Here is a 142,176-nt window from a genome sequence, read left to right as displayed (position 1 = left end):
TCAGCCTTAAAGTATCCTGTGTTCAGGTTTGGTTCAGTAAAGGTGAACTCTGTATTTGTAGCTCTGTCATTGTGTTATTTTTCTGGATCATCACTTAACCAAACATGTTCAAGTAAACGGAAAAATCCAGATACATTGGTCATATTGGTTTTTCGGGTGAAATTTCAGACTCAGCGTGAATTGTGCGCTCATTTTTACAGGTGAATGTAATTTGACCTTCTCTCAAAACTTTGAATGCGCGTGTCCATTAGTACAACAACTTGGTGGTCTTTAACAAGGCGCTGAATGGGAAAATATGCATGTTTTTAACAGTTGGTCTGTGCTTTCAAATGTCTTGCAAAGTTTGCCTGGAAAGGTTCATGATCCTGAAACTTCACCGCAAAATCAAATACCTAACTTTTTGTGATAGTGTATAAAGCATCATCTCTGTGGCTTGTCAACGTCTGCATATGCGTTGTGTGCTTTTTTAAAAAAAATTACAAGCTTTTTGTGGCAGCTCTGTCATATAGAAACAGGTCTAATTCAGTCGATATGGAGTATTTTAGTTCTGTCACGGCCCGGTAGTCAAGTGGTTAGCACGTCGACTTCACAGTGCAGAGGTACCGGGTTCAATTCCAGCTCCGGCCTCCCTGTGTGGAGTTTGCATGTTCTCCCCGGGCCTGCGTGGGTTTTCTCCGGGTACTCCGGTTTCCTCCCACATTCCGAAAACATGCATGGCAGGCTGATTGAACGCTCTAAATTGTCCCTAGGTGTGAATGTGAGCGTGGATGGTTGTTTGTCTCTGTGTGCCCTGCGATTGGCTGGCAACCGATTCAGGGTGTCCCCCGCCTACTGCCCGAAGACAGCTGGGATAGGCTCCAGCACCCCCCGCGACCCTAGTGAGGATCAAGCGGTTCGGAAAATGGATGGATGGATAGTTCTGTCACAGTTGACTCAAGTTGTACCCATGTGTTTTTTGACTGGGCATACCAGGCCAACTCAGGCCATACGTCTGTATAGCCTTTGTCAAAACTCTCCAAACAAATGGAAATTTGAATAACGAGGAGTGAATAACTCATAGTAATTGAAGACTCATCCAATAAAACGACCCTGACTACCAGAAAAACTTTGAATAAGAAGTTCAAGAGAATTCACAAATGCCATATTGCATGCATGGTAAATTTTTGAGCGCACAAATATCAGTCTCTAGAGTGCGCAGTGGTGCACAGAGCAGCAGAAACATTATTAGAACAGTTTAAATGTACACTGTACATATCTTACAGTGAAACTGTATTTCTTTTTGTTGACCTGTAATTTTGTCAATTCATTTGTGTCTTTCGATTTAGAGAAAAGAACAGACAGCAATGGACGAGTGTATTTTGTGCACCATTCTACGCGGTCAACGCAGTGGGAAGATCCACGGTCACAAGGGTATGTGTATATATATATTTCAGTGCGAACATTTTTGCTGCTATTCTGAATAATGTACCGTATTTTCCGCACTATACAGCGAACCTAAAAGCATTCCATTTTCTCATAAGGCAACAGTTCGCCTTATAATCTCTTGCCAACAGTGCGCTTTATAATTTCTAGCGCTTTATATATGGACCAATATTCTGATTTCTGGGGCATAGAATTTTTAATGTTCTGTAAAGAGCTTTGTTATAGCTGCAGCGGTTGCAAAAGCTCTGAATAAATAAAGCTGTATTGTTTTGTTGTGTATCCCTTTAGTGTAGCTCCATCTAGTGGATGCATAACCGCAGCCACTATTGTAGCTTCTGATCTATGCGCCTTATAATGGGGTGTGCCCTGTATATGAAAACACAGTTAAAAAATAGGCCATTCATTGAAAGCGCGCCTTATACTCCAAAGCACCGTATAGTGCGGAAATTATGTTCTTTTGTTGTTGTTGTTGTTTTTTTAATTGCAACATTGTCTGTGTGACACCAGTGGAAATACTCACTGGCTTTACTTTATCTTATTATTTTTAGGTTGTTGAATGAGAAGCCACTTCCCGAAGGATGGGAGATGAGATTTACTGTTGATGGTACTCCCTACTTTGTAGACCACAACAGGAGAACGACCACCTACATTGACCCTCGCACTGGAAAATCCTCACTGTACGTCCTCTGGCACATACAAAACTCAAATACAATGCCTGTTATTGTGAGTTAATTCGCACCCTGGAAGGGAACAATTTCCCTCGAGTGTATTTACTTCGAGCATTTTTCTTGTAGTGCAAGTCACTGTCCTTCTATCTTTACAGAGCTCTTTATCGTATTATAAGTAAAAGAAACTGTTTTTTTGTTATTCTTGACATTCACTCAGAGGAAACTCCTCAGATGACTCATGGTCATAACTGCAGGACTGTGTACACTGTCACCAGTCACCGACAGTCTTCTAGCGCCAGTTGAAAAACAGGATTTGTGAACTGGCATGTGGATGTGACAATGTAATCGGTGTGATGTATAGAGAAGCATAAACGACACCTATTTACATCCCTTGCACATATATTACATTGTACTTATCTTGCTTTCAGTGAAAATGGACCTCAGATCACCTACGTCAGAGACTTCAAAGCCAAAGTACAATATTTCAGATTTTGGTGCCAGGTAAGTATCAGAACAGCACGAACATTATTAGATTACCTGTTGAATCTTTTGTACAGATTGTGTTTCACACTTCATCCAAAGATTTGAGCCATTCTTGTGCCCAAAATGGCAGAGAAGCTTTTATGTTGTCAAAGGGATTCCTGTTTGACAGAAGCTTGAAATAAAAAGTAGAATAACACTCAATAAATAGCTGTATGTAAAAATAAATGTTATTCCACCGACAATTTCTTAACATTTAACGCCGGCACAAAAAACTGGAGGCCCACCAAAATGGTCCTTGGTCCAAGCATCACACCCAAAGGTTGCATTAAATTATGGTGACTTTTCGGCTTGTCGCATCAGGTGTCACCACATTGAGTAATTTGCATGATTTGAAACAGTTTTTAAAGATTACTCTAAGATAATTCCATACAACCGTTCTTGGCTAGGCAATGGGTGGCAACATTACATTTTTAGTTTCATTTCCTCATCCTCAATGTAGTTTATAATTAATGAAAGAAAAAAACAGGAGAAATGGTCCAATCAAAATCTAATCACCATGTTTTGATACATCTCCCTTCCTGTTTAGCAATTGGCAATGCCTCAACACATCAAGATTAATGTGTCACGGAAAACTCTGTTTGAGGACTCCTTCCAGCAGGTAAGCAGACCTGCAGCCATTTAATGGCCAAGAAGCTGCTTGGTTCTGTTGTTTGTTGTAAAACGTAACAGTAATGTAAATATACGATAATTGTACGTTTGTAAGTGTAATTCTTTGCCCATGTATGGTATATGTACTGTATGAAATTGGGGTCATAAGAGCTGTGCAAGTCTGTCGCGGTTCCAGTGTTGCAGCTGTGGCTGCTGGGAGCCTACTCGGGTAAATGTAGCCCAAGCCTTGGTAGAACCAGGAAGCAGCAGCCCCCTCCCAGCCCTGCCTCTACGGAGGGAATTCATGAATGAAATCTTTGTTTATCTGACCCTGTTTTGTCATGACATGAACATTCATCATGTCTAAATCAAGTACAAGCAGAACAGATCAATGCTGTTGTTGTGACTCCAGCAATTGCACTTACCAATGCATGAATTGAACGTTTTAGATCATGAGCTTCAACGCTCAGGATTTGCGAAGAAGGCTGTGGATTATCTTCCCTGGAGAAGAAGGTCTCGACTACGGAGGTGTTGCCAGGCAAGTACAAAACGGAAATGAGTGGCCACGCTTGTTTTCACTGTATTCAAACACTGTGAGTAAATTGGGACATATTCAGAAAAGGTACGCAGCTGCTTTTGCTGTCTCTCAAATTCAGTCCAAACAAACAAATTTTAACTCTGCGTCTAGTATTATTGTAGCCAAATGTAAATGAGCGCATGTGTTTGATGTTGTCAACACAGTGGAAGTTGCCAGCATTTTTGGTTCTTTAAATGTATTTTGATGTCATCTTTTTTCGTTTGCCCCCCCTCCCCTCCTCTCTCTTCCAGGGAATGGTTCTTCCTCTTGTCCCATGAAGTGTTAAACCCCATGTACTGTCTTTTTGAATATGCTGGAAAAGAAAACTACTGTCTTCAGATCAACCCCGCCTCCTACATAAATCCCGACCACCTTAAGTATTTCAAGTTCATCGGCCGCTTCATTGCCATGGTTAGTCATTGTCTCGCATCAGCCAGTAGGCCCAGTAAAGACGACAGAGAAATTCCAATCGAACTCCACTTCTATCATTTTTAGGCGCTTTTCCACAGCAAGTTCATAGACACGGGTTTCTCACTGCCATTTTACAAGCGCATCTTGAACAAGCCTTTGGCCCTCAAAGACCTCGAGTCAGTCGACCCAGAGTTCTACAACTCCCTTATTTGGATCAAGTAAGTTCTGAGCACTCATTGTTTCATGTTTTCTGAATATATATGTGTACAGTAGTCTGCTAGAGGTGGTCCAGTGGTGAGCACGTTGACCTCACGGTGCAGAGTTCAATTCCAGTGTGGAGTTTGCATGTTCTGCCTGGGTCTGCTCTAAATTGTCTCTAGGTGTGAGTGTGAGCGTGGATGGTTGTTCGTCTCTGTGTGCCCTGCGATAGGCTGGCAACCGGTTCAGGGTGTCCCCCGCCTACTGCCCGAAGATGGCTGGGATAGGCTCCAGCACCCCCCGCGACCCTAGTGAGGATAAAGCGGTTCAGAAAATGGATGGATGGATAGTCTGCTAGATATATATCGATATATTTTGTTCCACTATACTGTACCTATTTACTCTCATGTAGAGATGAATCGACAACTCGAGCATCAAATTAATCGGTAATCATTTTTGATAATGGATTCGTTGTTTTGGGACTTATTTCAATTTAAATTTGTCCAATTAAAATAATTGGTAGTTGCGCACCCAACGTAATGCTCTTGCATGTGGGAAAGGAGAGCCACAGTCTTTGAGTATGAAGAACAGTGATACACAATGAGCACACTCGCGCCGGGGTTGCTGTTGGTGACAACTGACACCCAGACGCTCACAGACTCGCTGACTTCACACACCACCCTATCAAGCCCCGCTTCTGAAAATACATTTCTTGCAGGAGTTTTGGCCTGCCTTGAACTTTTTGACTTGTTTTGCCACATTTCAGATTTCATATATCATAATATAAAATTCGATTTAAAATTTTGTATTTTTATGTATTTATTTATTTCTTTTGGGGGGAGTAGTAGGGGATGAAGAATCCACACCAAGTGGGACACAATCATAAGGTGGAACGAAATGTTATCAAGTACTACAAATTGCTCTGTCATGATTGTCCTTTCTGCCCCATAGGGACAACAACATCGAAGAGTGTGGCCTGGAAATGTTCTTTTGTGTTGACAAGGAGATCTTAGGTGAAATTACCACGCACGACCTGAAACCTGGCGGAGGAGAGATCCAAGTTACGGAGGAGAACAAGGAGGAGTACATCAGGTGGGCGCTGATGGATTGTGATTCTGAAGTCTGCCTTCTGATGTCGAACCGGAGCTATAACAGAGGCCGGGACGGTGCTTGTTTAAAAGGGAATTCGAGACATGGGTGTTCAGTTTCAACTTTCAAACTGTTGTTTCTGTCTGGATGAGATATATCATGCATTGGAGGATGAGATATATCATCCATCCATCCATCCATCCATTTTCCGAACCGCTTGATCCTCACTAGGGTCGCGGGGGGTGCTGGAGTCTATCCCAGCCGTCTTCGGGCAGTAGGCGGGGGACACCCTGAATCAGTTGCCAGCCAATCGCAGGGCACACAGAGACGAACAACCATCCACGCTCACACTCACATCTAGGGACAATTTAGAGTGCTCAATCAGCCTGCCATGCATGTTTTTGGAATGTGGGAGGAAACCGGAGCACCCGGAGAAAACCCACGCAGGCCCGGGGAGAACATGCAAACTCCACACAGGGAGGCCGGAGCTGGAATCGAACCCGGTACCCCCGCACTGTGAAGCCGACGTGCTAACCACTGGACTACCGGGCCGCCCTATGAGATATATCATGCATTGGAAACAGTTCCTAGGTGTTCTAAAAGGTCCATGACATTGTTCATTCAAAATGAATCGGGATCCACCAGAATAGGAAATGAAACAGAAACATTGGTAACACCCTGATTCAAATCCCTCTTTTTTTTTTTTTTTTTGTGGTGTGCAGGTTGGTAGCAGAGTGGAGGCTGTCGAGAGGAGTGGAAGAGCAGACCCAGGCATTTTTTGAAGGCTTCAATGAGGTCCTCCCGCAGCAATACCTGCAGTATTTTGATGCCAAAGAGCTGGAAGTATGCATACAGAAACTGCACTGTTTACAGAATACAATGCCATTAGAATTTTAAAAACAAATGAACTATTGGGAAATCTAAATGAAAACAAACAGAGCTCCAAATCCTGACAATATAATAAGATACGTTTTCACTCAGTGTATGACCCCCCCCCCTCGCCGCCCCCCCCCCAATTGCAATAGAGCTTCTCAAGAAAAAGGTTCTCCACTCTTGAGTCTACGATGAGCATTTTACCATAGAACCTTTGTCTGTGCAGGTGATGCTTTGTGGCATGCAGGAGATTGACCTTGCAGACTGGCAAAGAAATACCATCTACAGGCACTATGCTCGCGGCAGCAAGCAGATCATGTGGTTCTGGCAGGTCAGCATCAAAACGATACAGAAGTTCTGGACAGAAGGCTCTTTTCTGCTATGGATGAGTGCACCTTGTCTTGGATATGCTAGCAATGCAATGCGAAAGAGAGAGAGAGAGAGGTTTTAGGATTCCGTGGTTTAACCCCACACTGCAGTCTACCAAGAGCTGCTTCTAATTTGTTTCTTTATTCAGCAAGTGCAGTACAACTCCTAAATATATATATTATTTAAAATGTGAAATGAATCGCTCTTTGATTATGTTGATCAAAGCTGCACATTTAGGATTAACATTTATGATGGCAGTTCTTGTATCGGATCACATTAAATGGTACAAAGGTAAAGGTTTTGACTGGTAAAATAATTACTTTGTTTTCCCCGCAGTTCATAAAAGAGATGGACAATGAGAAGAGAATGCGGCTGCTACAGTTTGTCACTGGTACCTGTCGTCTGCCTGTCGGAGGCTTTGCTGACCTCATGGGTAATTTTTATGTGTATTTTCGAAGTTGGGCAGAGAGGCTTCATGAGACAGGTCCGACTTTTTGAGGGAGAGATAAGCAAAATGGATTCATCATGTTTTAAATGACATCGGGAAGGCCTCATTTGAATGCGAAGAGCTAATTTGCATCTCAAATAGCCAGACACAGATGAATTTTTGAATGCGATAAAATACCTCATTCTGCTTCATTTTGCAGGAAGTAACGGTCCACAGAAGTTCTGTATTGAAAAGGTGGGAAAGGAAAACTGGCTTCCCAGAAGTCACACATGGTGAGTTCACGGAGTCAAGACATTGAAGTTGTTTCAGGAAAGAAGATACTGAAGGGCAAGAGAAGAAAATCTGACTTGATAGCATACCAAAAAAATGTAATTACAGTGAACAATGTCAAATTTGCGGTTTGACACTTCAGAATGTGCCTATTTGCGGATAGTTTGGTGAGCTTTTTTTTGTGTGGCATTTTGGTGTCAAGGAACTACCGGTATGTTGAAGAGCTTAATTTGGACAAAAGTAGCACTTTGCCGCCAACTTGTGGCAGTTAATGTTTTGGGGAGGTCGGTCACTCCTGGGGGATTCTTAAGTTGAGACGGGACTCGGTCCTGCATGTTTTCGGGTGGATGCTGTTATATGTAAAAGTGAAAATATTTATTGTGTTTACATGGGAACATTTTATGCCATTACTCTGAGAGGATGCGTGTTTTTTTTTAAACACCTGAATAAGATTTTAAAAATGCAAGTCAATGTTGAAAGAGGCTCTGTTTTAACCATGTTGGTGTTGTGAGAATGACAGACACAAGGCACATGATGATTTTTTTTCCCTCTCTCTCTCTGCTGTACTTTGCACAGTTTCAACAGATTGGATTTGCCACCCTACAAGAGCTACGAGCAGCTGAAGGAAAAGCTGATGTTTGCCATTGAGGAGACGGAAGGCTTTGGACAGGAGTGACATTTTGAACTGGCTGTGGTGCTGAAGCGCCAGGTACTGGGATTGAGAGCGCGGGGTTGAAACGGTGAAAACATCCGTTCATTTTGTTTGCGGGGGGCCCAGGCTCGGTGCTTGCGTATTTATTGCATCCACCTCCAAAGGAAAGCTTTTAATTGTTAGTCTATTGAAACCAAAATCACAGAAAACTGATTCTGGACTCCATGCAACCCCATCTTCTGACCATTTTAAGGTCAGCAGCAACCAGGAGACAGCGTTTGGAGTCTTGTCTCGTTGCTTATTAGTCAAACTAGTCACTGCTATGGCAAGTTTTCGGGGTTACCAAAATTAAGCAGATTGTATTGTTGGCTCTTAATCAACAACCACCAGAATGATTGTCGCTTTTCTCACTTGCATTTCCCCCGGTAACAAGACTTTTTTTTTTTTAATTAGCTTTGGTTCATGCCTTTAAGGAGAAAGGAAAAATAAAACTATAACAAAATGATGCTGCATAGTAAATCAAACTATGGTGCTTACCGCACTCACTTGGGAGACAAGCCGTGAGAAGTAGCCCTGAACGGCTCCATGATTGTGACCATAGTTGTATTTTTAATGTCAGAGGATTACTGCAATGGCAGCGTTTGAAAAAGAATCCTAGTTTTATAGGACCACGGGTTAGACAGGCATTGTATGACTAGGGAAAAAGGTTTGTCATGATTTCTGGTGTTTTTAGTGATATACATGACCCCAAATGGCGCGTCCTTTAGGGAATGACAAATATTTGGAGATAGAGAAACGCCAAATTGAGTTCTTTTGTTCTATTTTGCTCACACAGGCTATATAAATGGGTAAAAAAATAACGAGTTTTTTAAACCCCTTCAGATACATGATTCAAAAGATCTAATTAATTAGTTAACAGTGTTATGTTTTCCACTTTATTTTTTTATAAACTTTACAGCAGCAATTACTGGTACAAGAAACTAGTGTGAAATAATAGGCAGTGTCTATGTCTTCATTTTTGAAGATGTGCTCTTCATTAGACACCAAATAAGTGTTGTTTGTGGCTCCACAAAAAAAAACAAAAATTCTAACAGTGTTTTTGAAAATGTGTACACAGAGTGGGGAAATAGAATAGGAATAAAAGTCATCCTGTGCTGTCACCTAGTTCGGGGTCATTTAATTTCTGACAATATCAAGAGTTAGCAAATAGATACAGTGAATACAGTCTACATACCCAGAGTCAAATGCCATGTTTTATTTTTTCACTAAACAAAGTAATATGGTTTACCTTCTACTAATTGGGGACGTGGTTGTGTTACCAAAGAAACACTCAAGAATGTACCGTATGTTAAATGGAACTCTGCAGAGCCCCTTTTTTTCCCCCCTCTCCAAATTGAGTTGTACAGGTTTTAGGTCACATTGATCCAGGTCTCCAGACTGACCCTAAATGGTGGCATTTTGTCCCTAAAATTTGAGACTGTGCAACTACAATTTTCATCTACTCATGCCAGGGCAACCAGTAAATTTGCCTCCCCGCCGCCGTAATTACTTTTCTAGATTTTTGTTGTTGTTGCTGGCAAACTTCGTCTCCACACTCCACAGCTCATTTATCAGTAATAAAATAAAAATTGAGTCGGGTGAATATTTACCTTGCAAGTCAATCTACAGTATGTGCCCCGAAATATTCTACTTGCAGCACCTAAAAGGTTCGTTGGGGGACACTGTGCTCCCTGTGAAAAAAAAAGTCTGGAGCCCTGCATTAATGGTGGAAAAGGTATTGACTTTGGCATTAGAAAAAGGGTGTGTAGACTTTTCTTTTCACTGTAAATAATTAGAAATCTTAATACATCCCTCTGCGTATTTTGCCAGCAGGCGTTAGGATTCCTGCATGTCAAACTTAATCTGCTGTAAATAACGAATGTTTTTTTTTCTTTCGTAATTGAAAAAATAAGAGGTTTATGGTATCACTATATTTTTCCTTCCCATTTCTAATTTCTGATGTTTCTGAAATATGTGGGGTGGGGGGGGAATTAAATGGTCACCTTAATTAAATTAAAAAAATTAAATCAAAGCTGTGTGTTTAGTCTCTTGTGTAGTACATCTATTACAGTAACAATATATGTTAATATAACCGCCGCGGAAGATGTCCATGGTTGGGGGGTTTTTTTTCCAATGTTACTACTTTTTACTTTTAACTTAATCTGACAAATATATTCATGCATTTTTCCTCTAACAACCATTTACACAAACAATGTGTGTGTTTATGTGACAGCCTGGCCACAAGAAGGCATCTTTTGGTCAGATTGTAAATGGGATGAGAATTTGCGCACCCCCCCCCCCCCCCCCACAAAATTCCATCAGTTTGGGGGTTATTTTGTTTTCTCTTTAAATCGTAGCCTTTTGTGTCAGGTTCAGTTTGTCCTAAAGCCAGTCATTGATCCCTTCATTATTATATAATGCACGCTTAGGTTTTTGACTAGGAAATGAAATCTAATTTATTATACTAATAATGACTCAAGAGGAAAATGACGATGTACGTTGTGTGGCACACAGCACGGGGAACTAGTTCACGTGTGTGTTTTGTTCTGTGCATGGTGTGCAACTCAAACCTATAAAAATAAATGGGAGTTCCTGCCCTACCCATGTAGAAGAAACAAAGTGCGTCAAGAGGATTAAAGACTAATGCTCACATTATTGTTTATAAGCATGTATAGTTTCATTTTTAATGTTTTAATATAAAACAAAATATTCATTGGACATCCAGTAAACATTTCCCGATTGATTCTTAAAATCCCCAAACATAGCGTCAGAGGAAACAGGTTCAGGAGTGGCTCTAGATATCTACTGTGATGCATCGCCTTCAATCCCCTCAACTTCGATGGCAGGCATGGCCGCCGTAGCTTGACCGCCGTCATCTGTTGAGTCCCGCTCTCCATCATCCGCATCTGTTCCCACCTCCTCCTGGTTGTCTTCTTCCCTAACCTCATATCTGGCAGTCCTTAATCTCCCCGCCTGCCTCGTAAGACGAGCGCAGCTCCTTCTCCCGGCTCGCTCGTCCCCTCTGTCTCGCTCCACATATTCCTCTGCGGTCTCGCCTTCTTGTCTCTTGCCGTTCCCCGCCCCTGAACATTTGTGGTCTCTATAGTAACTCTGTCTGGAGAAGCCTTTGTTACAAACGGCGCACCGGAAGCGATAATTGTCCGTGTGCGACTGCTGGTGCTCCAGCATGTGAGCCCTGCGACTGAACGCCTTCTGACAGAAGAGACACTTGAAGGGCTTGATGCCTACGAGCAAAAAAATATTGGCGGAGACATCATTGTGATGACAAATTGACAATTATCTCAATGGGGAAAATGTTGCCACTAGATGACATTGTGGAGCAAAAAAAAAAGTGCCATTATTTTACAGTTTGGACTTAAAAAGTATTGGTGTCTTTGTTTTCTTTCCAATATGTGTTTCATGTTTAACAGAGTAAGAGTCCATATGGAAGTATGAGCAGAGATTAGAGCCAAATTCATGGAGTGGACAAAGATTACTGACCTGAATGCGACAGAATGTGTGCCTTTAGCTTGTCCGGTCTGTTGAATTCTTTCGTGCAACCTACATGAGTCCTATTTGAAAGAAAAGCAAAATGAAGGCAGTAAATTCTATCTACTGTATTCAAACGGATAGATTTTAACGACTTTTGCCCTTACCTGAAAGGACACTTGTATTTTTTAAAGGGTTCATGGATGAGCATGTGGCGCTTGACTTTGTCCTTCCTGTTGAAAGTGGCTTCACACACGGAACATTTGTACGGCTTCTCACCTGGAAAAATGGAGAAGCGTTTCATTTTTCACATTTAGCTTTGTCTTAATAAATGACCGTTGAGCCACTTTAGCCAACATTTAGCCCCCTTAGTTATGAATTCTCTCCAAGTGACTACACCACTGGTGTTAAAGTCAAGGCCCGCCACATCATTATATGTGGCCCCCAAAAGCAAATCAAGCATGTCAAGTTCCATGATGCTTGCTAAAGTCTGAACCAAAATTTCAAATTGTCGCATGTAATCCGCAATAGCAGCCATTATTCTTGACTTCTGATTTTAAAACTAGTTATCCATCAATTTGTTGTGCGCTGTGTATGTATTATGTGGAGGTGATTAAACATTTATATGGTTTCCCAAAATTCATAGTGGCCCTCCAAGGAAAACCATAACTACAATGTATGTGTCGCGACAAAATGAGTTTGACACCCCTGGACCACACAAACATGATCGCAATCTCTCTTAGGTCGTCTTACACACCCGAGTGAATCCTCGTGTGTAGTTTGAGGTAGTGTTCTGTCTTGAAGACTTTCTTGCAGATGTGACACTTAAACCTCCCTCCAACACCATGAGTGGGTAGATGGCGTCTGAAGTACCTCTCGCACGGGAACACCTGAGGAGCGCAGTGCGCGCGAGGTCAACAAGCTTTCAGTCCACTTCCCCGCTAACTTTTTCTTTATCCACCCCTCTAGCGAGCAGCATTCTCCTTCTCAACAAATATCAGATTTTTCTTTTGCGCTATGGTGTTCATGTTGTCTTCTATTAAAGAACAGGGACCAGGGGCATATATGCACACAGAACGGCATCCTTCAACGGCGGCGGTGGGCTGGAGAGTAGACTTAATGAGGTCGGGAAAACTTTCATTTTGAAGGTGTTTTTTTTTTTTAGACACATCACATAAGGAAGCGATGACAGCTCTGATGAAGGCTGAAGTGACAGCTGAAACTGTCAGCAAGGGAAGAGAATTCTCTCCTTATAACGATGTCATAGCAAAGTTAATTACAGCCGTCCAGTGGCATTAGGATTGTCATAATAGCGATATTGAAATATGAAACTTGAAGTTACAAAAATAAAATAACTGAGTGAGTGCATTAAGTGTAGATGTTTGAATGTGTGTGTGGGAGGTACCTTTTGACAGTGTGGGCATGGGAAGTTGTGTGAGGCAGTCAGGAGGTGTTGCTCCAGAGCTTCTTGGGAAGAATATTTGCTTTGACATTTCACACACCTGTAGACAAGCGCAGAAAACAAAAACCATCAGAAAGGTTGACCTCTGCCGAGGCTTGAAGTATTTGTCACCTCTGACTGATTCTATGAGTCACGCTAAGATCTTAGTTGCCCGCCAATCATAAAATACAATTCTAGGCTTATATCTTAAATATTGTAGTTGGACAAATCCACATTTATTAACACAAAACCCCGCTTGTTAAGGACATTAGTGTTATTTTGTGCTGTAATAAAAGGGAGAATGAACCAGAAACAGGCAGATGGCCCATTGATGGGCACACAGACCGGCCGCAGGCACAGTGGCACTTCTACCGGCACAATTACTCATCGGCAGGCACAATAACCTTCCTACAGGTACACTCACCTGTAGAATGTGGTTTCCTTGCGTGTGTTCTGCTGCGGGCAGAAACAGTGGGAGTACTGGTGGACTCCCAGTTCAAACAGAGAGGGGAACACCTTGCTGCAGAGGTGACAGCGGTAGGTCAGCTGCTCCTGATGAGTCCTGATGTGCTCCAGGAACTGATCCAGTTTCTGGAAGGTCTGGGAGCAGGACTTGAGCACACACTTGTAAACCTGACAGCGGAAGCGCCACTAATTATTGATCCGGACTTGGAAAGAAACATTTCAGATCAGTAGCTATGACTTCGGATCGATCACAACTCAACAGGGCATGATTACAGAGCATACGAACCACTGTGAATGGTGGAATACTGTAAGTAATTGAAGACCCTTTTAAGAATGTATACAATTGTCTGTTAAACAGCAAACATAGCACCACGTGTCAATTTGTTCAGATCCAACTGTGAACAGGCAGGGATTCACTATTATTTTCTTGAAATTCCCATCGCCGGTCCTTTGGCTCACCTGCTCCCCCTTGTGTTGGGTCATGTGGGATTTGAGCTGGAAGTAGGTCTTGAACTTGCTCGAGCAGAACTGGCACTGGTAGGAGCTGTCGACCACCACAATCTGTTTCGTCTGACCTGGACCCTCTTGGTTCGGAGGCTGAGAGGTCAGAGACTCGCCGCAAGTGCTCTCCACATCAGCTTGGGCCTCTGATACGCTTTCCTCCGCTTCCCCTGATGTTTCTGTGGCCAAAGCTGTCATTTATGGGCGTTACTGAAGACCAGTGGTGGGAAGTTTTGGGGGGGGTTTTTCTCTTTCTCTCTCTCTCTCCAGATATCGGCACTTGAGTATTTAACAGATGATATTTGTAGTATTTACAGTAGTGCAGGTACTTTTTGCAACCTCGACTGACTACAGCAGATGACATTCTAGTTGACGTGACACAAAAAATATAAGTGAATGTCTTATTTCAACCGCTTATAATGTACCCATTGAGGCTGCGTCGTCTTCCTGCGTTGCCTGGTGCTGGGGGTCAACCTCCTCCTGGTCACACTGCTGCTGCTGCTGATCCCCGCCGGCCTCCTCCTCATTGCGTGACACCGGCACGACCTTTACAGTGATTGGCAGCCTTGACACCGTGCTGGCCACGCCCATGGGCCACACCTTAATGACAAGAGACAGCTGGTATTTTGACGTAGCTGGTGTTGGATTGTAGTACTTTCTTCCTTCATAGGAATACACCAGCAATTTGGAGCTTGCAGTATGATTCAAGGCAGTTGTACACTATCGCACAAAAAACATTCTAGTAGAGTACTGACAAATCACTGAGAACCTTGTGTGTCTGCATGTGTTTCTTCACATTGGACTTTTGGGCGAAGGCTCGACCGCACACGATACATTGAAATGGTTTCTCTCCTGTATGACTGCAAAATAAAGGGGAAAAAATTGTGACAAATTGAATTTTTGGGGGGGAGTAAGAGTAGGGGAGTAGCTCACCTCCTAATGTGCTGCTGGAGGTCAAAGTTTTTGGAGAAGATTTTGTCACAAAAATTACACTTCAGCTTCGGTCCTTTGGACTTCAGCGACTCTGCTGAGGTAAATCAAAAGTAGCAAAGATTTGCATAATGCACCCCTACGTTACGCACCGCTATTTACTCTCACTTGCAAACCTTTAGGCTTAATTATTTTTGTCAAAAAAATACCGCCCAAAATAACTTAAAAATAATAATTACAGCCCCCCACCACTTACACAGACACATACATACCTACACCACCATCTGTGCTTTTTTTGCTACTTGTTGGTTGTTTGGGGGCAATGAGTTTTTCAAACTCGCCCAACTCCGTTGTGTTGGTGGTGATGCTGCACGTCTTTGTTTTGATGCCCATCTTTCCCGGACTGTAGACGGGAGGCGTGGTGAATGATTGGCTCTCCACACACTGACTGGGCACCTATGCGACATAACAGTGTCATGACAGCAAATCATTCACTCAAAATCTCTTGTACTTAATCACTGAAATGGCACTTCATTTGTTTGTGTAACACAAACACAAAATTGTGACTAACACTGTCAAAAAAAAAAGCCTCATTGTAAGTAAGCACAATTCAACTTCTGGATTTTTTTTTTTTTTTTTTTGCAAAGATCTATACAAGTTACGAATGACATAATTTGTGGTATATTTATCGCTTCAACTAATAATATAGGCGATTATAAACATTTTTAGGAGGTTGGCATCAATTACGTGACTACTTTTCACAATTCCACGCTGAGTTCAAACGGGCTGTACCTAATCTTGCGGCAAGTAAGTCGAGTGCACAGTTCGCCCATAAGAGCACACCGAACCCTTTTAATACCATTGTTCTCCACTCACTTGTACAGGATGGAATGGATGCAGATTCAATGCGTGAATCTCTGCACTACCGCCACCGACCATGTGGGGCAGCGTGCTGTAGACCTGAACTACCGAGTTGCCGTGGTTGGCGGGGACATGCGAAGAGGCGAGTGGCTGCTGGCTGGGTTGTCCTGCCGGCAGCGGGTGGGCCGGCGTCTGGCTCGGAGCAAGTGTGTGGGAGGGCTGCTGTTGAGGATGATGATGATGATGGTGGTGATGGTGATGCTGAAGATATGATACACCAGTTGTGTGCATGCTTGGGTTACTCTGGAAGACAAACCATGATGAAGTTCAAGTGATACAGTTCCAGTTTAGTCAAATGGGACGGAAATTGACTGCTGGTGGTGCGTTACCTGTACGGGCGTCTGCATGGCGGTCATTGGCTGGTCAATGGAGGTGAACGCTGAGATGGCAGACATAAGAATGTCATCACTGACCAGCACGTTGCCTTGGACTAGCGTGTGTGTTAGAGGGGAGGGTGGAACTGTGATGTAGGTGGACACCTGCAGGACAGTCACAATGACACACAAGAAAGACTTTTTTCTTTTTTAATTTCCATGTGATAGAGTCCAGAAATGGAGTACCTCCACCAAAAATACAATTCTTCCAGAATCAATTTTGTCAGAATAGAGTCATAATGTGGCAATCATAAAAAATTGTAGTTATGAGAAGTCGAAATGTAATGACAAAGTTATTTTAGTAACGTATACTCCATCTTATAATTAACAATGGTTGGATTTTCTTCTCACCTGCCTGTTTGCATTAGTTTGAGGTCCTGAAGTGATGGAGGGAACCGGTGTGTAGGCATTGGTGGAGGCCAAAGACACAGTGGAAAGGGAGGGGGCACTCGACTGGCACTGCTCCCGTTTGTGTGCCATGAAGGTCGGCAGGGAATTAAACTGCTTCTTACACTTCCCGCACAAGAACACATCTTCGTCATCTGTGGGAAGAAACAAACATATACAGTGAGGCGGAGGAATTGTATTTATATATACAGTATACACCAACATTTATCCATCCATTTCCTATAGTGCTTTTCAGGGTCACAGTGGAGCTGGAGCCTCTCCCAACACCACTGGGTGGCAGCCACTTGCAGAGCACATAAAGAAAAGGGACCATTCACATTAACTGAACTCAACTAGGATTTTTCCAACCTTTATTGATCTACGGCACATATTTTACATTCGAAAAAATTCACTACGTACCACCAAACAAAACTGTGCCTGAAAAAAAAAGTGGACGCACAGATTAACTGTACCTTCTGCCATCTCGTGAAAGAACATTTAATTGTTCTTCCTGGCCAGTGACATAGATACAGAAACAAAGACACATTATTTGCGGTAAAGAAATAATTGTCCGTAAAATCTCGGAGGAACACACACGTTCCGTGTTGCACAAGCGGAGACTCGTTGCTCTAAAGAAGGCAAATTAATTGGAATGCAGAGTGGCTGCTTCGTCATTCACGCACCCATAGACTGGATAGTTGGCGTGCCTGAGACGTTTTGGTTGTTCGGGTCAGGAACACCTCCTTGACCGTCCAGCAATGATTGGACCGCCAGTACTGTCTGATTGTCCATGCCTGCAGAGGAAGGTCAAATGTGGTGGTTTGATTGCATCCATTGGTGCATCATTTAAAAATACGTCTTGAGAATGACAATCTGATTCACAAGCAGACATGACATGTAATTTTAAATCAAGCCCATCAACTGTGTTTATGCCTTCATACGTGCATCGTGCTTTGTTTATATTATACTACCGTACATATAATCCGATGACTACAACCATATGCATGATCATAAACCCCCGGGTGAAACTAAGTAGACCTACAAAACTTCACGTAATGTATCATTTATTGCTTAAAATATAATTTTGTGAAAGCGTCTCATGCAGTATTCAATTTAGACATTAACTAGATTGTTTTATTTTTGCACTCGATCCTACGTGGTTTTGTGACGAAAACATTCGCCAAATATTAATTTGTGTTGTGTATAATGCATGATAAAATTGTTCCGAAAAATCACACAAACTTAATGTGGACAGCCAAGCCATTTAGGTTGTAATTAAATGGCTATTAATAAATTATTCTTACCTTCAAGTACCTCAAATATAGCCTGCGCCATTTTGCGGTTCTTCAACTGCGTGATCGGCATTTGACTAGTTGAGTCTGCTGAATTAGAAGCGCTGTCACAGCTGTCAATGTGTAGCAAAACACTCAAACTAATGCCGTGGACAAGCGTGTGACTTTTTGAAACGTTAATTGCAATAAAGACTTAATAATACCTGAAAAATTCTCGTAACAGAAACACTTCCATTTACAAATTTCATGTTCGAAAATGAAACCAGAAAATATCACAGTAAAAGCTTAAATGTTAAAAAAAACGTTAGACATGTGGTTGATTTAAAAAATATAATAATATAATTATATAATTTATGATAGTCAAATTAAATATATCATGCCACTGTGTGACATTAAAACGCATCTTTGTATCGACAAATCTGTGATCGATCGATAAAATGACTGACGACAAAATCCACCAATCAGATAGCGCTTAACTCGTCTCAGTGAGGACTCTGTTTGTCGACCAATGAAAGGATCCAGGCTGGCACACGTGTCGGTTTCGCGGCAAAAAAGATTTCGCGCGAAAAGTGTCCCATCCTTGTTTGGACCTGGATCAGCTGGGACAATAACAACAATCACGGACGACTACAGGACAGAGAAAGACATTTTCAGAAATGGACTGCACCCGCCGCGAGCATCTTGCGGCCGAGCATATGCTGATTTGGCGGATCCACTAATTTACGGGAGGCTTTATTTTCTGTCTTTTTTTAAAACCTGCACTTTAGTCGGACATCTTCCCGTATGCCCCAACAAACCGAGGGGGGTTGGGGCGAATGACATCGCTAGCATGCTAATATGACTAACTCTATGTTCTCATGTAGGACGTCATTTATTAATGTCCCACTCAACGAACACTTTATTAAAATGGTCCGAACATAACGGAAGCCTTTTGGTGGGGGTGAAGGCAACTGTCTTCGTGCCGCACAGCGCTTTTGACCCTTTCTGGGAAACCGCCGCAAAGTTTTTTTTACTCGTCTTCTCATTCAAGTTGCTGCCGTGTCAGGCGTTGTGTTGTTGCTCCTAAAACGTAAACGGCGACTTTGCCTCGTGTTTGTGCACTTTTCGTGTCGTCCCTCCAAGCGGCTAGCTCCTCGTTAGCATGCTTGTCGGCGGGGCCTGGTCTCGTGCTGACAACCACAGGTGAAAACAAAAGGATAGCATGCTAGCTCGCTATCCATCTGTTCATTTTACTGTCTCGTTCGCTTTGTGTGCTTAAACCTCAACTCTGGCTTCCCGAGCTGGTACGTATTTGTCATTATTTGTATTTCAAATACATTTGATGGAACATCACGTCCTGCAATTTCACTCGGAAGTAGGATTATAATATGGGTGTCATACACTCATGAGGGACTTGTCCAAAAAGTCTCCACAAGTTGCTCAAGAACACTTGAAGTCAAACGATCACGCGGCCTCTTTCTCACAGATACGAGAACCTTTTAAGTGGAGGACTTGTTGAGTTCGTGTGAATCTAGTTCTGGCATAGCAAACTGTGAGAGACCCCTGCCATGTCAGAGACTCTGATAACAGGCCACACGTCAGAGGATCTGTTGGCTGACTTTGAGACTTTGCTCAACTCTGGAGGTGTTGCTCTTGGTCAGGACCACCAAATAGTCATCTTCACCAGCCCCAGCAATGAGGGACTCCACCCGGACGTAGCCCCTTCCAGCACGGGAGAAATCTTGCTGTTTGCTACCCCACAGGGATCCGCTGATGTGGCCTTCCAAGACAAGAGAAGGCCGTCCCTCGGAAGGCCATCGGTGAGGGCTTGGTGGTCGGGTTGGCCCATCAAGGTCACGTGTTACCGAAATTCAAAGTGTGGAGAAATGTTGCAAAGTTGTGTTAAGCTATGGAATTTCACACACTCAAACATAAATATCACAATTTCTCATAAGCACACGCGCAAACAAAATAGATTGCTCTCCTTGCCCACATGTGACGGCATCACACGGGATCCAACATTAATGGTGGTTGGATGGTCCTGGGCCAGCATGACACTGTGTCAGGCCGTCACATAGCTCAAAGACGTTGGCCCGACTGGGCCAGTATAAATTTGATAAATAAGTACGATGCAATCAACACCTTGCTTTTTAACGCAAATAGTCTTGCGTTTTCTCCACTGAAATCTGAGCTAACTATGCAGAAGTGGTATACTCTTTAGGGCTTATAGAATAAAGATGAAAATTTGAATTCATCACTCAAATGTTTGTTACATCATGACTATACAGGACCAGTACCTACTTTAATATATTCCTGCTTTATTCCCATAAACTGCTGTAAAATCCCATCGTCGGCTCGAAATTGTCCATAGGTGTGAATGTGAATGCTTGTTTCTCAATACGTATGTGCCCTATGATTGACGAAAAACCAGTCCAGGTTTTCTTATGTTCTCCGAAAGTGTCTGGCTGTTCAATGACCAACCAACCACCTGTTGGTTTGTTGACTACTTTTTTGAAAGCGGTGTCCTTTTTGGATCGTTTTCCCCTTCTCCTCATCCCCACCGCATTGTTATTTCCCCCTCTTTTTCTTTTTTTTTTTTGTTTACTCAGGTTAAGAGGAAGTTGGACCTGGACAGCGACCATCAGTATGTTAGCACGACCCGGCCGTCTTCGGGCCACGCGCCTCCCTCCACACCTGCCCCTCCTAGAGGTATATACACACGCATGCAAGCTTCTTGTTCACGTCAGTTCTCATGTGTATTCATTCACCCATGATTGAAGTTCCCGACAAACCGGACTCATTTCATTACTAGAACTGTCACTGGACTAAAGCAGTGATTCTCAACTGGTTTGGTCGGGACCCAAAATTGGGTTGCAGTCCGGAAAAAAAAAGAAAATAGAGGCATCTTTGTTTTATAACGGTACCTACAGATGAATGACTTTCATTTGATTGTTTTAGATTTCTGCATTTTTAGTTGAGCTTTCAAGATTAATTGACAATGGATCAAATTAATCAACTTTTTTAATGAACCAGTAATCGTTGAAGTTATTCTTTAATTTAGAATTGTGCAAATGCTCTGTTAGCCTCTCCTCATTCTTCTCCAATTTTTATATTTCTTCACAAAAATAGACAGTTTAACTGTTGCGTTAAATCAAAATAAGGCTTTTGCCAGCATCTGTTTCTACAATGGAAAACAATGACCGAATCACAAAATGAATCGGTTTCAAACAGGTTGGCGAGTACATTGGTCGGACATTTTTTAAATTGTTGTTGAGTTGTTGTTTTTTTCTTTTTTATCACGAAGCAATACCGAATGATTAACAAAAATTGAAAATTCACATGATCCAAAATGTGAAGATTTCAGGTGGAATATGAAATGGTCAGCAGAGTCTTTCACGGTGACGTTTTGTGGTCCTTCTCCTCTCAGTTCCTCGCACCCTTACGGAGAAGTCTCGCTATGACACCTCCTTGAACTTGACCACCAAGCGCTTTCTGGATCTCCTGTCCCAGTCAGCTGACGGCGTGGTGGACCTGAACTGGGCCTCGCAGGTCCTCCATGTCCAAAAGCGGCGCATCTATGACATAACTAACGTCCTGGAAGGGATCCAGCTCATTTCTAAAAAGTCCAAGAACCACATCCAGTGGCTGTGAGTGGAAAACAAATAGAAGTCACATTCCTGAACAAATACTGTAAAAAACGTTCTGTCTTGTTCAGCCCCGTCGCTCGGTGGGTGTCTGACTTGAGATAGAAACGTAGCCAAGGTGTGATATAAACCAAAGAACACGTTGTTTGATCGTCCTTCACAGCGGGAACCGCGTGGACGGGGCCTCGGTGGCCCTCCAGCAGGACCTGCGGAAGGAAGTGTGCACCCTCACCGCAGCGGAGGAGCGGCTCGACAATCTCATCTCCAAATGCAATCTTCAGTTCAGTTTGCTGACAGACGAGCCGCAGAGCAAGAGATATCCTTTCGACCGCCGAGTTTTGGATGAATCGGGCCGATGCCGCCATGTTGGAATGGACACGTTTGTGACGATCACGTGGCTCATGCAGACGGTTGGTTTCTTTGACGCGGCATTATACCATTTGAGGATATGCAGGCTGAAAGGAGGAAAATAAGCACATATTTCTGGCAGCTCTTATGCCAGTGGTGTCCAAAGTATGCCCCCCGGGGACCATTTGTGGTCTGCCATGAAGATGGAGATGAGTACAGTGAGAAGGGAAGGTGTCAAAATAAATATAAATTAGTTTCAATACTGCAGGGTGTTTGTAAGTATGCACAGATAGAAGTAGATTATGTACGACGACAATAATGACACAATTTCTCTTAAATACGGATGAAAAAAAAAAGATCATTTGATTTTAAAAAGATGTTGAGGTTCTTCCATCTTTCTGCTCCGTGTCAAGGTTCAATTTATGAAGATCTCATATTAACCATCAACAAGTTCTGGTTTTGGTTCTGAACGTGGAGATGGGATTCGGCTGCCGGTCAGCGAATAACAAGCCTTATGCTCTATTTGAGTCGCCAAATGCCGAGAATTTATTCACGAGGTGAGCGCAGGAAAACTCGCAACTCCAACAAAGTGCAGATTTGTGTCGTCGTACTTCCGCAAACAAAGCTAATCGTCAGCCAATGTTCATTTTTATTCGCGAGTCCATGTATCTCGTAATTAGCGGGAGTCTTCTGACCATTTTGCTCCTTAATGGTTGTCTGTCACGCTGGGCTACGTGCGCTGCCATGATTTGAGGGCGTCGTTTGATACCTCGGACCAGTTGGTCATGGTGATCCGAGCTCCACCAGAGACCCAGATGCAAGTCTCAGACCCCAGCGAGGTTGGCCCCCTAACATTTCACCGAAACATTTTTGGGAGGGGAAAAATAAATCACATCCGCCAATTTTCAACCTTCTTTGTGCACCTCGCAAAGGGTTACCAGGTGTCGTTGAAGAGCACGCAAGGTCCCATCGACGTCTTCCTCTGCCCAGACGACAGCTCCGGGGTTTGCAGCCCCGTGACGGGAAGCAGTCCCTCGAAAGCGAGCGTTGACCCAGCGGCGCACGCGCCGGCCCGCCGGTCGACACCCAGCAAAGAAAGAAGCTCCTCAACTTTGGAAGTTGCATCGTCATCCCCTGTGTCCACGTCGTCCACGGCGACAGCGGCGTCTCAGTCAGAGTCCTCGACGTTGTTGTTGGGTGGGCAAACGGGTACGTGTCAACTAACTCCTCTGTTTTCAGCCAGGTTGTTTGTGGAAGTGTATGATTTTCGATGAATATTAAATTCGATTAAATTATTGTTTTTGAGGTGCGTGCATAATGTTGGCGCGTGCCCTTGAAAGAAAGTACAACAGACGTTTGTTTACACAATCCATTCCTGAACAGTAGTCACCTTTGTTTGGATTTTCATTGTAGTATTCCCAATAATGTGAGTCTAGTCACTTGCAAAAACAAATACGTACCACGCCAAGACAAAATCCATTGTGTCTCGCGGATGAAATGTGAAATTGTTCAGCGGTTAACCACTGTATAGAATAATAATAATAATAATGGAAGACTCATGTGGTGGCGCTGCAGTCTTACTGCTGTGAATGAGAGTCCGTACACATCCTACTTCCTCAAATTCTTTTGTCTCACACTTTTTTGTAATGCAAAAAAAAAAACAGGAAAAAAGTCAAAGGCAATGAGTTCCACATTTATAAGAAGTAGGTGGTGTTCTTTGTTTCTGTGGCAGAATCCCTTTTGAACAGCGACCCGTTCTCAGGCCTGGGGGACATGGCAGACTTTGACTTCTCCACGGACTTCCTCCACGGAGAGAGCCCCCCTCTCCCGTTGGATGGTTTCATCAACTTGTCTCCACCACACAGTCCCGACTACCACTTTGGCCTGGGCAGCGACTCGGGCATCACCGAACTGTTCGATTGCGACTTTGGCGACCTGTCACAAGTTTTGGGGGAGAGTTAGACAAGGGTTGGGGAGTGGGGGGGATTTTAGCTCTGGGAAAGAGCAGACTAGTATAGTGGACCCTCGGAGGTTCCGCCTTTTTGTTTTGTTCAAAATAGAACGGGTTCACCGTTATAAAACTTTGAAATACAGTGCAGGCGAGGTTTTAAATAGCATTTAAGTTTGTGCACACTCGTACCACACTTTGAGACGCACTGTAATGGGCAAAGTAATTTCTCGAGAATAATGCACTTTTTTGCCCCCCCCCCCCAAAAAAGAGGGGGGGCGGAAATATCAGAAATAGAAGGGAGATCTTCTACTGTACACGGGTTCAGGGGACAAACACAATTCATCACAATGTAGAGCCGTTTATTGTTACCCCTGTGTTGAAGATAATATTTAATATCTAATGCTTCAAATCTATCAATAATAATGTGCTGGTATTGGTGTAACTACCCCATGGATTTTTTTTGCCGTCCCAAACTTCGCACACTTTCGAGAAATATTGGGATAAATGTTTTTTTTGTTTGTTTTTTTTTTTGCTACTCACTGAATTCCACAACGTGGCAAATGTTACCGTATCATATCTGTTGCTACCGCATCAGTTGGATGAAACTGATTTAGTGTCTTACATTACTAGACAACAGAAATGCAGTTTAGCCGTGAATTATACCTTGCACATGCGTGTAATTATTAGCAGTTGTAATTGCTTCGGTACATGGAAGCTTTTCTCTGAATGATAATAAAATACAAATTACTTTGCGGATCATAATTACCTTATTTTCAGCACTTACAAGGTGCTTTGGAGTATAAGGTGCACCTTCAATGAAAACTGTTTTCACATATAAGGCGCACCGCATTATAAGGCGCATTGAAACAGAAGCTACAATAGTTGCTGCGGTTGTGTTATGCATCCACTAGATGGATTTGCGCTACAGGGAATACAATTCAATACAATACAGCTTTATTTATATAGAGCCCTGGCTGCGGTTGCATTATGCATCCACTAGATGGAGCTACTCTATAGAGAATACGATACAATTTAGCTTTATTTATATAGTGCTTTCCCCTCGCTGCCGCTGTAACAAAGCGCTTTACAGAACATTTTAAATACTACATCCAGGAAATCAGAATATTGATTCATATTTCAGCCGCATCGGATTGTAAGGCGCGCTGTCGGTTTTTGAGAAAATTGAATGATTTTAGGTGCACCTTATAGAGCAGAAAATACGATACATTTTCAACAAGAGACATTGAAACATTCATTGGGATTTGGACGACCGTTCACAGTAGGATGTCGTCTGTAAATGGCCACAGATTTTATGTCGCCCTGTTTTTGTAGCCACTTCTCCGAGTGGAAAAAATGTTAAAAACATTACAACCAGCAAATCGGGGGAGCGTAGTAGTCCTAGTGTACGAAGAAAACTTAAGGCTGTGTATATTATTTGAGTTTGTTATTCTTGAGAAATTACATTCATCCAGATTTCATTTAGTTGTTTTTTTCCCCCAGTGTGGCTTTAATACTCCTTTATACTGTAACTTCCAAGTTTTACGACAAACCATTCAAGCTCCGAGGGTCCACTGTCGTACTTTAGACAACATGAGCAATATTGATTTTATTTTATTTTTTTATGTAACTTTTATGTGCTTCTAATTGAAAATCACCCCCAAAGTTGTATGGCACTTCCTGTTTGGACTTCAGCTCGGGTTTAGCTGTATTTAAATTATTTATGTGTATATATATTTTTTGTGAAGTGTTTTTTTTTTCTTTTCATGTTTGATGGTATGTGCAAGTAACTTGTGAGTTTGGATCCGCATCAGGCTTGGTAGCGCTTGCGCGGTCGCAGCTGGCGCCGCGGCTTGTCCCGTCGCGAGGTGTGACTTGATAAGCGTTTGCGTACAAATCTGCCATATGATTTGCGTCTAAATCACTGGAAGCCCTCAAGATCGTTGTGGATAGCGAGCTGTAGGGATTTTAACTGCCGTAACGTATTTTGCAGGTTGACCCTCAATCTTCATGGTTTAGATGCCTTTCATGGGAACGGTGTTGGTGGAGTTTAGCCGAGGTTGGATGGTCCCGGAAGGTTAGTTCACAAAGAACGTTCACAACTTTCAAAGTGTTCAGTGCGTGCGTGCGTGTGTGTGTGCGTGTGTGTGTGTGTGTGTGGTTTTTTTTCTTCAAACAAGAATCGTGCTGTTGTTCCTAAGTGTACTTAAAAATATGTCAATTCATATTGATGCCTTGAGTCGTTTACCCTGCAGATGTGTCATCTTATCTTGAGCGCAGCGATCAATAGTCATGTGGTGGTTCATATACCGTACACTTATCAATGTATAACACGATCGTTTTTTGGGGGGGGGGGGGGGGGTGGACAGCAATAACAAACGTGTTTTCTACTTGGCCATTGGCCACCTTTGCGAAACGTCGCTCTTTTGTAGATACCAACTGCGTCGAAACATTTTGCGCCTTCTAATTTATGTTTGCTATTCCCCTTCCTATTCCTTTTCGGGGGGAGGGTGCGCGTGAGGATAAATTAATAAGCTTTTATTGCAGCGTTGAATTTGATATTTATTATTTGATGACGTTCTAGAGAAGTGGTATAGATCTTCGTACCAGGAAGGGATTTTTACCATGATCCATGCAAATGATTCCCTGAGTATTTTTTATTTTTTTTTGCTTGTGAGCTATTAGCGTGTTTTATTTTGCGCATCTGCCAGTGATGGCAAACGTGTCCTCATTTGTAATTTTGGATTTCTCAGTCACTTTAATCACATTCAGTATTGTGCATAAAATATGTTTTGGGTGTCTGACTGTCCTTTAAAAAAAAAAAAAATCCTTCAAATGCATCTTTTCTCAATAAGATTGCGCAAGTATGAAGTTTATCAGCTGGGCAAAACAGGCGTCCAAGCATGTTTTAAAACCGGGCAAGCACCACCAGGGTTTGAATCCCATCCCCTTTGACTGTCAGTAGTCTTGTTTGGAATGTTTTTTGAATGTTGTCGTGATGAGAGTCACCTAGATATCAACATGGGCCAAAAATGGAATCTGTAGCTTCAATTTTGCAAAATTTCCGATCCCGCCCCCTCATCCGCCCCTCATTCAGTGTTTTCTGCAGAGCCTATCCTCTACTTTGTGCCGAAAAACTCAACTGTTTTTTGTTCTCTTTGTGGGGCTCCAAGATGGTGGATGAAAATAGCTTGTCACGTTTGTCCACCCCAAGTCCTTTTTTTTTTTTTTTCAACTACTCTAAGCCATTGATTTTGAAGATTGAATAATGTTGGATGAGTTTGAAATTATGAAGTGTTTTTTTCGTTTGGGGGGATATTTACAGTTTAAACAAAATTAATATGTGCAATTGTAAAAGTTCCTTGAAATTGTACTTTCATCGACTTGCTGATTGGAATGCAGACATGACAGATGCACTGAATGGATCCTGATTTCATCGATTGGGGGTGTTAAGCAACACGTCGGGTTTTTGGATATTATTAGGCGGCGGTATTAGTTTATATTTTCTTGACATTTTAAAAGTTTTCCCAAATTGCTGATTTTGAAAAGATATGTTGTGCCCGGCCAAGCGAATGCAGCGTTTTTTGATTAAAAAAAAAAAATATATATATATATATATACTGTATATGTATACAGTATGTATATGTATGTTTATACCTCAATGATTGTGTCTTGCATACAACCCTGGCTCAAAGTGCTTTGAAGTGGATTCTTTGTAATAATAATACAAGCGAATGCCATCCCGAAATGCCCAAATATTTCTTTAGGATTCATTGTTGTCGTCTGTTTGTACCTGATTTTTTTAATTTTGGTGAATTTTGGATACTTCCTGCCCTTTTGTATCTATTTTTATTTGACAAAAATAAAACGATTTGGTCTACAACCCTTTCATCTTATGTCGTTTGTAATGCGGATGTTTCGGATACAATGTCCAAAAATAGTCGGGGTGAGGCCTCGTACTTTGCCGTAGACTGAAAAATTGGGTTTGATGTAGCTTAACTTTTGCCACCTTTCAAGTCGGCAGAGAAGGATTTGCTGGCCTTAATTTATTTCCTTGTGTGTCTTGAGATAGGAGTGATAAGACTTTTCGAGAGATGAGCTGTTGTTTGGCATATTTTTTATGGGGGTGCTGGAGCCTATCCCAGCTGTCTTTGCGCAGTAGTTGGGGGACGCCCTGAACTGGTTGCCCACCAATCGCAGGGCACACATACTGTAGATGAACAATCCGCGCTCACACTCACCTTGAGACAATTTAAAGTGCTCCAATAACCTGCCATGCATGTTTTTGGAATGTTGGAGGAAACTAGGGTTGATTTTCAAAGTCTTGTTTCACCACTGGTTTGGCTTTCAAAGGGTTTTCAACTAGGGTGAGGAATTCAAAGTAGGGTTTATTCAACTAAGGTGGGGTTGGCCAACCCACGGCTCGCGAGCCTTTGGCTGGTTCAATGCGGCTCCCGCGACAATTGTCGAAAACGCCTCGGCGATGGCGCTGCCATTCAAACAACGGTGCTTAATACAGAGAACGTACTACGTCAGCCTATCACCAATCCCGTTACTTGATTGACATAGAGGGCAACCAATCAGATGACTGAATCACCGCTCATGTGCAGACAACGGCGCTAAGTGCTAAGCTAGTCAGCGAATTACCTTTGTTTTTAGGGCAGGTGTGCCCAATACGTCGATCGCAATCGACCAAGAGCCAGCAGACTGGTCCCAAGTCGACCGCAAGCGGTGGGAGGAGGAAATGGGGGGGGGGGGGGAGATTTGTGTGTTTGTGTCTTTAGGTTTCATTTATGTTCGGGCACTCAGGCTGTTGCTTGTCGTGGTGTGTATGCATATGTGCGCGAGTGCATGTGTGTCTGTGTGTTAGTGTGTGTGTGTGTGTGTGTGTGTGTGTGTGTGTGTGTGTGTGTGTGTGTGTGTGTGTGTGTGTGTGTGTGTGTGTGTGTTCATATGCTTGCACGTGCGCGATCGGGTCGATCGTGGGAGGTTGGTCGCTCCAAAAGTCAAATCTTTGGGCAAAAACGTGTGTGTGGGCGGGGCTCTTTGCAGTAACAGTAAAAAAATTGTCTCTTAGTCTGACTGGTTGGCCACCCCTGAACTAGGGGTCAGGGTTAAAAAATACTCTGGGTGTGTCTTGGCTAGGAGCCAAGACAAAATTCACAAGTGTGTCTTTGTGTTATTGTCCAGACAGCAGGAAAGTGTTCATTCCTTCAGTCCGTACCGCAGATCAAGCAGGGGGCTCGGCGCGTGCGCACGGCAAGCGCATGTTAGCTCTCTTTGCTGCTCTTGTAAAAGCACCCGTATCCATCTGTGATCACATTGGGAATCACGAGTGTTTGTTCAGGATAAACATCATATTTCTCAATTCCTTTGCTGGTGTGCTCATCAGAAAGGAGGAAAAGTGAGATTGTTATCAGAGGGTGGGAGGAGTCTTCTTATCACTCCTTGCTGTTGCTTGTTGGGGCTGTCAGTCAGAACATGGAGGCCACACCACAAACAGGTGAGCGCCACGCCACAAGCCACCCGTACCATTCGTTTTCATTTGTCCTACAAGAAAAAATGTGTCTTGGTTCCTTTGGCTGAGCATTTATACATTTTACACATGAAACACAATGTGATTTTTAAGCTGCTGTGTGTTGTCAAACATTTCTAACATTCCAGACGAAATGGTTCAAATGTATTTAAACAAGCAGGTGTGTCTGCGCATTCACAGATTGATTGATAGGTGCTATGAATGTAAATGCCAAGACAGTTTGTGTAAAAACCCAAGACACACCTTGATATATATATATTTTTGTATTATTCGGTTGCTAACTTAACTAGTTTTAAAATATTAATAATTATATAGAGTATATAAAGTATTTTTGCATCCCATTCAAACATTTCAAAACTATAAACCCCAGACAAGGATTCAATGACATTGCACCATAGTGACATTTGTGATATGAAGTCAAGGCAATCAATGGTTTTTGATTGCTTGAAAATGAAAATATTTGGGGACCTGTCCATATTATTTTGAGAATGTAATTTTTGTTTCAACAAATGAGCCAAACCAACGGAGAAAAAAAATCTGTAATTGCTGTGTTCCACCTTACAACTGTCTTCATTTCAGGCCCAAACAGAGGCCGAAGACGCCTGAAATTGGTCAACTTTGAGATCCAGGAAAACCACATTTCTCATGAGACCGAGGGGCTCAGCGACAAACACCTGGTGGTCCGGCGAGGGAAGCCATTCAAAATTACTCTGCTGTTTTACGGACGGATGTGGAACCCAAAAGCAGAGCGTCTGGCCTTGCAGGTTTTGCTAGGTGATTTCGTACACACCCAAAAAACAATGGTGGGCACCAAATCCAGTCCACACCACTTTCTGTCTGACGTTATTTTTTTTAAACTTCAGATTGGCCTTCAAAGAATAAAGTAATAATCATTGCTGGTGACAAATACTCTTTGATTCATTTGAAAAACATTCAGATAGATAGATAGATAGGCCGGTTGGTAGGTAGGTAGGTAGATAGCTAGCTTGCTAGCTAGTGAGGTAAGTAGGTACATAGCTAGTTAACTAGCTAGCTAGATAGGCTGTTAAATGTGTAAATAAGGATTATTCTGTTTTTTGTTTGTTGTTTTGCCCAGGCGTTCCAAGTTGTCCATGGGAACGATATTAAACACGCAAATAAGTATTATGTACACACATTATACCTATTTCATGGCCACAAATGAGTATATTTTGGTTTAGAGGACAAAAGTGAAAGTTCTTCTTCCACCCTCACAGGTGAAATGTCTGCAAAAATGTTGGTCCACTTCTCCGACAAGGGGTCCGATCCACATAGCTGGTCAGCACAAATCTACCCAGGCAACATCCGCCAACGTGTCGTGACCATTCACGTCTGCGCCCCTGTGCTATCCTCCGTGGCGCGATACCAACTCCTGGTGCACATAGCGGGCGCACACGAACAAAGCAGCTACGCCGCAGGAACATTTGTGCTGCTCTGCAACCCTTGGCTCAAGGGTGAGTCTTGGACTGTGACTCGGCCATCTCGTGTTTGTGTACAGTACACAATGCAGTGCAATGATCACCTTTTTCTTTTCTTTAAGAGGATCCGGTGTACATGCCACTGGATGTGCAACGACAAGAGTATATCAAGAGTGATTATGGCGTGATCTATATGGGCACAGACGTCAACGTTAGTCAGCGGCCCTGGTCGTTTGGTCAGGTAAATTTATGATGTTGCCTGAACACCCGTAGGCCAGATACAGCAATCTACGTCCTCTCTCCCCCACCCACCTGATGTGTCTCCCCCCCCCCCCCCCCCCCAGTTAGAAAACGAATCATAAAGGGCAACAATTGTAACTGCCTCTTTTAGCTTGGTTTGAGCAAAATGTCAAACTTAATGGAAATGTCATCACGGGAATGTGTGTGGGAATGGTAGTCTGTCTCTTTGCGCCCTGCAATCGGCTGGCGGCCAGTCCAGGATTGGTCCGCGCCTCTTGTCTGAAGTCAACTGCAATAGGCTCCAGTTCACTTAGGAGGATAATTTATACAGAAAATGGATGGATGAATAATTCTGACTAGTGAAACTGTTAGCGTTGAACATGACTTCATCCTTCATTTCTTAAAAAAGAAAACAAACAAATGATATTCCACTCCCTCTAAAAAGAACGGAATTAAGCTTTTTTTCCCCAAACATCATCCAATCTATCCCTTTTTACAAAAAATAGAAGCAGTTGATTAGTATTTTCTTTCCTTCCAAACCGTAACGTTAATACCAATAAATACTAAACCCTGATTTTTAGCATACTGTTACACAACAAGCTATCATATACATTTTAGGGGGTTCTCCCTTTGAATCGGCGTCCTGAGGGCAACCGTAACTAAGATGTGGCAATAGGTTTGACAGCCCTGATGAAGACATTCAAAGATAGCAAATATTAGACTCAGTCAGTGTTAATGTGTTCACAGTATGAGCCTGGAGTCCTCGAGGCGTGTCTTCAGCTGCTGCAGGTCAGCCCGCAGCACCTCAGCAACAGTCACAAAGACTACGTTCTACGAGCAGACCCGGCTTACCTGAGCAGGATCATCTGTGCTATGGTGAGACACAAAAATCACCATCAAAATATGCAGAAAAATATGCACACAAGATTTCCCTCCTGTTCCCACTTTTAACTTACTGGCATTGTGAATACTGACACACGAGTTGCCACACAAAGATAAACTTTCTTTTTGTTATTATCCTTTTGCAATTTCTATTGACTCTTTTTCTTTTGACGCATGATTCATTTATTGGACGACGGCAATGTACTGGAAAACTCACCAGTTTTTGCTAGCAGTGCACTACAACCTCCCAAAAATCAGTCAGTCGCGAGGAGTAGCAAGTTTGGGTCAGTGCCATTTTCTGGAGTGCTTGTCGTCTCAGGGCAACTGGAGCCTATCACAGCAGACAAGAGACATGAGATTCCAAAGTGTGGTGTCATCAACACTCTTGAAAGCCTTCGCATAGTCAACAAAGTTGATGTAAGATTAGGAAATCCACTCAAGTGATTGTTCTATATGCTATCCTACCCATAAAGCTCTCTCTCTCTCTTAACACCCTTTGTTGAGAATGAACATTTCTGAGTGGTATTCTCTTTATGTAACAAATGGATTGCAATCTCTGTTGGCCCGCAAGGTGAACTCCAGTGATGACATGGGGCTTGTGGAGGGGAGGTGGAAGGGCAGCTACAAAGATGGTGTCGAGCCAACCCAGTGGAGTGGCAGTGCGGATATCCTTCACCGTTGGATGGCATCCAAAGGCAAACCTGTGCGTTATGGACAGTGCTGGGTCTTTGCATCTGTCCTCTGCACAGGTGCTATTTAAATGGGTTTTTATTCATATTTTTTTTATTTGTTAACACTTTATGTTCATGCAAAAGCCAGAATGTTGTACTTTGGTCCTGCTTTTTTTTTTCTTCAGTAATGCGAGTGCTGGGGATTCCATCCAGGGTGGTGACAGTGTTTAACGCAGCCCACGATGGTGATGGAAACCTGATCACTGAAGAATTTTATTCAAGCACCGGGGAGAAACTCGGGTTGTCAAAGGACAGTATTTGGTTGGTATCTCTTCATTTTAAAAATGTACGGTATGCAAACTGAACCACACAGATGGAAGCACTCTTTCGATCTGATTTTCTTGATTTGAACATACAAATCAAATGAAATTAGACATTGCGTGTGGTTTTTTTTTTCTTACACTGTACACTAACTGAATAGTGTGAAACACCCGATCTCTACTTTGACAGTGGCCATCTGTGAAATAAATAAACAGCACAGGACTGAGGTCGTCAACCCTGCAATGCTACCATTGTATGTTAGGATGCTATTAGCTATGCTAGTAACCCTCTTGATCCAGATCCAGGTGTGGCATCCCACAAACGTCCATGTTTGGGTAGTCCTGTGGCCATATTTGCTATTGTTGTGGTAAATAAATAAATTGATTAATTTTTAGTGTTGAAGAAGTGGCTTTTCTTAGTAAGTGAGCTCAAGTAGGTGCCCTGTGGAGCACCTTTGAATAGCTCTGTACTACTATTCTGCCCATGTATTTGTTGTATGCCCTAAAACTTTCACATACACATCCAGGAACTTCCACGTGTGGGTAGAGTGCTGGATGAAAAGGTCGGACATCGGTGCCGGATTTGACGGCTGGCAAGTTGTAGACCCGACCCCACAAGAAATGAGTGGAGGTGTGCGGATATTTTAACACGGCAATATACTTTACTGGTGCAATTTCTGGATTGAATATGTTCAAGTATGTTTCTGCGGCAGGAGCATACCGGTGCGGTCCTTGTCCAGTGGTGGCAATCCAAAGGCGTTACCTGGGCACGCCATATGACACTGCCTTCGTTTATGCCTCTGTTGATGCGGACATTGTACGCATGATAGTGCGGTCCGGTAAGGTGGTGGGGAAGAAGGTGGATACCAAGTGGGTGGGAAGCTTGATCTTCACCAAGTGCATCGGCTCAGATGTGCCAGTGGATCTGACGGATTCTTACAAGAGACAGAAACGTAGGAAAGGTTCTATTGAGGGAGTAGATTAGTGCACAATTGGCATTCGAGCTAAGTGGGTTTGTTGTCTTGTTTTTTTGTTTACAGAAGACCAAACATACAGAGTGGGAAACTCAGGTCAGTGGCTGTCAACATTGCCGCCTTTTGTACAAATGTGTGTGTGTGTGTTTTTTTTTTGTTTTTTTTTTGGCTCGTGTTCACTGAGAACTGAATGAACACATCGGCTTTATTGCTCTTTCACTGCGTAATTGAGCACTTATTGTTTTGTACAGTCTGTCGTGCCTCACGTTCTGTAGGACCTCATCCTGTCGAAGAAATGGGTAATATACTGTCGCTAATACATTCTCACCTGTCATGTTTTGGTTTGTGACCAACAGGTGGCACTGTAGGGCTTTTCGCTGCAGCTGCACACCTGTTGGTCGTTATGTGATTAGTACCGGTTGTATAAAAGGACTCCCGCCTGAATGCTCATTGTCGGGTCATTGTTTGCTCTTGGCTACTGTCATGTTTGTTTGTTGCTTTTTGTTTGGTGCTCTTTGCTACTGTCATGTTCGTTTGTTGCTGTTCCTTTGCTGCTGTCATGTTTGTTTTGGTAGTGTTTTGGTTATTGATAGTTTTTGTTTCAGTCATGGTTTTTGTTTGTTACTTTGGACTTTGTTTTGGATTTAGTTTTCTCTGTTTTAAATACAATTCGTCAAGTACACCCTGCTCCTCCCTCCTGCCTGCTTTTTGGGGTCCACCACCACCTTGCAACGTGACATCACCTAGCTGATCCGCAGTTGTTTTACACAACGTATACATATTTTTGTTCTATTTTTAAAAATTGAACATTTCTCATCTGTTTTATTGCTTTTTCATTGTGTAATTGAGCACTGTTATCGTTTTGTACAGTATGTCTTTCGTCACGTTCGGACATGCCTCGTCCACCCATAGAAGGTAATGTACTGAAGAGAAGGTACGATTACTGACCTGTCCTCAGGAAAATTGTTGACTGAGCAATACAGATTCATTTCAAACAAATGTCATACACATATAGGCAATAATAACAGTCTTCCCCTTACGGCCTTCGTTCCTCTCCAGACACGTCCAGCTTGGACGTGACCTTGACCGTACAAGGAGAGCCGACCGCAGGCAAGAGCATCAACCTGACAGTGACGATCACAAACCTAACAAACAGCACACGCCTCCTGAGGGAGCACCTGAACGCTCAGCTGAAAGAATTCAACAGCGGCCCAGAAAAAAGCTTCTGGAAGAGCCACCAAGAGGTGCGCATTCAGCCATTTGGAGGTAAACTGACCCAGTGCCACACAGACTGATGAAAGCCAACATCAGCACAAAATGCGCACATTTCGTTTTGTTTTGCATCTCTGTGCAGATTTGACACAAAACCATTTCATCCCACCCTCCAAGTACGAGGCTTTCCTGGTAGGCGATGACATTGTGAAGGTGGTGGCGGTCATCAAGGACTTAAAAACCAAAGAGAGTGTCCTGGCTATACAGGATTTCAATTTGAGCTCACCAAAAATAAATATAAAGGTACTCATCGGTCCGTTTTGCGAAAGGTTTGCCAGGGCAAAAACAGGTAGAAACCTTCTACTCAAGGCTACAAATGGAGAAGCAGATTTACGAACTGGACGCACCAAGGATCGTCTCTGTCAAATGCACTCAACCGCTGTGCAGATCATTTTGTGCCTTCGTGTGGGAGTACACATACAAACAGATGAATTTGCACATGCAATGTGATTTATTAAACCGGAGACAAATTGCAATGGTGATTTTTAAGAGAGGCTGAAATGAGAGAGAGAGGGGGGCTTTCATGCTCATATAAAAATCTTTGGAGTGCCGGAACGGAACTGTACAATTTTGGTGCTTCGGAATCATCTAAGTAACCTGAACTGTTCATCTCACCCCATCACAAAATTTAGTGAAAAGTGAAAATTAAAAGACCCAAATTAAGATTATTTTATCTTCTAATTTCCATATCTTTTGACTGAATCGGACCGTTCCAATTTTAAACTGTTCAGCTCATCGTTATCAAAACAAAAGCCCCAAATTAAGCTTTCATTCCCCGCCCCCCCTACCCCCCTTCTAATTGCAGTCACTTTTGACCAAACATTGAGCAGCTTCCATGATGATGAATGTTTCACCCTCCCACAAATTTCAATGGAAATCTGTTTTGTGCAACTGATTGATGAGTAACGGACAAACAATGAAAATTATACCTGCGTAAAAATGACCGGCCTACGTTCATTGTTTGGCAGTGACGCAAAACAACATATGTTGTTCGCTATTTTCGTCACCTCCTCGCCCCGATTCTCGTGCAGGTTGAAGGCGGGGACAGTATCCAACTGAAGAAGGAGCACACTGCAATCGTGTCATTCACCAACAAGCTCAACAAACCCCTTAGCGGCGCTGTTCTCACTGTCGAGGGTTACGGGTTGTTGCAGGGCAAGCAAGAGGCCAGGTGGGTCTTTTGACACTTATTTTGAAGAAGGTTACAAGAAATGATGCTCTTAGCTCCATAGTCTCATTCCAGTCATGCTCCATGTGTAGTTTTGGCTCCCAATATCTAAGGAATGTTGTTACAGGAATGCTGTCAGGTATGATTTATTGTCAAGGAAACGCGTCAACATTCCTACATGGTTTTGTAGAGTTACGTCGTCTTGCAGGAAGTATTGAGTGAGATCTTTGTGTTTGTACAAGTCCCTCTCTATTGACCAATTGTCAACGACAATGTTTGTTAGTATTGATTTTCTCACAAATTTGCCACCTTTTACAACCGTAGGTCATTTTTGCTATTAAAATAGAAATAAAATAAAACTAATATACCTGTGTATATATATATATGCGCTCATATTGTAATATTGCTCACTTTGAATGATTCGCTCCTTTAGGCTGACCGTCCTGCATCCAGATGAGAAAATAGAGAAGAAAGTTGCTATCATGGCCTCCACTTCAGGCACAAAGCTGCTGAGTGCTTCCTTCTCACACAGCAGCAGCTCCAACGTCGTTTCGAGAACGTTTCACAAAGTGTCCGTCACCACCTAGTGACACTAAAAAAAAAAAAACGTGGAATCATGTGGAAAGTTGACATTTTTTGACTCGTGGTCACTTGGAAATGCAAATGGTCAAATGCATGACGAAAGCAGACTACACCTTCCCTCCACCATATAATTTGAATAAGTCCAAGAGCTGCATTAAAAATCGAAACATTACAAAGATGATGGAACTCTCCATTATGACTAATTTAGCAAAAGGTTTTGTACTTTACAGTCGTGTAAAACTGCACCGCATCACAATGTGAACTCTTCCTCATGCATTTCTTAACCTTTTTTTGTGGTTATAATCCCAGTATATCCATCCTTCTTATTATTATTAAAAATCAATATATTTCCAAAAGTCATCATAATAATTCAAATATTACAGAACTGTTTTTAACCCTTTCAGGGATGGCGGTTACTGGACATCTTATCAGGTTACAGGGTCCATGAAAGGGTTAATAAAGGGTGACTGATGGTGTATTGATTGACTTGCCTAACATTGGTGCAGGCAAGGTAGTTTTAATGTGAACGGTGATCAAGCGAATGGTTATCAATCTCTGTATAAGCCTGGCTGTGATGGACAGGCGACCAGTCCAAGGTGCAGGGATCCTTTTGGCCAAATTCAACTGGGATAGGCTGCAAGATCCTGAAGTATGGAAAATGTCTGGATGGATTTTATTCTATTTGTAAAGCTCCGTTAAAACACTAAATGGTTTCAAAATGATGTTCAAAAAAATCAAATAAAATGGACTAGATGCTATTGCTCCAAGCGACCACTTGATGGAAACCTTAGCCCGTGACGTTTTCTCTTCAACTCGCTTCAGTTAAAATTACGGGTGCATAATTTGAAGGCTTCAATTGCCTGATCTAGCTCAAAGTTTTCGTACCCCCCAAATAAATTGTGCTTTTTTTCCCCCCAGATGCTTTTTGTGTGACTCTGGAAACAAGCAACTTTGGTTTGTTATAGAATCTAAAAACAATACTTTGCAATATATCTTATTTTAACATTAATCATATAATAACCCCATTGTAAGATATCCTATGTGACACAAAATGATGTTGATGAGGTTGTGCTTGATTTCAGATTATAAACCCTTGCAAAAGGAAAGAAAATCTAAAATCAACATACTTGAACTTTTTGTTTTGGATAAGAGCCAAATAATTTTCAATGGAGTGTTAAATAGCTGTATAAAATCCACTGACATGCATTTGCTGTCAAAACGCAGAAGTCTGCAATAGCTCACAATGGTCGCGGGGGGGGGGGGGGGTGATGGAGCCTATCCCAGCTGTGTTCGGGCATTAGGCGGGGGACACCCTGAACCGGTTGCCAACCAATCGCAGGGCACACAGAGAAGAACAACCATCTGCCTTCACACTTACACCTAGGGACAATTTTGAGTGTGCCATGCATGTTTTTGGAATGTGGGAGGAAACCGGAGTACCCGGAGAAAACCCACACAGGCCCGGGGAGAACATGCAAACTCCACACAGGGAGGCCGGAGCTGGGATTGAACCTTGATTGATACCCCTGCAGTGTGAGGTCCTAACCACTTGACCACCAGGCCGCCCTTGTGTTGTACATCCATCCATCCATCCATTTTCCGAACCGCTTGATCCTCACTAGGGTCGCGGGGGGTGCTGGAGCCTATCCCAGCCGACTTCGGGCAGTAGGCGGGGGACACCCCGAATCAGTTGCCAGCCAATCGCAGGGCACACAGAGACGAACAACCATCCAAGCCCACACTCACACCTAGGGACAATTTTGAGCATCCAATCAACCTGCTATGCATGTTTTTGGAATGTGGGAGGAAACCGGAGCACCCGGAGAAAACCCACGCAGGCCCGGGGAGAACATGCAAACTCCACACAGGGAGGCCGGAGCTGGAATCGAACCCGGTACCTCTGCACTGTGAAGCCAACGTGCTAACCACTGGACTACCGGGCCGCCTGTGTTGTACATGTGAAACTAAATAAAAAACATATTTAGTGGGTGGGGATCTTTTCCACGACCTGGATCAGGGCATCATTCAGCTCCTGGCCGGTCTGTGGTTAAGACCCCTGAATCGTTCCCTCCTCTTTGATGCCTTAATCCTTTCATGCACCAATTATGATAACCTGCATTACTTTCATCTGATAACATGATAGTCTGTCCACTCTAGTAACCGCTGTCCCTGAAAGGGTTCAGGACTTGATCGGTTGACCACTGTGTTTTGCGATAAACAAGTCCGTCCTTGTCCATAAGCATTCTTTCTGTACTATATTGCAAATGTGCTACAGTACTTGTACATCCTTCCATGGATAGGCCTATTCTACTGTACACCAGGGGTTCTCAAACTGCAAGCAGGTGCATGCAGAGGGTGGAGAAAACAGCGTGGAGGGGGCATCCACAACAAAAATGTCAGTGTTGATGATGAAGGAAAATGTTGAAGGCGCATCTGGTTAGGTTTGAGGGGGCATAAACTTTGAAAAACCTCTTTGGACAACCACTGCTCGAAATAAGAGGTGAAGGAAATAAAGTCAAAGAACGTGTGCATTCCTCAGTGTATTCTCTTCTTCATGTGCATCGATGAATGGATGGATGATTTAAAGCTATGGATGTCGGGGTGAACAGCTTGTGATGTCACCTGAGTGTCAAGCAGACGCAGGCGATAATCAGACTGCACGCTTGCTGATTTTCAGACAAATTAAACGTCAGGGAAAAGCAGCCAGCGCGACCACTGAGAATGTTTTGAAAAGCTGAGCCCGTCATAAATTATTAACGGTGCCCTCCTCCGCGCAGCATCCACACACAGACGCACGCCGTCCATTTCTCCTGTCTTAACAAACGTTAATGACTCTTCTTTGTTTTAAGCTGCCTTTTCACTCCTCGCCCCCTCTCCTTTTCATTCATCCATGTCAATCATCCCTTCTTTTTACATTGTCTTGCCTCTATATATTTTTTGTCCTTGTTAACTTCACCTCCTTTGACCACTCCTGACCATCTGTTTATCTGGTTCAGACCATCGATAACAATTGAGGAGCTAAAAGATGAAGGGTTCTTCTCCCCATCTTTTATTTTTATCCATTATTTTCTCACTCTCTTATCTATTTATCTTCCAATCAATATCCTGGTTTATATTTTCTTTGTTCCTCTCTCCATCCTTCCAGAATCTATCCTTCCACTCATCCCTTTTGCCCCTGAGATGGATGAGGAAGCAATGGCTCTTTCCACCCTCCCATCCATTCAAACGTTTCCTTCACCCACCTTTCCTTCCATTCCTCCTTCTGTATGCCCACTCATCTGACTTTCCCTCTCCTCATCCAACCATCCTTCCATTGAGAGATGCTTGCCTCTATTCATGCATCCATGCGTCCTTCTTTTCCTTCAGCCCCCCATCCTCCCTACTTCCATTTTTCCCCTTCTGCCTTTCATCCTCCTGGTCACTAACGATCCTTTCTTTCATCCATATGTCTTTCCCTCCAGCTATCCTTAGTTCCTTCCTTCCTTCCTTCCTTCCATCCATCCGGCTATCCTAGATAGCTAGCTAGATAGCTAGCTAGTTAGGTAGCTAGCTAGCTAGTTAGTTAGGTAGCTAGCTAGCCAGCTAGCTAGCTAGATACTGTAGATAGATCATTAATAAATTTACGGTTGAACAAAACCAGCATATAAAATTCCAGTCAGACACATTGTGATGGGACTGTTTCACAACGATTATATGAGCCATCTTGCCTGGAGATGGCGTGACCTAATCAGTCAATTTGGTTGACTACGACTGGACTGGAAAGCCACTTCAAGCCAAGCGGGGCAAACGGGCCGATGAATGAATAATCACCACTTGAGTGACTGAGCTGTGAATTCTCATCATCAATGATTAAAGCCGCATTAAAGATCGTGATTTGACGAGGTCAGTGGTTGAGTCTGTCATCATTAAAGTGCCCTTCACGTAGTGCTGTGCCCTTTAGATGTAGGAAACGAACAGTACTGCTTTTAACGAGCGCTTAGTTATGAGAGTGAAATTTTCTCTTCAGTTAAAATTTATTAGTCACCATTTTAAAACTGCAGATAACAGAGGTGCTCCGGCTTGAATATTAATACTGCTTAATATAAGACAGTATGTAATCCAAAGTCTTTTATTTTGTTGAGCTTTAAAGCATCACGACACAATCCCTCCTGTGAGAAATCTCTCTTTCACTTTCTTTTTTTGTTCTACATCTTTCTACAGAGTACAGTGTGCATTTCTTTTTTTTTTTTGCCTTCTTTTCAAATTGTTTTACCATTAAGCATTCAGTGCAAACATCTGGATCAACTCCAACTTCTGCATCACCATCGGAGGGACATTTTATTTTGGGGCACAGTTAGTATTAATTTCACGCTGCATGCACTTTGTTACCGCGAACAATGAGGAAAACAACAACAAAAAAGACCAAGTTTAATTTTCTGCCAAAACAAATACTGGTGGGAATTAAAGCTGATATTCTTCCAAAATAATAGATGGCTTTTGCAGAACTACAATGATAAAAGAACTAAGGAGAAATAAAGACACAGAAAATAAAACAATGGGATTAACGGAGAACGATACAATGTACAGCATTGCACCCTTGAGTAAGTCACAATAACAATAAGTATTCCAGAAAGGCTTATGTAACCCATTCTTTCTGTCAAATGAAAGCCATGCATCTCCAAATTCATTTTACGTGCTTTTTCAATTGGATCTTTTTCTTGACAAGATTCAAAATCACAGAGAAGAAAAAGACACATGCTTTATTTCACAAGAAAAATACAATATTAGCTATTTTGCCAACACAGCCACTTGGATGACAGGGTTTCTTTCGCATAACTTCCTCTGTGATGCCCGTTTCCTGCTGAAGGCCTGCAACAGCGCTTTCACACACGGAGAGGCAGAAGCAGAGAGAAACAGGGCATCAACAAGGACAAGCATTGCTAGAAGCTGAAGGTTGAGGAGCACTTCTCCAATTCCAACTCTGATCGTATGTGGCGAGGGATTCAGGCCAACTTTGACTCCAAATCCACCGATGCCCACCTCACTTCCCCCGATGGCTCCTTCCTGTACAAGCACGGCCACAGCACAGACTCCCAATGAATCTGCAAACAAGGTAGCATGCTAAAACTCTCCCGCTATGACAGCAGATCAACGCTCAAAAAGCTGCAGGCCCTGATGGCACCTTGGGAAGTAGTGCTGGGTGATGTGAAAAAAAAAATCATTTATCATGATATAGGTGATTTTATATCATGATAACAATCTGCCACGATGGAGATATTTTCAGTACTGTGATGTCATTTTCAGTCGACAGTAAGTGGCATGTGATTAAAATGAGTAAATTTATCACGTTGATTTATATTCCTAATTAATCGGGACAGTGTGTTTGAAATAGCGGTAGTGCATAGAATATATACTGTATATTAAAAAAAAAATCCTCATCTCACCCCTCGGGTACTGGAACAAAGCGGAGATGGGCGAGATGCGATAACATGGCTCTGTTGGAATGCTACTACTCAAGCAACCCTAGTCAGAGGGGTTACATGCAGAGAATGTGGGCTAAATGGTTACTTCGAAACCCACAGTCACGGTTGACCACGAAACAACTAGTAGCTCAGTGTTCCAACATCCACAAACGGCAACTGCTGTCACAACTTGAGATTGATGAGGTACAACGCAGGTTCCATGGTGAAGGGCCCCAGGCTGCCAGATCACAGGAGGAGGTCATACCACATATTGGGAGGCAAGCCCCAATGAATGCAGATGATGAGATTGGGAGGCCAGCCCCAATTAATGAAATGCTGAGCGAGGCAGCAACTGGCCTGAAAGCTAAGATCATGGCGAGAATGAAAGCTGGGCAACCTAGAAACCGATTACAACGGCTATGTGAAGTACCACCTGAAAGTCTCATGGAAGGTGTGAATGCAGCACTACCGTAACGATCACGGAAACCAATGAGCTGATATACGCTTCAGCATCAGTGATCCTTGAGATGCTTGGCTATAAGAGCAACCATGGAAGCCATGAGATACGTTACCCACCATGGAAAAGACGGTTGGAGGCTAAGGTCAAGGCGGCTCGGAAAGATGTGAGTCAATTGACGGAGGCCCAGAGAGGTGTGATGAAAAGGCCGATACCCGAGAGGTACATCCAGATGACCATACCTGAAGCACTCGAAACTGCCAAACAAAGGCTCCAAGCCTTGTCCAGCCGCCTAAAGCGGTACACGAAAGAGAATGAGGCCAGACGAATAAACAGGCTGTTCGCAACACAACCTGCGAAAGTGTACGCTCAGTGGCAGGGTCCTAACAACAGAGCTGACCCACCAAGACTGGAAACTGAAAGGTACTGGAAAGGCATATGGGAGAAGGAGGTTGCACATAACAGCAGTGCACAATCAGCCATTGTGCTAAAGCCTACATGGAACGTAATAACCAGGTGGCTGGCATAGTCTACCGAAACATCTGTGCGGAGTATGGACTGGAAACCCCAAGGTCAAAATGGGAAACACCTCCGAAGGTGGTGGAGAATGACAGAGCGAAGATCCTGTGGGACTTCCAGATCCAGACTGACAAGATGGTAATGGCGAACCAACCAGATATCGTGATCATAGATAAAGGGCAGAGGAAAGCCGTTGTAGTGGATGTAGCGGTCCCAAGTGATGGAAACATCAGAAAGAAGGAACACGAGAAACTCGAGAAATACCAAGGGCTCAGAGAGGAGCTGGAGAGAGCCTGGAAGGTAAAGGTGACAGTCGTGCCTGTGGTGGTCGGAGCACTCGGGGCAGTGACCCCCAAACTAGATGAGTGGTTGCAACAGATCCCAGGAACAACATCGGACATCTCAGTCCAGAAATGTGCAGTGCTGGGAACAGCAAGGATACTGCGCAGAACCCTCAAGCTTCCTGGCCTCTGGTAGAGGACCCGAGCTGAATGAGGGGGGACACCACCCGAGGGGGGGTGAGACGAGGAATTTTTTTATATATAATATAAAAAAAGCAACTTGTCCAATGAATTGGCTTGGATGTCGCGACTTTACACACAACTTCAGGTTCATGGTTTGTTAAAAAAAATAAATCGTGTAACAAATCAAACGTGCCCTGCGATCGGCTGGCAACCAGTTCATGGTGTAAATGTATTAAAAATGATATATTCAACTACTGGTTACACAAACATTTATGACATGGATTAGCATCCTTACAACTTATTTACTTATACAATACAATACAATACATCTTTATTTTTATACCGTACTTAAACTGCACCACAAGAACAACATAGTAGGAAAAAAATGTATAAGTTTATTGTGACTTTATGATCACCCTGTATGATCAGACAATTAACTGTGTGATGAATCTGATCATACAAAGATTTTACCAGGCCGATCTCCCTGCGTTGTTTGGATGAATGTGACGTGAAAAGATTACAGCCATCGTTAATGGCTGGCATATGCGCACAGACACAAACACCAATACACGAGTGCACACTCTGCAGTGGACGGGTTGCTATAGTAACACCAATAGAGATTCACTGAGCATCTTGTTTGGCCACTGCCCTTTTAGTAATGATGGTTCCCTTAAGTGGTTTGAGGCAAGACTTTCAGTAATTCTCCTTTGCATTTGTAATCATAAATATCGCAATCCAACTCATATTCAGTAAGCCAAGAAGTGGATGCGGACTTTTCTTTTTTTTTTACTTCTCAGGTGTTTTCATCATCAGACCATCACTGCAGAGGGGGGAATATGGACGAGGCAGATGTAGATAAATTTTCTGATCATGTGGACCGTCGAATATCTAAGACAGACAACGGCATGTGAGAACATGTGCCTCTGTGTCACATATATATATCTGCAGCACACACTATACCTCCGGCTTCACTTACAACCCTATCCTGTCACTTGCATACGCCCCAGTGAGCACGGAGTTCAACCGATTAGTCAGCTCATTGACGAAACAACGTTTTTGCTTTGTTTTTGTCATGATCCTGTTCTTGTATGTCTCCGGCAGGTGGCAGACGAGGGCCTTTCCTTTAGTGTGCACACCTGCTGCCCATGATCATTAGCCACGTATTGAAGGACTGACAAGCTGAATGCAGCTTGTCGGATTGTTGGACCTTGTTGCTGCTCTTTCTCAAGTGTTTGTTTTCTTGACCTCTCGCACTCATCATAGTCGTTCTTGTTCTCTTTAGTTCCATGTTTTTGTAAGTTTCATCTATGCTTAGTCATTTGATCTTGCTCTTCCTTCGCCGAGTAAATTAGACTCTTGTTATTTCGTTTGTTATTCTGGGTTTAATTATTTCCTTCCCTTTTGCAAAAGTTTTTTGTTAAGGTTTTGTTTTTCCTGGGTATTGTTGATCAACGATTACTGTTCATACTTTGTCGCTGGACTTTTTGTGATGTTGTTTGGTGTCTACGTTTGTGGGATCTGATCGTTTTTCGGTTCATTTTTGAACTGTGACAGTATTGACGTTTAATGTTCTGAGTTGACACGTGACTAATCATGTGTTTTTGGCAGGGAACACAAGATGAGACTGGCTGGTTTGTTGAAGTGAAATGTGTGCGGGACTCCCTCTACTTACAACAACAAACATTTTTCTTTGCTATTTCTGTCAATCGACTTCAACTATTTTCATTACATGACAGTCGACTAGAAAAAAAATATTAGTTGTTGAACCCCTACCAAAGAGATCATGATTGATTTCAGTGTAAGACTTTCACCACACATGCTGGTGAACATCTAAGGCAATAAGACATTGAACTCATTTTAGTACCTTGGTGTTCACCTAAACCAGAGGTGTCCAAACCTTTTTGTTTGAGGGCATACAGAAAAATGGAAGGCTGAAAAGGCCACTTTAAAAGTATTCAACTTTTTGAAACACGCTAAAGTCGGTCAAGTAAACAGTTGTATCTTGTGTGTATTGTCTAGTTAATTTTCATCAGCTTTCTGTTGAAGGTGTTATGGCAAATAGTGACGGATTTTTGGGGTGGCCAACTGCCCTCTCTCTCACAGAACAGATCCAGCTCTGTACTTAACGGCAGCCGAATCCAATCTCCACATTCAGAATAAAAAAAAGAATAAAAAACAATCTGTAGTCAGTCCCTTCTCACTGTGCCCACTTTTACCTTTTTGACTAACCTTGTGGCCCATGTCAAATGTCATTTTTTTGGATTTGTGGGGCATGTCGCGGGCCGCTGAAAAATGCATGGCGGGCCGCAAATGACTCCTTGGCTGTGGGTTGGACACCAATGACCTAAACAATGCAATGAACGAGACAGAAAGCCCGGATGCTCAGTACAAGAATGGCAGAGTCACCTCTACTTGCTGAGGTGACTGACGTCCTTCGACATAAACAAGTTCTTGCTCCGGTCCTTTAATGACACTGCGGTGGCTTCTGCATTGTGTGATCTCATTGTGTGCTGTGGAGGAAGAAGACACTTAACCAAGTGGTTGAGAAAGATGGCTCTCTCCTGGGCTGCTAAGTGAACTCCGTTGAGGAGGTGGCAGGCAGAAAGCTCCTCCTCCTCTTTTTTCCCATCCTTCTTCTTCTTCCAGTTAACTGTGTTGTTGTGTTTCTACAAAAGATCTTTAACCTACATTTTTTTAAGTTGCAGTGGAATCCCTACTAAAGTTGAAAGATGTCTCTATAAATATTGGTGACCATCGAGTTTTAATTATTGTATGTATTAGGACGGGAGGCACGATAACTGAAGGGTACCCAGGTCACGGATGGAGGATGGAGGATGGAGGACGGACGGGCAAAATAAGATAAAGTGCCCATCTCCGTATGTGGCCACAGTCTTTTTGTGCTGCAGCAACACACGAGTCCACAAAATATGTATTGAAAAGCACCGGAGGGGAAAATCATTTTATCACTCGCCGTATGATTATGTCAACTGCGGGAGTGAGCGGCGACTAATGTGTGTGTGCGTGTGTCATTACAGTGGCTCCACAGAGGATAAATGATTACCTGTATTTATACAGACCTTTGAGCTGAGGAGACGCTACGATGCCGTGATATTGAAAGTATGCCATGAATCCTGTTCACCATACTGCATCGCTGCCCACGCAAGCCTGTCCCCATCCCCTCCATCTTCCCCATCTGTTCCTCTGACATTACAAATGTCCCATTTTGAAAGGTGATGACATAACGGCTCATCTTCAGAAAACAGCTAAACTGTGATTGGTTGTTACCCGAGCCATGAGCCGTCGTTAACTCAGCCCCGAGCAAGTGTGATACGAACATTTTCAGATGACAGAAAATGACAAAATGGCCGCACTCCGAGATGGATTAGAAAAAAATGATTTTGTTGCTTAACTCGTGTTTCACAAACACAACATGAATCAGAATGCCATGTATCGACTCATGGAGCTGCATAAAACATTTAATTGTCAAGAAAATTTTGGGGTTCAACTCCCTTTTAATGAGGTCAAATGGATGGATGGAAACCTATCATAATTTCTCCACTCGTGCATTTAATAGCACCATATTATCTTAAATGTTGCCCACTCAGCATCCATTGCAGCCTGGTCATCCTGGAAGGTGGTTCACTGGCCTGACTTTGGTTTTCGGGTATACAGTATGCCATATAATTGCCAAGTCCAGGTAGTCAACATTTTGCTTGAAATCAGATGGGTTAAACTTCAGCTTCTCTAGCACCCTGATTAGGATCCGAATGATTTGAAATGGAAGGAATATTTGATGAAGTGAGAATATTTCAAAGAGTTGTGATTTCTTGAGAATAAAATTGTGTTTTACAAGAAAACGGTTTAAATTTTTTTGACGATGTGATGTTTCAAGAAAAACTTGCAATTCAAATGTCAATTTTATGACAATTTAAAATACATGGAATAGTTTGAAAAGAGCCGTATTTCTTGAAAATTAAGTCATAATACGATCAGCATGAAAATTACATGATTTCATTTTATAACTAAAATATTTGAAGCCACAATGTGGAATTACTTTGAATTTTTTAAAATAGATTTTTTTCTTTTTCCGGTTTTTGTGTTAATTCTCACTGGATTGTCATATGGAACATGATACCAATAAATGTATGCATTTGTTATTTAACATGATTTTTGCACCCATTGTAAAAATCCACATGGGAACTGAAGTGTTTAATTTGATTTGGATTGTGAATTAAAGATATAAACATGTGATGGTCAATCTGAGTGAAATCCTGGATTCTTTTGGAAAGTGGCATACCTTAAACAGGGACAGAGCGCCCACAAATACAGTATCTGCTTTTTAAATTCTGCTGTACAAAAAACACTTTGGGATTACCCAAATAAATAAATAAATAAATCATCTCTGTGCAATTGTATCCATTGAGATTAATTATGTTCAGTGAGGCTTGAGTAGGTCTTCGCACCCTTTTTGCATGCAAAGTAAGAAAAAAGTGCAAGAGGCAAAAAAGAAAAAAAGTCATCGTGAGACCTAACGAGTGTTGCAGACATTGGTTACCATGCCAACAGCCTTATAAAGTGGTAATGCTACCTCGCCTTCTGTGCAGTGATTTAATCAGTTTACCCAGCCAGCAATGCATCATCATCAGCCTGAGTTAGGATACACCTAACAACGCAATTCACATCACAGTTGTCCAAGATATTTGTCTTCACGTTTGAACCTTTATCCACTCTTGGAATTTAGTTGAACTCGACTGTCAATTCAGACAGCATGTGATATTAAATGTGCATGTGCAGGTTGTAAATTTCCCCAGTGTGGGACAAATAAAGGATCTCTTATCTTATCTTATATCTTATTATCAACTTTATGGGTTACTCGGTTCCACATTGAATGGTGATGAATTTCTTTGATGCGGAATTGTCCTGGCGACCTCCGGATGGACTCACGATAAATGATAGAGAGTAATGAAGGAACTTCTCCACACAGCCTTTTCTGGTTGATCCGGTTGACTTTATTGAGGTAAAGGCTATAAAAAGTCAAAAATTGTTTAAAATGGCGCACGCTCAAACCTTCGCTGCGTCTCCTCGAATCGTGTCTCAGCCTCATGAGAATTTGTGTTGACCCCCTATGACCCCCTGTTAAAAGAAACTCATCTCACTTTAATAGTTACCAGTCATAAAATACGCACTAAAGAAACAGATGAAGCAGATATTACAGACCAAGGTCTCTGATTAAAGGTCACGAGAAGTATTGCTGAATGTTAAAATACCGTTTTCTGAAGGCCTTTTGGCTGAAGAGGCGGCTGCAATAAATGGTAGTTTGGATATGCAAACATTTGCTCATTTTTCATTCATTCCTAAAAGCGTTTAGCAGTTAGAGAAACCACAGGAAAAAAATACGTAAATTTGACATGTTTGGAAATTATACAAGGCTAATTTCTCACCAGCGTGGCCCGGTGATCCAGTGGTTAGTGCGTCGACCTCACAGTGCAGAGGTACCGGGTTCAATTCCAATTTTGTGCGTGGGTCCGGTTTCCTCCCACATTCCAAAAACATGCATGGCAGGCTGCTACAACACTCAAAACTGTCCCGAGGTGTGATTGTGAGCGTGGATGGTTGTTCATCTCTGTGTGCCCTGCGATTGGCCGGCAATCGGTTCAGGGTGTCCCCCGCCTACTGCCCGAAGACATCTGTGATAGGCTCCAGCACCCCCCGTGACCCTTGTGAGGATAAAGCGGAACAGAAAATGGATGGATGGATCGAAGGACGGATGTACAGGGAGTGGGCAGTGACCCAACAAATGAAGCAGATGGTGTTGATATTTGTTCTTTCTTTCTTTCTTTCTTTGGAGATGTATCTTTCAACCTTTATTAATGGCTTGATGGGAATTGAAGAGTTTAATCTGAGCTGCGGTTCCGTCAAGATGGCTTTCAGATATATTTCAGGCTGAGCAGGGAGCAGTGTCTTCTTTAAGACATCACTATATGTTATCTCTCGTGTGTCCTAAGCTCGAGACCGGGAGACGCTGCATTTATTAGGGCTTTTTCCATTGTCCTCCATTGCCGTTATATTAAAATAAATCTGCCAAAATAGGACGGAATGCCTCCACCATGCAGCTCCTCTCGTAGCCGAGACATTTCTCAATTTGAAAGTCTTCCTGCTGCGCCCATCACCGCTCCATTCCAGAGTGCCGCTTCTCACCACATCACCGCATACACACAATGAATGGTTTTGACGAAGGCTTATGCTGCGTAATGCTAAGTGCAGTGTGAAAAGGGCTGAATAGTCACACCGATAAGCATTGGGGCACACGAAACAAAAACTGCAAAAGACAGAGAAATGAAGGCTTAACTCACTGGAGATAAATTAGCATGAAAACATATGTAAATCTGAGCCAGGCTTTTCTGGAGCAGTTGAAGATTTGCAGAAGGAATCAGGTGTGCCCTATAGTGCAGTTTCGTCCCCTACCGTATGCCACCACTGCAGAAAGAGAGAAAGAAAAATACAACCAAAACCACAACAATACCTATATTTGACTAAAACTGAAATACGAAAATGAACCCAAGAAAAAACAAGCGTTCTTTGGCTAATACAACTTCATTGCATAGGATGGAGAAGACAAATGAGTGCATGTTCATTTTTCAGGGTTTTAAATGACTGTGCAGATTACTTTATCCCAAGCCTGCATTTATCAGAGTTAATTTTAGGTTTTGGGAACATCGATCTATTTATTTTCATAGCCCTTGTCCTAATTACGGTAACTGGTGATCTGGAAGCTTTGCACGCCTGCGTTTGTGGGTTCTGGTTCTTCTGTGTGCGACACCAAGTACACATTTCTTCTTGACAGACCATAATGATGATAATAAACTCCACAAAAATTATTTTGTGGAGTGGGGGAGCATAGTGCCGAGGCAGAAATCAATACATTTTAGTAGGCCTTTGCGATAAAGGGGCAGATGCATATTTTTTTTCCCTCCTACCGTTGTCACCATAATGACATAAGACCTTTTATTGAGAATCTTTTGAGGTTTCTAATAAATAATGCATGACTCTCAAAGCAAACATTCGACCGCGTAAAAGTACGTCTCTTGATCACGTTTGCTTCATACCATTTAGCCCTTCGATGTCTTTGACAATTCTCATCCAGAATTTATATGCAAAGAAACGATGTAAATGATTTCCATTTTGCACCCATGTCATCCTCCCTCTCAAACTCAAGATGCAATTTCCATCAATTCTTAAAGTTTGAAGGACATGCTTATTTCACAGGTCAATTAATTTTAATCACACTATGTCAATTTAATCTGAGTTCAAGTCGCTAGATGGACACATTGTGAAAATCTCATTAACCTTCCCGCTTGGCAATTTGTTCAGGGTTCTCCTTACCTGCAGGCCAGAGCCACTACCCAACCATTTTTAAAACTCGTATTCTGTTTTATGTTGACTAACAAACTCCAATATTTGGATTGTGTCAAGTCACAGCCACTTTTCCTCCTCAGATTTGACTGGCAGTGATCCCAGCAAGATATTCAACTTCAGATTTTAAGATAAAGATGTTGGGTTGGCCGTCTGAGGAAGACTGTAGTATTTATGCGGGGAATCAAAACAACTTATCTTTGGCAGAAGTATCTTAGTATCTTATCTTGGCTTGGGCGCCTTAGAATACACAACTTCAACTGGGCACCTTGTGTGAAAAGAATGCTCCCTGGACAACCAAAAAATCATCCATCATCCCATTTTTAAAATAACATGTATTCAAAGTACTACTCGTGGCATGCTGGAACATGTGGTTAGCCTGTCTGCCTCACAGCAACAGGTTTTTGGGCTCGGATCTTCGCTCTGTTTTTGTTTGTAGAAAATGGATGGATGAATGGATGGATGGATGGACCGGTTTTTGAAAACCTTCCAGACTGTTCAGTTTGACTGCTGTCGGTTCAGTTGATATGTGTTCCGTTCGGTCCATAGGCACACGCGATGTTTATTTGCTTTGTTCTAAGAGCAAAAATGTAATTTAAGAGTATGCTTCATTGGATCTGGAAAAAAATAGCGATTCATGTGGAACTTTTAAGTGGTTATGTTTTATTACGTTTTTATATCTATGTTTTACTCTACAGTAGTATTTTCTTGAGTAAAAACATCTAACATTTTTTTTTTCAGGGGCTAGAACAGATTAATGACATTCCCATTCATTTCAATGTGTAAAGTTGACTTGACATGAGTCACAAGTCAAGCTATTGCGAATCCTGTACAGTATCTACTGTACCTTTCAACAAACAACTAATATTCTGTCTATCATGTATTTGTCAATTGTCTTTGAGTATTTTGGGTACATTTTTATTTTATTTATTTGAATTACGACAGCACAACGACCTTGTGGTTAGCACATCTGCCTCACAGACCTAAGTTCCAGGTTTCCTTTGTGGAGTTTGAATGTTTTCCCAATGCTCGAAATCATGCATGTTAAGTTTAGTGAAGATTCTAAATTTGCTTTCATGTGCCCTGCGAGTGGTCGGCGCCCAGTCCAGGGTGTGCTTGTTCCACGACTAAAGTCAACTGAACTAGGCTCCAGCTCATCCACAACCCGAATGAAGCCAAGTGGTAAAATTAATGGTGCATGAATGACAGTGAGGAATGTTAACTGCCCGTCTATAGTGAATAAAGGTTTTTAGAAGGTTTTATTCTTTTATTTGACATCATTTCAATGTGTTCAAATCGCAATGTTAACAATTTACAGAGAGCTTCAAATAGTTTCAAAAGTATTTCCACTTCATGGCATGTTTGGAAATGAAAAAAAAATCCTTTCTCCTGTTTCAGCAACTGATGTTATTTGAACATATTCCACTGTGAATTTTAAGTGGACTTTCATTATGCATGGATGTGAAAAGAGTAATTGAATTAATTAGCTGTTAATCCACCCACAACAGTTTTGTCACTGTCTGTTACATTTGCACGAAAGCTATCATCTTCATAATGAAGATCAAATTAATTTGCTCTCCCCTCCACTATCTCTGCCTGACATTCTTTCCGCCTTCTCCATTCCGTGTGCGTCCTCCCTTTTGCCCTCTTCCTTTCCACAGCAACTTGCGGTTAAGCTTCCTCAACGTTGTGTACAATACATTCAGTCAAGATACAGATGCAAGATGGCTGGAAAAATAGCACCTTTTTTTTCATACTTCTTCCTTGAATCAAAAAGACACCATCTGTGCTAAATTTTATTCTGCATTGTATTTGTGCCATCCGTTTAATTGAAATCCTGCAAATGAACCATTGTTTACACGTTGCTGCAGGAGAACAGAGAATTACAGCACACAATTCTTTTTTTTTCCCTCCTCTCCAGCCATGGCAATTAGTACGAACTCAAGAAAATAATTTGTTTCTGTCCAAATACAAAAAAAAAATAAAAAATCACCTGTCTGTCACTACGCAAGTATGGAGCCACATACTGCAACCATCTTCTAAACGACAGAAAGCTCTTAGTGGGAGATTTATCTAGATTTGATCAGATTTGATGCCGCATTTGATTGTGGGCAAAGTGGGAAATATGGCAAACAAAGTCTGGTCACAATGTGCCCTGTACTTTGTAAATCAAATCAAATCTGGCAACAGTGATAAGGGAGGATTTGTTTTGTTTGCAAAGAGTCAATCTGACTTTTGATTCATCTTTTTTGGCATCCTCAGTCTATTTTAATGCAAAACATAATGAGTAAAAAGCTTCCAGTTTACCAGAATGTTACACTAACACTAAACAAATAGAAGAGGCTGGATTTGATGCATTTACACCAGACTAGACCTTTAATGCACAAATTATAACTGACATCAGGATTTTTAAGGATTTTTTTCAAGATTCATTCATATAGAACTGTGAGGTGAATGTGATAAAAACACAGTTAAACCATGCCACACCTCATCATTGTGTAGAACAAAAAAAACCCCAACAAAAATATGCCAACAAACAAATTCAATACAAGAAAGAGTATGGTAGCATACCAGTCAATATACCACATGCAGCATCTTCTATGACTGTTTTTCACTCAGTTATAATATAAATACATCAATCACTAAAAGTTGTTAACCTTAAGCTTTCAAGTGAAGCTTCACGATGAACCTAAAATGCACTTTGACTTTTTACAAGTGAACTTTATTTGACCTTCCCTCAACTTTTGAACGCACATGTCCAACAGTTAAAATTTTCAATACTTTTTGCACAACTTGCCGTTCACTGTCACAAGCTGAATGGCAAAATTCACGGTACTGCAGTCGTTTGACCCAAAAATTTACAAATAAATTGGTATTGAACCAATTCTCTTTACAGAGGCGCTGTTTGCATTTTGAAATCTTTATTTATATTATATTATCTAAGAGTTCCGGTTTAGTATTACATTTTATCAGTGTAATGATATAATTGAATTCTGTAATTAAGATCCAGGCATATGTGACTGCCAAATATATGATATTTAGATTTTAAAAAATCCCTTCACCACAGTAAGGGAGGAAAGAACACATAAACTTGCTTTTACTGGATCTATAATACAAACACAAACAAGATGTATTATTATTATTATTATTATTATTATTATTATTATTATTATCATCATCATTACAAGAAGCAGTAACTATATTTACTATATATTTCAATGTTTTTGTACGAGAATAACCAACCAACAAATCTTTACTGGTTGGGATAGTGCAGCTTCGACAGGTTGAACTTTACGACAGTATATTCGCTCTACGGCACCGCTCAACGGTTTTACGGCATACGTGTGAGTCTAGCTCGTAGCCGCTTGATTATTCGGGTATAAACAGGCATTATTTGTTTCTGGAATTTACGATAGTCTCACGTTCAGATATCAGACCCAGAGATATGGATGTCGGAGAGCTCTTGAATTATCAGGTATGGATTAGGCTTCCTCTCACTCAGCACTCATTCATGAATTTATGGTGCTAACACTTCCATTGAGAGTCCATTGCGTGTGTCACTGCTCGCAGTCGTGTAGTCGCGTTTCAAATTGTTTAAGATGATCTCGTGTAGCGCACTACGCGACAAGAGAGCATGTTATTTTTCTTATGTGTTTACCAGGGATTAATATTCGTAGCGAACATGCAAACTCAAACGGGAGGAACGCTGCTACAGAGTAGACAGTGTCCGCTCCACAATTGAAGTTAATATATTCATAAACGTAACTTTTTGACTTCTAGCAGTTTTCAAGAGGAGATCGTGATCATTTTGAGTGTGGTAGCAAACCTACATTACGCCCGCTGCGTTTATCTATTTGGTGAACCGGATCCCCTTATGTCATACCGTGTTTTGAGGAAGTATTGCTTGTTGCATCTCTCACCGCGCAGCCCGACAGAGGAGCAACACGTTCCAGAGAGAATGACGCAGGAGAAGAAGATCTGAGAAGTGCAAAGCATCAGAAGCTGTCCAGTACTAGACACAGAGATGGCCCGGGAGCAGGCGTTGAGGGAGGCGCTGACATGAAGGACAGTGATGATTTGACTGTGGATCGCAAGAAGATCTTGGAGAAACTGATGGACCAGGATGAAGACGATCCGGAGGTAGATGCATTTATTGATATACACTAGAGTTTCAAAAGTCGACTACCCCTGAGGTTTTACATTTTAGAATTTTTCCAAAATGTGTCTGGTAAATATGCTTCAAAAGTCCCACAAGACTACATTATGAATGCCGTCACATAATCTGATGTGAGCATACCTCAAAAGAATGGGCCACCATCACCATCATTATGTGAGTGGCTAAAAGTTTGCCTGATGTTTGATATTTGTTTAACACTCAGTTCTAACACAATTGTACTCTGCATCATAGCTACATTGCCAATCACATGTGTAGTATGTGTCGGAACATTTCGGAAACGATCTGTCAAAAGATCGCAGCTGCATTTGTCGTCACTTCAAATGTGTATGAAATAACGGCGCAAACAGTTGCATTTCTCTTACCATCGATGTTAAAGGTACAGTGTGCAAATTGCACTTGCCATCTAGTTGTGAGCTAATAGAATGCAATGACCTAAGATTGAAACGCATGCATTTTGAAGCATGCGCACTACAGTGCCTCAGAGAGACCACACTTCGCAAGCCTATCACCAAAATCAGAAAGCCAAATGTCATCACAGACCACTTCTAGTATTCACTCGAGTGATGACGTAAGTGCATTTGTTACACATGCTGTAGTCAGTGATCCGGTAAATTTGTGATCGGGTGATTTGTCTCCTTCGGGAATCCACAGCAGTTGGGGAAGGCTTGTATTCTAATGATATTTGCCAGTGAGAGAAAAGTTACACCACACTTGCAATGTACGAACATGTTATGACGTGCCCACCATGCCAAGTGCTTTTAAGCCATTAGGAAGTGAGACACGTTCCCTTTTTCCAGTAAAATCCCCCAGATAGTGTCGAAACTCTGACTCCATCCATCCATCCATTTTCCGAACCGCTTGATCCTCACTAGGGTCGCGGGGGGTGCTGGAGCCTATCCCAGCCGTCTTCGGGCCGTAGGCGGGGGACACCCTGAATCAGTTGCCAGCCAATCGCAGGGCACACAGAGACGAACAACCATCCACGCCCACACTCACACCTAGGGACAATTTAGAGTGTTCAATCAACCTGCCATGCATGTTTTTGGAATGTGGGAGGAAACCGGAGCACCCGGAGAAAACCCACGCAGGCCCGGGGAGAACATGCAAACTCCACACAGGGAGGCCGGAGCTGGAATTGAACCCGGTACCTCTGCACTGTGAAGCCGACGTGCTAACCACTGGACTACCGGGCCGCCTCGAAACTCTGACTCCTCTCACATAATTAGTGTCTTTGTGCTGCAGGCAGCCATGTGTCGCCCTTGACAAAAGGCTTCTTCTTGTTTCTCTTTCATCTCTCCCCCCGCTGCTACTTCTCTTCTGTATCAAAAAGGCAGAGCCGGTGGATGAGAGCTCAGTGAAAAAAATGATCCTGACCTTTGAAAAACGATCCTACAAAAATCAGGAACTCAGGATTAAGTTCCCCGACAATCCAGAAAAGTAAGCCCACCAACGACATCCTTTTCAACCAACATCAATTGTCATCAACGCCAACACAACAGCCTCTTTTCATAACCTCTCGTTTTGTGCCTCTGTCCAGGTTCATGGAGTCCGAACTGGATCTAAATGACATTATACAGGAAATGCATGTGATTGCTACCATGCCTAATCTCTATCACCTGCTCGTAGAGCTCAACTCTGTTCACTCGCTGATGGGTCTTCTCAGTCATGAAAACACTGATATCCTTCCTGTGATACACTATGCAATTACCGGTAGTTTGTTACTTATTGGTCATTGCCAGCAAATCCCAAGGGAAATGATTCAACATAGCTTTCTGTGAGTATACTGGCTTTGTGTTCAACTAAGCAGGCCCACGTTTCCCACTGAGTAACAACCATTTAGGAATAAATTGAGACAATTATTTCAGTATTGATACTTTTTTGTAAGAATTTTGTTTGGCTGTGTGCGGTGAGATTTGTCTAATGTTAAAGGCGAAGTCAAGCTGAATACTTTCCTCCCAATAATATGTTCTATGCGCCCCCACGAGTCTAAACACAGCATTCTGATTCATATTACATTTGTGGAATATCAATTATGCCTCAAAATACTCCCATTTTTTATCTATCTCAGGGGGTGGCCATTGTGCCACTTGCTGTCGACCGAAAATTATATCACAAGTACCTAAGGGCTCAGGTAATGACTAATCACAGCTCAAATCTATAAAATAGGTGAACAAAAATGATTTTTGAATGTGGGGGGCAAATCTTGTGAGCATGAGTAGAAACCAATGGCATACAAGAAACCCAAACTCAGACTGAATCCCAGAACTAGGATACAGATGTGCTCGGACAGTACTCACAGAATCAATGTATCATGAGAAGAAAAATTCAGCACAAACCTATACATTGTAACCCTATTGTCCTTAGCATTATCTACATGTTGCCATAGCAGTGGTGGACCTACTCCAAGAGCTGACGGACATTGACACGCTCAACGAAAGCGAGGAAGGTGCCGAGGTCCTTATAGATTCTCTGGTGAGTTGAGTTCTACACCTTAATCAACACTTTACTTTGAGTCTGTTCTTCTGGCATACAAAATTGTGCACAGATATCATTTTGGTCAGTTGGTCATTGACCTCACCATGGAGTTGTCAACCTGTGACTTACTGCGTGCTACGTAAGCAGCATGTAGTTTTTTTGGATTACTACAGGGAGAGGAATGCTGACAGAACACAGCCCTTGCTGCATGTATTTTTGTTGTAAAATGTATCTGCCAATATCTGTTGTATACTGAAACTTTACCACTTAATTGTATTTTCCACTGCCCCCAGCGCTTGTGACCAAATTGTAGAAGCGTAGAACGGGGTCTTATGGCTCTATTCTGAACAGTAGACCAGTACTATTACTGAATCTCTGAAAGTGCTGCACCAATATATCTTTTGCGTACCGTATTTTCCGCACTAAAAGGCGCACCTAAAAGCCTTGCATTTTCTTAAAAGCTCACAGCGCGCCTTAAAATCTGATGCGCCTTGTATGTGGTCATTACGGTAATATTTCGACCCCAAACTGGCTCCGTGCTCGAGACATGCTGACAACGCAGAGTTCAAACTCAACGCAATCGGTTACGCAGTTGAACACGGAAATAGAGCAGCGGCAAGAGAGTTCAACGTTAACGAGTCAATGTTATAACTTGCGTTTGGTTAAGTGAACTGTCGCTGCTTTATTAAAAAAGTTTTACTGACATCTGATCGTTCTGTTGGCGTTCGGGTGTAGCTCCATCTAGTGGATGCATTGTAGATTGTGTCTTATAATGTGGTGCACCCATTGGATGAAAAAAAGTTACAAAATAGGCCATTCATTGAAGGTGTGCCTCATGATCCAGCGCGCCTTTTAGTGTGGAAATTACGTCTGTACTTGACCTATTTGTAAATAAAAGCCAGAGATACGGTAGTTAAACTCATCTGCGGGATGTAGAGCTTCACAATCTTCCCTTTTCTGACTGAGAATCATGACCACAGTGTTGGAGATACTGCTAACGGGTCTTCTGTTCTCTGTCAGTTTCCCTGATCTGATGAGGCTGACAAATCTACATCATCCAAAAATAGCACAGATGACAGTCCTCCCAAACTGTTGTTTGTTTTTATGAATTGGCTTCTTGGCTTGATGTGATATTGTTTAAGACAATAATGCGGGGGTTGCTTTTCAACACTCCAAAGGGAATAACTACACATAAAAATGCAGTCCATTTACCGGGCAATGGAGCGACATAAACCCAGGTCCTCTTTTACAACATCCTTCAGGCAACTGTTTCGGGACGGCAAGGTTTGGTTAGGACCCATTTGTCTCTTCACTTGCTGTAATGCCTCCAAGTCCTCTGTCCTTGTTGCTAGAAGGCCAGGTGGCACCCTTGATAAGATGAATCAAAAAGATCCCTGACCGTCCCTGGTGGCTCATAAATCAGCGTGGACGGTCTGTCTCCTTTGTGTGTAATAGTACTTTTATCCAGCCAGACGGCACCCTTTGAGCTTTGTTTGATAATCAGGCTCCAGTCTTGACTGATGACACTTGCACATTTCCAAAAGTTCTGACCTTAATTATCGTCTGCCTAATTTGTGCATGCAAATGTGGAGCAAATTCTTTGATTTGGCTTGTTCGATACATCGCTGCACTTTTTCATTGTTGTTTGATTGTTTAACATCACGTTCATGTTGTAAATACCGTATTTTCCACACGAAAAGACGCACTGGATTATGAGGCGCACCTTCAATGAATGGCTATTTTGTAAAAATTGTTTCGTATATTAGACGCTTCGCACTAAAAGGCGTAATCTACAATGCGTCCACTAGATGGTGATACGCTCCTTCCATTCAACTCGAGAGGCATCCATTCAACTTGACCGCCTCTGAAAAATGTAAATTAACTATTACTGTACTTAAATGAAACTACGAAAATTGAAGATAATGCATCAAAACAGAAAATCACAAAATAAATTCTATATCCCCCCTACAGAATTTATTTTGTGATTTCCTCGCTTGATTTTCTTCGTGGTTTCATTGAAGTAACAATTAATTTACGTTTTTCGTAGGCGGGCTTGAACGCCTCTCGAGTGGAGCGGAAGAAAGCACGGAGACGGACAAAGACGTAAAGTACCTGGACTTGCTGAGACTGTGAAAACCATTAATAAAGTCTGCGTTTAAAAAAATAATAAAACCACAACCACAGCTCTCATTTTTTCAACAAACTCAGGTGCGTCTTTGTCCGTCTCCTTCCCTTCTTTTCTTTCGGTCAACTTGAGAGGCGTTCATGACCGCCTCCGAAAAACCCATTGGCATTTCCTTTATCGTCGCTCCAAGAGTACAATCAGATAAGATAAAATAAGAAAACCTTTAATAGTCTCACAATGGAGAAATTCCCACTTCACAGCAGCAAAGTTATGAGAGAAAGAAGTAGAACAAAATAAATAGGAGCTGCTGGAAAGGCAGCTCTCACGGCGCCATCTTGAAGTCAAAATAACACAACAAGATGTCAGTCGTAGTTATTTATTCCTTTGTTGTGTATTCACAAATGACGAAATCACAATATAAATTCTGTAGGGGGGGGGAAATAGAATTAATTTTGTTATATCCTCGCTTGCTTTTCAGTTTTGATGTATTATTTTCAATTTTTGTAGTTTCATTGAAGTAATCGTTCGTATACGTTTTTCGGTGGCCGTCTTGAACGCCTCTAGAGTCGAACGGAAGAAAGCACGGAGATAGACAAAGACGTACCTGTATTTGTTGAGACTGTTTTAAAAAATTAACACCACAGCTCTCCTTTTTTCAGAGCTGCAACACATACTTATTTAATAAAGCAGCGACAGAGTTCACTGAACCAACAGCAAGTTATAACATTGGAAGCATGTCTCCAGGAAGGCGCCATCTTGGAGTCGACGTATTACCGTAATGACTATACAAAAGACGCACCGGATTTTAAGGCGCTCGGTGAGCTTTTAAGAAAATTGAAGATTTTTTGGTGCGCCCAATAGTGCGGAAAATACAATACTGTATCTCATCTTTGTTTTTTTAATTACAAAACAATACATTCATATGAAGGCTGTTTTCAACAACCCTTAACATCTGAGGGAAGTGAAAATGTTAACGAATGTTGCTGGCAGACTGAAATATTCAAATTTTGACCAAAACCAAATTTTCTGTGTAGCTGGAGGGCCAGGTGGTCGCGTTACTGGTGCAGAATATGGAGCGACTGGATGAGCAGGTTAAAGAGGAAGCTGATGGTGTCTTCAACACACTGGGTAAGCTTTCTGTCATTACTTTTCAAAAATGGAAGGCATTCTCCTCACATGCTACAATCACGGAGCTGCCAAATGTTCAGGATTGTCCGTATTTTGTTTAGGAATTCACTGAATTCCAATTCAGTTTGGCTTTAATCCAGCTTCCAACATAAGCAACAGTATGGCGCTGTCGGGCCGCCACGACACTGGTCAGTGCGCATTTCATGAAATGAATGTGATGAAATTAACACATTGTTCTGAAAAACAAAAAAACAAAACAAAAATGTTTGTCCACATTTGTCCAACCTCCCTGCTTTCCTCTCTTTGATTTTGGGGAAGGCTCGGCGGTTGCAATTTTGTGCTGCCCAAGCGCCATGTGAGCTACGGCTGGGACGTGGCTAATCATGTTGCAGAGCCGCAAGTTCACTTTGTGTCCGGTGCCAACACAGCACACACCATTAATCATCACCTCCATGGCAGCAAATAAGATAAACTTTAAATTGTGCGAGGAGGCAGTACAGGGAGGCCAGAATTGACGTTATGAGCTCCCTCTTTTGAGCACCAGTTAGCAGGTGAGCAGCAAGATTTTCAGCCAACTGGAGGCCCATGAAGGAGAACAGGCTAGCAACAAATTAAAGTGCATTATAGTAATACAGCCGAAATGTAACAAAGGGCATGGATTAGTCAATGGTTTTGAGAAAGGAGAGGTTTTACCTAAGCCAAAGAGTCTGTGTAAATCGGCTGAGGGCGTTTTAACACAGAATCGATAGTTTAAAATAGTATACATGGATTTTGGTGGCGAGTCTGAATCAGGTTTGACAAATGTTCTCTTTTGGCCTCTGTAACTGTGGTCTGGATAAATCCTGATTGAATTCTGAATTGGGTGTCATGCAACGTTAGAGCTTCCGCTGTGTTTGTCCTACCCAATAATTTTACATATATCCATACGCGCACGCACGCATATGCACACACGTATGTATAACTCCACCCCGCAATGCAAAAATATATTTAACTGTATGGGTTATAGACGACACCCACGAGACTACGTGACCTAAAGGTGAGGGGGTGTGGGCCATCACCTACTAAGTCCTTGTCTGCATTTAGCCTGACATGACTCAAAACTTTTCTGCCTCTCAGCTCTTTTTGCTTTGATAGACTCCACTGCCACGATGCCTTTCTTTGCCGCCAGATTGAGGCCGAGTCATGGGAGAGTAGTTGAGGCGTGCGTGTGCGCGTGCGCGCAGTGTGTGTGTTTGGCTCCAGATGCGTGTCAGGGGAGCAGCGCTTGTGTATAGTCGATGCAAGTGTGTGCCTCTGTTTGCACGCGTGTGTTGTGGAGGGAGCTTTCCCAGCTTCAATAAGCCTTTTGTCTGTTGTCTGCTGTGAGCCTGCTGTCCTCCAGGAGGCTGTTTGTCGACTCCCTTTGAATCCCTGAAAAAGGCCTCTGCCTCTACTTGCTTTCCCTGGCTCAGTCACCAGCAGCCCCTTCTCCTCGGTTGTTTCCTTGTTCGTATTTTCCCTTTGTCTCCTCTCTTTTCAAGTATCCCTAATTTTCTCTATTGTTTGTTTATTTTGCTCGTATTTCTTCATTCACCATATTTACGGTCCATTTGTTCTCCACGCTCCCATAGCTTTCCACCCTTCATCTTCCCTTCTGCTCTACCTCTACCTCAATTCGCCTCCCTTCCTCTCCTAGTTTAATTCATTTGTATTCCCTTCCCTCATCGCAATTCCACATTATCACTCTCTGTCTGTCCCTTTCTGCAGCGGTACGCTCTGATGAAGATATCAGGTGGCAGCAGCTTCTTTCTAATCATAGTCTTAAGAGTGAACCGGGACCAAAAACCAGACACACCTTTCCATATGAGCACAAACTGTTGTATCCCTTCATGAATACACCTTAAAATCTGTGTCTGTGGTCTTCCGTTCAAGGCTACCATTGAATTTAAGGCATGTACATTAGTACATACATCAGCCTAAACCTACCAGACAAACAGCTTGTTGCCACTGACTGCTCCAGAGGAGAGACGGATCATTTTTGGCAGTCTGCGACAGATCTGAGATGTGTACTGTATAGAATGGATGTTTCTTTGACACAGCTTGTCTTCCTTCACCTTGTGAGTGTGATACCGCAAGACAGCCTGTAAAAATAGCTGCATATCACACTGCGTGCAGCTCATCTGTGACATTTTTGCGAGGTAGCAGTAAGCAAGAAGTCTTGGCTGAGGCTCGGCTATGCTTTAGAGCAGGGGTCGGGAACCTTTTTTTACTAAGAGAGCCATGAAAGCAAAATATTTGGAAATGTATCTCAGTGAGATCTCTATCTATCCTATCTATCCTATCTATCCATCTATCCATCTATCCATCCATCCATCCATGTGTGTATATACAGTATATACCTGTATGTATATATAAACTGTATTTTGAAAGTGAATTCAACCAAATGTCAGTATAATAAGTCTGAATGTATTTAAAAAATATAATTTTGTTATATTACTCACCATCAATGTGAATGGTTTTCCGTGCCTCACGATTGCTCACGATCCAGCAAAGCTAGCGGAATTATAGTCAGCTTGCCGGGTCCAAACGCGGCGTTTATGCTGGCTAGCTTGCACTCTGCTCAGTAGCTTGCACGCTTCCTGTCTGGTGTCTCCCGCAGGGTATTTTGATGCGAACGTAGCATGGCGCGTGTCAAAGTGTCACTTTAAATTCGACCGTTTCATCGATGGTATTTTGTCATTGCTAATTAGACACACGGCAGAACCTGTTCTATCCACAGAGGCGAATCCTTCGGTCTATTTGTCCTGAAGTGTACCATACTCGTCAACTTTTTTTTCTTTTCGCCATCTTATTCATGGAAAGATTAGCTTTGAGGTAATGACCGAGCGGGCTGATTCAAAAGGGGGCGTTTACCTGTTACCCAGCGAAGGTCAACGTAGGCCAGTATCATCCAATTAAAATTACTCCTGCCGCCAACTGAAGCCCTGAACAGGACATGAGCAGTGAAAAATCGATGGATGGATTATACAAGTGAGAATATTTAGTTTTATCTGCGAGCCAGATGCAATCATCTAAAGAGCCACACCTGGCTCGCGAGCCATAGGTTTCCGACCCCTGCTTTAGAGAATCAGGATTTGCACCAAAATGTATCCAGCTCTTGCAGTTATTTCATATTCCCTGTTGTTGAATGATTCAGGGGCTTGTCGGTGACAACAGCAGCTTTGAAAGATGGATTTTGATGTTTCCCCATGGTGTTTTTGTCCCTCAGCCATTATCGAAAATATGGCCGAATTTAGACCAGGCCTGTGCACAGAAGCAGCTCAGCAGGGACTCATGCAATGGCTGCTCAAGAGAATTAAGGTAAGAAGTAGGACTCTCGCTGGTGAATATTTTGAGAATTGATTATTTCACTGATTATTCCATCAGATCGGGCAAAATTATTTAGCATTAAAATGTATGACAACATCATTTTGTTGTTATTGATTAATGTTGCTGAACTGATGACGTGTTTATTTGTATTATTTGATGATTAAATAATACACAATATAATGAATAACACCTAATTGAAGTTTTCTCACCGTTTCCTGTTAGGCAAAGATGCCTTTTGACGGTAACAAGCTTTACTGCAGTGAAATTCTGGCCATCTTGTTGCAAAACAATGACAGTAAGTGTGTCAGAGTGACTCATACATGTCTTTACAAATGGTCTTCCACAGCTCCACATCTCTTTATAATGACCTCTCCTGACAAAGTCTCGCTGTTGTCGCCCTTTTCAAAATTCCTCCCTCAAGTTTTCACTTTTTATCATTGTGTCCCTTCGCCTCTTGATTCTATTTGCTTCACTATTCTTCTTTTAATCTCCCAAGCTCATTGAAGATCTTCATTAATTTTCTCTTTATCATTGACTGCTGTGTTCTCTATTTTATTACCTCCTCTAACCTGTCATGTGTGTCAGGCCCATGAAAGTTTCTCATTAATAGTGCAAGACTATTCAGTCATGTCACATTTCAGCATGACCGTCCTAATCCTCCTTTGGTTCTTCCACTTATTAATTTAAGGTGGAAGAAGCCGAAAGACTTGTCTGTAGCAATTAAGAGCCGTCGTTTAAAAAAACTGTAGAACATTATCCTTTCCTTCTCTCACTTGGTTTTTCATTCTCTCTTCCGCAGACACGAGAGAGCTCCTGGGAGAACTGGATGGCATTGATGTGTTACTGCAGCAACTATCCGTAAAACTCTTTTCAAGATGATTGCTTTTCCCCGTGCATTCATAACCTGAAAACTTCCCCATTACCCTTATTATTTTTTGCAAACGAACATATCAATCTTTCCTGTGACGGTATTGCCCCCAGATATCAATTTAACCTAATCAAACGATTATGACAGTATCCTATCAGTCGCACAAATTTCTAATGCCGCGTTTCCACAGCACCGTACTTAGTCGGCTGTATTTGCAAGTGATGGTTTTTTTTACATTGGCCCAACCTTGTACAAATTCCAATACCAATGAAGTGTTTCTTGTAAATCTTCTTTTAGGTGTTTAAACGTCATAACCCATCCACAGTTGAGGAGCAGGAGATGATGGAGAATCTCTTTGATGCACTGTGTTCCTGCCTAATGCTGCCAGCCAATCGGGACCGTTTCCTCAAAGGGGAGGGTCTTCAGCTCATGAATCTCATGCTTCGGTGAGAGGGATTGTTTGACTCAGTCCAGCATGGAAACCAATCTGAATTTCTCATGAAAAGTTGCATCCGCCGCCACTTTGTTGATGGCCAGCCTCAAGTGAACGTTGAGCTTTTGTAAATGCATGACCCTTGGAAAGAAAATGTCAAAATAAGTACAAACAGTAGGTCTGCACACTGTGCCTTTAGTCTTCGAAGTATACAAGCGAGAACCCACGTCTGAAGACTGGATCGGGATCTCATTATTGAAATGCAAAACTTTTCACAAGAACTGTTTGCAACACGTGTCAAACTCAAGGCCCGAGGGCCAGACTTGGCCCGCCCCATCATTTTATGTGGCCCGCGAAAACAAATCAAAATGAGTTTGACACCCCTTGTCTCCAAGGATAACAGAGAAGGAAAACGACAGAAAGGACCGACTGTCTACATTGTTGTGGATGTCAAAAACCTAGCAAAAATGCCAATGCTAATTTCCATCTCAGCTAAACTAGTGATGGTGACATATTTTACGCCTTTTTGGAAGATTTCAAAAGCCCACGTGTGATACTTGTGAAGTGATAACTCCCTACCACTGGTCACCCAGTTTCATCCGTTTTGGGCGCCATGTCTATTGAAATCAGGGTCAGTGATACTTTAATCCCTGCCGTTTAGATGGATAATAATAAAAGAAGTTGCTATGTGGTTGGGTTTTGACTGGGAGGGTTAATTTGACCTTTCAACCCCAGCTGCTTATATTTGTGTGTTGGATACTCAGAGTCACTTTGTGGGGTCAAAACGATATTGTTGTTGATACCTGAAGGTTTTAAGCCAAGTGTCAAGCGAGTGAATAGGCTCCTTCCCCATGGGAAAATGCGCTTTATATTGCCGCACCTCTGGCCTCTCCAACCGTCCATCATACCTAATGTTTCTGTCTGGAGAACCATACTCAACTGCCTGAAATATGTCCCCCTACTCCCAAGATAAATACTGCCATCTGTCATTTGTTGCAACGCAGGAAGACAAACGGCTACAGTTCCTATGAGGGAGGCGTGCACTGAAAAGAGAAACGGTTAACGCTCAAACCTTGCTGCTGCTATTATGATCATATGAATTACATGCGTGTGTTTTGATTCATTTTGAGAATTACTTTTCCATTCAACACATACAGTATGTGTACCAAAAAAAACCAAAAAAACCCAACAACAAAAAATGCTCATTTTTAATTATGAGTTAGCAACCTGCTGTTACATTTGATGACAATAGTGCTCTGTGTAGGGAGAAGAAAATGTCCCGAACTAGCTCCCTCAAGGTTCTGGATCATGGGATGATAGGACCGGAGGGAGGAGACAACTGCCATAAGTTTGTGGACATCCTCGGTTTGCGAACCATCTTTCCACTTTTCATGAAAACTCCCAAGAAGATGAGGAGCTCCGGTACTTCTGAGAAAGAGCATGAAGGTCAGTCATGAGTTACAACAAAATAATGGTTAGTAGGTTTATTTTCTTCACCAAATGAGTATGATGACTTGTTGAAGATTTTACAAGAGCTAACAGTCCAAAGGCTTTCAAAATTGTGGCAAATAGATCTTCACCTCCCCTCTCCATTGCCACACCCTGGGATGTTTCGCCTCACCAATTGCAGCTATGGTCCAATTTGGAAAGAGCAGCCTTATTGACGAACAACTAACTAGTTCGGTGACTGTTCCATATCCGAGATTAAAATATCAAAACTATTTATTGTAAATCCCACGTTGTCTTGAAAATGTCAGTTGTAAACGACACGACACTGCATGCAATAATGAGTTTCCACCCTGGGCAAATCACTGGTGCTGCGTGTATAATGTATAATACAGTATATGATTTTTTATTTTTTTTTGTAGAATATGATTTAATTGGATATGTTAACCACCATCAACAAATATTTTTTATATGCCTCTTCAGCAGGTAAAATGCACACACCCAGTCTGGAGATTGACTTCTCCAGTCTAAAACCTTCCACTTCTAATTCCCAATGAGCTCTTGGTTGTTTTAGCTCTGTGTTTAGTTTTGCGTCTTTCTTTAAATTGGATGACAAAATGTTTCTGTATAGACTTGTTAATTGATTTGTTTCTCAGCGAAGATTAGTGAGCCATCCCAGAAGAGGCTGAATCATGACATTTCCTCCACATATGAGCCTGCATATTTGGTAATCACGAGAAGATCCGATCTTTTTCGAAACTTTCCTAATCTTTGTTTCATTAAGTTTATTAAATTTGTCTTTGCACTTTGGGGACTTTTGGATCAAGACAAATTGGGTTATCTCCTAAATTATCCTTCAAATCAGGAGTAAAAACAGAGATGTGTAATATAGATCTTTTGATGTCAAACCCAAATATTTTCCGTGAGCAGCAATTAATGCACATGGCTGACTTTGATGCAGCTGATATCATTTCGATTCGCACACATGCTGTATGCATTGTGATTGACCGGAAACCGGTTCAGGGTGTCCTTGGAACAGATCACCTGACCATTATAATGATACAGTTGTTTTAATCAATCGTAAGAGTTTATGTAATAAGTTGCGTGTCGGAAAAGAACGCCTGTGGTCGCTTCCCCTTTTGGCTTTTTGAAAGTTTATCCATAGTAACAACACTGTAGAGATGAGTTATTTTGCCACTTCGTTCAAAAGTAATTAAGCTGTCTTCCCTCTCCTTATTACATTAATTTCCTTTTCACATTCATTGCCTCTTTCTGTCACAAACCATGGTGCAAGATTGATCCCCGTGAAATCCTTTCTGAAATTGACAACAGTGCAAAAGAACAGATATCAGCGCAAAGACTGGCAGAATTAATAGACGACGTAAATGTTTTGGGATGGTGAAAAAAGAGGAAAGTTTGGAACGATAAATTGCAGCCGTCTTGATGAATATTCGTTTCCAGGCGCTTACTTTTTTTTTCGGGTTTCATATCATCGGTGTGCATATTCTTTCATTATTTGTGAAATGAGAGGAGGTTAGAAAATTGTAGCAGCGGATTCTACTTTGATGGCTAATGGTGTATGTGTGCGGACAGGAATCGACGTAAACAAGAAGGGTTCAGGTGTCAAAGCTCGGCCACGAAAAAAAGTTTCTTGAATGTGGTCCTCCATCAAACCTTTTGAAAGCAACAAATGACTCCATCCTCACCCTTTCTTCTAATGAATGCAGCAACCTCCATTTTAAATTGGCGACAACCTTCACCTCACAGAAAAAAAAACCCCTAATTTATTCTCAGGAACTCTACTGTCAGTGTGGAGGAAGCTGTTGGATTTGGAATAGGTCAAATTTACAAAAATAGAACATTACTTGACAAAAAAACTATACAGAGATTTTTTTTTCACTTACCATCCCATCCATTTAGCTCTTGTATCTTGTATTTGATATTAGCCAGTATTATTTTATTAAACTGTGGCACCAAAAGCAGATCAGATTAAGGCATCATCTGGACTCCATCTTGCATTTTTTTGTCGCATATCTCAGCAGAAAGGTTACGATCAAGTCAAGTCCCCCGCTATCATTCTTTTCCCTGTTGCTTTGATGTAGATAGCATTTTGGAATGACACAAGTCTGATTGCTATCTGTGATGTCAAAATTGCAATGCTGTCTAATCCTATTATAGTCGTATATTTAACACAAAGAAGGATTTGCTGACAATCCCCAAGTAAAGACACATTTAATTATGCTTGTGCCTTTTTCCGATGGGAACTGATCATATTTCATGTCGTAATCTCATGCGCTAATGAAATACACCCCCTCACATTTGTTGTAAATGAAAGGTTTAACATATTGAACACAGTTTTTAAAGGCGTAATACATCTTTTTTTCCCGTCTTCATTTTTATCTGAGCTTTCAGTGGGTGGGGTCATGACACTCGTGTGTGTGTGTGTGTGTGTGTGTGTGTGTGTGTGTGTGTGTGTGTGTGTGTGTGTGTGTGTGTACATTTGCCCTTCTCTCATACATAATTATTGTGGTTAAACCTGTAGCGATACAGCAAGATATTTTGTAGTTATCTTATGGTTGACTTGCTACTGGTACTTCTCTGCCAACGTGAAATGCTTTTTTAAATTAGTGGAATTTAAAGTATCACTTGGTAACATCACTCGCATTTTTGAGAGAAAGACAGTGATGTAAAAGTAGCAATGATGAGTGAATTTGTATGGGATACTTTGTTGTTGTTATTGTTAGAATTAATTTATTTTATTATTTGTTTCAACAATGCAGCCTAAAGTAGCAGTATTTCAGTATTTCCATGTACAACACTTTGTATGCAGCGATGGCTGTTTGAAAGTGCTCTATAAATACAGTTGAGTTGAGTTGAGAGTTGAGTTCTTGACTGTTTGTTGAAGGATGCTTATTGACCCCTCGGTAAGAGCACGGTTAAGTCTAGCTCCTGTCAAATCTCGATTGTGCTTTTGAAAACGGCTGACATACCACCCTGGTGCTGAAAGGCTGGTTACTCTTCCCGCAGGCCACAAATATTCTTGGCCTTGTTTGTGTCTCTTTGTGAAGTATTACCACTTACTGTTCAGAACTTTGCCGTGCCTCTTCTGCCGCACAATAAAACCACACCGCGTGAGGCTTTTTAATTTTTTATTTTTGCCTACAGTTCAAAGTTGGAATAAGAATAAACTTACAGCGAACACTTTCTCTGAGTTGTGAGCATTGGAAAAGTGATTTTTCAAGCTTTTAAAGTAGTTCTCTATCACGAAAATCGGCTTTGGAAATATGCTGATTAGCGATTGGAATTAAACAAATCTCAGTGATAGAAGACACGTGATTAATATTTGACCCTTTCGTGCACCCTGGAACCCGATAACATAATATCCACTGTAGTAACCACTGTCCCTGAAAGTATTCAACATACTTGTGGAACAGTGACCCTTCCTTGCAACTAGAAGTGCAATGATTAATTAATTAAGTAATCGACAACTGATTATCAAATTGATCATTATTTTTGAGAGGCGATTAATCATATAGAGACGTGGTTTCGTTAATAAATTAATGTTTCCTCCATGAGACCAAATTGATTGTCTGTATTGAATCAAAACGAAACATTTGTCATCATTTGCAAGGATCAACATGTTTGCCTATTTTCTGACATGCTACGGTCCAACCCGGTACCTGAGCTATGGTTCATTTGTTTATGCATTTTCTGCACTGTCCATTTGAAATAATGCCCAGTTTAAATTTTTTTACTCTTAACCCCCGATCATAAATTAATCAACAAAATAATCGACAGATGAATCAATTGTGAAAATAATCGTTAGTTGCTGCTCTGCCGACAACATGACAGACCGATAAAAGTGAAGTGTCTGTGTTAAGTTTCACACCGTGGCCCCTGCATTTCAGGATATAATACCCAATCCCATATAATACCCATGCGTCAGTCATCTTCACTCCTCCATTCTGTCAATAGTTCTCGTGTGAATGTTGTGGCGAACCGGCTGTGCAGTTCCACCTGTTAGATCACATTTTTTAATCATCAAAAACACGTGAATCAATTTATCCTGATGGATTCTTTTGCTGATATCTGAGTATGGTGTGACTAGACAAAATGTATAAAGTGTTTGGTCACCTTCTAGTCGTGTTACTTTGATGTCACCAGCCTATCCGTCTTCTTCCCTTGTGTGCAAATTAGGTATTGATGATACGCTTGTCTCAGGACAGATTGGGAAACTGTTTTACTCAGCCTTGCCCTTAGCCTGTATCCCCTTAATGCTCTCCACCTCTGCCAATCTCGGAGAGGTCACCGCTTAGTTTCAAACTTTCTGCCGACTGTGATCAATAGCATTCTGTTCAGTGTGTGAAGGTGGCCACACCAATTACCGCTCAGAACAAATCAATAGTTGTTTTTTTTTTCTCTCTCTCCCCTCTCAAAATGACAATTGACCAACTACACATGGTTCAAATGATTTTCCCTGGAGAATAATTTACTGACATGAAACTAACAGTGGTGGGAATGTCAGTCATTGTGCTGTCATGACTTCAGACTGACCCAGTCCATGGGCGGTGGCGGTGGCAGCAAAATCATTGTCGAGAACTCGCGTAGTATATCACACGCATGCAAAAAAACCCCTAAACAAAAACACACACAGGCACGCAAACACACACACACACACACACACACACACACACACACACACACACACACACACACACACACACACACACACACACACACACAGAGTGATTGGTGAAATAAAATGGGACAATATCATTGCGGTACATAAATGTTTTGGTCTTATATGTTAGGCTTACACTAAAATAAAGGAACACGAACCATGAATTCATCTGAAAGACAGATTATTATTTTTTATTTATATACTTCAATTAGAGTTGAACTTGGTAACTTCAACTCATACATGTGATTACAGAAAAAATGCAAACAAATCTGTGGCTAAATCGACTCAACTTTTAATGTCTTTTGTTAAGCGCTTTGTTACAGCTGCAGCTGTTGTGAAAGCGCTATATAAATCAGCATGTATTGTATTGTAAAGCAATTTTAGCTAAACCTGTATTGCACTGAACTTCAAGGCCTCAGAGATTTGTTGTTGCAACCTTTGCCATTTGACAATTGCCTTTTACTAGATTGAGATTTGATACGGTCTGTAACACTGGAACAACACCGAAAAAACATAACGTATTTCTTGTGTTTGTTTTTCAGATTCACATATTCAGTCAATAAGCGAATGTCAGCGAGTTTTGTTTGTTCAATATGATCACAATGCCCTCCCTTATTTTGTGTTATTTTTCCTCTCTTCATGTTTAACTAAATTCTCAACGTGAACTGTGGTTGATGACTGCCAGTACTTTCCACCCTTAGATCTCTTGGACGAGTGAGCCGCAGGTCTCGAAGGCAACTGCCGGAAGAAAAAAAAAAAGAACCAAAAACAAAACTTGTTTTAAAAGCAGAAATGGGATTGATTCCTGTGCTCTTGTTGCTTAGCAACAGAAAAGCCCGGTTGAGTGAGAATATTGACGTCTTGTTGAAAAAGTCCAATTGCATTTTTCTCCCTGCGCGCTGGACTTTTAGAGATTTTACAATGTCGTGTTCTTCTGCACCTGTGTATACAATTGTTTAGTCAATATCATAAAACGGATAATATTGTCAGCTGCTTGTATGACCTGTTTGTAAAATATCATAAGAAAACCTTTATTTGTCTCACAACGGAGAAATTCGCAATTAATCGCAGCAAAATTTTGAAAGAAAGTAGAAAAACAAAAAGTATTTGCATGCACAAAAATAACTTTCAAAAGTGGTCATTCTGTCTCACAAAGACTTTGTGATGGATTTGCACACAATATTTACTTCTGGTCACCTTGATGTAAATTTTGATGTATATCTTTCCGTTCCAGTCAATGTACTGCAAAAATAGAAGTGTTTCGTCAAGGATTTGCTTTTCAGAGAGGGTAAATTGGGACTATGTTGAGATGATACAATCATTTTACTTTTGTCTTCCTTTCTGTATTTTTTTTAGAGCATGTGTGTTCAATTATCGCCTCCATGCTGAGAAATCTCAAGTCCCAACAGAGAAGCAGACTTCTAAACAAGTTTACAGAGAATGACTGTGAGAAGGTTGGTAGTTGTTGATCTTTTTTTTGCATTTCTTTTCTCATTTGTGCAGTCTTTAGCTTCTGCATCTGTGATCAAAAGTACTTTTCGGTGTGATGCACTCACTGAGGCGTGTCTTAATTTCACAATGGGAAAATTCATGTGTTTGAGTGACAAAGCGCAAGTGGCTCGGGACGACAATAATTTATACATTTGAATTCCAATGTAAAAAGTGCCACGGTAAAAAAAATAAACAATCTCAAATGTGGCCCGTTCAAATAAATTGCACGGTATCCACTGTTCAATGTTACTCATGATAAAATATAATCCACCAGCAATCGGGATCATATCCCAGTAATGTGTGATTATAGTATAATAACAGATATCAAATGGACGTGCCCTACTATGACACAAGGTGAAAAGTGAGAATAATGTTTTCTATCTATTTCTAACATTATGAGTCACATATATTGCAATGAAAGCAGAATTTTTTTTCTTCTCACGATTCCAGGGTACCAGTAAAAAATATCTGTACAATGTGACAAATATTCATACTTTCACATGTATTCGTATATAATGCGCTCCCTTGATTTTGGATGCATTTATTTATCATCAATAGAAATGTGTTTTATATTCAAGAAATGACGGCGATTCAAAGGGAAAAGGAGCAAAAAATATTCATTCAAAGCCATTTGTTTCATACTGTGCAGTCCGCCGCTTAATGTTAATGACTGTGTCATGTTTTGGATTCATTCACTCTAAATTCCCAACTCAAGCCTCGAAGGCAAATAAATTAAAAACTATGGCTCGAGTCCAATGTTCCCTCTAAGATTCGCGCGTGAGCAATTGGGCACTTCGTTCACCCTCGCAGTGCACGTGGTGACGCTGGCGCGCATTACGGACACACTGCATTTCCACTCATTCCTTTGTTTCCACCCCACTTTAATCTACAAACAGGCCACCACACTATTCCCACTACTATTACAAAGAAAAACATCAAAACACCTTTTGCAAAAAACACTTGAAATCTCTCCAACGCGTGTGAAAAATCTGTTATTCGCTGAAGAAACCAAGGCTGAACTTACAGCTGCAGCCGTTGCGAAAGCACTACACGAATAAAGATGTGTTGAGATGAGTAAAGGGTTTCGAGTGTTAGTCAGTTTCACAAAACCTTCGGGGCTAAGCTCGAAAGCAAAAATATGGAAACGCCGACGAGAACAGCTTTATCTGCGCTTAGTCAGAGGCACTTTAAATGGTGGTGCGTATGTGCTGGCTCCCATTTTGAATGCAATTTCATGATTGCGGACATAGCCATGTCCCCAGTTATGAGGGTGTGCACACTTGTGCAATCATATGACCTCAGATTTTCTTTTTTAATTGAGTTGTAGATATTAGGTCTGTTTTTTTTAATATCACAAAAACCTGGCATTTGAACAGGGGTGTGCCGACTATTTATAGCCACATAATGCAGACACCATATATTCAAATTTTAATTCCCTACTTCCTGTTTGTTGTCTGACCATATTTTCCTATTTCATTTTGTCTCATCTTTATACTTTCATCCATTCCCTAATGCACCCCTATTTCTTTCTTTCGGCTTGTGTATGCCGCTGCACTCACTTTCTCTCTCCCAGCCTCAATTTCTTTTTCTCGCCAGGTTGATCGACTGATGGAGTTGCATTTTAAGTACCTGGAGGCTGTTCAACAGGCTGACAAGAGGATCGAAGGGGAGAAACATGTAAGCATTTCTCCTTTCACCTTCCATCCATTCCTTCCTCCCTGACAGGGTGTTCTCTCTCTCTCTCTCTCTCTCTCAGTACCTTTTACAACGGTCATTGTGCTCCTTTTAGTTGGAGGAAAAAACCTTGAAGCCACCGCTATTTTATGTGAAACATTTCCATGTTGTGCAGCAAAGATTGCGATATGAATCACAATCCTCTGTTGTAAAACGCTGGATGATTGATCTTCCCCTCCACCCCAAAAATAAAAAAAGCGGAATCTTTTGTGATTGCTGTTCTGCCCAGCGTCACATCCAAAGCTTCGTGGAAAAAAGCTGACAGGTCTTCCTAATAACAACGTGACACGTTGGAGGAAAGGAATGAAAAACTACACACTTCTCCCAGGCTCCTATTGAGCTGTTTCCAATCGTGTCACTGGAGCTGTGGAATAGACAGACGGATGGAGACATGTTGCAAGATAAGGTGGTCAAAACTTGACAGAAAATAAATAAGGAAGCTGGAGCTGCTGTGACCAGACGAGAGAGTAAAAAAAAAACCCAGGAACTATGCATCAGATGGGGGAAAGTGAGCGAAGGTGGAGAGGGAATATGTGTTCAAGAGTTGGAGAGCATGTACAGATGACAGAAAGATTCATTTGTCAGTCAGACTGAGATTGCCTTGAAAGGCCAGACAGGTTGACATTTTATCTTCCTTCTCATTCGCATTCTTTCCTCTCCCCGTGTGCCTCTGTCATGCTCTTGCGCCCCCCCCCCCCCAGAAAAATGGCAAAAGGATGATTTGTCTGTGATAAGATACCGTCTCTGCATGTGTACCAGCATCTTTGAAGCCACCCATCTGTATTCTATGATTCGCGCACATTTGCAGCCCATCTAGTGGCAGAGAGACGTAGCTTGGATTCATTTACTCATAAAAAAGGACAAAACATTAAATTCGACCTTTATTATATTTCAGAAATACACCAGATCAGACGGACAGAAGTATAAAAATATACTCGCACCACGTATATGTTTGATGTGAGAGAATAATCATTACCTCTGCCAAGGAAGCCATGATTTCATTTGTGTTTGTTTTGTTTGTTCATGACTTGATGAATCCATTTTTGATTGACATATGTGTATGCACTGGCCTGCCCGCACATTATGACTGCTTTTGCGCACGTTTTGTCACGCCACCACAGAATAGGGGATGTGATTGGAAAATTGTTATCTTTGAGGCATTTAACACACAAAGCTCCGGTCTACCGGTGAAGCTCCACTGTTTAAAAAAAAAAACAGTGAGAAATAGCTGACATCTCTATGACTTGCAAGATGGGAACGACCCCATCCCAGGTACAGCACGTCCGCCGTCCCCGCAGCGGAATCGTGAAGCTTCCGCTGCTCCATTTAATCTCTCTGTTGCACCTTTAGCCCGGTAAGCCTGTTTTTTTTAAGCGCTAAACAAAATGCATTTCTTTGCAGCCTTGATTTCCACTGGTTTCTCAGAAGATAGCAAAGAAAATGTCACTTCCAGACAACACTTCCAGCACCCATCCCGAAATAAGCTACTTATTTTTCTGCCATGCTATCTCTGAACTGTCCTTCTCCCCGTCAGTATTACATAATTTTAAACTTAAAGCTACTTTACGACTTTGTTTGCCTTACATTTCACTGACCTTCCTTTTCCCTGTTTCTTAATTTTTTTAAAGCATTTTACTGTCTTTCTTCAAGTGAGGGGAGGGGTCGGGGGCATTTATTTACTCAATTGCAGATGGCGGGTGTCTTTTCGAGGGGAACATTATTTGTACATGCGATTTTACTCATTTGTCACCATTTAAAGATGGACTTTTAATGTACAAATCTCAATGGCCCTCTTTGGTGAGTCCTGTCTGAAGGTCTGGGAATATAGTGTGAAAGCAGCCGCAGTATTTTTTCATCAGCCTCTCTATGTGGGTCTTTAATGAGGTTATATAACACCCCCCCAGCCTAATCAAGAGCATCGCTTGCCTCACACACACTGTCCAAGTGGGGTTTTGCAAAATGCTGACAACACCACATTAAGTTTACATTGGGGTGTCCCAGACAATGAGACAGCACAGGTTGAGTGGTCTCGAGCAAAAGTAGAGAGACAAATATAGAAAGCAATATCAGCAAATACACGGTTTATACGGTGGATTAAAAAAAAGCCTCACATTTCTTTTTAAACCAGTGGGGTGGTTGCTGTTGCCGTTTCCGAACGAAGCAGTAGAGGTCGCTGTTGGATTAGACTTCGTTGTAGTGAATCTCGTCGCGAGGCAAGAGCAGAGAAAAAGATTTCGTATAATGCAACAGGGTTTTTTTTTCGTTGTAGTGGGAATGGTGTTTAATGCATGAAGATTTTTTCACACTAGGGGGTATTTCACCCATGTAGGTTTCATTGTAGAGGAGTTTCACTATATGGTAATTGTCATCCATAAATAAAAAGAAATTAAGTACATTGAAAAAAATAAAGAAAAAGCAATAACTAGTTCAAATTTTATAGTGACTTTTTCAGCAGGGTACAAAAAAAGCTTTGAATGATAAGATTGATGGGATGACTCTTTCAGAACGTGACGTCGACAGTAGCTATATTGTTTTTCATTCCAGCGTGTGCCCCCAATGAATATTTCTCTTGCGCTTTCGCCAATTGATTGAGTCGTGTTAATGAGCTGGACTGCAAGGCCATAATTGGGTTCTGCGCTGTCATCGATCTTTCAGGACAAGGCTGATTAAATCCGAGGGATGCAAATGTCACGTGTGACGCCATTAAGCTCCTCGCTGCAGGCTATTTGTTTTTATCAGGCGAGCTTTGAAAAGTTGCCCTTTTTCCTGATTTACTGTGTTTGCCTTGTTAAGTTGTTTTCACAGAAAAAAAAGGCCCTCTCTGTCGGACTATAAAAAATAAAAAAAAATCACGATTTGGATTTCTATGCCCGGCGCATACTCGCAAGCAACTGTTTTTACACATCCACACATCCATGATTTGAGCCGCTTTATCCTCACACGGGGTCAGGGCGTGCTGATTTAATTTACATCCACCTTTAACGTTTATGTTTCGCATGAATAAGAACCAAGAAATCAGGTCTACGTGACGCCGGACAAAAGAAAACACTCAAAGTTCATTTTCACTCTCACTCTCGACTTAGAGAGTTAAAATGGATTTGTTTGCGTGGCGCTCCAGTTGGCTTCCGCACCAATTCCCCCCCTCTCCCCGTCACCGTCTGCTCCTTAATCTCTAATGGTGATTAATGTTGCCTGTATATATATTGGCAGCACCGTGTTATTGGCATACTGACAGGATTGTTAAAATGGATAACGATGCAAGTGCGCCCGTGCGCGAGCATGGACTGCCCGTGTGCCGTTGAGCAGCGAAAATCAATGGACTCGCGTGTCTGCTCAGTGATGACAATGGATTTGCGGAAGAATTGCAAAACAAAGACGACAATTTAAAACACTGCAGTTTTTCAGTGTGTCTCTTTTGTTTTCAGGCGCTTTGTTGTGTTGAGGGAACAAGAAAAGCCCGTTCATTGTAATTTATTTGCCTTGCGGGGATCCCTGCGGGTGCCGTTGTGTATTCAGGCCTACTGGTTTGTCAGTGGTCGCCAATAGGAATAAACAAACCGCTCGTGCAGTGCGGGGATTTTTATTCCGAATTTGGAAAGATGATCTGCATGTTTCAGTGCCTTGTGGAATGATTTTCTTGGATTGAAAACAGCATGGGCCGTGGTCAGAGCAAAACTTGAAAGACAAATTGAATTCATTTTTGAAAAGTTAAATTTCACGCATCAGGCGGGTCTCTACAGAGGTGTGCTTATTATTGCACCTGATATTTGGCCTCAGTAGAGGTTTGCATGATGAGGGCCATTGTAGTTTATCAAGACGTACGTGTGTGTGTGTGTGTGTGTGTGTGCGCGCGTTTAGGAGATGGTTCGCCGTGGCGAAATCCTTGATGACAACATGGAGGATGAATTTTACCTCCGTCGACTGGATGCCGGACTGTTTGTTCTTCAGTCCATCTGCTACATCATGGTGGAGATCAGCAACTCGGGACTATCACAGGTACAAACGTCTTTGAGACGTGTTGCTTTCCCGTCCACATAAAAAAGAAAACGTGCATTTGAAACAATTTTATTGACAAATAAAGGTTCTCAAACAGAGCAGTTTTCAGACTTGTGAAACCGATACTGCTGTCTTGAATTTTCCGCTGTGTTGGAGTGACTTTTGTAAAGCTAATGCCACATACTGGATTTGTAGTCGTCAGAGTACATGAAAGCTCTTTACCGTATTTTCCACACTAAAAGGCGCACTGGATTATGAGGCACACCTTCAATGAATGGCCTATTTTGTCATTTTATTTCATACATTGGGCGCACCGCGTTATAAGCCACAATCTACAATGCATCCACCAGATGGAGCTACACTCATGGAAACGCCAACAGAACAATCAGATGTCAGTAAAACTTATTTAATAAAGCAGCGACACAGTTCACTTAAGCAACATCAAGTTATAACATTGACTCGTTAACGTTGAACTCTCTTGCTGCTGCTCTATTTCCGTGTTCAACTGCGAAAATGATCGCCTTAAGTTGGAATTTATTCAAGGAGCCATTTTGGGGTCGAAATATTACCTTAATGACCATACATGAGGCGTATCGGATTTTAAGGCGCACTGTGAGCTTTTAAGAAAATGGAAGGCTTTTAGGTGCCCCTTTTAGTGCGGAAAATATGGTAAGAAAGATATGCCTTTTTTTTTCACTGTTCCGAACAGTTCCCGGGTCTCTACATAGCATGTTTCTTCAAAGAATTACTGTAACTTGATATCACGAGAAGCTGTCCACTGTAGTAACCGCTGTCCCTGAAAGGGTTAATATTTAGGTTGTTATGTTGATTTAAAAAAAAAATCTTATGGCAAGTAGAAGCACGCAAAGTAGTTCCAATTAGGGAGGGGTCCTTGTAAAAAAAAATGCATTCCCCCCGTTCCCAGAAGCTTTGTGAACTCCTGATCTATCAGATCAGATACCAACGCGGTCGGTTGGTGGATTGATTGATTGAGTCTGTAAATTCACAGTTGGTGGGTGGACAGACGCTCCATAGAATTTGAAGTGGATTTTCCATACGCTCTTAAGGTTGAATTTAGCTCAAGTACCTCGACTTGCCTCTTATTTACATTTCAGTGCCGCCTTTTCAAGTGATGACCTTCACGTTCGGTAACTTGTATTTTCGAGGTTTTACACCTAATGGTCTGTCTGTCTGACTTCAGCTGCAGCAGAGGGTCCATCAAATTCTCAACTTAAGAGGGGGCTCTGTCAAAGTTGTGCGCCACATCATGAGAGGTGAGTCATTAAATGAGCTCAGTAAGTCACCTGCAGTACAACCAAAAGAAAGTGGTCATAAATCGTTCAAAGACATTTCTCGTAGCTCTTTTCCTTGTGTTGACCAAGATTTTCTTTGTTTGCACATTTTCCACACTGCATTTAATATAGCGTAGTCGGGTGAATAAATGACATGACAAATTGAGTCAAACTTTTTCTTTTTTTTATTCTTTCATTGACGATTATACTTTGTACTGATGCTGGGCAAAATATTTACAGGCTTATTAAAGTGGTTCGATTCCTTTTTGTAATCAAATAAAAATCTGAATAAACTGGGAAACGAATTTGAATCAACCACAGCATACAGTAGAGAGCCAAGAAAAAGTATTTGCCCCCGTCCTGATGTCTGAGCACAAGCACACACCAGGGCTGCAGCTATCAAATAACTTCGTTCATTCAAACATTAGGACAGAGGTGTCAAAGTCAAGGCCCGGGGGCCAGATCTGGCCCGTCACATCATTTTATTTGGCCCACGAAAGCAAAAAAAAAAGCATGTCAAGTTTTCATGATGCTTGCTAAAGTTGTAACCAAAATTTCAAATTGTCATATGTAATCCACAATAACAGTCGTTATTCTTGACTTCTCATTTTAAAACTAGTTATCCATCAATTTGTTCTGTGCTGTGTATGTGGATGTGATTAAACATTTATATGGTTTCCCAAAATTCATAACGGCCCTCCAAGGGAAACCATAACTATAATGTGGCCCGCGACGAAAACGAGTTTGACGCCCCTGCATTAGGATAAACATAAAAGTGTTGATTTTCTTTTTTTAAATGTGGTTAAAAATACAGAACACACAAAAAACACATTTCCGCCTAATCATGAACGACTCAACTGGTTTTCATTTTAGATTTTTGTCAAAGACAAAATGAAGTTAGAAGCACAGTACTAGGAGCAAGTTAAAATTTAAGAGCGCACGATAAATATTCACATTTCTTCTTATTTTCACCGCATTGCTGATAAATACTGTGCCAACAAACTCTTGCCAGTATTCTCAGAAAATTGTGTCTTTGGTGTCCCTCTGTCTGTAGTGGATATCAAATGCAATTCATTTAAATAGCTCAGCCAGGTATACCTCGTGCAGCCGCTCATTCCGAACACAGAATTTCCTCACAATGAAAGTTGGACTCATTCCGGATTTGGCTCCTCCGGCACACAAATTATATCGGGGAGGAAATAAGCACAGCTAGTCTTCTTAGCCATTGATGGGTAAAAACACTCTGTAAAATATGTAAGGGCATAGAAGCACTATCTCAGAGGAGGACAGGAGACTTGTCTTCTTCCCGTGCTGCCACAACGCGACTCTTCTCAGTTAAACAATCAACGGACTGCAGTGTGTAAAAGAGAAACGTAAACGGGTCTTATGCCAGCAGCCATGTTGGGGTTTTTTTTTCCTCACTGTGTCATCTGTCGTTCCTATATCATTGTGTGATAAAGCTGAAGAGGCTCCACTCACACCCCCTCTGGCCCTGGAGCGTGTAGCAGGGTAGATCGAGCCATCCGTCACGCGTGTTGGTGCCAACATGTCAACTCGCCAATTGTCATTGTGTGGGGAAATGTGTTGCTTTTGCTTCTGATTGCATCTATGCAGCAATTTTTTTCTTTTCCTCTGAGCAGTGCGTATATTTGTGTCCTTGATTGTTGTCACGCTTCATTCCTTTTACATTATCAAACCTCTCAGGAACAATATGTCCGGTATACATTGAAATCTTTTTCATTTATTTATTTTTCATTCTTGGGACTAATATAGTACCGTATTTTCCGCATTATAATGCGCCCTTGAAAGCATTCAATTTTCTCAAAAGCCGACAGCGCGCCTTTTGATCGGATGCACCTTCTTTAAGGATCAACATTCTGATTTCTTGGATGAAGTATTTTAAATGTTCTGTGAAGCGCTGTGTTACACCTGCAGTGGTTATGAAAGCCTTTCGCATAGCTCCATCTAGTGGATGCATAATGCAACCGCAGCCAGGGCTCTATATAAATAAAGCTGCATTGTGTTGTATTCCTTTAGTGTAGCTCCATCTAGTGGATGCATCTTGCAAGCGCAGCCACTATTGTGGCTTCTATTCTATGCTCCTTATAATGCGGCGTCCCCTACATATGAAAACAGTTTTAAAATAGGCCATTCATTGAAGGTGTGCCTTATACTCCGAAGCGCCTTATAGTGCGGAAAATACGGTACTTACATTCATGTCCATGTTGTGTTCTTGTAAAAATGCACGTGGCCTTACTTTGGTAATGGATTTTAAACGTCCTCATGTTTGGCCCTCTTGAGTTCCATATCTGTGGTCTCACCTAGACCATGGAAAACCGTAGAAGACGGTTAAGCACTTACTGGATGTGGGTGTGTACATTTTTGGCTTGAGCTCACTAAATGAGAGTCAGAAGAAGTTTTCTATTTGAGAAAGCTCAAGGTTTGTAGCTCATGTCACAGGTTGTGTTCTCGGAATAAGCATACAGAAAGATTTGCGATCGTGTGAAAGATTCCTTCAGGGATTGATGTTAGAAGGTTGGCATGAATAAAATGGATTCCAAGGACATAAATTGGACTAAACCCTACCGAACGGACAAGGTCAACCACAATCAATTGTGAGACGCAGGTTGATCGATGATTTGGATTTTTTTTTTCTCGTAGGGAATAATGGAAAGGGATCCATTCCATTTGGCCAGAGGCCACTTTGCGTTGCCATCGCTGCTGATAAAAGCCCACCAGATGGTTTCCTAAACTTAGCTCCAAAAAGGAGCTGGCAACCTGTGTCAAGGTGTCCTTTGTTTTGTGCGGTGTGTTAGAGTTGCTCAACTTCAGCTCACCTCTTCTCGGCTCAAAATAAATAACACGGATGATAAATGAAAATGTCAAATCTGAATTACTCATCAGATTTCTTCAGTTGATTTTAGAAGTTTGCAGGAAACCAAGTTCTTTAAAAAAAATACTGTCATTTAGTTTTCTAGCATAGCCACATCATTACAAATTCCTGACCTTTAAGTGCTGCACACTTTTGTATTACACCCCACCATGTTGCCATGGTGACAGAATATTGCCATAGTTGCTCGTTTTTACCTTTGTATTTGGAGGATGTGTCACTTTTATCAACCGGCTTAACTATTTTGTCATTGGGTCGACTTCACACATTCACGCCTTCAACTGACTGATAAACCTTCAAACATTCAATAAGTCTGTATTAAATCCTCCTTAATTGTCATCACAACATGCTGTTTGGTCTCAAAAACTGCTGAGTCTTCCAGTGAAGTTCTCTTAATTCTTTCCGCTCTACTCTAGTTTCCTTCTTTTTTTTTTCTTTCTTTTGTTCTTCCTGGGGCGTGATGTGTAATTCCTGCCTCAAAAGATAGCGGAGACCCCACTGTGGCTGCAGCTGCTGCAACCTTCTCTTTTTGCTCGGCAGTCACACACACACACACACACACACGCACGCAATGGAATACATCTGGACTATCACCGTTCAGAGGCCAAAAGGACTTGTTTCTGTGCTTTTTCTGTTTTTAGCCGCCGTGATAAGAAAGCTTGTTTTACATTTCCAGCTGCAAAATGTTTGAACGACCTTAACACCTCGAGTCGAGTATCCGCAATTGAATGCGTTTGGCCTTCGTCCTTCTTTCAAACAACTCCCTTTCCTTCAAATAGTTTTGCCGTGTGCTTTATTTTTTTTCCTTGATCCGCAAGCAAGACTTACCAAATCATCCGTAAGTGAGTTTTGAATGTCTCTTCGGTGCTTCCCGCAGAGCTGAATGTCAATGTCATTCATGTATGGTTGTCATCATCCACAAGATGCCCGCCTCTGGGAAGCCTATCAACTGTCTGTGTCTTATTTGTAGAGTACGCAGAGAGCATCGGGGATGGCAAGAGTGATGAGTTCAAAGAGGCAGAACGCAAGAGGATCATGGACCTTTTAGAAAACTTTTAACGTGGCTTTTTTTTCTTCATCGGTATGAGACACACACACACACACAATTTTGTTGCATTTGGGGCCACTTGTGGCCTTGACAAATGGCATTTATCTAGTTTTTCTGCAAGATATTGCTTTTGACATGCCCCCCCCCATTTATGTTTCAAGCATTGCTGCAGTGAAAACCCTCCATCTTTTTGGATTGATGGGTGTATTTTAATTTTCTTTTTTTTTTTTTTTTCATATTCAGCCAGGCCAAAATGTGCATAACGTTAGCGATTACGCCAATTTAACAACAGACTGCCGTTTATGTCAAAGGGAGTCTTGGAGTTAACCGTACCACTCAATACTTGTGTTATTTTGACATGCATGGAGTGGAATTCCCATTCGAATTATTTTGTGTAATTTTGTTATTGTAGACTATGTCAAGCAAAACAGTTCAAGTCTCTGTGAAAATGTGTCTGGAAATACCCGCTTAGCGGCACTCTCTTGGTTTCTCAGGGGGGGGGGGGGGTTCTTTTCTTTTTTTGAAACAAACCTTTGTTTTTTAGATTGAAGCTGAAAATATTTTCTAATAAAATATTTGGTAATAAAATCCTGATGGCGTGTTTGCTTTATTTGGAGAATGCCAAGGTGAATCTGACTTGATCAATTATTCTTTTTAAGCTTGCACAGATGGGAACAGCAAATTTGTACCTGAAGCTGTTTTATGTTCCCACCTTTTTAAAAAAAAATTATTTTAGAGGAGAAGTCACCCTTCTAAATTTTCCTTAATATGTTTGTTTCAACCCCACTAGTCCAAGCACGGCATTCGGATTCATATTGCATTTGTGGAATATTAGTTAAGCAGTAAAATCCACCCGTTTTTAGTCATCTCGGGGCGGCCATTTTGCCACTTGCTGTCGACAGAAAATGACATCACAGTTGCTCAGGGCTCAGATAAGGACCAATTAGAGCTCAACTTGTGAATGTCACATGACCAAGCTCAGAAAACAGGTGAGCTGTGATTGGTAGTTACCTGAGCTATAGTTAACCCAACCATCCATCCATTTTCTGTTCCGCTTAATCCTCACAAGGGTTGCGCGGCGTGCTGGAGACTATCCCAGCTGTCTTCGGGCAGTAGGCGGGGGACACCCTGAATCGGTTGCCAGCCAATCGCAGGGCACACAGAGACGAACAACCATCCGCGCTCACACTCACACCTAGGGACAATTTGGAGTGATCAATCAAACTTCGATAGTTGCCATGTGTTTAGTCTGCCTCGTAGTTCTAAGGTGTAGGGTTCAAATCTCAGCTCTGGCCTTTCTGTTGGAGTTTGCATCATCTCCCCATATTTGCATTACAAATGACAGATATGAAACTCTGGCCCTCCGGAGCCCTCATCCTGCATCTTTTAGATGTTTCCCTTCTTCAACACACCAAATTCAGATGATCGGGATAGTTATCATCAGGCTCCTGCAGAGCTTGCTGCTGAGCTGATCATTTGAATTTGAAACATGCAGGATAGCGGCCCACGAGGACTGCAGTTTGATACCCGTGCTCTAAATTGTCCATCGTGATGAAATGGTTGGTTGCCGATACATTATGTGCCCTGCAGCCGGCTGGCACCCAATCCAGGATTCAACCCGCTCCAGCTCACCCGCGACCGTCGTGAGCACAAGCGCTACGGAAAATAGATTGAAGCATAAGAACTGCAAATGCCAAATAAAACAGGAAGAAATCAGACAAGTCGATGAAAAAAACAATTATGTGAATGGGTGGCGGTCAGTGAATTAAAACATCGCTTCCATGCAGGAGATGATGTAGAAATACAGGAATGTGAAGAGTTTCATCACAGAATGTCAACAATATCTGCTATCCTTTCACACTTAGGGGGAAAAAAAACTACTGACAGTAAAACATGGGTTGAGCAAAAGGACCTGATTTGCATATTGTATTGGCAGAGGAGGACATTGTGCGTCTCTTATCAGTGATTATGACTGTATCGTGTTCAACAGCAATTTCACAGCTGAGGGAAGGGCAAATAATTGTCTTTCCAAATTGCTGAGTGCGAACACGATGCAAAGCCGAGACACTGTTGGCTTCTTTTATTTTTAGCGCGACTCCAACAGTAAAAGGTCCTGTCGAGTCAAAAGAGGACCTGAACCCCACCAATCCTGAAAACTCTTGGTCCAAGTGTTTTCATTTTGTTTTGTTATCTTAAACTAGAAATGGCAATTTCCTCAAAAATCACTTCGGAAAGCTGAGTTGGTATCGCCGAACCAAAATGCCAACAGAGAGTGAACAGAGGATTAAAACCTTGGTTAGACACACACACACACACACACACACATACATACACACACACACACACACGCACACCCACACAAATGCAGTTTTCTCCCCTAACCCACTCGCTCAGTAGCTGTGATTGTTTTTATTTTTTATTTTTGAGAATTTAGAAACTTTTCCCCCAAGTTAATTATTTTGACTCAGCAGATTGGGCTAAAAATTGGATATGAAGCTGGTTGCCATTTTTTGGGTGTACGAAAGTAAGTTGTAAGTTGTCGCTAAATGTTATATAACATTCTGTGAAAGTGTTGGTGGAAGCTGGCTCAGTGTGTAAGACCGCAGGGTCAAATCCTCAACCCAAAGTGCTGGCTGTTAATTGCACAGCATTTGCTAGGTCCCATTTGGACTTAGCACAGGGTGAGCTATTTCACCCGGTCTGGCTTACTTTTGACCCAGCTGTTTTAAGATTGTAATATCTTAGCCTTCAGTTGCCTTTCTCACTTAAATCCGCCATCAAATTGTTAACATGCCGGATTTTTTTTTCATACAGTACTATACATACTGTTATTGACTGTTAAACCCGTTTTTTGGTTTGTTTTTTTTACTTCTTCTTGTGGCCCATTTGTCATTTGGCTCAATGAGGTGCACATGCACACACATCACAACGCCCCCTCAGGCTCGATGTACATACAAGACCGATTAAGTGTATACGAAGCAAAGCACAGTTTCAGAGAAACCACGAAGTCTCGAAGGTAATGTAGCTTCATATTTGAATAGGCTAATGTGTGTTCAGCACCATGGACAGCAACAGGGAACAGCGATGCTGAGTATGCCCCCCCCCCCCCCCCCCCCCCTTTAGCATTGACACGGAGCATTTTTTGGTTAGGCTCTTTTCTAGATTTTCACAATACGTGAAGCACATGTCAGTGCAGTTGCATTTGCACATTTTCGTTGCACGTTTACGTAAGTGAGAATCCTCCTCTAACAAACAAAATCTCAGCCGCCGTTGACTGGAGTGACATACAAATTTGAAGGGAACGAAATAAAAAAAAACAGAACCTGAGACGCACTGTCTGTAATACATTTTGTGGTAATAAATTTGAGTGATTTATTTAAGTTGGTCGAAATGATTGTTTTCTTCACCGAAACTGACAAATTGACTTAAGTATTTCAATTTCGTTCTTTCCCACCAGTAGTGTAAGTTATTAATTCCGCCCCCCCCCCGTACTAATGAATGCTGACGCTCCCCCACACAAAGCCCCAGCACCCGGTGACGTCTCCTTCCGCAGAAAATAGACCCATGCGCGGGGGAAGGCGGCGACCAGTCAGTCAGTAATTCCTGCCCCGACTGAGCTGCCAGACGGCTGCGGAGGCTTCACGCATCTCGCCCACGTCCACTTTCACGCCACTTTCAAGCACAATCTCCACTCCCCTCCGTCCCCCACTTCTTCCCTCTCCGTGGATTTAACGCATCAGGTGGAGAGAAGAACACTGGCGGAACATCCGCCTCATGTGAGCAAGGAGACACAAGACACAAAACACGAGAAGAAGAAGAAGAAGCGCGATGGGAACCTTCGGGGTACTGCTGGGGACTTTGCACTACGTGGGACTGTGCGTGTCCACCCGGCACACGGGACACGGACACGCGGAGAACCACATCAGCGGACACGGTAGGCGCGCGAACACACCCGTACCGTCGTAATGTGCTTGCGAGCTTGCTCAGGCGATGCCGTTCACTCCCACGCGTTAAACACACAACAGGGTAGTGGTGGGTCAACTAAGAGGCTTTTCTTTTATTTAAAAAAAAAAGTGTAAAATAAATAAAAAAGGAGTTTATCGGCGAAACATTCAGAAGAAATACACAAGTTTTAAGATTGAATACAGCTGTACCGTAAAAAAAAGAAAAAAAAAGTCCGCCTCCACAACGGTTCGGTTTCGAATGACCGTGTCAGAAAAGTATCCATTTAACAACACGCGTATTCTCAACCGACTCATTCCGAAAGGACTCTGGAAACTGCAATTTTAATTGCACATTCCACACTCATGCCACAGTTTTAACATTTGCACCTGGAGAAATAACTATTATTAGAGGTAAAGTGTATTGTACAGAAGATCACCTTTTTGTATGATGTGTGGCCTCATAAAATAATGGCACAGGTCATATTTTATCCAACGTTATTAATAATATATCTATTTTTGCCGTTAACATTTCTCAGGATGCAAGCCACCCCTGCTGGTATTGGCTTTTTCTTTACTTTAGCAAATCATTCATCTCTACCCCGGAAATGAAATTATTTAGAAAATATCATTTCATCAGAATTTGATTCAATTTTTCATGTTTTCTGTAAACAAAAGACATTATATTTGGAGCGCAGCATTATTTCATATTTATATTTTCCTCACAAAGCTTCTTACACAAAGTCAGCTGGGCTAGGCTGCATGCAGATAACCTGCAACGCTAGTGAGGATAAGTAGTATAGAAAATATATTCCAATATGTTGTCATACTTTAATTTCCATCAGATTATCCATTCTAGGGAGCGATGAAATAACTAACCAGCATTTTTTCAAGGAGAAATACTCAAAAAAAAATTAAGACCCAAATTCATGCAGGTGGTTTCTACTGTACGAATCCAATTTTATTTACTTGTGTGTAAAATACATATGTAAGAGAGTCAGCTGCTCAAGCACCTCATTAGTGCTCATGATGCGATCAGGTGTCTCTCCAATAACCGGTCCAACCCGCGTATTCCTGGGTCAGTTTTTAGTCTGCAGGTGTTTCTTCTTGTGTTTGAGGTCCAGAGTGTGTCCCGAACCTTAAACTTTCGAGCCCCTGTATCGGGCGAATGAAATATCACGTAGCGTTTGTTGCTGATCGAATTTGTAACGTTCATTCTTGTTCACCTCTCTTGATTATCATCATTATTTTGGCAATGTAAGGCGTTCTGCTTCCTGTATTGGAAGGTCATTTGCATTCTCCAGAAGTTATGTCTAGATGTCAGAATATGCATGAATTTCGTTGCATTTTAGTGATGTAACAATCTCCTTTGTGTGAAATGTCTGCTGAGGCAGTGTTGTTCTCCAGTGACGGACAGCATTGTTTTTGTTCCGTCCAAGCCGCCACAGCCGCCCTCCTCTTCTTCAGGCGGTGCAGAGTGCTGACACAAGATGGAAGTTAGTATTCTCTGTCAGTAGAGCTCTGCCTGAGCATCCTGCCCTCTGGTTCTGAGCTCCTCCTTTGCACATCTTTTGCAACCACAGATAGTAAAGTGTTCCTTTGCATATTGAAGAAGTCATAATTCACATGAGAACATTGTCCGAACGATCCCCTTTTCTTATAGACGAGCAAAAACAAATGAAATCAAAATCCGTCCCAAAGTGGCATCATATGGCACAGTGTAGATGCCCACCAACTGCTTGTCATTGATCTTAGCCAGAATCGGCTTGAAAATTTCCTTATGTGTTGATATGGGAGTTTGACGGCTTCACTCCACTCTGGTCAGAATAAAAGTTATAGTTCAAGAGTAGACAGAAAATGGCAATGCTACCCTTTTGACCGATTAAAGCTGAAGAGGGGTAAGCGGACAGTACGTTTCAGATCTTGATGACCTTACCGAAGGATTGCAGCTTGGCCCCACAAATTTGTTTCGGATCCAAACGTCGATTGTTTTCTCAGTGTATCCACATATTTATTGTAGATTTCCCTTCCAATCACACCGTGTACTTTTAAAGGACGTTATTTCTGTTTAGGTTAAAAATATCTACTGTATTCATCATTGGCAGTGATGTGAGTAATATCTCAAGGGGCGCCGCTGCATCCATAACATAAATGAACCCGGCTTTCAAAATGAATAATGTCCTTGTTGCCGGAGCTATTTCGGCACAGTGCGGGAAATGGATGTGTGAGGATGCATTTGTTTTAGTTTTGTCCTGTTGGTGGAGTAAAAAATAAAATAAAATAGTAGGTGTAGGGTAGATTCTCGGGTATATTGAAAACAGTATGCAAAGTCTTGCTCCATATTGTAGTTCTCCGTCTGTCATTCCTAATCAAAGAAGTTGGCAAATGGATTCATTTTGCGATTTAGTGCATAACTGCCGGTTATTTAATTTTTAGTCTAAGGGATAAGATGACAGTTGAAAATTATTGAAGGAGGGGAAAGGATAGATCAGTGGTCACCTAACGTTTTGAAACTGGGCGCTACTTTGGTGCGGATTCATGTGAAGAGCTAGAATCATTTCCACAAACATTTCTGACATAACCAGTTGGCTCAAATTACCTCGAATTATTTTTTTCATTCATTCATTCATCCATTTTCCGATCTGCTTATCCTCACAAGGGTCGCGGGGGGTGCTGCAGCCTATCCCAGCTGTCTTCGGGCAGTAGGCGGGAGACACCCTTAACCGGTGGCCAGCCAATGGCAGGGTACACAGAGACGAACAACCACCCGTGCTCACACTCACACCTATGGACAATTTAGAGCGTTCAATCAGCCTGCCATGCATGTTTTTGGAATGCGGGAGGAAACTGGCGTACCCGGAGAAAATCCACACAGGCCCGGGGAGAACATGCAAACTCCACACAGGAGCTGTGATCAATACCTCTGCACTGTGAGGTCGACGCGCTAACCACTGGACCGCCGCGCCACCCCTCTAATTATTTGTCATTGTTAATTCAGGACGTTCTTTGTTGATTATTGACATTTGTCTTTGTGAAGACGCTTATAATATGATTGATTTCTCACCAATATTATCAATACTGACTTAAAATGGTAGGAAACCAAAAATGCTATTGCTATTTTTTATTGATTATATTTATTCTAGTGCAGCCCGGTAGTCCAGTGGTTAGCACGTCGGCTTCACAGTGCAGAGGTACCGGGTTCGATTCCAGCTCCGGCCTCCCTGTGTGGAGTTTGCATGTTTTCCCCGGGCCTGCGTGGGTTTTCTCCCGGTGCTCCGGTTTCCTCCCACATTCCAAAAACATGCATGGCAGGTTGATTGGACGCTCTAAATTGTCCCTAGGTGTGAGTGTGGGCGTGGATGGTTGTTCGTCTCTGTGTGCCCTGCGATTGGCTGGCAACTGATTCAGGGTGTCCCCCGCCTACTGCCCGAAGACGGCTGGGATAGGCTCCAGCACCCCCCGCGACCCTAGTGATGATCAAGCGGCTCGGAAAATGGATGGATGGATGGATATTTATTCTACAAATATATTGCTAATGCTTTATTTTATATTGAACTGTGTACAGTTCTTTTCTGAAACATTTATTTTGTGCAATGAAACACTTTATCCCCCCCACCCCAATCTTGCTGCTGTAGACTGCAAATTTCCCCAGTGTGGGACAAATAAAGGTTTTCTTATCTTATCTTAAAATGCTACACTTCATTTATAAATCTCTGCAAGTGTTTGCATGTTCAAATAATCACTTTTACAAAAGGTCCTTTTACATTTCTACCTTTTGTGGCAACACTGTATGCACTGATCACATGAGCCGTCTTAGGTTTAACCCTTTCCGGGACAGCGGTTACTTCAGTGGACAGCTTATCATGTTATCAGTTTACAGGGTGCATGAAAGGGTTAATTTTATATAGTATAGCGTGCAGGAAAGGTGGAGGCCACTGATTCAGCTACTCTCTCTTCTACCCGTGTGCCACGACCACCTCCTTCTCTGCTTGTTCAGGCTGCTCCTTCTTATTTCATAAGTATTGCAGAAAAAGCCCCAAAAGCCAAGGAAACATCCTTTGATGCTTGCTAAACTGAGGCGATACGATACCGTTACTTACAGTACTTAATATTGACTCTTACTTACATCACGTATAATAGCAAGTCAAACTCTGGTTTTAGAGGCAGATTTCATCAACATTTTGTGAAAATAGTATGACCTTAACCCTTTCGTGCACCCTTTAACCTGATAACATGGTAAGCTGTCCACTGTAGTGATCACTGTCACTGAAAGGGTTAAAGATACATGACTTTAGAGATTCCGAGGTATAATTGAAGATCATGATCATAATTAAAGTGGGGAAACTAATACATGCACTCGCATTTATACTCAGAGAATGTCCTGACAGATGATATTGTGCTTTCCAAGCCCATCGGGATGATTATTTATCTTACCGTTTCCCCCACACAGTGAATCTAAAGTAAAGAAGAAGGAAAGATCAATGGAATAAAAGGAAAGCAAAACATTTGGTCTGAAGCCGTATTGCGACTGCGACAATGTCCTGCCTTTATCTGCCTCAGGGTCGTTCCAGCCGCTGATACTTTTCAATTAGCGTCTCATTAGGGTGTGCTTATCCAGCCAGCTCATTATTCCAACCAATCAATTGTCTTAATTAATGAGTGAAGGCTAAATGAGCCGTAAGGAATTTAAAACTTCTCAAGGGAAACCAAGTGAGATGGGACGCCAAAAGTCTCATTTTATTTTCACGATGACATCTGAAAATTTGTTTTGGCTTGACGTCCGCTCCAAAAAAAATTGTAATGCGCTCGCTAAAAACTGTTTTTTTTTCTTTCTTTTCGAAAGCATGCAAATATGACTCACTATTAGGCTAAAGATATACACACAAACTGTTTCGGTCTTTATATTAGACGGAACCAAGTTGACATTGAACATAAATAACTCAGATTAAGTTGAAATACCGGACTGTCAATTTTGAAACAGTTGTGTTTTCATAATTAAACAAAACTGGGTCACCAACCACTCCAGCATATCGCTCATGTGTGATGTGCCTTTCAAGTCGTCTTTTTCTCTTCCAATCACAGTATTATAAATCAAACAGACGACCAAAAATAATTAGAATTTATTATAAAGATTTCAGAACGTACCGTAAATGAAATAGAGCTATCGTCACCTGACTCCTGCGCAGGCCGTGTGGGCTCAGTTCCCACTCAAAAACAGTTTAAATGTGAGTTGAATTGTCTGTTTCTCTACTGTATGTGCCCTGTGATTGATTGACTGGCGACCAGTCGGTGCTTTAGTCTGTCCGATGTCAGCTGGGATGCGGCTTCCTGCAACTCTGAACAGGTTAACGGTTATAGAAAATGAATGGATGGATAGATGCATCGTGCATATACAGTATGTACAACATGATATGGAGGTAAAAAAAAAAAAAAAAGCCCACTGTGTCAGGTTTGAATGAATCAACATTCAAAGCGTGACACATTCCGGTACAGTATTTGAAAACATATACATTATATTCAATGAACGAGCAGTGTCATTTTTGTTTTCCACTGTGGACAAAAGAACCCCCCCCCCCACCCCTTTCCAAAGAAAGCATGTCTCAGAAATTAAGATACAATCGGGGCATACTTACAAGCATTGTGTTCAACTGTTTAACATTTAACAATGGCTCACGCGTTGCGGGCAAATATTCAGCAGCTTGTGGGTGTGTGAGTGTGTGTGCGTGCCTTGTGTAGGCTTGGCATCACCGCTCCCCCCCTACCTCTTCCTTTCCGCAGGGGCGTAAAGTAGTGCAGGTTTGTGCTGGAGCATCACCAAGTCGTTAAAGCGACAAGCATACGCTCCACTAAACCCATTAATATGGGCACACATCCCAGTAGCATTGAATAAACATTATGCGGCGTTGGCTTTTGCCTTCACAATTAGATAAACTGTTTTCGTACATCTAACTCCTCCCTGGTACAAAGTTGGGCTGAATTAAAGACAATCGGAACAATTCGATAAAGTGAATGTACCGCCTCTCATCCGAAGTGAGTGGGCATAAGCCCCTGGGTCACGCACGACCGTAATAAGTTGAGACGACGGTGGATGGAAGGTGTATTGTATCGCCATTTATTCATCTAGTGCAGAGGTTGGCAACCCAAAATGTTGATTTGAAGCCATGTTGGACCAGAAAAACAAAAAATATGTCTGGAGCCGCAAAAAATTGAAAGCCTTATAATGAAGGCAACACATGCTGTATGTATCTATAGTCGCTATATTAGCAAAATGACTAAATTGCCTTTTTGTGTTAACTATCGTAGCTAACGGGTACTGTTTAAAAATGCTTCTCTCAGCCCTCCCGATTCCCATTCTTTGCCAGTACCCTGCGTGAATTGTACATAAAACACCTTTTTTAACAACAGCCACCTGCCTGGCATCCCGCTCTGCTAATAGAAACGTGTGTCGCAGGCTATGACGCAAATCTTCGTAGACAGTGATGTTGAAATTTAATATTTATTCTACACATTTTTGCAGTATTGGAAAACGTTACGAATGTTTGTATCATGTTTGTCCTCCTACAGAAACCATATTAAAACAAAAAATTCCCTCCCCCATCTTTTTCCTTCTTCAAGAATTTTTGAAAAAGCTCCAGAGGAGCCACTAGGGCGGCGCTAAAGAGCCGCATGCGGCTCCATAGCCGCAGGTTGCCGACCCCTGATCTAGTGGGTACAACTGCACAGTGTAATTGGTTGCTGAGTAATGGCACCACACTGAAAAAACAAACAATCAGTGTCATAATGTGAGCATGAAATAAAAAAATAAACAACGAAAGAACATTATTATATTAATATTAGAATAAAAAAGAACAAAATATTCTTATGAATCTTGGGTTTATGAATTTTTTGGACCTTCTTCAAGTGATCCAAAACTATGACAATGTGCTACTTCAACATTTTATATTGATCCATGTTCTTATAACTATATATTATTTCATGAACAGTAGCCATCCATTTTTCTGTAGCTATTGTCTTCATTGAGCTCAGATGCATGCACAGTGAAATTCAGACCTATGGGCAATTTATAATCTTCTAGTGAAATTGTCTTAAGTGGCAATTTAGAGTGAAGCATTCGGGTTTTGGACTCGTGAAAGGAAGCTAAGTACCTGGATGAAACCCACCTCAGCATGGAGGGATCAGGAAAACTCCACACAGGAAGGCTTCAAGATTTGAACCCATGACCTCTGCACTGTGAGGCGGACCTGCTAACCTGCCTCTTTGACGAACATGTTTATTTTCTTGTTAGTTACAAACAAGACCAAAGAGGAGGTAGAATGTACAAAATAGCATTCACTAATTTATCCCGGACCGTTCAAGAGTGGACCTCATCGATTCTGCTACTTTATTTATTTATTTATTTTAAATCAACCTCCTGGCCAGTTCCGTATTGGGCCTAGTTACTGATCCCTGGTTATTTTGGTACCCTTCTTGACTTTTAACAATATAAGAACCGGCAATGGCCTATCAAACTAGATTTCCTGCTTGAAGGAACTGGGGCCTCATTGATCCACCCAAACCCTTGACCAAAAATGGCAACATTACAGGGGCTCTCGTCAAGGCTCCACTCTCAGTATCCTCCCTCATTAAAGCCCGGCCACCTCACTCACCGTCCTTATGTTGTGTGTAATAAAACCCGAGATCCTCTCCTCGCTTCCCCTCCAATCAGAAGGCTTCCTTTTAAAACGGCACAAACAAGCTGGAGGTGCAGCCTGCAGTCAAGGACTCCTTCCTCTGTCTTCTTTCAGAGGGCCTCATACTGCAAATGTCCTTTACTTGTATATGTGTCTGTGCGTGTGTGTGTGTGCGCGCATGTGTTTGCGGGAGCGAGCGAGAGAGAGTGGGGTGATGTAGTTTAGGCGAGAAATGATTGCAGGCGGCTTTGAGATTGGTGATCCAAAGCGGTACTTGCTTTGAGGCATCCCTCCAAGACTGAAAATCATCTCTGTGACTTGAAGCTCTCTGGACTGTGTGTGTGTGTGTGTGTGTGTGTGTGTGTGTGTGTGTGTGTGTGTGTGTGTGTGTGTGTGTGTGTGTGTGTGTGTGTGTGTGTGTGTGTGTGTGTGTGTGTGTGTGTGTGTGTGTGTGTGTGTGTGTGTGTGTGTGTGTGTGTGTGTGTGTGTGTGTGCGCGCGCGCGCGATATGATAAAACAACTCTCAAGATTTAGTTTAGTTCGCCTCGGCCTTGGTTATGGGAGGTGTCTTATGTATTATCGAGTATGTAGTTTATTGGAACGTTTGCAGTTGTCCTGAGCACATTGTCCTTTCTTATCATTGCATCAGTAACAGTAAAAACAAAACAAAACAAAAAAAAGATTTTGGCAGACCGTGTTTTAAGATCGCGATTGCTCGATCATTGAAATCCCAACCGCAGTACAGAGAGCGCAAAGCTTTGCTGGGGGATTCTCGTCTGGGAGAGTGGTGCTTATCTTCCACGAGACACATTACTGTTAATGTTGCATCAAGGCGAACGCGCTCGGTCATTCAGATTTAGAGTCACACTTCTCCTGGGAAGCCACTTGGCAGGATTGGCGTGTTGGCAGTCTCACTGAGCGAGGAGGGAGGAAGAGGAGAACGGGCGATGTTGCGTGATGCGTTCATGGGTTTCGGGATCAGTCATTAACTGCCTGAAAGAGCTCCTGGGCTCCAGCAGGCCGCCATTGAAATGAGTCCAGTTTCATTGTGGAGAGCCACACTCGTTTGTTTTGGATTGTTTTCCAGACACAGCACAGCGTACAGGAGGAGCCTCGATCACAGAAGTTCCAGGTGTCAATCTCAGCTCCTGGCTTTCTGTTTGGAGTTTTCCAGAAAGGTCAAGTAAAGTCAAAATACGTTGTAAATTGCTTAATTAGAAATTGGGTGTTTCTATACTTTAGTGGAAAAGTTATATTTCAACCGACTTTGTGCTTTGAGATCATTCAGTGTTGACCTCATCCGATAACGAAACATTTAGCAGCTATTCTTTAACCCTGGGCGGCCTGGCGGTTAAGTGGTTAGCGCGTCGACCTCACAGTGCAGAGGTGCCGGGTTCGATCGCAGCTCCGGCCTTCCTGTGTGGAGTTTACATGTTCTCCCCGTGCCTGCGTGGGTTTTCTACGGGTACTCCGGTTTCCTCCCACATTCCAAAAACATGCATGGCAGGCTGATTGAACACTCTAAATTGTCCCTAGGTGTTGAGTGTGAGAGCAGTTCATTGTTCGTCTCTGTGTGCCTTGCGATTGGCTGGCAACCGGTTCAGGGTGTCCCCCGCCTACTGCCTGAAGACAGCTGGGATAGGCTCCAGCACCCCTCGCAACCCTTGTGAGGATAAAGCGGATCAGAAAATGGATGGATGGATGGATGGATTCTTTAACTCTTTCAGGCACGGTGGTTACTATAGTGGACAGGTAAACATGATCTCAGGTTCCAGGGTGCATGAAAGGGTTAAGCACCAATCTCCGAGCCTTTTTCTGTCAATTTACGTATACGAGCATATAAAAAGGAGGCAACCTTACTCCGTGCTCACTTTCATGCATTGGATTCCGACTGCTACTTTCATGTGACTGATATGAAAGTAGAACATTTACATTTAGATGACTCCATTCCGGGGAGTGTGAGAAGGTTACACCGCATCAGCAAGGTGTAACTTTTATTAACAACATCCTCCCCCAAAGACCAACTTCAGCGTTATATAAAATCATGTCACATTTACCCCCCACCCCCCAAAAAATTGTTTGCAGCATGTGTCATGAAAATCCACAAATGTAACATTTTATTTGGATTCAATCCCCCCCACCCACCCCCCCAAGCTCATTAGGTTAATATAAGGGGTGGAAACGAGCAGTAAAAAAAGTCAGCAAAGCAAGCCTTAAGAGATCTTACTTTTTTATTGTTCATAAACACCAAAGCCTCAATTATAGAGCGTGTGCTGCCCCAAGCCAGGCGCCTCTATTATAACGTCTCTGCAGTGACCAAGCCTAATTGCACCAGAGAGGCTATTGCCTACCCAGTGGGTGTGGACAAAAGACACGGACTGTCTATTCGAATGTGTCCACTGGCTGCGCGTTCAATTAACAGAACTCGAGTCAAATCGCTGGTGTGCACATGCATTCCCAGGACACAATAATGAGACGTCTAAAGGCTTGATGGATTTAATTCTTTAGCTCAGCGCAAGTCATTGATGTCCAACTAATGGGGTCTTTGCCATCTTTGAGAAGAATAAAACCTGGAAATACACACAGGAGTAATGTTAATAAATATAAATATAATAAAAATAAATTGTGTTTTGCCATGCGGTTGAACCTAATGTTAATCTAAAGGAGCCACGTGGGGTTTTTTGTTTGTTTGTTTGGTTTTCTTTGCTTTTTCTATTGCCTTTTGTATTGTCACCACAAGGAAAAATGATAGAACCAGAATTGAACTCACCGCGACACAGGGAAGGATCTGGCTACAATATGAGCAATGCAATTAATCAATCAATTAATCATTTCCTTCAAGCAATGTATTAGACTTTACACAGATCTGAATGGCTGGATTGTAATGGCCGATATTTTGCATTTTATGCACATTTTTTCAACGGGCGGAATGTCTTTAGTTCACCAATTGCTAAATGACATCATAGATTGACATCATAGCCCCGCAAAATAAATTATGACAGCGACAGTATCAAATACACACTTAGCGGTGGCGAGTCCCCACAAAGGAATTTTGGCGCTACATGTCAACATGTAACTTGTAATAACCTTCACGTCTACTTGGAAAGCCCGTTTGTTGCTTGTGTGGTCCGTGTATGTGAGTGTCTCTGTATTGGTGGTACAAGGCTGCAAAAACAGTGCCTCAAATGATCTTTAAAGTTTGGGAATCGGTCTTAGTAGTGTCAGCTCAACCCGTATTAAACCCCATCGCTACTCTAGCTTGTGTAATGGCATCTCATCACTTTCACAGCATAGCCGGTGCTTCTTTTGTTGTCTTAGTGTGTGTTATGGTTTAGAAACGCCACGCTGGTGTTGGCCAAAGCCTGACTCTAGCCAACAAGGTCTTCCGAGTTCTGGATTACATTGTGAAAAGGTGTTCATGACAGACAAACCGATCTACGAGCATGACGAGTGTCCACCCTCCCATGCATATTAACTGATAACCCGCTAAATCTGACCACAACAGAGTTTATCTTGCGTTCACTCATTCGGTAGGCTCCACAATGTCACATGCGCCGATGAAAATGACACAATGAACATTCTCGATTGTTCACAACTATACAGTTATTCACATTTGTGAAACGAAGAAAGATACAAATAGCCATTACTTTATGGGCCCTATTTTCACAGACAGGCACCCATGCGCTCGGTGTGAAAACGGAAAACCAGTCTACCGTGTTTGGGGCCGTGTTGTACCTCTCTGGGCATTCCGGCGCATGGAGTTGCCTCGTATTTGGAAAAGAGGCAACTTGGGAAAGCATTTCAAAAAAGCCTCTCAAGTTCAGAGGCTTTCACAATTTTCTTTAATTGGATGACCATATGGGGGCTCTCAACTCTTCATGTTGCACTATACATGGCCGTACCCAAAATAACCTGATGGAAATCAGTCCATAGTGTATTGTGGTACACATTTCCCATAAATATGAGCAATCAGTGTGAGTCATTATTTCTAGATAAAGCGCTGCTGTACCCTAATGAGGCCCTGCAATGATGTGATGTCTTTCTGTTGGGCTGAGCGGTGCAGCGTGTCCAGCTCATTAGACCCCCCTCCCCACCCCCCCACTCGTTTTCGTTTCAGAAATACAAACACAGCGCTGACACAACTAAAATCGCTGACAGATGAAGCAAATCTTACTCACCACGTCTCCTCTGATTAAATGCCACATGAACGCGTTTCAAAGTTATTCCTGTGCAAAAGCTCAGTGATGTCCCGTGTCCCCATTAGAAGTGACACTCTTCCCGCTCGTTTTTTGAAACATTTATTTTAATCTTACAGCCCCCCCCCCCCCCACCTCCCACCTCTTTTACCTTCCTGCTCTCATTCTTGTCTTTACTTTTTCTTCACTGGTGGGAATTAGGCGGAGGTGTCACTAGTCTGGCAGCCACTGAGAAGATGAAAAGATCAGCGGGAGCTGACGCCGACAAGGGCGCCGCTCGTCGGAAAGTACAGTTGTTTTTGGACGTTTTGGGGAAGTTTTGCAAAGTAGGCCATGCGCTATAAATTCTAATGGCACTTTTACACCACATGGGACTGACGTACAGTACCTACGTTACAGTTAAAAATATGGGACTGTGATTTAAAGCATTGCTTGTACGCTTAGGAACTGAGATGGCGGCAGTTTGACATGAATGGAATATTTCTCCTTCCGTTATTTCACAGAGAAACTTCATGCTTTTCATTCTTTTAGTCAAAAGACCTTCACGCCGCTCCCCTTGCTCTGTTTCATCCCATATATGTGGTGATTCCTTATGCTCACGTATGTATGATGACATTAATTGTGGGACAAAGCTCTGTGTCAGTCTGCCCTGTAATCTCCATCCATACATCAATGTCAGCCTGAATAGATGCACAAAGGAAAGGAAGTGTCAGGTAGTGCTGCTGGTTAAATCCCCTGTGTCTGTCCTGTACATCTGTTAGTGTTTGAGAGTGTACGTGTGTGTGCAAGTGTGAGCTTTAGTGAGAGTGTAGGAATATGTACTTCCCGCCTAGTCTTTTTTTTTTTTTTTTTTTAACGATAGAGAGCATGCATAAGCCAGTTCATTCGTTTATCCTTGTCGTCAGCTCGCCCCATGAGAGCCTCGCTTCTGCACAGCAGTAATCCTCAGGGAGGAAATGAATGAGGAAAAAGGGGGAAAAAAGGTGGCTGGGGAGGCGGGAAGGAAGGCTTGTGTTGGCCAGCGGCAGGGAGTTGGTCCAAATGGGAAAGCTTATTTTCAGCTGTCTTTTCCTGTAAAGGTCACTGCCCTGTGCAGTTTTAGCAGCGCTCAATTCTAGAAGCAGCAGCACCCCATGTTGTTGTTGTTGTCGTTGTTTTTTTTAATACATGAACCACACTGTGCTTTCACCATAAGGTGAGCTCACAAGAGTTTTACATTAAATTCAGGGTGGTCGGAGCGCACGCTGTGATATTGTGGAAATATGAATACACTTGCTGGGGTCCGTGCATAACGTTGGCAGGTAAACTCCAAAATCTCCCTTTGTGGATGATCAGCTGCACACACTGGACATGGGCAATTGGAGATTCCCTTGCACCCACGACTGCATCTACTTTACGTCACCGAATTGCGAGACGCGCCGGGGGCCCAGCAGCCGCGTTAACTGTAACGCCGAGTGAGGCATAGCGTGTCTACTCAATTTCACAAACGCACTAATCTACACTTGTTCTGACATGAAAATAGAAATGTGCCTCATTTTACGCCAGGGGCACAGGCTCCTGACTACCAAAATAGGGCCCGAGGTGTGCTTTAGCCAAAAGCCAGAATGTAGAACTAAATCTTCAATTGAGATTGAAGTATTTCTACAGAGGTAACCACCCTAATTTCACTTGTACGGTAGTCCTGAGTACCCAAATAGAGATTAGACAATCCTCTGATGACTTCCCCCTCCGCTCCCCTCCCTTCATTTTGGTGTTGCACCTCCACAGCAATTCATGGAAATCGGATTTCGTTTGTTTCCTGAGTAATCCTGTTAAACCAAAACATCAACAAAAATATTAAAGCAAACAAAACGATACCTCTCGCCTTTGTACGTTCGCACTCAGGGTGTAAGAAAAATGATGAAACGCTAATCTTCTTGCGAGAGGTCGTCTTTCTTTTTGTGTGCAATCCTAAATGATTCTTCGTCCGAAAACACAGATGTAGAGAGTCTTGATGGAGGAGAGGAAAAACCGATAACGGTGATTCCTGAGTGACTTGGTACAAGTCTTACCAGTGCGGGTTGCATTGCAAATGTACATATCCCCACAAGTCCCCACAAGTACTACCCATTTACTTGTGGAAGTGTGTTGTCAAAGAAAATACCGAAGCCTGATCCAGCCCTTCTTGTTTTTCTTAAAAAATATGGCACAGAATGCTAATATTTGCTTACAATCCATATGCAAGCCGGCAGCAGGGAATTGATTGATGCTTAAAGAAGGAAACATGCTCGAGCTGATTTATCTGTTTTTTTCCTCCCCTGACTCAGTCTCTTTAGTTCTTGTCGTGAGTCAGGCCCAGCAGGGAGGGCTCACCTTTACGTAGTAAATTTCAGTTGTTGGCTTTCAGCCTGTGTCGCCGTCAAAGTCCAATCACTGCTCCTGTGTTGGTGCGGGAGAGGACATACGGGGGGTGCATTAGAGAGGCTAGGCAGATTAGATGCTCAGCGCTGATAGGGCTCTTCTTATCTCCTCCTTCTCCTCCACTGGATGGTCGACCCTGGACATTAAAGCCGGTGGAAAGATGCTCCTTTTTGTCATCTTTGCAAGCTGCCTCGAATTTCACCAACTTGGCTGCACGGATGTAGAAAATAAAGGTGGCACTTTATTGTGATGAGGTTCAAACAAGACCTGAATCAAAAATCAAGGTGTCGGGTGTTACAGTATTTTGTCGGCCGTTTGTTGATTTGTTCATATTTCCCATTTTTAACACAACACAATTGCCAGCTAACATAGCACTTGCTAGCAAAATGATTTGATGGTAATTTAATAAAACAGTGTGTCAATGTGTAGGGAATATTGAAATGGAGTGCTAGGAAAAAAATGAACAAGAGGATGAAGCTGAAAAGTCCCACTTTATCTTTTGTTCTTAAAATTAATTATCTGCACATGGTATTTTGGCACTTAAGATCACATTGTCTTGTCACATTTCTAGCTATTTCTTCTTGTAGTTTTAGTGTAGTAATGCTTCATTTAACCCTTTCATGTACCCTGTAACCTGATAACATGATATGCTATCCACTGTACTAACCACTGTCCCTGAAAGGGTTAAAGTTAAGCAACTTGGCTCACTGCATTTTTAAATTGCTTGCCCGACACTGGTTACATTAAATCCCACAATAATTTTATGTTTGCTTAAAATTAGTTGATCTGTCCTCTTTATTCATTCTTGTTTTCTTTCGATGATGGTATGATGGAAATACTGTCCTCCAGTAATAGACCATAATTATAGTTTGGTATTTTCGAGAATATTTGATTGAGCAGAAGGCTGAGCCTGCACTGTGTTTGCTCTTGTGCTGATGTAGAGATTCATCTTGGAGATGGCTTTATCGATTGCCGTGGCCCTCGAGGTACCCCACATCTCCAAATTCATCAACTGGCTGTTTGGCGGTATGTTTAGGTTGCTCTCTGCCGGCAGGGAGGTGAAAGCTATATGCTACAGAACACGCAGTGCATATTGGCTAAATGAGGAGAGAGAAATGCCCCTTTGTGAAGGCGCCGAAAAGTCAATTCATTTGTTTTTTCCAGGTGCTCAGTAGGGCTCTTGTAACGTCAAGTCGTTTTAGTCCACACTGATATAATGGCAGCTGAATGCAGTGCTGTGTAAAATACATTTGATGAAGTGACACTTTGGTCAACTAGTTAGCATGTATGCCTCACGGTGCAGAAATTGTGGGTTGGAATCTGGCCCTGGTCTTCCTGCGTGGAGTTTGCATGTTCTCCCCGTGCCTGCGTGGGTTTTCTCCGGGTACTCCGCTTTCCCGAAGTGACACGGTGGTCAACTGGTTATCGCGTATGCCTCACGGTGCAGAAGTTGTGGGTTGGAATCTGGCCCTGGTCTTCCTGCGTGGCGTTTGCATGTTCTCCCCATGCCTGCGTGGGTTTTCTCTGGGTACTCCAGTTTCCTCCCACATTCCAAAACATTCATGATAGATTGATGGATCGCTCTCAATTGTCCCGAGGCATGACTGTGAGCGCAAATATTTGTTTGACTATGTGTGCCATGTGACTGGCCGGCAACCAGCTCAGGGTGTAGCCCGTCTACTGCCCGAAGATGGCTAGGATAGGCTCCAGTGAGGATAAGCAGCCCGAATAATGGATAGATGGGTATTCCTCTTCAGTTATTGAAGAGAAGAAATGAATATGCTCTTAATGCTTCACAGTGAGAAATTCATCCATTTAAAAGACATCTGACATCAACAATCCAAACATCAGGATGGGTGGGAAAAATGTGGTTGATCCCCAAAAGTCTACTGTATTTAAAAAAAATAAAAATAAACGTGAAGGTGAAATGTATACACACATTTCTTGACTGATCTTAGGACACGTGATGGGGGTTGTGTTATTTTCACAGTTGATTAAAATCGTGAAATATTGAGCTTGAAGATCAAACTTCCAGCTGTGTGGTCCAACACTGCTTGCTCATTAACAAATGTAAATGAGTACATTCCGCTCACTGAGACTGGCTTTTTCTTTGGACATTTGTGGAGTTTTCCGACAGGTTCCCTGAGTAAGGTGTGGCAGCTGTTTCCCGTCATACTGTGCCAAGGCTCATTACTCGACCGCAAAGCTTATTATGAGGCCGTGAGAGAGACTCGTTAGCGGCTAATTATTTCTGATGAGAATGTGGATTGAAGTACCTGGGCACATACACTGTACCTGTACAGTAAGGGTGCTTGGTGGGGTTTTTTTTTTTCATTTTCAATCAAAATAACGACCACCACTCATTTAAATGACAGGCACGTGAAAATGGGTAAATATATGAAAAAATGTAGTCATTTTGGGAGGATGTTCTGCAGTTCTACACCGAGTCCGGGATATGCAGGCTGCCGATTTCTCTTTTCTTTTTGCTGTTTGGAGTAACAATGCAATACTTCCCCAGAATCAGAATCCATTTATTTTCTTCACATCGTCTCAGCCTAATGACCATTTCTCCTGTGTTAATTCCTGCGACCCACCCCTTCCTTCCTTCTTTGCTAAATGAGTCGACTCGGGCGCTTTCGAGCATTGATCAGTCTGCGTGCCTTCTTCGGTTTGTCTTGGAGATAACGACAACGCTTGAGGGCGCCTTATAAGTTCTCTTCGGTGGCAGTCTGGACATTAGAGAAGACTTTTTAGGAAGAGATACAACATTACATCGCCTCCAGTTGCCTCGGAATAACCTTGAATCAATGTGATAGTGGAGATTTGTGGCAGGATAAACGCTAGGAGGCCAGCATTCATACCGATGCTATTATTGTCATTGAGTTGTTGAAATGCTTAAATGATTCTGTTCTTGGCAATTTCCAGTTTCCAAATGGATACATGATAGGTTAATACTAAAAAGCAGAAGTGCAGTTTTTGAAGTGAAGTGGTGAGCAATTAACTTTGCGATTCTGTGGTTTGAGATTTCAATCTCTGTGCTGACGTAACTGTGTAGAGGTTGGTCGCCCCATGCTTGTGTGGTCATCCGGTTTCCTACCACATAGAAAAAACCCCCAGTCATATTTGGTTCTGAGAAGACTGTAAATTGTCCATAAATGTGAATCCCCCCGTATTTTCCGCACTATCAGGCGCTTTGGAGTATAAGGCGCACCTTGAATGAATGGCATATTTTAAAACCGTTTTCATATATAGGATGCACCACATTATAAGGCACATAGAATAGAAGCGACAATAGTGACTGCAGTTACATTATGCATCCACTAGATGGAGCTACGCTAAGGGAATAGAATACAATACAATACAGCTTTATTCATATTGAGCCTTCAGAACCGCTGCAGTTTACACAAAGCGCTTCACAGAACATTTAAAATACTATGTCCATGAAATCAGAATTTTGACCCATATATAATTCGCATCGGATTATAAGGAGCACTGTCGGCTTTTGAGAAAATTTAATGCTTTTATGTGCGCCTTATAGTGCGGAAAATACGGTCAGTGTGAATGGTTATCTACGTGCGCCCTGCGACGGACTAGGGATAATCCAGGGCGTACGCTTTATTCTTTGTGAGATAAAGCGTACATATTTATATTTATATTTTGTGAGAATTAAGTCTTGTTACCCGCCATTTTTATACACCGCTTATCCTTGCTGGTCACGGGTTTTATTCTTCAACATTTATGTATTAAAACGTTGGCAAAACTGATTGGGTTTTTTTTATGTTGAGTCTGGGTTGTCTGCAAAGTAACTTGCATTACATATTGCGTATCATAGTTACTTTTAACATCAGGTAATGAGTAAAGTCACTAGATTACTTTTTCAAGGTCACTGTGACATCTCTGATTACTATTCACAAATTAGATGTTCACTAATCTAGTGCACCTAAATGATTTGCTCTGGGGAAAAAAGAGGCAAAATGATTAGTTTTTCACATTTTTATGTTTCTAGGTTTGAGTAAAATGAGCATGTTTGTTCTATTCCATCAACTACAGACAACACACTGTAATTCCTGAATTCCACATAGACACCTTTCTCTTTTCACTTATGACTTGTAAATATTTTTGGTGGCCTGAATGCACTTTCGTAATTTGTATTTAATCAGATATGTATTGTTCGTTAATTTACCCTTTCATGTACCCCGTGACCTGACAACATGATAAGCTGTCCATTGTAGCAACTGCCGTCCCTCAAACGGTTACGTTTATATTTCACATGAAAATAATATAGAAGCCATTTGAGGATTTAGGCAGATGATTGACTGAACATAAGATTAAGAAAACAAGCCACAATGAGAAGACCCGTCTGTTTCCGGTTAGATTTTTCTTTGTTGAATTTGAATAGACTGCTGAGGGCCATCGTTGCCCCGCTCTGGGTATGAATCAAAGCATTCGGGCTGCCCTCAAATGTATACAGCACATGGATTTTGGATTGCCGGCTTCACAGTTAATTGTGGAGAAGATAGATTCTAAGTGCCGGGAGCAATTTCACTGCCACAATCTCTCGCACAACAATGACCCACGCAGTTTTGAATATTCTCAACAAGAGCGTTGTAGGGGAGGCTTTTGTTGCCGGTTCAGTCATTTCAAATCAATAGCGGTTGCGGCGTCTGGCGTATCACAGATGACAAAATACGAGCACAGTTGATCAATGTACAGGAAAAAAAATGTCTGACTTGAAGCAGTTCTAAAACACACACAGCACATCTTTAATGTAATGCAGGGTAATTGTTGTGGCTTTTTGGGTTTAAAGAGGGATTTGCTCATTGATCATTCAGCAGTTAACTTGATTCATCTCAGTGGGCAATGGGAAATTTTAGGTGGTATCTTGCCGAATCATAAATTCAAATATTTTTATTGCTAATTAAGAAGAGTGCCGTTTTTGGTCACCTTCAACCTAACACAAAAATAAACACTCCTTCGGTTTGATGTATTTAATACAGAGCAACAATTCAACCGAAAAAATGAATGTGTATAAGTAAACTCTCACAATTACAACCCACCATGGTTTTCATTTAAAAACTGTAAAGTGCTGCCATGTTATAAATAACTAATCACCCTGGTTAAGGTGAGAAGCTCGGTGATCCGGGAGGGGCTGAGACTCAAACTGCTTCTTCTCCACGTCGAGAGCAGCCAGATGAGGTGGCTCAGGCATCTAATTAGGATGCCTTCCGGGCGCCTCCCTGGTGAGGTGTTCCGGGCATGTCTCACTGGCATGAGGCTGCGGGGATGACTTAGGACACACCTGGGAACGCTTCGGAATTCCCCGGGAAGAGCTGGAACAAGTGGCTGGGGAGAGGGAAGTCTGGGCTTCCCTGCTAAAGCCATTGCCCCCGCGACCCAACCAAAAAGTGGCAGAAAATGGATGGATGGATGGACTTTGGTTAAGTATTGGCGGCATAGGTGGGGTCCAATATTAAGCCGTTTTGAGTCGTGGCCCTGTGAGCTCAGTTGTGGTGGCCTTGTCAGAATTGGTACTACAGTGAAACTCCTCTACAATGAAATCATGTTTGCAGCAAGAAATTTTTCATTTCAAGACATTTTTCACTGTGGCAAATTTGATCTCATATGTAAACACACACACACACACACACACACACACACACACACACACACAAACGTATGTGTACTCTTTATTTTTATTCCAATAGTGCATCAGTATGAGCATACACTTATATGACACTTCCTATCGTCAGTGTAGAAAGAGAAGAAGGGAAAGAAATTGCGAAATTTACGATCAGCATTCACTTTCACTTACATCAATTTCTTGGATAATGTCTTTTATTTTGTTTCCTCCGTCTTTCATTTTGATCACTTTTACCCTCTCTTCCAGTGTCAGCGCTCTTCTTGCCTTAGCTGCTTGACATCCAAAGGTCCGTTTTGGAGCCATTTTAGCAATGCAACGTTCTTGCTGCGTCTGAAACTAACAATAACAAATACTTCCTGTACTACTGCGCATGTGTAAACCAGTGTGGTGGTTGCTGTTGCCGTTTCCGAACAAAGCAGTAGTAGACTTCGTTGTCGTGAATCGTCGAGAGGCAAGAGCAGAGAAAAGATTTCGTATAACGCAACAGGGTTTTTTTGTTGTCGTATGGGGGGCAGGAAAGTGGAATGGCGTTAATGAATGAAGATTTTTTTCACACTAGGGGGTATTTTCGACCATATAGGTTTCGTTGTAGAGGAGTTTCACTGTAGCCCTATGTGCAGTTATCCATGATATAATACAATAGGTTCCATTGATCATTTCATATTATACTGGATTATTTAAGAGTAAGTGCTTCTCAATAGTTAGTTGTTTTGCATGTAATGTGTTTTGGGCAGTGTATAAAATACAAGATGTGAAATATATTATAATAAAACACAATATGAATATAAAATCCAATATTTGGCGTCAAAAGCAAGAACCTATCGTATTTATTCATTAAATTTTCAAATAGCCCGGGCGGGCCATTAACTGCAAGGGATATGGTGGGCCGACACAGTGTCATACATGCCCAGATAAACGAATGAATAAATAAATGTATCTCTGAAGATGCGATGTTGTTGATATTTGTACACTGGGGTATAAGTAAAATGACTGGTAAAAATAGAACTATGCTTTCTTTTGTTCCTCTGTCAGCTATATCCACAGCATGTTGTTTACTATTCAGGCTTCGTATCAGTCTAGGACTGTTGATTCTCTTGCGACTTCGTACACGGTTGGCTTCTTATTTACATGCGCTTTGACTCTATGAATAGTGCATCTCTGGCACATGCTCCACCCCTCGACTTTCCTGTACAAAGACAGCAGCGTTTAATCTGACAGATGCAGTCGCACGTCACTTTCTGCATCCCGAACGACTGCTTCTGTGCCACGAATAACATCAATAGTCTCCAGTTTTGGAGGGTTAGAATGAGAAAGTCTTTCGGCATACAGATGCTTGATGAATCATATTACAGCACATCTGCTGACGGATGAAATTTCAAACTAATGCGGGATAATCGTACACGACAGTATTTATTTACCAATCCCTGGACACCATGCGAATGGGCCCGCTCATGGCTGTGAGCAGGAAAGGGTTGACATTTGAGAGATCTGATTGGATGTGCTATCAAGGTGCTCGGCTCTGCAATGCCTTCTGTTGAATCCCCAAAAAGATTTTACAATCTACTTTTATTTCTGTTGTAGTCCTGTTGTTTTACACCATCTGGTAATGTCAATCAGATGTTGATTTGGAAGTGATGGCAGGTGCGGCCTTGCACAGCCATCAACAGTTATTCTTGTAAAATGGTGTTGCATTTATCCTTCTTGAAATATAGACAGAAACAACGTGTTCATTGTGTAAAAAAAAAAAAAAAAAAAAAAAAAAACACTGATAGCTTGTTTTTGTAGTCATTGGCACTGCAGTGAACAATACAAAAAGAACCAGCATCAGCATCAGCAACACGTTTCGGTTGTGGAGACAAATATTTTAAGCCGTGTCAGCATGTTGTGAGCAGGTGTTACATTGATGCTTGGGATTAAGTTGTTTTTTTTTTTTGTTTTTTTTTAATTCAACAGGGAAATCATTTCGTACAGCAACATGTGAGGAATTTTGAAAGGGTTTTTAATATGCCAGATGTGTATACACACACACACACACACACACACACATAACCTTTTTCACAAGTTGAAAAAAAAAATACCCATTCTTTTCTGATGTTTTTCTAAAGTAGCATGGTGGAGTCCTGTTGAGCAAATCTGCCTCATCATTCTGAGGTTCCGGGTTTGAATCTTGGCTCGGGCCCTCTTGTGTGACATTTGATTGTTCTCCCAGGGTTTGTATGTTTTTTTTGACGCTTAACAGTCAGAGAAGACAACACAATTGGTGGTGTTGAGGATATTCCAACTTAGATTTTGGGGGACCTGTTAATGATGATCACATTTACAGTACATTGTATTGTAAATCAAATGACACCAAAGCGACGCTCTAGTAACTAACCAACTTGTGTGTCCAGCCATGTTCACGGCGGTGCCTCATGATACGACCGCTCAGAGGGGTCAAGATGTGGAGATGGCCTGCTCGTTCAGGGGGGCCGGCATGCCCTCCTACTCTCTCGAGATCCAGTGGTGGTACATCCGGAACCATATGGACTGGACAGACAGACAGCCGTGGAAAACCAATGAGGTAACATCGTTGAACCCTTTAAGGGACGGCGGTTACGACAGTGGGCAGCCTGTCATGTGATCAGGTTACAGGTTAGCATTATAGATCCATGAATGGGTTAAGATAACAACAACAACAACAACAAAACGTTTAACAGTTTCAGAGTCATGTTGATGCTGCACTCGTCAGCGTAGTCAAAGTACCGCGTGTGCAAACAAACACACATGACCATACGTTTGCAAATGACACATTTGACCATATTAATGGCACTTTTAATAAAAGCGTTAAGAAATCGTTCAGACTTCAGTTGTGCGGACATGATGACTGCATGGACTTTCCTATTTAGTGCAGAACTGAACTGCAAACAGCAGAGGCGCTGTAGATTCAGTCTCGCCGTCTAAAGAAGAAGAACGCCAGCAAAAGCCGATATCGAAAGCTATTTACAACACTGGGTTGAAACAGGAAATCAGAATATTCAGCGCAATATTTTTCCATCCGTTGTAGTTTCAAACATCATCGAATAATTGATTGGTTATTCATTTCAAGGAAATTTAGTCAAATGAGCATGCGTAATCTAAAAATGTCTTTTTAGATTAAGAATGAAATTATTTGAACATCTACATAGTTCACTTGAGAATATGTCGTGAGGCAGAAAATACTGGCACCCTCAGTTAGTGCTGTTTTTTTTCCCATTGGCTTGTGTTAATGCTAATGAATAAGAAGTGGGGTTTTTTTATGATAGAAGCACACATTAGCTCTAGCAAACTGAGCTCTACAGTAAAGTGAGGGACTTTCCAAAAAAGAAGACATCATTGCCAAGATACAAGTGAATTTTTTTTGGCCGTATTTTGTCCAATTGTGATATTCAACTTGTACCATATTCTTTTTTTGTAAATGCCGTTGTCATGTTCATCTTCGGTTCCTTGATAAGGCTTCCTGAAATGCACTTAGAACATGCAAGCATTCGTGGTTATGTTTAAAATATGATGTTTTCAAAGGCTATATTTGAGCTGAAATGCGGGTCCTGGGGTGACAAAAGTTCCTAAGAGCACACGGTGTCATTGCACTGTATGTGGCAATCCAGTGCACTGTGATGCTTCCACCACCTTTTAATCCCTCGGTTCATTTCATGGTTCGTTTTCTGAAAAAAAAAAAAAAAAAAAAAACGTCACTTCTTTTCCCATCAAAATTGGGAAGTAATCCTGACTCTTCCTATTTTACGCAGGTATCTCCGGAGGAGGAGATGCCAAAGGATGCTACAAAGATAAGCGTGAGTTAATCGTCGCTATGCTCTGAAACCTGCTGTTAAGAATCTTCGATGATTACATGAGGCGCCAACCCCATTCTGATTGCATTTACATTTCTCGTTCTGGCTGATTTGCCGGTGTTGCTTATCCCATTTCACGCTAGGGATGGCATATGTAGATATATTTTTTGGATGCAATCATCGCATCGACGAGGTCCTGTCATCCTCGATGGTCTTCACGGCCACTTAACGTCAACGCTGGCTCTTTCAAAGTACCGGTATATGTTCTTCTGTCCCTCCTGGTTTCCACGGTAACTTGGCATTGAGAAAGGAGCCGGTAGCGCCATATCAGGTTCAAATGTGGATTTTCTTTTCGATGAAATGTAAAAGGCTCCACTTGCCTTAATGACCTCTTTTCCACAGCAGTCACAAGGACGCGTACACTTCGTAGGATTACGACCAAAAAAATAAAAATCGGTTTTCTGTGTTTCTGATCTTCAGTTTCAAGATTTTTAAGTAGCTCGTATCCCTTCCATACATTTATTCCACAAACGCCTCCATATCTTCCTCCGTGATATGTTTTCAAAGGATAGGCAAATGAGTTTCGCATTTGTTATGGATGTGAATCAATGCATACATATAAGAAATAAAGGCCCAGGGAGCAACGTGTGTGTGTGTGTGTGCAGCTTGGAGACTCGTTACAAGCTTGGTGTCCCATATCCATAGGCGCAGACGGCAAGTGAAAGATGTCGCCTGGTGGATAATGAGCCAGGCGACAGTTTTAGATGATCCACGTGCACGGGAGTGTTCACTCTTTAGTCCCGTTTACTCCGAACAGTATTCAGTTTACTTTAGTACAGGTGAGATCCCGATTTGGAAGTCTGCGATGTACATGCTAAAAAAACAAAAATAAAAAGTAAAGATAGGTTGTGCTGCATCCATCTTGCTGACCACAAAATCAGGACAGAGTTGCAACACAGTCGGTCTGTTTCTTTAATGATTTGACAGTTTTCCCATTGTAAATGTTAAATAACTTCAAGGTCGCAATGAAGTACAGTGGTACCTCGACTTATGAACATCTCTTCATACGAAATTTTTAAATTACGAAAAGCCTCGACAGGAAAATATAGCCTCTTGTTACGAAAGAAATATCAAAGATACGAAAGGTAAAAATACAGAATGGGCTGCTACTCGCAGCTCCGAGTTTCCTGAACGCAACATGCTTATAGCTGCTTTGCCATTGGCTATTACCCACCATCTTCTTGATATCCCATTGGCTCAGAGGAACCTCTACCGTATATGTCGTTGTGTGTAGATACATAGAGATATGTCTATGCTGCGTCCTCGTCAATCGCCCCTCGGGCCATGAGGCGTTCCGATAGTTTTACGCAAATGTGAATCCCCCAGAAAAAGTGTTCACCAGTCGGGCGATCGCTCACGATGCTGATGTTTGCCTTAGACATTTTCGAAGGATTGTTAAAAACCGAAAAAGCAAATGTCCTTGGATCAGTTCTTTACAAAACGCTAGGCAAAAACCACTTTGGAACGCATTAAGGCATTTACATGGAAAACGCGTCTCTACTTACAAAGTTTTCTAGTTAAGAAATTTCTTCTAGAACCAAGTAGATGTACTGCTGTATAACCTTCTTATCTCTTTTCATCAACACAAAATAGCATACCATATGCACATATTTTGCAGTAGAAAAATCTCACTGCAGCTCCAGTACATACCAAAATAATTACGATCTCAATAAGACACAATTGTAATTACTTAGTGTGAAATCTGGGCTTGTTGAGTTGAACACAAAGTTGATAGACTATAGCAAGAAGCCAGTACTTACTGTATGAACTGCAACCGTTTTAATTGTGCCTCCTTGCCAGCGAGTGGAAGAAGCATTTAATTACTCTGCCCGCACTGAAAAAGCCTGGCGTGTTGAATTTAATCAATTTTATTTCCTCAAGTGGCTGCACAAAATAAAATCGGCTCTATCCGCAACCGCTTAGATGGAATAAAATTGAGTAAAATCAAGAACTGTTTTTCAGTGCGTCAAGCAAAAGATGACCTAAAATACATTGGTAGAAATAAATGAATAAGACTCTTCGGAACAATGAAGTTCAATTGGATAATTTAAATGAGTGACACACGACAATGTCTCGTGATGGTGCGCTTGGTTCGTAAACAAACAGCCCTCGTTTCATTCGTTTCACTTTTTATTTAGATTTTTTTTACCAGCCTTGACTGAGGTCTTCACTTCAAATAATCAACGAATCATGCAATCGATTCATCCATTTTCCATCACGCTTGTCCTCATTCGGGGAGCGAGTGAGCTGGAGCCTGTCCCAAGTCCAAAAATACAAAACGCTGCTCTCAGTTTGATGCAGCGCAGTATACACCACTGGAAACGTGTACTTAAATGAATATATTCAAAAGGTGTGACGAGCAGTTTTTGAGACAGAGCTCATTACATTGTGCTAATGGGCATAATGTTGCGTCTCCCGTTTCAAGATGAGCAGGAAGGCGATGCCTGTGCGAGCCCACATCTGAGAATATTAACTACAGATGTGTTGTAATGAGAGGATAGTTTCATTTGCCGCAGTGAAATTCGCACACGCTCACAGACGTGCACGCACGCCTTTTGCTAATGCGCACGTGGAGAATGTTTAATTGTGAGATACGTGCTGTGAACTTGCGTCGGACCAGGAAAGGAACACCACTCAAAACTCGGAGTCAGAGGGAAAAAAAATATCCGCCTGATGTCACCCAACAATGGCGACGCCCACAGACCGTGAATGGCAAAACATACTTTACAAGATTCGAAAAATATTTCTTATTACATGGGCGGTCCGGTGGTCGACTGGTGCAGGGTTCGATTCCGGCTCCGGCCTTCCTGTGTGGAGTTTGCATGCTCTCCCCGTGCCTGTGTGGGTTTTCTCCGGGTGCTGCGGTGTCCTTCCACATTCTAAAAACATGCGTGGCAGGTTAATGGAACACTCTAAATCGTCCCTCGGAGTGATTCTGAACATGTCTTTTCGCATTTATGGCTGTTATTATTTTTTTAATTAATTTTTGAAAAAACAAAACAAAAAGCGTAACACCGAAGCCGCATAAATTGAAACGCTCAGTGGCGAGTGATCACTGTAGTTTTTTGATTGCCGGTTGACAGTTGAGCCACATTCAGTGTACACACCAACAGAGTTTGAGAGCGGCGTGAACGGCGGCTTGATTCTTCACGCTTTCGAAGACTCCTTTCATCCACAGTAGTTGCTGATTTTTTTCATCATTCCAATTTTGTAGGGTTGTTAACATTCTTACAATGTACAGTATATTTCTATTCACTTTACAGACACTTTCAAGTTGCATTTTGGATACCGCGCAGCATGATTTTCCTCACCTCACCGTGCTTTTTGTTGTCATCCGTTACCAGGTAGTGAAGGTTGTGGGAAGTAACATCTCCCACAAGCTCCGCCTCTCCCGCGTCAAGTCATCCGACGAGGGCACTTACGAATGCCGAGTCATCGACTTCAGTGACGGAGAAGGGGCGCGCCACCACCGCGTGCGCGCCTACCTGCAGGTAGTAGCCGAGAGCGACATCATCACCAGTAACCAGTATGACAACTTCCAGGTGCCGGATGACACCAAAGGCAATTCGGGGTTCGAGCATGCTCACAGCCACCCCCAAAATGAAGGGCGCTCCCACGAGCACGGCAAGCGACTTTCCTCTGCCTCGCAGCACAGCCATCCCAGCGGCGGCAGAAAGCTGAGGAAGCGGGATGTGGACATTAACCATAGCAACAATGACTGCTCCAATGAGCCCAGCTGCGTGCTGTAATCTGATTGCATCTGAAAAAATAAAATAAAATAAAGCACATTAGATTGCAATGTATGATGCGCATAAAAGCTACACTTTCCAAACAGTGGCAAACCCACAATCTCATACGCATTAAATGATAACCTCGGCTTGTTGAGGGCTCTGTGCCGGGAATGTGTAGCTTTCCTTTTTAAATCAGTTTTGTTTTGTGTCTGACGTGCCCTTTTTCTAAAATGACCAATTTGAGTTCATTTTACCTTGCATGAAGTGGACACACACCTGCACTCTCAATCCATTGAACAAAAAAACAAAAAAAAAACAAACAAAAAAAAACAGACTTGCATTCAGTAGAGTGCAAACATGTGCCGACAGTACATTTCAACAATGATGAAAATCCATGTTAGTTAGCAGACTTCTTGGTTCATTGCGGATTAATGTAAAACATTGTACAAGAACGGAGGGTGACATTCTGATGACGCTGTTAAAAACAAACAAACAGTGTAATCAGGGTAGGGTGGTGTGGGGGGGCGGGGGGGGGGATGAAAATTTCAAGGCAACAAATCGATAAAATTTTATGTTGGACAATTCAACAAAACATTTTAAATTGTGCAGATGTGAAAAGTGTTTTCACCGCATTTCGCAACAAAGAAATAGTTTAAAGAACTAAAGTAAAAAAAAATAAACTCAGCCAGGTGTTGCTTTGTTGTGCTAGCAAACAATGATTTATCATTTAAAGGTTGTCCAACTTAAATTATTGTTTTAGCCCCCCCAAAATAATTTTGTTGTTTTTTTTTTTAGTGTATTCTGTGGACTGCTATTCACTGTATTTGCATTAACATGTAACGAGTTTTTTCTTGCCTCACGAGACAATTTTTGAGGAAAGCGTCATCAAAACAACATCTCGCAAAATTCATAGTTGGTAGAGGCTAAACGTCCTCCTACCTGCCCATTTTCTGTCCTCACAAAGGTTGCAGGTGAGCTGGAGCCTCTCCCAGCTGATTTTTGAGCGCGATGTAAAATACATCGCAAGCTACTTCTAGAAAAACAACCACTCGCGCTGAGGGATAATTTAATCTCCAATGCGTCGACTTTGTTGACCCATCTGCCGCCCCACGAAAAAGTTTGGTGCTGTTGGTTTTGCGTAATCCTGCGAACAAAGTCAACAAGCGATCGTGATTTGGCTGCAACGCATTTGTTTACATTTGCTTTGATTCTGTGATTGTCATGAGTGAGAAACCAGGCTATTATTCCCCGTGGATCTCACCTACTAAATATATACTGTACATACAAAATTATGAATGTGCTCTTTTGTTTAGGAGACTTTCTTAGAAAAAAAAGTACAATATTGGTATATTCAGCCTTGTATTTTCATAATAATAACAACAACGACGTTCTTCTATTGCTCATCAGCCATGAAAAAAAGCCTCAATCCTTTGGACGGTAAGCCTCGAAACTACTTTGTACATAACGACACTGTATAACATGAAGAGAATGCATGTTCGGTTGTTTTCTTAAAAGCCTTTTCAAAGAAATATACAAAGATGGCGCATTTGCTTCCCTCCCTCTCCAAATATTGTTTGGTTGTTAAAACTATGTTGTTGTATTTGATCTCCTGCGTTACTTGTTCAGTTGGAATTTTTTTTCGTGTTGTTTTTATTTTTCTCAGCTTTTCCAAAAGTGCTGTACAGACAGATGAATGACATTTTGAGATAACCTATCTTAGTATGTACCTGTCTGCCAACGCCCAAGAGAATGGCTCACGATTCTGAGCGGTTTGGGAACGTTGGCAACGGCTTAAGAGACTTCATTTCATCTCTGCCATTTTTGTAACCACTAGTAATAATCTTATTCGTGTACATGCTTGAATGGAGCCCGGTCATCAGCCCACACAGGTCTCGACTTTGCTCCAAAGGGATCCAACGAGACAGAGAATATTTTGCGACGATGCGGATGAGTAAGCGCGCAGCCTATTTCGCCTCAAAGACCTACTGGAAGGTTTTGCTCAACAACAGTCCCCGAAGAACACTCTTTCGGACTCTTTCCACCGGTTGTTATGATATGAAGGCTAGTCCAGGAAATAAGAAGGAACATGTAAAATTGCTCTGCGCACAGTTTGAGCTCATGCTAACATGTATGCCTCACAGAAAATAAATAGCCTACAAACATCGATTATTGTGTCATTGTTGCCTGAAGGGAAATGTTGCAGCATTTTAGACAACACACACTGAAAAACATTTACATGAAGCTGGACAAAATGTACGTACGTAATGACTTTGTTTATTTTTTTTTTGTAGGCAGTGGCTTAGAGTAGCTAGCTTTAAATACATTGCTACTTTAGCAAAGTGGAGACAAAAAGTGATTGCTCCGCTGCGTTTATTCAACGGCATAAACACTTTAATGCAAAATGAACTCACTGCCATGGAGCATGGAGCAGGACGAATACTAAACTAACTGTGTGGTAAGCCGCCTCCATAAGATGGAGTTGGTGCTCCAGATGTCACTCGCCCCGCCCCTTAAAAGCATGTAAAAACACACAAATGTACTACATCCATCCATTTTCCGATTTGCTTATCACAAGGGTCGCGAGGGTTGCTGGAGCCTATCCCAGCCGTCTTCGGGCAGTAGGCGGGGGACACCCGGAACCGGTTGCCAGCCAATCACAGGGCACACAGATACGAACAACCATCCGCGCTCACACTCACAACTCGGGACAATTTAGAGTGTTCAGTCAGCCTGCCATGCATGTTTTTTGGAATGTGGGAGGAAACCAGAGTACCTGGAGAAAACCCACACAGGCCCGGGGAGAACATACAAACTCCACAAAGGATGGAGCTGGAATTGAACCCGGTACCTCTGCACTGCGAGGTCGACACCTGGCCGCACCAAATGTAGTACAGTGTGTGTAAAACGTCTGTCTTGATTAGAATGTATAAACCCAGTTTATTTATTTGCATCCTTCACTTTTTTTTCTATACCACCATAACATTATAATTTGTCATGAAAATGCTGTGGGGGTATTAAGGCAGCAGCACCCTTTGCAGGTGCATGCGTATCTGAGGCCCCTCCCACCTGCGTTGACGCTGATGACTAATGGTGCTGTTGTCAGGCGCTGGCAGGGGGATAAATAGCCGCGGCACACAACGAGATAAAGAGACGGCGTGCCACATTTGCTTTACATTAAGTCGGGCCGCCTAAATGGAAAAGGTTTCCTTGTTTCCTCACAGCGGAGGCCTCGTACATTCATTACGGCACACTGAAGGTGGGAGGCTTGGGGCACCCCATCCCACCCCCCAACGCCACCCGACCAGAGAGGTGATGCGATAATAGAGAGCGACTGGGCCTCCTTTATTGAAACACAACCTGAATGGCGAAGGCTTAAGAGCAATAACAGCTGTGATGGGTGATATGTCGGCTGCCTGTGAATAACAGCAGCAAGAAAGCCTTTCAAAGACTACCACCACCTTGTTGGATAGACTACCTGCTTGGCGGGGCCGGCGATTCCTTCATGACACTTTCGAGCATGAAAGCCTGTGACTCTATGAAAAGGCATTGAGTCGCGGACCGTCTGCAAGTCATCATTCAATCAAGGTTGTAACAAGAAGGTAATTTATTTGAAATACAAGATGATACATTCAGTCAGGTCAAAGAATGTTGAATGAGTGAATTTCTATTTGGGGAATGCGTTACATCTTGTCATTCAGTCATTTGCGTTTTTTTGTAACATCTACACATATCTGATTAATGAGGAAACATTATTTTGTATCATTTTAAAACAGTGGTTCTTAAACTGGGTTCGGTGAGTCGGTCTCAGGGGTTCGACGGAGTCCCTTGCCGTGGGGGGTAAGACACATGCGACTCAACATGTTAATTAGTTATGACACGCCCGATTGGCCGTCACTGGCTGCAGATGATCACGTGACATTGCTTGTCCAATCAGTGCTGTAGGAAATTTAGTTCGCTTCGTCGTCAACCTGTGAATGTCGTGATAGTATGTCGTAAATTTAAAAAAAAAAAGTACATTATCCTTATCTCTTGAAATTATATTTACTTTTTTGTTTTTAATAAATGTGTTTTTTTAATAGCTTGAATTTGTAAAAAAATTATATATATATTGTATATATACAGTATATATACACACAGGTGGCCCGGTAGTCCAGTGGTTAGCACGTCGACTTCACAGTGCAGAGGTACCGGGTTCAATTCCAGCTCCGGCCTCCCTGTGTGGAGTTTGCATGTTCTCCCCGGGCCTGCGTGGGTTTTCTCAGGGTACTCCGGTTTCCTCCCACATTCCACAAACATGCATGGCAGGCTGATTGGACACGCTAAAAATTGTCCCGAGGTGTGAGTGTGTGTGTGCATGGTTGTTCGTCTCTGTGTGCCCTGCGATTGGCTGGCAACCGGTTCAGGGTGTCCCCTGCCTACTGCCCGAAGACGGCTGGGATAGGCTCCAGCACCCCCCGCGACCCTAGTGAGGATTAAGCGGTTTGGAAAATGGATGGATATATACACACACTGTATTTATTTGTCACTCATGAAGGGTTCGGTAAATGTGCATTAATTGGTTGGGTTCGGTACCTCTAATAAGGTAAAGAACCACTGTTTTAAATGATCTTGGTCATTTCTAGCAGGCCCTGAAGAAGGACACTCGTAGCCTCACAACTTTGTCGGTATTACATTTGATAGTTAACACAATATAAATGGTCTTGACAAGGATCTTCAAGAATTTTTGATGGACACTATACACTCAGAGCAGTGGATATGGTGGTCTTGAGAAATACTATTTATACTTTGGGAAGTTTTTGTCAAAATAACCTTTTAACCATTCATGCATTCAGTTAATTGTCGACCAGTGCCTATTCTAAAAACATTGCCAACAAATCTTTATGAGACCAAACATTTATTCCTCATGTGCTGTATTCAAGTTTGACTGAAAAAAGCTTTCTGTATGCAAGTTCGTTTTCTTAATTGTAGTCGTGATGAGGTGGGCGGATTACAGGGCAAAAGTGAGAACAAAAAAACTCCTGTGCCACAATCCGAACATGACACGGTTACCTGGAAAGTTATATAAAATTATACCTTGGGTAAAAATGTCTACAACATCTGTACACGCGTCGATCTTCTGCACTGAACCGTCCCCTGGGAGTACTTTGGTCACAATCGGCTCTACTCGTCACCCGTTTGGCCAAATTCCTCCCTCAGCAGTTTGAGCACATTATCCGAGTACTCGTCCCTGGGGCGTCCCATCCCGCTCAGCCACACGGGCTGCAGGTCGGGGTGGGGTGGGACGAAGGAGGACGGGCAGTGGAGCTCATTTAACATCAACCAGAAAGCATCGGGGTCCACCTGGGTCAAGTGGTGGAAAACGCTGCGAAGGAAAAAAAAAACAAAAAACAAAATTCAATCTGGGATGCATTCGGCAAAATTCTTTTTTTCAGAAAAGTAGCATTTGGTGTCAATGAAGTACTGTTGACGTGATGAGGGACCAAGATCTTTGAATGTCATGATTAGCTCAAGTATACACTTGGGCAAGTAAAATGTTAAGTTACCTCACTTACAACCGTATCGCTCTCCTTGCAAAAATGAATGATTCGACACTGGCAACCAAAGACGACTGCGATCGCGATGCGGTGATGTTTGATTATACCTCAAGCAAGCCTCTTGCAGTCGGATGGGTTGTTTGCAGCTCAGGTAGGGCAGGCACGCTTCACAAACAACATCCAAGTCCGCTTCAGCTGGAAATACACAGGCCAGCAAATAAAACAGGACGAAGATCAAGATTAAAAAAAACGGTCAGAAAGTATTGTACATATTTGGAAAATTCATGGCTTGAACCTGGAAAAAAAAAAATCCATCCGGCCATCAGTAGTTTTTCTTTATTTTGCTTTAATTTCATTTTGCAGTGACTTGTTGCCAATCGGGATTGTTTGAATGCAAGACCATGCCGGTGGAGACGATGGCGATTGCTTTATCGTGGAGTTCATTATTTTACAAATATTACAGATGGGAAAAAGTGTTTTTTGGAATTCAAACAACTTGAAGCGTAAACTCGCGTCACTGACTGGAACTGATCGCCGGTTAATTATATCTTGAAGCAATGGGGCAAAATGAAGTGCAGCACATGGCTGCAGAAGAGGAGGTTTTAATTCATCCATCCATCCATTCAGTACTGTTTTGCCACCTAAAGAAGAAGAATGCAACATGCAATGGGAAGATGCGCTCCATCCACGTCCATCGTGGCACAACTGCTCGCGGGCTGAATTAGTCAGCTCGATACAACACTGGTATGAACGGAATACCTGCGAGCAATTCTTCCTTGTCAATATGACATTCGCTGTAAAAAACAAAACCCAAAAAGTTTCTAATAATGAAATCCCTGTTGCCATCCCTCCAAGACGGTGATGAGATAAAGAGGAGGATTATGGAGACGTTGCATTTTTGAGGCCCTTAGCAGAGCTGGCTGAGGGAGCAAGACTCACAGTGGGGTGCTTGTGCTTATCACGCTTTCATCTGCTTCCCTTTCCTTTTTCGAAGCAGTGAAAAAGGGTCGGTCGGGTTGGTGTGAAAAGCCTGACCGACCCCCCTTTCACGTCTCACCGGCTTCCTGCTGCACTTTCAAGTCCGCCGAGCCACTTTGCCTCACCCCAACTGGACTGTCACAAGCCTGCCAAATGCCCACTTTTCTTTTCCTCCCATGTTGCCTTGCTTCAAACTCATCTCGCTTTCTTCATTCTGACAGCCAACCCCCCCCGCCCCCCTCCAACCTTCGCATGTCGTCCGATACGGGCACCCCTCCCCGAGAGACACTTAGCCATTCCCTTAGGTGCAAAATGGGCTTCTTTCAAGCTTCATTTCAAAACATGTCGATTTCCCCACACTCGCCGGCGTGTCAAGAAGAAAAGAAGCGGGGGCACATTTCCGAGTTCAATGGGATTATTCAGCTGCCACTTCGCCATTCCCTTTTCTTCCATTCTATCGGCTGCTGCTTGCACTCGTGACCACTTCCTTTGTGGATGCTTGGCATTCAAGCGCGAGGAGCTCACAAATACTCAGGTACCCTTCGTAGCTCTGTGGCAAATGAAGAAAAGGTGGCAGTTGAGGCAGAAGCCGAATGACCGGGGGCGGCGTTTCATCATTTTGCTCCTGTCCGCAGCTCGCTGTATGACTGAGGCTTCCTAATTGGCTTGCTGCAGGCGTCCCAAAGGCAAGCCGGAGCCAAATCGGTATTCACATGAGTGAGGCGGCATGCGGCCGCAGACTGTTTCTCTCCTCTGTTGCTCAGTCACATGCTCACCACCTCGCCAAGAAAGTCTCTCCTTGTGCTATTGGGGTGGGGTGGCGGGGGATGGTGGGGGTGGGGGTAATCCAGTACAGTACCGGTAAATCCCCCCCCCCCCCCCCCGTCTTCAAGCCCTGCGGCAAATGGCAAAAGACTGGGAGTAACTGAATTGATTATTAATTGAAATCATAAATATGGATGATGGCAAACTGGTTTAAATATCGTCTCAAACTCATCTCACATTACCCTTAAAAATTAATGGTGTGCAAATGATTGGATTTAGGGGGGAAAATTGCACCGGGTGTGCACATGTGGCGAAGACTGTCCGTAATTTCCACTCACAACCCAACATAAACTTGGCTCCGCTCCAACATACAAAAATCTTGGACCATTTCAACAATACTTCTTTGACTTCAATTGCTGCTTTCCTATTAAGACAGGACTTTGGTGCAAATGGAGAATGGAAATATCCATCCATTCATCCATTTACGGATCCTCTTTACCCTCACAAGGGTCGCGTGGGGTGCTGGAGCCTATCCCAGCCGTCTTCGGGCAGTAGGCAGGGGGGACACCCTGAATCAGTTGCAAGCCAATCGCAGGGCACACAGAGATGATCGACCATCCGTGCTCACACTCACACCTAGGGACAATTTCGAGTGCTCCATTGACCTGCCATGCATTTTTTTTGGAATGTGGGAGGAAACCGGAGTACCCGGAGAAAACCCACGCATGCCCGGGGAGAACATGCAAAATCCACACAGGGAGGCCGGCGCTGGAATTGAACCTCTGCACTGTGAAGTCGACGCGCTAACCACTGGACCACCGGGATGCCAAGAATGGAAATATGTGAATGCAATTTTTTTTTATACAGTATATCCCAAAGCCATTTTGAATTGCGTCAACAAGGTAGCGCCAACAGTGTGTCTGATTTACAATTTCTCCAACCATGATTTGGCAGCTAAATGGGCTAACAATTGCTGTTTGGTGACCTGACCTATAATGTGGCACACTGTATGAAGTGCTGACAGGATGAGTGAAAATCCTTTTGAGGCACTGACTGCACTTACGACAAAAACGTGACTTTAGCGGTGTTCACACGGCACACATTTGCTCCGGCGCTGCACCGATGTATTTTGTTGCGATATATTTTGCACCGCAGCAAATTGTGTGGAGCGTTCACACGTACAAAGCCGCTGAGCGTGTCTGCACCGGCACAGCGTCGGTGCGGCCCCACTTGCGTTCACACGGCAGTTTCTGCAGCGGAGCAAAACGACAGAAAACAAATGAGCTGTCGTGTTGGTTCTTTTTAAAATGTATACACAACTCAAGCGACTACTGGACAGGCACGTCCTTCTCCTTCTCGGTCTCCGTGCCTTCTGCTCGAGAGTGACCGCCCCCGAAAACGTAAATCAACGATGACTTCAATGACACTCAGAAAAGCAAACACATCATGCGCCAAACAGAAAATCAAGAGAGGAAATCACTAAATAAATTATATGGGGGGCGGGGGGGATTGTGAACACACAACAAAGGATCAAGCTACACTAACAACTCCGAGACAGTCCAGTCTCCTACAAAAGGAAAGATGTTACCAGCCAAGTCTTGTGTCATTATTAAACAAACACATGACGGAAGTCTGACAAAGCACGAAAGCAACACATTTTCGCCGTACGTACGCTTCACAAGCATTTGCTCTGGAGCAAATTTAACCCAGTTGCGTTCACACGTGCAAATTTACATCGGTGCTGCTTCGCAAACGAGCATTTGCTCCGGAGCAAATTTTTAAACCACCTCCCTGAGGTGGATCAAATTTGGTCCGGTGTAAGCCTTTTTCCGGGGCTACGCCGGAGCTAATTTGCACGTGCGAACGCTCTACTGGGGCAGCCCCGGCGTAGCACCGGACCAAATCTTGCCGTGTGAACACCCCTATTGATTTGAAGTTTCAACGTGGTATGTGTTGATTTGTGTAAAACGAAATGGGTAAATTATTTTTTTTTTTTACTTTTTGAAAATAATGTTTTCACCAGCATCAAATCAAATTAGACATAATTTAAAAAATCCTCAAGTTCTCAAACCTTAAAGCTATTTGGGTTGACATACTAGTAGTAGAAAATATGGCTTTAGGAAGTATTTAAAAAAAAATAACCACACAAAACACTTCCTGTGAGAGCTCAACTACAAAACACCTCCCTGAAGGATTCCCTCTCTCAAAAAAGAAATAAAAAGGCGCTGATTGACTTTGGTGCAGCTCTCATTATACTGGCACAAAATTGACCTTGAAAGAGAATTGCTTGCAACTGTTCCTTTAATTAAGGGATACAAATGTGTGCTTGTTTGTTTTTTTTAACACAGTCCACTGAGTATTGTGACACATGATGATGTAATATGAAGATGACTTGGTCACATTTGCACTCTTAACCTTTTCAGGGACAGCGGTTAGTACAGTGGACAGCTGATCATGCTATCAGGTTACAGGGTGCATGAAAAGGTTCATACAAGGATGTGACAAGTGGGTTTTATCCATTTATGTAAATTCAACAGCTATCACATACATTACAAGTGCCCCGCTGGGATTTTCATGATCTGTTGCATTGATGTCAACTTCAACCCCCACCACCACACAAACACACTTTTCATTTGTGTCCACCATTATGTGTTTCACCCTGTCACAGTCGTAATTGATAAATAGGTTGGTGTCGAGTTCGACCTTTCAAAATAAAGCTAATCTCATCAGAGATACAGACACAAACATATTCAATTGTTTTTAAGGAACAGTGTTGACATGCAAAGTTGGAACAAAAATCACAATTTTCATGAATTATTTTGATTTCAATTGCATTGATTATTCAGCTATTTTCTGTATCTGGAGACGGGCACAAATGAAATAGCATCAGCTTTTATCAATTGTGCACTGGGTGTATTTATTATTCAGCTATTTTGTGTATCTGGAGACAGGCACCAATAAAATAGCATCAGCTTTTATTAATTGTGCACTGGGTGAATTCAGATTCCTTACTGTGGATGTTCAAGAGAGAAATATTTTCCACTGTTGTGTAAGTCTGACATCTGGTGGTGTAACTACATGTGTGTGAGTGTGTGTGTGTGTGTAGGCACTATGTTTTTTTTCTTTATTTTTATATTTTTAATATAACCCTTTCATGCACCAATAATGATAACCTGTAACCCAGGCGTGTCAAACTCATTTTTGTCACGGGGCACATTGTAGTTACGGTTTGCCTCGGAGGGCCGTTATGAATTTTGGGAAACCATAAAAATGTTTAATCACCTCCACATATTACATACACAGCACACAACAAATTGATGAATAATTAGTTTTAAAATAAGAAGTCAAGAATAATGAATGCTACTGTGGAATACATATGACAATTTGAAAATTTGGTTCAGACTTTAGCAAGCATCATGGAACTTGACATGCTTGATTTGCTTTCGTGGGCCACAAAAAAATGATGTGGCGGGCCAGATCTGGCCCCCGGCCCTTGACTTTGACACCTATGCTCTAACCTGATAACATGATAAATTGTCCACTGTAGTAACCGCTGTCCCTGAAAGGGTTAGTAACAATAATTATTCATATTGTTATTGTTACCCAGATACTCTCATTATTCTATTGTAGCCGTTGCAATTTATGCAGCTAAAGAAACTGTGTCAAAGCTTGAAATTGTGCACTGTTCCTGCAGCACGCCCCGGGATTATGTGTACATCTGTGTGTGGTTCTTTTCACTCACCCAGGTCCAAGCTCTGGCACAGAGAACCCAGTCCCTCAAGTACCGCCAGTTGCAGTTTGTAGGCCAGAGTGTGAGTGTAGACAGGTCCTGCTTTGGCGCTAATGGGAGCCTGTTTAGTCAAAGAGGAGGTCAGCTTCGGCAAAATCTCCTTGGAGACCCTCCTCCTCAGGAAGTCGCCACAAGTGCGACCCAAAGTACACAAAACCTGGAAGAAAACACATGGCTGTTCCGTTTGGTGCTGGTCCGAATGATGATTTTGTCATGAGGTTTAATGACTTGAACGAATATGAAGAATTGCGTTTGTGCAGATTTGGATTCTTTGGACTTGATGAACATTCGGATGCAAAAAACAAAACACACACTGTCTTCACCTGAATGATGAATTGCAAAGGTTATTTGCAGATGTGAAACACACGTTGCATAATCACACACAGCGAGCGTGATGACTTCTTTACGTACCCTAAAGGCTCTGAGCACGGCGAGCGGGTCGTCGGCTGTCAGTCTCTGCATGAGAGCGGGCCAGCAGCGATGGGCCATGGGTAGCAATTCGTTTTCCCTCTCACTCAGCACGCCAACGCACAGCTCCAGTACATCCAGCATCTGAGGGGAAAGCGCAAGGTGAAGCTGTACATCTCAAAAATGTCGCCTGTTTGGCTTAATGTCAAATTGTCACGTGTGATTTGGTGTCTTGGGAACGGACGGGCTTGACGCCTGGAAAAATATTCCTCAGATTCAGGGTGAATATTCTATACCGTATTAGATAAGTTGTCATCATAACATCATTAAGTTGGCGTTAATGTTCAGAGTTGTATTACCGTATTGTCCGCACTAAAAGGCGTACCTAAAAGCCTTCCATTTTCTTAAAAGCTCACAGCACACCTTAAAATCCGATGCGCATTGTGTATGGTCATTACGGTAATCATGGCTACTTGCTCGAGACATGCTTACAACGCAGAGTTCAAACTTAAGGCGATCGGTTTCGCAATTGAACACGGAAATAAAGCAGCGGCAAGAGAGTTCAACATTAACGAGTCAATGTTATAACTTGCTGTTGGTTACGTGAACTGTGACGCTGCTTTATTAAATACGTTTTACTGGCATCTGATGGTCGCTATATAATTCAGGGTGTAGTGTAGTGTAGTGTTCTGTTGGCATTTCCTTGAGCGCAGCTCCATCTCATGGCTGCATTGTAGATTGCGTCTTATAAAGCGGCATGTCCAATATGTGAAAAAAATTACAAAATAGGCCATTCATTGAAGGTGCGCCTCATAATCCAGTGCGCCTTTTATTGTGGAAAATACGGTATATGTTTACGAGCGGTAATCAAAAATCAAAGGAAAAAATATATATGTACAATCCACAGTACCTTGAGTCGGAGGCAGAGATTTGAGTCGGACAGCAGATGAATGCAGCGCTCCATAACATCTTTGGTAATGCTGAGGTGGGCGGGCAGTTCGGCTTTCACATCACAGACATCAGCATCATCGCCTTCTTCAAACTCTGTTGGGGGAGGAATCTCTGGAAAGGCAATCAGTCATATGTCACTTCGTAAGTGCTTTCACGCGAGAATTGAGTGTATCAGAGGTCTAACATTTCTGTTGAGGGATGAGTTTACTATGAATTTATTTACTTACTGCGGCACGACATTTTTAAATTAGGAGCAACTTTTCGCTTGGTAAAAAGTTCTGCTTATACACTGGCACTGATACAACTTCGGAAGATAAGAAAATCCTCCATCCCCCATTGGTAACTTGCACACATAACAGTGAGCCAGGAAAAACTTGCCTACTTAGGTCTGCTTTGCACTTTTGCGTGAAAGGGGTCCAAACGCATTCGAAACATTGGCGCTAGTTTTGTAGCTGCAGATTCATACCCAGGTCTTGAGGGTCATCTTCCTCTATTCCGATGCCTTCTGCCAGCTCTTTCTGTTTACGGTAGTCCAGCAGGAACTGGCGGATGTTGAAGACTTCTTGGCCAGCGAGGGCCCGCTTGGACCGCGCAGACTCTTTGGTTTTGCTAGAAGTCAAAGGAAACCACCTCGCTGGAAGAAAAGCACACAGGAATTTAAATTAGATGAGGTGGCGTGCTGAAAACAGCTTTGTCTTTCTTTGGATGACAAAATGTTTCATTCCACATGTCATTTTAAGTATGGTATTTAAAATTCATGACATATATTCATATAGTGCCCCTTTTAATTTCATGACACACTCACCAAGTTACGGATCATTTTTTTGATCCAAAGATGGCTAAAAGGTTGAGAAAGATATTTTCTCTCATTTTTATCCATCACTGTGGTGTAACGACAAGATGACCCTTTCGTTACCAGTAGTGTGACATCACATGTGAGAGCTCACCGAGCGCCTTCATGAGTGCGAGCAGAACCGAGGAGAAGACAGAGGCTGTGTGATCGTAACTGAGGTCGAGAGCTGTGAGCACGTCCTGGATGATGTCTCGCACTAGAGGCAGCAAAGTGCCGTCGGAGTGAGTCAACATCACAGTCAGCACACGTGGAGCCTGGACAACAGGACAAAGTCATGGGAAAAAAAATAAAAATAGTACCGTATTGGTCCGAATATAAGATGGCCCTGATTATCTTTTTCAAGACTCAAGTTTGAAAAAAAAAAAAAGACTTATTCAACACCAAATAAATTTTTATGATGATAAAATGATTATAACAACATATTTGAGAGAAAAAGCATGTGATTTTGCCTCATTGAAATCTTAATAACTCATAACTTCTCCTCAGCTGCCAGTTAACCTGGCCGATCTTCGACTCACTTTTCTCCAGATTGTTGCTACGTATCTCCATTTTCTGTTATCTCTTCTATTATTTTCTTCTCTTTTCTTTCTTACCGCTATTTTTTATTTTTCTTCTTCGTGCTACCGCTATTTTTATTTTTATTCTTCGTGACAGGGCTTCACTTTGGCCTGGGGAGTCAAGTTTAGCATGCGCTTCAATGATATCTGGCGCCATCTAGCGTCGTGAATGTGTATAATGTCTAGACCCCGAATATAAGACGACCCCCACTTTTTCAGTTTTATTTCAATGCAAAACACACCGTCTTATATGAGGGCCAATACGGTATTTTCCGTACGATAAGGCGCACCTTCAATAAATGGCCTATCTTCAAACTGTTTTCATATCTAGGGTGCACTGCATTATAAGACGCATAGAATAGAAGCTACAATGGTAGTTGACATTGCCATCTGCATCCACTAGATGGAGCTACGCTAAAGGGAACACAATACAATGCAGCTTTATTTAAATGGAGCTTTCAAAACCGCTGCAGTTGTAAAAAAGCGCTTTACAGAAATGTTTTATTAATTCGTCCAAGAGATCAGAATATTGATCCATATAGAAGGCGCAGTGTTGGCTTTTGAGAAAATTGAATGCTTTTAGGTGCGCCTTATAGTGCTCTACTGCGCTAAAGACCTTCAGTCCAGACTGTTCACAATAACGCCAAAAGCGACGACCAGTTCTGAGTTACTAGCGGTGGTCGTAAGGGAGAAAAAAAAAAACTTGAAGCGCAAAAATACGTTCAAACTTACCTGCGGATGCTGGCTGAGCCTCTGCAAGTTAAGTGAGATGTCATTGAGCAGATAGTCCGAGTTCTCATTAATCAGGTCCTTTAGGGACAAGTAGCCACAGGCCTTGCTGATGTCCCACATGGAGTCCAGAGCTGCTTGACGGATCAAAAGTGTTTCCTCGCCCGCTTTCTCAAGCACGGGGTACAGTGATGTCATAAGCAGGGGACGGAAGTCGTGTCCAAGGGCCTGGGCGAAGCAGGCCACACCCTCCAGCTGGATGCACAGCTGCCAGATGTTACTATTGAGCTGGCGGACTGTTGAGGTGAGCGAGGGGGCACAGGCGGGAGAGATGACTTGGAGACGGTTGGCACGACTGTTGGATATGGGAAGGAGGATGGGCGGCTTCAGCAGCTACGGATAGAAAACGGGCAATCGTGATGCGTGACTGTGGTTTGGTTTTTTAAATTTTATTTTATTTATTTATTGGCCGGCACCTGCAACACAACTCCATGAATTTGAGATACCTCAGGCAAAGCAATACACATGCACTTAGAGGGGTACGCTTACCTTTCTGTATGGGTAAAAAAAAAACACCAAAAAAAAGAAAATAATATGTCTTTATGGAAAGGCGTCTGCCTCCTTACCTGTTGGTCCTGTCCACTTTGGTCAGTTTCCTCATTGACTGTGATCAAATGCCAGTTGTTCAGGCTGATGTATTCCTCCATGACCAGCATCACAACTGCTTTTAGGTCTTCCGGGGAGCGAGGAAGTCCTCCGCCTTCACCCTCTGTGACGCCGGCAGCCCCTCGGATGATTTCATTGAGAACCATGGCGGCCTGCTTCCTGTACGCCGAGGACTGGCGGTACAGATCCAAGAAGAAGTCCGTCAGCAGAAAAATGTTGCCATAGTGACCTACAAGTCCAACACAGGAAAATGACACCATGGGTTTGCATGTCGACAGACGAGTGGCGGTGACAGATTAACCCTCATACCCAATAACTGACAGATCTCCGTCAGCACAGAAAAGATTTTCTCATCTGTAAAGAACAGAAAATGCTTCCTCCGGATGTGAGCCGAGTGCTGGGAACCTGAGCTTGGTTCTATTGTGGCATTGTGACCCCGTTCTTCGACAATACGGACATCGGTGACGTCCAACTCCAGTACCTGCGGAAACAGCAATTTATTTGTACAGCTCGGTAGGAATCTTGCGTTTCTGTATACGAGTACAATCGCCTGCACCGTTTTCACATTGGCGACGGTGTTTGTGCGATGACAGCAGGGGAAATCTGGGTATTGAAGACACTTTAGAATTGGACTACATTTTAATGGAGTCATTACTTGAGCGCATTTTCTCACATTTCCTACAATACAAATACAGCTCCTAATACTGTATGAACAATTTGGAACAGTGGTTTTCTATTTTTGAAAAAAATACTGTTGTCATTGGGAGGCTTGTTTAAAAAGAAAAAAGTCAAATAATTACAGCCGATGACTTGAAAACTATGCTGAGTGGCATCTACACATACCATTTATAAATATTTATCATTCATCATCTGAAAAAACATGATCGTTTGCATAATAATTTGGAACGCGGTGTAATTTGGAGACAGGTTCCACCCACGTTATATCCTTTCATCCAGTGTGAAATATCCGGCAGTTACCTGCATCAGAGCTTTGGAAATCCTCTCAAGATGCACCGCTGAGTTCAGCACCACAGAGACCAGTGGTCCTAAGAGCTTTAAATAACCCAGAAAGACATTCAGGACAAACAGCTTCTTCTGGTCATCGGAGGTGCGCATCAGTCTGGGCAGTGAAGTGGTCAAAGAGTGGAGATTCTCTGACAGGACGTCAGTGAATGTTTGAGAGCTATTTTTACAACTGAGATCTTTGGCGTTGACACACATCTGATTTTTCTGGGAAGCCTTTCTGAGTGCTACTTCACACCTAAAAAAGGAGAGAGGCTGCCAGGAATAAGCAAATATATTTCGCTGAACCCGCCCCGCTCTCCCATTTCCAATCAAAACAAACCTCTCTCTGACTCGGGGCTCATCATCATTAATGGCTCCGACCAGTGACTCTAGAAGCAGCCCAACACACTCGCCCAAAGCCTGACTGCACCTGTCCAGCAGGTGCTCTGCCAGCTCCACCACCTCCAGTCGAACTCTCCAGTGCTGATGTGCCACCGTGCTCGAGATGATCTTCTTCAGGAGCAAGCAGAGCCTTCCTGACGTGGTTTTCACCCAGTCCGGTGTGCGATGAACCATCAGCTGGCCAATCCTCCCCAGGTCCACGGAGGGAGACTTAACTGGCTCACTGGACTGAAGCTGAGCATCTTCCATGACGAGACCGACAGCCCTGGACCAAACCTCAAATGACAAATAGCGTGAAATGACACATCTTTTGTTAAAATACACTATCAATGGTTAAACTTGAGTCCAGAAAAAAACTGGCTAAAAAAGTTGCCTTTGTAGCCTTGACGATTAATATTAAGAAGAACAAGAACTTATGGTACCTTGACAGCCCTAACTGTGACTCCATGACCTTGTCTGATGTCTCCTGTAATGATTCGGGTCACTGTCATTGTAACTCCGGGTAGGAATGAAGCCAGGGCATTGCCTACAGCTTCCCGCTCCTGTGAGGAGGGTACTACATGATCCTCATTGCAGTCACACTGCAGAGTCAACACCTGAAGGACCTTCAAGGATGCTATTTGAACATCTCTGGATTTCTCCTTTTCAGCCAAAGCCAGAAGTAGTGAAACGGCAGCTCCCAGCTCAGGCAGCATTGTGGTTTCGAAAAATTTGAATACAATATCTTCAAATGCAGCATGAAACAAGGCATTCAGGCATCTCAGCACAATTGATTTCAGCTCTTCTGATGTATCTGCAGGTTTCCCAGGATTGTCTGGTGAACAAAGGCAGAGGCAGAGCTCTGAGAAGAGTTCATGGAGGGTCTGCCAGCTCTGAACGCAGGTATTCTCGAGGATGTGACTCATAGCTTCAACCACAGCTTGCACCACTTTTTCCTTCTTGGATCCGGGCACTTTGAGCACAAAGCGGAGAGGGAAGAGGACATACTCTTGGAGCTGCTGCAGGGTAGCAGAGTTGACCTCCTTTAACTGTGCACTCAATGTCTCAACATGGTTGAAAGTCGGCACACGGGTCAGCCTGACACAAGTTGGACGCAGGTAGGCAAAAGCGATCTTTGGATCGCTTATAAGGGCCGTGTTTGGCGGCATCGCAGCTGCGGCCCGTTCTCTGTGAAGCAGGAAGAAAAACGAGAGGAGTCGTTATAAATATAGAATAACTTCAATATTTCATGAATTCATTCTAATCCGAACTGCTTGTCCTCACTAGGGTCACCTCCAAAATTATTATAGAGTCCGTCTGACCGTCTATCAATCTCTCGAATAACAGTTGGTGTCACTTAAAAGGGCAGTTGATAACTGTGAGCAAGCAATATGTGTACTGAAAAGAGCATGAGACTTTTAAAACTGCATTCGCATTAAAAACGCAGAGTCCAATGTTCATAAACGTTATACAGTACTATATACTGTACTACAGTATATGCTTAAGTAGGAACCACGTTGTTGACATCCAGTATCGGAGAAATCAAATCGAGATATGTAGCAACTTTCTATCGAGATGCTGTGTTAGCGTCATAAAAAAAAGAAAAAGACTGAAAACATACCTTCAATTTGATTAATTCAGAAAACCCGCATTACGGCGCAAAATGCATAAAATGTTTCACAAGAAAAGCGCACTGGCAACCAGCTGACAGAACCAATGTTAGGTGACGTTATTTTCTTGCGACGGTGACTCATTTTATGTGAGACGAATATGAAGTATAGCTCAGATGGTTAAAAGGATCTACTTCTGATTATCTTAAAAAGTAAAGAGACATCAATTTCGATCTAAAATCATAATGTCGTTCAAAAATCCAATAAAAATGACAAGTAATTAATGTATAAATTTTAAGTACAGTAAATATTACTGTGCAAAGGAAAATTATTTAACAATCTTATCTCAGCGATTAATATTTTTACTTTGAAAAGTATAGAACGGAAGTACTATTCATGAAATGTATTTTGTAAACTTCTGTGCTGTCTTGGTCTTGTGAAAAGCATTTCAGTTGTACGGCACATCTTTTGGGTTGTCTTCGCCCTTCCAGTCGCGACATTGGTTTCAAATAATTAGCCAGATAACGAAGGTAATGCCAGTCAGATGATGACCAATTCTAAGAGCTAGCTCGAAGGTGGCTAATACTTTAGCCACACTAGGTCCTATGTCATTTACTGCTGCGCTTATCGAATTTGCTAAAATCCTGTCGTAGCTGGCTTCGAAATAGAAAGATTCAGTGTGCAAAAAATATGAATGCAACTGAATGAAATGAGTTCGCTCTGCATGGGAATTGCAATGACCATGTAAATACTGTAGTCGAGTCGGACAGATTGCGCTATTTCACCACTCTAGTGTACATCGTTCTCCCCAATGCTTGGATATTATTGTCAAGTAACTTATTCTTATTATTATTATATGTATTATCCAGGGGTGTGCGTCTCTCCAATAAAAGATTATTCGAAACGTATCGCAATACATGGGGTGCGATCCGATTCAAGGACGGTTTATTACTGAGACCCTTGTGAAGATAAGCAAGTGGTTTGTAAAATGGAAGGATGGCTGGAACTGCCGACGTGTGGTTGTTAATCAAAAGTGATTCACACTATTTTGGTAGTTTAACTCGTTTCCACTTTAAATGATGCATTTCTCTTGCACACTTTCCCCAAAGGCTGGATGCCTTTCTTTCCTGTTCTGCCCAGCCTGGAGTGACACTATGGATGAGGAAACTCTGGAGGGCGCCATCTCTACATATGAAGCCCAGCTGCAGCAAGTGGATGCCACTCTGGCTGCTGGCCTGGACCCCTCCCAGCAGAGTGACCTGCTCAAACTGAAAGAGGACCTGTGTCATCTGATAGAACTCACCAAGGCCAGCCTGCTGTCTTTCAGAAAGAGTCTGCTTCTGGCTTCCCTGGAGGACACCAGTGGAGTGCCGGCCAATACGCAAAAGCCTGCGGCTGACACAAATGGCGTTTTGGAGTCCGAGTTTGCTGCTTTCTACAATGAAGTTGGGGAGTTTTCGGGGAATAGCTCTGATTTGAAGGAACAAGAACAGGACACTGATGATTTTGTAGAAGATGAATGTGAAGAAGAGGACGGGGATGAGGTAGACACACTGAGTGGTACCAAAGTAAGAGCACCTTACAGGACGTCGTGGGGGACGCTGGAGTACCACAATGCCATGGTGGTCGGGGCAGAAGAACCAGATGGAGAGGAGGCACAAGTTCGAGTTTTGTACATTTATCCCACGCAGAAGTCCATGAAACCATGTCCATTTTATCTGGAGGACAAATGTCGCTTCCAGGATAACTGCAGGTGCCTTTTTTTTTTCAACCTCGACTTTCATCATTGTGTATTTATGCATTTGCAATCAGAATTTCCAGTGAGCTGAAGAAGCTCCGAAAAGGTGTTGACCTACAATTTTCCCCCTTGTTTTGCTACCACTATCTGATTTTAATAATTTCTTAATTTCTCAGTGAGTAATCCTGAAGTCTTTCTCTCTCTCTCACTGTGCGTGTGTGTGTGTACCTATTTACTTATTTATTGAGTTGTTTATTATAGAATTCTAATTCAGTTCAATCATTTTGTGCTTGCAAATATTGTCCAGCAGGTGGAAGCAAAACCATATTGTTATCAATATCAAATCAGCTTGATTACTATATTTAACAGTGATGATTGTTATTATTATTATTGTAAAAATTGAATTGGCCAAGTGGGAACATTCTTTTACATTGGTTTACTATGAACTCAAAAATTCCCAATGTTGACATCCTTAATATCACAGCTGTAGAATCCCTGCCTTGTTTCTTTATTCACGGTCCGCAAAGGTTTTCCCACGGTGAAGTGGTCTACGTGTCAGAGCTCAGAAACTTCCAGGACTTTGACCTCAGTAACCTCGAGGAAGGCTCGTCCTGCTTGACTCGACATGAGGATGGCATCTGGTACCCGGCCAGAATCACAGGTACTGGGCTCGTTTAAGTGTTTACAAGTTAAGCTTAAAGCCGCACGACCCAATGACATCAAGAGCTGTGTAAAAAAAAAAAAAAAAAAAAAGGTCCCTTGGCAAAAAATGATTGAGCTCGGTTTTGATTGACACTGCATCAGGGGTCCTAATTAACATGTATGCACAGTAAATCGACTGGATGTATTCATAGTGAGTACTTAAAAAAAGGTCGAGATATTGGGCCTCTCTGTGACATTTCTGGATGAACTTAAATGCACTTTAACCCTTTCATGCACCAATAATCATATCCTGTAACCGGATAACATGATATGCTGTCCCTGAAAGGGTTAACGTCAAAAGATGAACTTGAGTTGACCTCTAAACACTGGCAAAATTTTTCAGCAGGTACAGAATCACCTTGCGCGTTTGTTGTTTCCCTCATGTAGATATCGACAATGGCTTCTACACGGTGAAGTTTGACTCACTGCTGCTCAAAGATGCTGTCGTTGAAGCCGACTGCATCATTCCACCGCTGAGAGAAGAAGACCCACTCTCCTCTGACTCGGACCAGGACGATGCCGAAGATGATGCAGCGTATGCGAAAGGTCATTTTCAATCAGATTTTAACATGAGACTTTTGTTTTGGTGGTACACAGTTTTGTCAAAGTGCATTGTTCCTATTTTTCAGAAATTTCTGGTGTGTGTTTTGTGTTTGATTGAAACCTCTTTCCCAACAGTTTTGGGCTCCGGCGGTGAATCGACTGCAAACAACGCTTCCGTTTTTGGAGGTTGGGAGGCTCACACAAGAGGCATCGGATCCAAGCTAATGCTCAAGATGGGCTATGAATATGGCAAAGGTGGGTGAAAATGGACTTGAAACACTACGATTTTGAATCATTTTGATGTACCCGTAATACTCTGCGTTTGCTTGGAGGAAGAATGGAAAAGGAATGTTTATCTAGCCACAGAAAAAGACTTTTTGACATGTCACGGTCACACGGAAGAAGCTGAATTCAATCCCGAAGTTTTTGTTTCAGGCTCTCAATTTCGCACATGCCGGCTCACTAAATGAAGAACACAAATTCCTGCGAGAGACCGAAGCATTTGCAATGAGATTTCTGCTTCAGGGTTCACCCTACTGTGCATTGTGTTAACTAACAATGTCATGGTCTAAAGCTAATGAAGCTAAGCCATCAATGTACATGCTAAACACAACTCTGAGTGTTATACCATCAAGTCTTGGGAGGCGTGGGGGGGGGGGGGGGGGGCAGATCATTTTAGTAACAAAACAAGACGGAACGGTCCACTAAAATTACTCAAGCAAGCGATCCAAGGTTATCATGGAAACACCATAACCATATTCTCCTTATTGCAAGCTAATGTTATTTATTGAAGGCTAAATTTTCCACGGCTCTTCAGCCACAGCTCCAAACGTGAACGTTCTACAAGTGGAGCGACGTAAGCGGATTGTCGTTCACAGCAATAAAACTTCAGTATCGCCATATGCAACGTGGTTAGGTTCTTTTTACACTTGATTTACCAAAAAAAAAAAAAAAAGTTCTAAAAATCTGACCTTGACACCACATGTTTCGTTGGACTTAGCGTTACTTCCAACAATGTCTGTACAGTGAGTACATTTTTATGGAGCCAGTTTGACCTTGGAACACATTATTTATATTTTCCATGGGAATTATTCTTATTATATTTTTAATTCTAACTAATCGGTGGTCAACTAGATTCCCAGCACAGAAGATGTATGACCTTCGAAGTCCCACTGCAACATCCAAATATTCCTCGTTTGTTTCAGTTTTTAGCCAAATTGGACCGTAGGGGGACAAATATAGGTATTAAAATTGATAATTGATCAATGTCACAAGCCTGTCACCATTTATCTCAAAAAACCACCAGCCGTCGTTGCTATTAAGTAAAGGTCAAAGTTGCGACATGAGGCATCAGCCAATTTTTATTTTATTTTATTCCCCCCATCTAATGTAAGGTAACATGACCAAGACAAAGTCAAGGAGGTTGTGTATCCGATTAGAGCCAGAAATGTGAATTACAACCCGTTCTTTGTCCAGGATGTTTCCACCCTGATGTTTGTAGGCGGCGTTGAGCCATCAATTTGAAATTGAAAACAGAACATGACAGGGTCGGCGGTTTCGAGACGAGATGCGGATCTTGGTTATTTCTCCGTTTCCAGTGCCATTGATATGCGTTCCCACATCGGTGCGGTTGCAACATATCAATCACAAAGGAGCCACGCCTAAAACAGTGCCCCGCTTTATCATCGACCTCAATCTAAATTGGAACATGATTTATCTTTTGAGCGTCTCGACGTATTGAAGCAGACATGAATACAAATCGAAACCATAAACCGAACTTTCACCGCAAGTCTGTCTCGCTTGTTTTCGCAGGTTTGGGGAAAACGCAGGAAGGTCGAGTGGAGCCCGTCCTGGCGGTGCTCGTACCCAAAGGGAAATCACTGGACCAGTGTGCCGAGTTAACTCGGAGACGCGCTCAGAGCAAGCCAAACGATGGCGTTAAAACAGGCCGGCCAAAGCGTCGGCGGAAGCCGCGGGAGGCCAACGGCGAGCGCCGAACTGTCTTTGACTTTCTTAACTGCAAGCTCGGCGCCAAGGAGCGTGCGGCTTCCGAGGAGGTGGCGGCAACGGCCGCTGGGTCGTCCTCACTCACCGGGGTGGAGGCCTACAAGGGTGGAAAGAACACCAAGAGGAGTCTGAATGTGAAGCTGTTCCAGGTCGCCGAGAAGGTGTCACAGACTGAGAGGGAGATCCAGAACCTGACCCAGTCGCTCAGCAGGCAAACGGGCAGGTCAGTATTGCTGGTTTTGGAAATTGCGATACTTTCTGGGAATTTTCCCCCCATGTTTTACGAATAAACATTTCAGGGCAAAGTTGGATTTGGAAATGTTCAAATGTGGTACAAATTTGAGTTCCACATCCAAAGATGTAACCCAAGAGGGGCCTTGACTTAAGAGTGCCCTGACGTACGAGTTGTTGCTGACTCTGGGTTTTTTGGGGGGTGTGGGGGGGGGGGGGTTGTGTGTTGCAAGGAAATATGTGACTTACAAGCAAGCTTCAGGAAATCCACAGCTAGATGGCAGCAGGAAATCTTTCACGTTTTTTTTACGGAGCTATTTTGTCAAATTTCTTGTTTCTCGCTATGAGTCCAAAGAGAGTGAGGGCATTTGATGTCCATTGAATTCAAACAGCTAATCATAGAAAAATAGAAGCAAGCATGGCGAAAAAGGTAAGAAAAGCATTTTGAACCTTCATAAGTTCAGTGAAAGTGAAGTGAACAAAAAGTTGCAAAAACTGCTTCATTCACTACATTCTAGAGCTGCAACGAACAATTACTTTTAATCATCTCTGAAGTTAGGACGGCCCACCCAGGGGCCCTCAGTCATCTGTCAAAACAAATCGCTGATGCACGTCGTCAGCCGAGTACATGCGCGAACATGTTATAAATCTTTTAAAAGCTGAGTTTCTGGAGATTTGAATGGCGCCCAACATTTTACAATTGTCAAATTTGAACTGGAACTTGGGAGACCTCAAGCTTTGATCCTGTAGTGTTTTCAAGTCCTAATCAACACTCTAAATTCGTTTTCAAGGCAGATTTTGTGGAGAAAAAAAAATTAGACGAACATAAGATTCACCTTTTTTTTCTGTTTTCAAACACCCATAGTTCAGTGACAGGAGCACTTACACAGATTCTGACTGTTTGAGAGAAATATTCAGTGATCACATTTTGAATATTTCAAAAAGTGACCAAAACTATGCTGATGAACAGCTACAAATTTATAATTTTTTTCGGCAAAGTTGTCCTCAGCCTAAGGGGTTAGCCCTCTTTCAATTATTTTGTTGACAACGCTTAAAATTGTAATAAGCCTAAAACGGAGGCCGCCATGTTGCTGTTACATAATGCATTAGGGGTCTTATGCCCGTGAATGTTTGAAATCACGTTGCCCATTTTCATAAAAACAAATCCAAAATACGGTACCGTTTTAGACCAGAATGAGAAAGGATGATCATGATTGATAATGATGATGCAAAGGTTTGACCATCACCATCAATTATGAAAATATCCCTGTATTTTCCGCACTATAAGGCGCTTTGGAGTATTAGGCGCACCTTCAATGAATGGCGTATTTTAAAACAGTTTTCATAAAAAGGGCGCACCGCGTTAAAAGGCACATAGAATGGAAGCTACAATCGTGGCTGCAGTTGCGTTATGTATCCACTAGATAGAGCTATGTTAAGGGAATACAATACAATACAGCTTTATTTCTGTAGAGCTTTCACAACCGCTGCAGCTGTAACAAAGCGCTTGACAGAACATTCATAATACTACATCCAAGAAATCAGAAGATTGATCCATATAGAAGGTGCATCGGATTAGAGGGCGCACTGTCGGCTTTCGAGAAAATGGAATGCTTTTAGGTGCGCCTTATTGTACGGAAAACACCTTACATTGGCATCATCCGGTGGCATCTTGGTGCCAAGGATGTTTGTTGAAGTGATCTCCATTTAGTTAGCTTTGCGTAATACAAAATAAGTGCATGGCTGTCATCTTGTGGCAGCTATAGGCAAACGCAAACCTTTTTGTGTTGACATCAATTAATTAGTCCCGATGCCTGACGAATGGAATTGTCTTAAACATGAAAAGCTTTAACAAGCTACGGAACACACTCCGACCGGGCCTCGGTTGTCTCAAGACGTGATTAACTGATGACTGATTATGATTGTTGTGGTGATGCTACTCATCCTTAATCTCAATGCAATGCATCCCACTTGTTATTTTGAAGTGATGATTCATTGGAATTCAGGGCTGTGGTAAAAGTGAAAATGAGATGCAGGGATTCAAGGTGAGACTTGGCGCGTGCAGCCAACTCATTGGGGAAAGTGCAGCCCGGAAAACCAGCATGTCTCTCTCCCCACCTCCTAATCTGTTTGTTGTCTGTGTCCTGGGGAAAAAAAAAAAGGGACGCGTCCAGAGTGAAGCAGCTGGAACAGAAGCTGTCGGACGCTCGTCGGCTGCTGGCCCAGCAGAAGGCCCAGGAGCTGTCCATCCAGAGAGAACAAAACAAAGCGAACACACACAAGAAGATGACCGAGTTCTAAGCTCTCTTCAACTTTTTTTAGGAGTTGTATCATAAACCAAACAGCACACAACAAAATGAGAGCTCGTTTGCTTTCTGTCACTATTTGCTGGAATTTGGTCTGTACAGAAAGTATGAGATGCTCATTTTTGTTTGTCATGTGTTTTTGATTTTTTCACTAAAATCATGATTTGGAGAATGTTCCTATTTGTGTGTGGGGTTTTTTTTTTCTGATTGCAAAGCAGTTCCCCTCCTTCTAGCTGGTCAGAATTTGAATGGAATTATTTTAAATGTTTCTAGTATCGTGGCTTCCAGTTTCAATTTTACAGTACAACACAGTGCAACACAAGATATTTATGAATAATTCCTTCCTGTAGCTATAACTCACAAATACAAAAAGTAATGCGCGTGTAGAAGGATTTAGAATTTGCCCACATCGCTTTACAGCATTCTCATTGCGGGTAGAAAAAGAAAGCTAAAAAAACGAATTTGTTCAATTTTAGCTAGCAAATGGTCAGTCTACACTGATTTAAAAAAAAAAAGGCATCATCCCTATATTTTAAACTAATTAAATTTGTGTGTGTCTAGGTTTTCAGTGCCACTATATTTTTACTGCGCACGATCCAGACAA

General features: G+C 42.4%; 8 protein-coding genes and 1 long non-coding RNA gene across 14 annotated transcripts in view; 6 read left to right on the top strand and 3 right to left on the bottom strand.

Moving 5' to 3' along the window:
* Window positions 1-10,179, top strand: part of itchb (itchy E3 ubiquitin protein ligase b) — a 16,843-nt gene extending 6,664 nt beyond the window's left edge. Inside the window, exons 12-24 of the mRNA XM_086107054.1 lie at window positions 1,326-1,410; window positions 1,971-2,099; window positions 2,519-2,591; window positions 3,160-3,231; window positions 3,671-3,759; window positions 4,050-4,209; window positions 4,294-4,427; window positions 5,359-5,499; window positions 6,219-6,339; window positions 6,596-6,700; window positions 7,075-7,171; window positions 7,386-7,458; window positions 8,033-10,179. Of these exons, the coding sequence (XP_085963180.1) occupies window positions 1,326-1,410; window positions 1,971-2,099; window positions 2,519-2,591; window positions 3,160-3,231; window positions 3,671-3,759; window positions 4,050-4,209; window positions 4,294-4,427; window positions 5,359-5,499; window positions 6,219-6,339; window positions 6,596-6,700; window positions 7,075-7,171; window positions 7,386-7,458; window positions 8,033-8,132 (1,379 nt within the window). The 3' untranslated portion in view covers window positions 8,133-10,179. The remainder of the gene's footprint in view (window positions 1-1,325; window positions 1,411-1,970; window positions 2,100-2,518; window positions 2,592-3,159; window positions 3,232-3,670; window positions 3,760-4,049; window positions 4,210-4,293; window positions 4,428-5,358; window positions 5,500-6,218; window positions 6,340-6,595; window positions 6,701-7,074; window positions 7,172-7,385; window positions 7,459-8,032) is intronic.
* A 588-nt stretch (window positions 10,180-10,767) lies between these two features.
* On the bottom strand, window positions 10,768-18,020 carry znf341 (zinc finger protein 341). 3 transcript variants are annotated; one of them, XM_086107076.1, is made up of 16 exons: window positions 17,960-18,020; window positions 17,339-17,449; window positions 16,620-16,810; window positions 16,224-16,373; window positions 15,850-16,137; window positions 15,246-15,429; window positions 14,977-15,067; window positions 14,813-14,903; window positions 14,469-14,643; window positions 14,002-14,222; window positions 13,502-13,710; window positions 13,042-13,138; window positions 12,394-12,526; window positions 11,804-11,915; window positions 11,649-11,719; window positions 10,768-11,392 (listed from the first exon to the last, which is right to left on the bottom strand). In XM_086107076.1, the coding sequence occupies exons 1-16, from the start codon at window positions 18,018-18,020 to the stop codon at window positions 10,950-10,952; spliced, it is 2,628 nt and encodes an 875-aa protein (XP_085963202.1). In that variant the 3' UTR covers window positions 10,768-10,949. The 3 variants fall into 3 exon arrangements, with proteins under 3 accessions (XP_085963202.1, XP_085963192.1, XP_085963206.1); XM_086107066.1 differs by having other exon boundaries at window positions 10,769-11,392; window positions 14,002-14,234; window positions 14,977-15,070; XM_086107080.1 differs by having other exon boundaries at window positions 10,770-11,392; window positions 14,002-14,234; window positions 14,977-15,070; window positions 17,970-17,997.
* Window positions 18,021-18,542: 522 nt separating this feature from the next.
* Window positions 18,543-26,093, top strand: e2f1 (E2F transcription factor 1). Its single transcript, XM_086107043.1, has 7 exons — window positions 18,543-19,746; window positions 20,536-20,635; window positions 21,354-21,573; window positions 21,734-21,886; window positions 22,643-22,757; window positions 22,851-23,127; window positions 23,651-26,093. Exons 1-7 carry the CDS (start codon window positions 19,495-19,497, stop codon window positions 23,878-23,880), a joined length of 1,347 nt encoding a protein of 448 aa, XP_085963169.1. The 5' UTR covers window positions 18,543-19,494; the 3' UTR covers window positions 23,881-26,093.
* Window positions 26,094-29,309: 3,216 nt separating this feature from the next.
* Window positions 29,310-37,709, top strand: LOC147210223 (protein-glutamine gamma-glutamyltransferase 5-like). Of its 3 annotated transcripts, XM_086107023.1 has the most exons (17): window positions 29,310-29,369; window positions 29,982-30,205; window positions 30,638-30,698; window positions 30,806-30,874; window positions 30,961-31,079; window positions 31,826-31,954; window positions 32,532-32,709; window positions 32,817-32,952; window positions 33,479-33,582; window positions 33,665-33,904; window positions 33,992-34,021; window positions 34,177-34,224; window positions 34,796-34,840; window positions 34,985-35,191; window positions 35,280-35,440; window positions 36,229-36,368; window positions 36,799-37,709. In XM_086107023.1, exons 1-17 carry the CDS (start codon window positions 29,348-29,350, stop codon window positions 36,950-36,952), a joined length of 2,067 nt encoding a protein of 688 aa, XP_085963149.1. In that variant the 5' UTR covers window positions 29,310-29,347; the 3' UTR covers window positions 36,953-37,709. The 3 variants fall into 3 exon arrangements, with proteins under 3 accessions (XP_085963149.1, XP_085963140.1, XP_085963157.1); XM_086107014.1 differs by having other exon boundaries at window positions 29,982-30,176; window positions 30,638-30,874; XM_086107031.1 differs by lacking the exon at window positions 31,826-31,954 and having other exon boundaries at window positions 29,982-30,176; window positions 30,638-30,874.
* Window positions 37,710-54,568: 16,859 nt separating this feature from the next.
* Window positions 54,569-84,922, top strand: ctnnbl1 (catenin, beta like 1). The gene is made up of 16 exons (XM_086106999.1): window positions 54,569-54,716; window positions 55,169-55,381; window positions 56,749-56,855; window positions 56,956-57,097; window positions 57,795-57,890; window positions 61,053-61,146; window positions 64,394-64,485; window positions 64,717-64,789; window positions 65,294-65,352; window positions 65,660-65,808; window positions 67,060-67,241; window positions 73,279-73,376; window positions 75,010-75,090; window positions 79,006-79,143; window positions 80,345-80,417; window positions 84,296-84,922. Exons 1-16 carry the CDS (start codon window positions 54,687-54,689, stop codon window positions 84,382-84,384), a joined length of 1,716 nt encoding a protein of 571 aa, XP_085963125.1. The 5' UTR covers window positions 54,569-54,686; the 3' UTR covers window positions 84,385-84,922.
* A 3,035-nt stretch (window positions 84,923-87,957) lies between these two features.
* vstm2la (V-set and transmembrane domain containing 2 like a) lies at window positions 87,958-117,982 on the top strand. Its single transcript, XM_086106980.1, has 4 exons — window positions 87,958-88,307; window positions 110,612-110,781; window positions 111,986-112,030; window positions 115,432-117,982. Exons 1-4 carry the CDS (start codon window positions 88,202-88,204, stop codon window positions 115,834-115,836), a joined length of 726 nt encoding a protein of 241 aa, XP_085963106.1. The 5' UTR covers window positions 87,958-88,201; the 3' UTR covers window positions 115,837-117,982.
* On the bottom strand, window positions 110,609-115,510 carry LOC147210221 (uncharacterized). The gene is made up of 3 exons (XR_015100446.1): window positions 115,399-115,510; window positions 114,842-114,966; window positions 110,609-110,747 (listed from the first exon to the last, which is right to left on the bottom strand). It is a non-coding gene; the product is annotated as an uncharacterized LOC147210221 (long non-coding RNA).
* A 1,422-nt stretch (window positions 117,983-119,404) lies between the features above and the next one.
* Window positions 119,405-134,180, bottom strand: tti1 (TELO2 interacting protein 1). The gene is made up of 14 exons (XM_086106969.1): window positions 134,057-134,180; window positions 132,879-133,623; window positions 132,395-132,732; window positions 132,028-132,310; window positions 131,359-131,530; window positions 131,010-131,278; window positions 130,387-130,776; window positions 129,192-129,351; window positions 128,711-128,878; window positions 128,204-128,355; window positions 127,297-127,437; window positions 126,838-127,042; window positions 121,460-121,547; window positions 119,405-121,180 (listed from the first exon to the last, which is right to left on the bottom strand). Exons 2-14 carry the CDS (start codon window positions 133,602-133,604, stop codon window positions 120,979-120,981), a joined length of 3,294 nt encoding a protein of 1,097 aa, XP_085963095.1. The 5' UTR covers window positions 133,605-133,623; window positions 134,057-134,180; the 3' UTR covers window positions 119,405-120,978.
* A 275-nt stretch (window positions 134,181-134,455) lies between these two features.
* zgpat (zinc finger, CCCH-type with G patch domain) lies at window positions 134,456-141,748 on the top strand. Of its 2 annotated transcripts, none has more exons than XM_086106946.1 (7): window positions 134,456-134,575; window positions 135,155-135,798; window positions 136,311-136,444; window positions 136,873-137,031; window positions 137,164-137,283; window positions 138,841-139,258; window positions 141,429-141,748. In XM_086106946.1, the coding sequence occupies exons 2-7, from the start codon at window positions 135,200-135,202 to the stop codon at window positions 141,565-141,567; spliced, it is 1,569 nt and encodes a 522-aa protein (XP_085963072.1). In that variant the 5' UTR covers window positions 134,456-134,575; window positions 135,155-135,199; the 3' UTR covers window positions 141,568-141,748. The 2 variants fall into 2 exon arrangements, with proteins under 2 accessions (XP_085963072.1, XP_085963081.1); XM_086106955.1 differs by having other exon boundaries at window positions 134,470-134,575; window positions 135,186-135,798.
* The last annotated feature ends 428 nt before the right edge of the window (window positions 141,749-142,176 follow it).

This window comes from Hippocampus guttulatus, chromosome 1, assembly GCF_054856545.1.
Source record: "Hippocampus guttulatus isolate MCC_2025c chromosome 1, RoL_Hgut_1.0, whole genome shotgun sequence".
NCBI classification, from domain to species: Eukaryota; Metazoa; Chordata; class Actinopteri; order Syngnathiformes; family Syngnathidae; genus Hippocampus; species Hippocampus guttulatus.
The sequence above is the reverse complement of the archived record's forward strand: the minus strand, read 5'-3'. Positions and strand labels throughout refer to the sequence as shown.

Bases quoted from the DNA above. Each gene is read 5' to 3' on its own strand.
- znf341 (XM_086107066.1), bottom strand. From the start codon at position 18,020: ATGCCGATCACGCAGTTGAAGAACCGCAAAATGGCGCAGGCTATATTT. The intron at 14,904-14,976 runs GTGAGCTACTCC...TTTATTTTGCAG, and splicing joins CTCCAGCAGCACATTAGGAG to TCATACAGGAGAGAAACCAT. The intron at 14,644-14,812 runs GTTCTCAGTGAT...CTTGTCATTAAG, and splicing joins AACACATGCAGACACACAAG to GTGTGGCCCATGGGCGTGGC.
- e2f1 (XM_086107043.1), top strand. From the start codon at position 19,495: ATGTCAGAGACTCTGATAACAGGCCACACGTCAGAGGATCTGTTGGCT. The intron at 21,574-21,733 runs GTGAGTGGAAAA...CGTCCTTCACAG, and splicing joins AAGAACCACATCCAGTGGCT to CGGGAACCGCGTGGACGGGG. The intron at 21,887-22,642 runs ATATCCTTTCGA...GTTGTCTGTCAC, and splicing joins GACGAGCCGCAGAGCAAGAG to GCTGGGCTACGTGCGCTGCC.
- LOC147210223 (XM_086107014.1), top strand. From the start codon at position 29,348: ATGGAGGCCACACCACAAACAG. The intron at 32,953-33,478 runs GTTGGTATCTCT...ATACACATCCAG, and splicing joins TTGTCAAAGGACAGTATTTG to GAACTTCCACGTGTGGGTAG. The intron at 33,583-33,664 runs GTGTGCGGATAT...TTTCTGCGGCAG, and splicing joins CCCACAAGAAATGAGTGGAG to GAGCATACCGGTGCGGTCCT.
- ctnnbl1 (XM_086106999.1), top strand. From the start codon at position 54,687: ATGGATGTCGGAGAGCTCTTGAATTATCAG. The intron at 55,382-56,748 runs GTAGATGCATTT...TGTATCAAAAAG, and splicing joins AGGATGAAGACGATCCGGAG to GCAGAGCCGGTGGATGAGAG. The intron at 79,144-80,344 runs GTACAAACGTCT...GTCTGACTTCAG, and splicing joins GCAACTCGGGACTATCACAG to CTGCAGCAGAGGGTCCATCA.
- vstm2la (XM_086106980.1), top strand. From the start codon at position 88,202: ATGGGAACCTTCGGGGTACTGCTGGGGACTTTGCACTACGTGGGACTG. The intron at 110,782-111,985 runs GTAACATCGTTG...TATTTTACGCAG, and splicing joins AGCCGTGGAAAACCAATGAG to GTATCTCCGGAGGAGGAGAT. The intron at 112,031-115,431 runs GTGAGTTAATCG...ATCCGTTACCAG, and splicing joins AGGATGCTACAAAGATAAGC to GTAGTGAAGGTTGTGGGAAG.
- tti1 (XM_086106969.1), bottom strand. From the start codon at position 133,604: ATGCCGCCAAACACGGCCCTTATAAGCGATCCAAAGATCGCTTTTGCC. The intron at 132,311-132,394 runs GTTTGTTTTGAT...CTCCTTTTTTAG, and splicing joins GAGCCCCGAGTCAGAGAGAG to GTGTGAAGTAGCACTCAGAA. The intron at 131,531-132,027 runs GTAACTGCCGGA...CTGTTTCCGCAG, and splicing joins TTTCCAAAGCTCTGATGCAG to GTACTGGAGTTGGACGTCAC.
- zgpat (XM_086106946.1), top strand. From the start codon at position 135,200: ATGGATGAGGAAACTCTGGAGGGCGCCATCTCTACATATGAAGCCCAG. The intron at 136,445-136,872 runs GTACTGGGCTCG...TCCCTCATGTAG, and splicing joins GTACCCGGCCAGAATCACAG to ATATCGACAATGGCTTCTAC. The intron at 137,284-138,840 runs GTGGGTGAAAAT...TTGTTTTCGCAG, and splicing joins GGGCTATGAATATGGCAAAG to GTTTGGGGAAAACGCAGGAA.